General features: G+C 34.3%; 1 protein-coding gene across 4 annotated transcripts; it reads right to left on the bottom strand.

Annotated features, from left to right (window-relative positions):
- Positions 1–33,176: 33,176 nt before the first annotated feature.
- Positions 33,177–143,862, bottom strand: Prkacb (protein kinase cAMP-activated catalytic subunit beta). Of its 4 annotated transcripts, none has more exons than XM_071617986.1 (10): positions 143,572–143,862; positions 63,001–63,062; positions 61,191–61,319; positions 55,926–56,024; positions 54,907–54,989; positions 51,998–52,124; positions 50,425–50,520; positions 47,097–47,219; positions 40,522–40,686; positions 33,177–36,510 (listed from the first exon to the last, which is right to left on the bottom strand). In XM_071617986.1, the coding sequence occupies exons 1-10, from the start codon at positions 143,615–143,617 to the stop codon at positions 36,385–36,387; spliced, it is 1,056 nt and encodes a 351-aa protein (XP_071474087.1). In that variant the 5' UTR covers positions 143,618–143,862; the 3' UTR covers positions 33,177–36,384. The 4 variants fall into 4 exon arrangements, with proteins under 4 accessions (XP_071474087.1, XP_071474088.1, XP_027790971.1 ...); XM_071617987.1 differs by lacking the exon at positions 143,572–143,862 and adding an exon at positions 138,248–138,327; XM_027935170.3 differs by lacking the exon at positions 143,572–143,862 and adding an exon at positions 93,855–94,124.
- Between the last annotated feature and the right edge of the window lie 317 nt (positions 143,863–144,179).

The following is a 144,179-nucleotide window of genomic DNA, read 5'->3' as shown; positions in this document are numbered from 1 at the left end:
GTTTGCTCTAGGAGAATATCCATTTTCTTGTTGGTTTTTAACTTCTAGTGGGTACCTGTATTATTGATTTGTAGCGCCTTCCTTCATCTTCAAAGCTCATAATTCAAATCTCTGTTTTTGTCATCACATAGCCTTCTCTTCTCACTGCCTCCTTCTGAAGATCTCTGTGATGATATTGGACCTACCTAGATAATTCAGGATCATCTCCCTACCTTAAGATCCTTAACTTAAGATCCTTAACTTAATTACTTTATATGGCAAAGTCCCTTTTGCCATATAAAGAAATAGTCACATGTTTGGAGATTAGGATGTGGACATCTTGCAGGGCTTTTATTCAGCTTAACACACAGGACAATGTGACAAGGGCTACGTTGGACATGAGTGCCAAATACTATGCAAACACAGATGACCTACCAGACAGAGTGTGGAGGAGGATTGGGGCAGTTTTACAGAGCAAGTGACTTTGTAGCTGAGGCTACATGGTGCCAATGGAAGATAGGTAGGCACCATGTATACAGGATTGTCCTTGAAAAAAAAAAGGTGGAAGTGAAGATGACATTTGCATTAGTTATCTACTTCAGTGTCATAAATTACCTCCTAATTTAGCAGATTAAAATTAATAAATGTCTAGGATCTCGCACAGTTTCTGGAGTCATGAGTCTAAGAGAGTCTCAACTGGATGACCCTGACTTATATACTCTCTGGTGAAGTTGCAGTCAAATTGTTGGCCAGAGCTACCACTCATCTCAAGGGCCCAGAGAAGCAGTGTCTAAATTCACTCAGTGACTGTTGGAAGAAATGTCTATTTCTCACCACATGGGCCTCACCATGGAGGCACTCACATGGCATAGCAGCTGGCCATCATCTAAGAGAGAGAGAGCCCAACATACAAGACACAAGACCTAGTCATTTATAACCTGATTTCAGAAATATCATACTCTCTCTTCTGCCATTTTATTGGTCATAAAAACCAACTCTTGTATAATGTGGAGGGAACCATGCCCAGTGGTAAATACTAGGAGGCAGGGATCACTGGGCGCCATCTTAGAACCTGACTACCACAACATTCTTGAGATTACAAGTGTTCCTTATGGCTGGCATGTAGGGAAAACCATGAGAGATTGCCAGGAGTGAAGCTGGAATTGGGCAGGAATGTCAAAAACACATGCAGTCTGTACACCTGACCATGGAGACTGGAGATAATCCTTTTATGGATAGGGGGGTGTTGTAGGGACTTAGTCATAGGAGTGAGAAGACTAAATTGCTTTTCAGAATGATTACTGTGGCATGGGCATGTGGAAGGTGGAGCAAAGGGCTAAGAGGGAAAAACATGATTAAAGGGCTATTGAAACTATGCAGGAGGAAAAGAAAAGTCTTGGTATAAGGCAAGGGTGGTGAAGGAGTGGTGAGGACATTAGGCTCAGAACATTTTCAGTAGGTGGAATTGTGGGGTGGGCAGAGGATGGGTTGCAGGAGAGATAGATAGCATTAAATAAATACAGAGAGAAGAGCAGGGTTAACATAAGGGTGAACAAGAGCTAAGATGCCTAATTTTAGTATATTGTGCCTATGGGATTTCTGCATAGAGAGTGGAGTTGTAGAAATTTAGTTTAGACTAACTATGGCAGGGTTTTTTAAGCATTTGTCAGAAAGGACTGTATACTCTGGCAGAGGAGAGCTGATGATATTTTTTACACCATCTTCATATTATCACCACCCTTGAAACTTCTATCTATTGAGTGCCTGCTGTCTACCACGCTCTGTTTCACACTTTGCATGCATTAATTTCATCTCATAATCTCACTAATCCATTAAGGCATGTAGTATTCTTATTTCCTTTTTGTGGTAGAGAGACAGAAGAAGGTACTCTACTATACCCATTCCTCAGATAAGGAAACAGGGATAGCTATGTCAGGAACACTGGTGAAGGTTATACAGAGAGTAACTGATGAATACAGCTTTCAGGTGTGGATCTTACTCCAAACCCTGTGCCCTTTGTTGGACAGCCACTTCTGGCATGCTTGAAAGAATCGGAGGCAGTTTCCAGCAGGGTTGGGGTGGAGTGATGGTTTGTAATCTGCTGTGTGAGAAACTGCAAATAAATAAAACAGGGACAAGGTCATAAATCCTCATCTGCAGTGGTGTGAAGAAAGGGTCATTTGCCCTTCTTCCTGTTAAATATATAGACATCCATATATTAGCAATGTTGGCAAACTTTTTTCTAGAACTCTCTTCCTGTTTTTTTCTATTTCGGAAAAAAGAATGTGAGGAATTGCTTTCATTCCCTTCAGAAAATAACAAATTGTTCATTTTCTTGTCAAAGGAAAACATCCCGCACTAGCCAGATGGCTTTCCAGGCCTACAATTATTGAAAAGGGAGTTTTACCACAGTGGCATTTTTCATTAGTAGAAGGAGTGGGTAGAGGAAGGGTGTCAAATTGATATGTCTTTTTCTTAGGGAAGGTTTCCACAATAGCAGATAGATTAATCTGGAAACAGTTACTACTCCACTATGAAATTTAAGAAAAAAAGTTCTCATATCTAAGATTATACTGAGGAATTTAAGAGATAAAGGGAATAGTTATCGTGTGTTGCATCATCAAGGACTCGTACTATATTCACTGTCCCAGAGAAGAACTGACCTCCAGAATCCAACTTCCCATAGAGCCCAGTGGGAGAGTGCAGTTTCTCCTACAGAAGCAGGAGAAACTCCATAGCTTCTCTGCAGTTGTCTGGAATTTTCCTGAGGAACAAAAAGACAAGTCTAAATGCAGACTTTCACCTTGAAAAGCCATGAAGGTAATAAAAGCAAGGCATAGTGTGTTGTGATAGGTTGGTTTGCAATGCTCCCACTTCACATTTTATGTGAGTTTCCAAGCAACGGAGCTTCTTGAAACAAGAGAAGTGAGTGACGAGCCCCGTAGGTTTAGCCATTGAACACCAGACAGTTGGAACACAGGGGCACTGCTTGCTCTGTCCCTGCCCCTGGTGTGAAAGACAGCTCCATTTCCCTGACTGCATTTCCTCCATGCACCAGCCTTTCTCCTCACCTCTACCCCACTATTCTCAGAACCTTGTGAAATCTCCAGCTCATATTAGCTATCCAATCATTTCCTCACCTTCACTGATACATGAGCATACTCATACTTGTCTGCCTCTGTCTTCTGTGGCTATAACAGAAACCACAGACTGAGTAATTTATAAAGAATAAAAGCTTTTCAGTTCATTGTTCTGAAGTCTGGGAGACCCAAGGTTGAGGGGGTCACCTCTGGTGAGGGTCTTCTTGTTGGTGGGGACTCTCTGCAGAGTCTTGAGTTGGTATAGCATATCAGAGCTGGTATAGCATATCATACAGGAGAGGGGTACATTGGTTAGATTAAAGGAGCAGCTCAGTGTTTCAGGGAGTCCTAACTTTGGGTTAAGTTATTCAACTTTTGAATACAACTCTTGCTACTCTCCCTGTTGTATATAGGCCACGAGCATTTTTGGTTCTTGTTTTGGGTTTCAAAACATTATCACTTGATTAAAATTAGCAATTAAAACTCACAAACTGTTTTCTTTCTCACTAATTTTAAAATGATGCTTTTTATATTTTTTCAAAGTGAGTAAAAGTATTTATTAGACAAAATGATCATTAACACCCATTTTCTGCTGAATGAGAATAAGTGAGCAATATGTCAACCACAGTCAACACATATTCTTCTATTTTATGTGTCAAAAGATATACCTATTTGCACTATTTTGTGATTAGGGTAACAACATTTTCATTATTATCTTAGTGAAAATTTTCTACTTGCCTAACTTGTCCAAGGTTTGTATCATTGTCTTTGTAATGCTACTGTTATTAACTTTTTCTGTTGAAAAAATCATTTGATGGTGAAAGAAAGAAAATTTTGGAACTTCTCATCTGGGTTTATAATTGGTAAGGTGCTTATATTGCCCATCAGTATGCATTAAGGTAAAAACACTGGACTTCGTACAAATGGGATAAGTATAGAAACAACCATGGAAAGACTGCCGAACTGAAAATGAACCCTCATCCCAGAAGGCCTACAATAATAAAGTCAAATGCTAAATACATGAAGATTTATATGACATACTAGCACATTATTACCACAAATTCTATTACTAAGTCAGCCATGGGAAATCAGCTCAGGGCCAAAAAGAAGTCAATCTGCAGACAAATTCAGCTTTTAGTTTGAAACTCTGCCACCTGCCATAATGAAAGGAATCTTTCAGGCTCTGAATGAGTCAACCCCTATTGGACATTAGGGTTAGGACATTAGCAAATGTTGGCTTAGCAAGATCTTAGTGAAAATTTTCTACTTGCCTAACTTGTCCAAGGTTTGTATCATTGTCTTTGTAATGCTACTGTTATTAACTTTTTCTGTTGAAAAAATCACTTGATGGTGTTGGTAAAATAGAATTTGTCTGAAAAGTTTTCAGAGAACAGAAATTCCCTAAATATATTTAAGTGCAGAATCTGGTGTTTGGTATCTTTCCCCTTCTCAGGGATACCTCTAGCCTGGAAGAGCAAATTCCCCACCCCAGGCATGGCAGGAATACCCAGGCTTGTGCTCTGTCATTCTTAGGTCCAAATGGAACCAACTATATAGAAGCTCTAGCAATCACATTGACTGTACTTTCTCAAATTCGTCAGTTTATTAGTTCCTCCAATTTAGCAACTCTGTTGCAGGTGATAAGTTCTTCCTTCTATATTCCCTGTCTGTTTTGCATCTGATTCATTAATCTGAAACGTGTTTATAATACTAGTCTTGGTAACTGAACTCTCCTATTCAACCCAGGATCTCTCCAACCAGTATCCCTGCTGCCTCAATGAGGCCTATCTAGGGGTTCGGGGAGTCTTCAACCAGCTCCTTTTTCTGATTTGAGGATTTCTGACTCTCCAGGTTACCTGCATCCCAGGTGAGACATAGCATGTGTGGTAAGTGTAGTTCCACATGACTCACAAATACAGGTAAAACACTCCTATGCAAAAAGCTATTCTCTGCTCCAAAAATATGATGGGAGCTCACCTGAGATGAGACCTAGTGTACCACATGAATATGAGACATACAGTGTAGTCCAGACAATAGGTGTTCACCTGGCCAGTCCTCAGTCTTGTGAACTTGGGTAGGGATCTCACATTCCCAGAAATAATACCAGAATCCCCAACCTTTTTCAACTTTTTTCTCCTTTACTGCATTGGTTCTTTTAGTTTTCTTTGGATTCCATAGCTGTGGGCTTCTTGGGTAATATAGTAATCTACTGCTTGGATGGGGCTCTTTAAACCCTTGTGTTAGTTTCTTTTTGGTTGCTATAACGAAATGGCTGAGGCCGAATACTTCATAAAAGAGAATAGTTCAGCTTGCAGTTTTGCAGACTTAAAAGTCCAAGATCATACACAGCCCCATGATCTCTTCAGCCCCTGATGAGAGCCTCTTGATGGATGGCATCAAAATGGTGAAAGTACAGCAAAAGAGATCACAAATTGGAGTGTAGGCTCACTCTTTTCATAACAGTTCACTCTCATGGGAAATGAGTCCTATAGATAATTACATCTATCCTTCAGAAGGCATGCCCCAAATGACCCTACCACTTTCCACTAGGCCCCGCCTCTTAAAGGTTCACCACCTCCATATTGCTGTTCCAGGATCATGCTTCCAGCTTATGAACCTTTGGGTGACACACTCAAACAGTATCAAAACCTTAGCAGCCCCTGTTCAGGTGCCTCCTGTGTTATCATGGACATGCTTTTTTGATGAAATACAAGCCCTGTATCACTCCATAATCCAATTTTTTTTCTGAGAAAACATAGAAATTTAGTTATTTATTATTGTAATAAAATACACATATTCCATATCATACTCCATTCCCCAGGATTTGAACTTGTCATTAGGTGATTGGCTTCTAAGAGACTGTAACTTAGTATGTGTTGGCCTCACTTAAAGGGGATTTAAAAACTTGGGCACATAGCACAGTTTGCCTACAATATACATGGGCAAAATTTTGGGGAAAACAAACAGGTTACAGAACAAGATTAATAATGTAAATAAAGGTTGGGGACCATAAATAAGAATATCATGATTCCCTGATGTGTTTCTACTTCCTATTTGAATTGTTTCCTGAGGCTTGGCTATTTGGTCCATTGCTTCTTTAAATCCCCAATATTAAGCCTTTTTTCCCCTTAAAATATATATAACATAAAATGTTCCATTTTAACAATTTTAAGTGTACAAATTATTGGCATTAAGTACATTGACACTGTTGTGCAACCCTCACCAACATCTACCTCCAGAACTTTTTCATCTTTCCAAACTGATATTCTTTACACATTAAACAATGACTTCTCATTCTTCCTCCTTCGGCCTGTGGCAACCATCAACCTACTTTCTGTTTCTATGAATTTGACTAAGTGAAATCATGGAATATCCATCTCTTTAATGGCTGTTTTTTGTTTTTTTCCCCCACTTAGCATGTGCTCAAGGATCACAGTTCAAGGTTATCACTTGTGTCAGAATTTTCTTTTTTAAAACTAAATAATATTCTGTTGTATGTATATACCTGTGTGTGTGTGTGTGTGTGTGTGTGTGTGTGTGTGTGATGCTGGGGATTGAACTTTGTGCATGTGAGGAAAGTATTCTACCAACTGAGCTGTGTCCCCAGCCCTGCATATACCACATTTTGTTTATCCATTTATCTGTTGATGGACATGAGTTGCTTATACATTTTGGCACTTGTGTATAATGACACTATGAACACCGGTATACAAATCTCTGAGTCCCTGCTCTCAATTCTTTTGTGTATATGCTGACAGGTGAAATAAATTTCTAATAATTGCACATTTTAATTTTTTGGAGGGGAGAGGGTTCCAGGGATTGAACCCAGGGGTGCTTAAGCACTGAACCACATCCCAGTCCTTTTAATTTATTTCTTTTCATTTTGAGATAGGATCTTGCTAATTGCTTAGGGCCTCAATAAATAGTGGAGGCCAGCTTTGTTAATTCTATTTGTAACTCCCAGTGGCATTTTACATTCCCATCAATAAATCAGTGTTCCAATATCTTCATATCTTCACAAACACTTGTTATTTTCTATTTTTTGCTTTTGTTTTTATTTTCTGTTTCCCCCCCTAATGATTAGTAATGTTGGACATTTTTTCATGTGCTTATTGGCCATTTATGTATCTATTTTGGATATGTCTCTGCTCATTTTTTTTACATTATTTTATTTTTTTATTTGTTCTATTTAGATAATCTCTGCTCATTTTTAAATTGGGTTGTCTTTCATTGTTTAATTGGTTCAGAAATCTGATTTTTGATCATGGTCTTTCCCAAATGTTAAATATTGATTACTAATTAAAAATTTTATTTATTTTTTTAATATTTACTTATTTTTTTTATTGGTTGTTCAAAACATTACAAAGCTCATGATATATCATCTTTCATACATTTGACTCAATTGGGTTATGAACTCCCATTTTTACCCCAAATACAAATTGCAGAATCACATCGGTTACACACTCACATTTTTACATAATGGCATATTAGTGACTGTTGTATTCTGCTACTTTTCCTATCCGCTACTATCTACCCTCCCCTCCCCTCCCATCTTCGCTCTCTACCTCATCTGCTGTTGTTCAATTCTCTCCCTTGTTTCCCCCCCCCTTTCCCCTCACAACCTCTTATATGTAATTTTGTGTAACATTGAGGGTCTCCTACCATTTCCATATGCTTTCCCTTCTCTCTCCCTTTCTCTCCCCCCACTCGTCTTTGTTTAATGTTCATCTTTTCCTCATGCTCTTCCTCCCTGTTCTGTTCTTAGTTGCTCTCTTTATATCAAAGAAGACATTTGGCATTTGTTTTTTAAGGATTGGCTAGATTCGCTTAGCATAATCTGTTCTAATGCCATCCATTTCCCTGCAAATTCTATGATTTTGTCATTTTTTAGTGCTGCGTAATACTCCATTGTGTATAGATGCCACATTTTTTTTTATCCATTCATCTATTGAAGGGCATCTAGGTTGGTTCCATAGTCTAGCTATTGTGAATTGTGCCGCTATGATCATTGATGTGGCAGTATCCCTATAGTGAGCTCTTTTAAGATCCTCAGGGAATAGTCCGAGAAGGGCGATAGCTGGGTCAAATGGTGGATCCATTCCCAGCTTTCCCAGGAATCTCCATACTGCTTTCCAAATTGGCTGCACCAATTTGCAGTCCCACCAGCAATGTACAAGTGTACCCTTTTCCCCACATCCTCGCCAACACTTATTGTTGTTTGACTTCATAATGGGTGCCAATCTTACTGGAGTGAGATGGTATCTTAGGGTGGTTTTGATTTGCATTTCTCTGACTGCTAGAGATGGTGAGCATTTTTTCATGTACTTGTTGATTGATTGTATGTCCTCCTCTGTGAAGTGTCTGTTCAGGTCCTTGGCCCATTTGTTGATTGGGTTATTTGTTATCTTATTGTTTAATTTTTTGAGTTCTTTGTATATTCTGGATATTAGGGCTCTATCTGAAGTGTGAGGGGTAAAAATTTGTTCCCAGGATGTAGGCTCTCTATTTACCTCTCTTATTGTTTCTCTTGCTGAGAAAAAACTTTTTAGTTTGAGTAAGTCCCATTTGTTTATTCTTGTTATTAACTCTTGGGCTATGGGCGTCCTATTAAGGAATTTGGAGCCTGACCCCACAGTATGTAGATCGTAGCCAACTTTTCTTCTATCAGACGCAGTGTCTCTGATTAGATATCTAGCTCTTTGATCCATTTTGAGTTAACTTTTGTGCATGGCGAGAGAAAGGGATTCAGTTTCATTTTGTTGCATATGGATTTCCAATTTTCCCAGCACCATTTGTTGAAGATGCTATCCTTCCTCCATTGCATGTTTTTGGCCCCTTTATCAAATATAAGAAAGTTGTAATTTTGTGGATTGGTTTCTGTGTCCTCTATTCTGTACCATTGGTCCACCTGCCTGTTTTGGTACCAGTACCATGCTGTTTTTGTTACTATTGCTTTGTAGCACAGTTTGAACTCTGGTATCACTATACCTCCAGATTCACACTTCCTGCTTAGAATTGCTTTTGCTATTCTGGGTCTTTTGTTTTTCCATATGAATTTCATGATTGCTTTATCTATTTCTACAAGAAATGCCATTGGGATTTTGATTGGCATCGCATTAAACCTGTAGAGAACTTTGGGTAATATCGCCATTTTGATGATGTTAGTTCTGCCTATCTATGAACAGGGTACATTTTTCCATCTTCTAAGATCTTCTTCTCTCTCTCTCTTTAGGGTTCTGTAGTTTTCATTATATAACTCTTTCACCTCTTTTGTTAGGTTGATTCCCAATATCTTATTTTCTTTGAGGATATTGTGAATGGAGTGGTTTTCCTCATTTGTATTTCAGAAGTTTTGTTGCTGATATACAGGAATGCCTTTGATTTATGCGTGTTGATTTTATATCCTGCCACTTTGCTGAATTCATTTATTAACTCTAGCAGTTTCTTTGTAGACCCTTTTGAGTCTGTTAAATATATTATCATGTCTTCCGCAAATAGTGATAATTTAAGTTCTTCTTTTCCTATTTTTATGCCTTTAATTTCTTTTGTCTGTCTAATTGGTCTGGCTAGTATTTCAAGAACTAAATTGAATAGAAGTGGTGATAGAGGGCATCCCTGTCTTGTTCCAGATTTTAGAGGGAATGCCTTCAGTTTTTCTCCATTTAGGATGATGCTAGCCTGAGGCTTAGCATATATAGCTTTTACAATGTTGAGGTAAGTTCCTGTTATCCCTAATTTTTCTAGTGTTTTGAACATAAAGGGATGCTGTACTTTGTCGAATGCTTTTTCTGCATCTATCGAGATGATCATATGGTTCTTGTCTTTAAGTCTATTGATGTGGTGAATAGCATTTATTGATTTCCGTATATTGAACCAGCCTTGCATCCCAGGGATGAATCCTACTTGATCATGATGTACAATTTTTTTGATATGCTTTTGTATTGATTCGCCAGGATTTTATTGAGAATTTTTGCATCCAAGTTCATTAGAGATATTGGTCTGTAGTTTTCTTTCTTTGAAGTGTCTTTGTCTGGTTTCGGGATCAGGGTGATGTTGGCCTCATAGAATGAATTTGGAAGAGCTCCTTCTTTTTTCTATTTCTTGAAATAGCTTGAAAAGTATTGGTATTAATTCTTCTTTGAAGGTTTTGTAGAACTCTGCTGTATACCCATCCGGTCCAGGGCTTTTTTTGGTTGGTTGTCTTTTGATGGCTTCTTCTATTTCTTCCTTTGTTATTGGTCTGTTTAAATTGTGTGTGTCTTCCTGACTCAATCTGGGCAGATCGTATGACTTAAGAAATTTATCGATATCTTCACTATCTTCTATTTTATTGGAATATAGGGTTTCAAAATACTTCCTAATTATCTTCTGTATTTCTGTAGTGTCTGTTGTGATATTGCCTTTTTCATCCTGTATGTTAGTAATTTGAGTTCTCTCTCTTCTTCTCTTCGTTAGCATGGCTAAGGGCCTGTCGATCTTATTTATTTTTTCAAAGAACCAACTTTTAGTTTTATCAATTTTTTCAATGGTTTTTTTTGTTTCAATTTTGTTGATTTCTGCTCTAATTTTAATTATGTCTTGTCTTCTACTACATTTGCTGTTGTTTTGCTCTTCCTTTTCTAGGTTTTTGAGGTGTAGTGTAAGTTCATTTATTTGTTGGTTTTTTCTTTTTTTGAGGAAAGAACTCCAAGAAATGAATTTCCCTTTTAAAACTGCTTTCATTGTGTCCCATAGATTCCGGTATGTTGTGTCTGTAATGTCATTTGTCTCTAAGAATTTTTTTATCTCCTCCTTTATGTCTTCTGTAATCCATTGATCATTCAGTAGCATATTGTTCATTTTCCATGTGATGTAGGATTTTTCCTTCCTTCTTTTATCATTGATTTCCAGTTTCATTCCATTATGATCAGATATGGTGCATGGTATTATCTCCACACCTTTATATTTACTAAGAGTTGCCCTATGGCATAATATATGGTCTATCTTTGAGTAGGATCCATGTGCTGCTGAGAAGAACGTGTATCCACTTGATGATGGTTGATATATTCTATATATGTCGGTTAAGTCTAGGTTATTGATTGTGCTGTTGAGTTCTATAGTTTCTTTATTCAGTTTTTGTCTAGAGGATCTGTCTAATGGTGGGAGCGGTGTGTTGAAGTCACCCATAATTATTGTGTTGTAATCTATTTGACTCTTGAACTTGAGGAGAGTTCGTTTTAATGAACGTTGCAGCTCCATTGTTTGGTGCATATAAATTGATAATTGTTATGTCTTGTTGGTGGATGGTTCCTTTTAACAGTATATAGTGTCCTTCTTTATCCTTTTTGATTAACTTAGGTTTGAAGTTGATTTTATTCGATATGAGTATGGCCACTCCTGCTTGCTTCTGAGGGCCATGCGAGTGGTATGATTTTTCCCAACCTTTTACCTTCAGCCTGTGTATGTCTTTTCCTATCATATGAGTCTCCTGAAGGCAGCATATTGTTGGATTTGTTTTTTTGATCCAGGTTACTAGCCTATGTCTCTTGATTGGTGAGTTTAGGCCATTAACATTTAAGGTTACAATTGAAATATGATTTGTACTTCCAGTCATGTTTATTTATTTATTTATTTTAGTTTGGCTAGTTTTTACTTTTTGGTTATTTTCCTCCTCCTTTACTGCGATACCTCCCGCTATTAGTTTTGGGCACTATGTTTCAACTCCTCTTCTTGTAGTATTTTGCTCAAAATGCCTTGCAGTGCTGGTTTTCTGGCTGCGAATTCTTTTAGCTTTTGTTTATCGTGAAAGATTTTAATTTCATTGTCAAATCTGAAGCTTAATTTTGCTGGATACAGTATTCTTGGTTGGAATCCATTATTTTTCAGCGTTTGAAATACATTGTTCCAGGATCTTCTCGCTTTCAAAGTCTGTGATGAAAAATCAGTCGTTAACCTAATTGGTTTACCCCTGAATGTGATCTGCCTCCTTTCTCTCGTAGCTTTTAATATTCTCTCCTTGTTCTGTATGTTGGCTATCTTCATAATTATATGTCTTGGAGTTGGTCTATTATGGTTTTGAATGTTTGGGGTCCTGTAGGCTTCCAGGATTTGGCAATCCATTCCATCTTTCATCTCTGGGAAGTTTTCTAGAATTATTTCATTTAATATGTTGTCCATTCCTTTGGTTTGAATCTCTATGCCTTCTTCTATCCCGATGACTCTCAAATTTGGTTTTTTTATGACATCCCATATCTCTTGAATAGATTGCTCGTGGGATTTAAGCATCTTTTCTGTGTTGACTATATTCTTTTCAAGTTGATAAACTTTGTCTTCATTATCTGATGTTCTGACTTCTACTTGATCTAGTCTATTTGTAATATTCTCGTTTGAGTTTTTAATTTGGTTTATAGTTTCCTGCATTTCTAGGATTACTGTTTGATTTTTTTAAAGATCTCTATCTCCTGGTAAAGCTTGTTCTTTGCCATTTGAATTTGTTTGTTTAATTCATTTTCAAAATATACTTTCATTGCTTGGACTTGCTGTCTCATGTCTTCTCTAATATTCCATTCCATCTGAGTTAGGTATGCCTTGAGTTCTTTCCCTATCCCTGTTTCTGATGCTTCTAGGTCCTCCTGTAGAATTAAGTTGTCCTGCATTGTTTGTAATCCTTTTTTCCCTTGTTTTTTCATGATGTTCACGTTACTTTCCAGCTCTATTTGATTGCTGTGTTTCTGCTCTCTTCTATAGATTTGTTTTGGTTTTGTATATCTCTGTTGTCTCTCCTTTGTGTTGGTAGACTATGCCTGCTAAAGTGGAATCCGCTGGGAAGGAATTCCGACGGCCGAGCTCCAGTGACATCACCTCTCTGCTATGGCGGGCCCCAGGCTCCTTGCCGGGGTGTCCAAATGGGGGGGGGTGGGACTGGACTGTCTCTGGTTGGTTTCAGTTCCCGGTCGCTGGCGGGCGGGCGGTCTCCAGCCTCCCAGTCGCGAGGGCCTGTTTTCTCCTGCTAGTCCTGGTTTCTCCTGCTAGACCAGATTTCCCCTGAGTGATGCCTCTCAGCAGTTCAAACTGTACTCTGGGCCTGCCGTTTGTTGGGTGTGGAGGGTGTCTATTGGGAACCCCAGCACTCTATTGTTTTGATTTTTTCCGCTTGCCCCTCCCCCAGCGCTGGCTAGACAGGTTTCGTTTTCGCCGCTGATGGGAGGGGGAGTTGAAGGTCAGGTGTCTCTAGTTTTCCCCCGTCTTTATGCAGGCTCGCTCTGATAATCCCTCGCCCGGAAAGCCTAGGAGAGATTTTATGCGAATTCCCCGCTGTATGGGAGCTGAGCTGAGTAACACACACCTGTTTTATTGTTGCAATCTGTCGGAGAGTGGCAGTGGTTACTTCAGCTCTCCAAGATGGTGGCCGCTGGTTTCCTTGGTGGAGTTTCCGTTGTGGGGGATAGAACTGTACCACTTCCTTCCCCGTCTGAAATCCCGAACTCAGCCCGGGACTCAGTGGGTGCTCAGCCGGCAAGATTCCACAGAATCTGCAGCAATGTTTCTTCCTGCTTGCTGGTCGCTTCTCGGGGGTGCCCCCAATTAAAAATTTTAAAAAATACAGTGGTGGAGAAATACTGGGGAAGTCAAACGAAGCACAATACCTGGGTGGCTCTGGCCTGAGTGCTGCCAGTTCACCTCCTACCTTTCTTAGGTACTAAGGAGGGGAGTTGTCCAGAAAAGCAAGCATGATGGAACAGACCAAATGATGGGTATTGGCACTGTGGTCTTCCTTGTTTAACACATGTGTCACTTTCTCATGTCATATTTTCTTCCCCTTTAATATTAAAACTGAAATCCAAATACCTAAACTGTGCTTGCTTTAGCAATGGAAGCAAATAACATATTTGGCTCTATTGAAGGGAGGGTGTTTCCCGGTAGCAGGGCCTCAGAGAAAACTTGTATCAGTTGAAGGAGAGATATTGAGCCCTTTGCCCCCACTGTGCCACTTTTCACCAAGGAATATTCCTTTGCAAGACGTCCATTGACTCGCTCTATATACAGGAAGAGAAAACAGCACACTGATATAAAGTTTATTAACTAGATCATTCAAAGAGACAGCAACTGACCTCTACACTGATCCCTTCCAGTTGCAAAATGGGCTTCAAGCGGGCTCAGTGGAAGCATCCTGATCAGAAGGGCCTAAGGTTGATTTTCTGCCCCTGCTACTATATTGCTGTGCAAAATTACTGCCTTGAGCTTAGTTTTATCCCCTATAAAATAGGTTTAATAATATTTCCCTGGTAGGCGTTATGGCAAGAGTAGGAAAGATATTTCTTTTTTCCAACAGTGGAACTGATTTTAAATGTAATGCTCTCTGCAGCATTGGTTAACCCTCCTTTTTATAGGTCCCCCTAGTCTTGGGGCAAGCATGGGAGTAGGTGACATTTGTAGTGGAATTTGGTCTGAGTGTGAGTGTCATACTGAAACTCTGAGCCCTGCCCTGATCTTGCTCTTTGAAGACTAATGAAGCTTTTCCCCCTGCTATAACCACTGCCCTTGACATCCTCCTCTGGGCAGCTTGTGTACCTCCTCCTGTTACCTCAACCCACCCCTGGTAAAGGCACTACTGTGGTTAGCCAAGGTGGCCCCTGTCCCTTGTGCTCCACATTACAGCAAGCTCAGTTCTTGCTCCCAAAGTTCCTTTATGCACCTGTTCATGGTAAATGTGGGTGTCTCCCCACATGTGAGTCCTGTTCTCCAGGCCAGAGGCTTAGAAAATCAAGTACAGGCTCTTTAAAGGAGAACATTTTTACAGACCTTAAGGATACGTTGGGAGGGCTTTCAGGAATCTTTGCATCCTAGTTTAGGGAATGGTGTTCATTCTAGAACACTTTTCTGGATATTCTATCATGGGAATCTGAAGGCTATTTGGCAGACAAAGCAATGGCCTTTCTACACTCCAGCCCTTCTCCTGGCTGACTGTCACCTTGGGCAAGTTTATGAGCATATTTAGCTTCTGTAAAATTAGGGTAATAGGAGGCTGGGGTTGTAGCTCAGGGGTTGAGCGCTTGCCTCGCATGTGTGAGGAACTGGGTTCAATCCTCAGCACCACACAAAATAAATAAATAAATAAATAAAACAAAGATATTGTGTCCATCTACAACTAAAAACAATTTTTAAAAATCAGGGTAATAGGAGCTTAGGGATGGTCAGCTCTTTGACAGCAAACGGATAGAGAAAAGTTCAAAGGTCAGGGCTGTGAAAGTTTTCCCAAATGCCAGCCAAAGCCAAAGGTGCAGCCTGAACATTCCTCTTCTCTGAGATTCCAGGGACCATGGAAAGGGAGGCTGTTTATTTTTCTACCTGTGGAAACACATAACATGGAGGAGTGAGCACCGTCTTTGCTACCACATGAATGTGATTGCCTGAAAATGAAACTAACAGGAAACCTAAAAGAGAGAAGAAGAAGGAGGAGGAGGAGGAGGAGGAGGAGGAGGAGGAAGAGGAGAGAGAGAGAGAGAGAGAGAGAGAGAGGTAGCAGGGAAGAAAGGGGGTAGGTTCAGGGAGAGAGAGGGAGAGAAAAAGAGGGAGAATCCTGACAATATTTTGCTGAGTCTCTGGTGGCAGGGAAGCCTGGGTTTTTTCAGTTATTTTTTTCTCTTGAGCTGGCTGGGTTTCTGTTATCTGCAAATAAGAGGACTGAAAATACACTGTCTTTTGGGCTGTCCGTCGCACTAGGTGAGGATTGTTATCTGTCTGTGCTTTGCATGGCTGGCACTTAGGACAGTGCCTGCCACATCATAGATGCTTGATAAATATTTATTGACGAAACCCACCTGTGACTGTGTTGGTCCTGTCTCTTTGTTTCTTTATCAGCTCATTTCCTATGTTTTAAGTCTCTCCCTTTCTCAGGCCATATCATTTCTCAAGTCCCTAAAAACAGAATCAGGCAAATGACAACAAAACAAAAATTTTCTGTCGTTATGGCTATTCTTTCCAGCACCCTGACCTACTTTCCCATCTTGTCTGAGATTTTTCAGAAGCATATTCTTAACCCACTGCCACTGGCTTTTATTCCAACTCTTTCAACATTGTCACAGTTGTTCCCCACATGGCTGATGAAAGCACACAGCACTCTCTGACAGCCACTCTTCTTACTATCTGTACAATTGACCCTCTTTCTCACAGGAGGCAGGATGTCCTTCAGAATTCTCCAGTCTCTGTCTCCCATCGCGGTACTAGGAATTGAACCCAGGATGCTCTGCCACTGAGATACATTTCTCATCCTTTTTATTTTTTTTATTATGAAATAGGGTCTCTACGTTTTCCAGGCTGGCCTTGAACTCATGATCCTCCTGCCTCAGCTTCTCTAGCTGTTGGAATTACAGGTGTGTACCATGGCACCAGCCCCTGGTTCTTTCTTTTAAATGAAAGTTCAGCTGAGAATTCTAGCCTTCCATTAACATGGGGATTTTTTGTTTGCATTGGAACTGCATCAGTTTTACACCCTCTCTCTTTGGCTTTGGTAGTTTGTCCAATGGCAAAGTAGATCAGTTTTATTGTTTGGATGTGAGGTGTCCCCCAAAAGCTCATGTGTGAGATGATGCAAGAAGGTTTGGAAGAGAAATGATTGCGGTATAGCCTTAATCCAATCAGTGAATTAATCCCGATAGGGATTAACTGAGTGGTGACTGAAGTGGTAGGGTGTGGCTGGAGGAAGTGGGAATTGGGGTATGGCTTTGGGGTATATATTTGTATTTGGTGAGTGGCGTCTCTCTCTACTTTCTGATCATGATGTAAACTGCTTCTCTCTGCCACACTCTTCCACCATGATGTTCATTCAGCCTTCACCTGGAGACATGAGGAATGGAGCCGGCCTTCAGTGGACTAAGACCTCTGAAACTGTGAGCCCTCAAATATACTTTTCCTCCCCTAAAATTGTTCTGGTCAGATCTTTTAGTCACAGAAAAAGCTGACTGAGACAATCAGGAATCCATCATCTACCATGTCTGTGGCCCTACAAACATCAAGTTTGGCACATGCTAAAATTGAGGATGGCTACTGTGGCTTGGTATCCCCCAGACTTGTGCACTCAGCTCCACAGGTGTCACAGGCCAGTGTCTGAGGTTAGCTCAGAACTGGCAATATTCTTTGCAGCGTTCAGGATTAGGAGAGGTGGATTTCATTTTATCTAGGCTAATGTATTACTACCAAAGGCAACTTCAGGAATGGAACTGCAAAAGGAAGTGTCTTGTCACACTGATCCTAGAGCCCCTCTGGGGATTAATCCTGGCTGGTTTTGATAAGCTGACAAGTAACAGAAGATTCTAGGCATCTAAGCAGAAAATTAGGACCCCACCTGCATAACAAATGGATGTGAATAAGTAATCAGAATTACTTAATTTGCAGAGGCTTTAGAGAAATGATCTCTGCTCATTCTGCTAGCTTTGGAAAACAACAGAGTTTTCAAATAGCTATATTAATTTTATTTTTGTATTCAGCAAATATTTAGCAAGCATCTACAACCTGCAAGGAGTTTATTATCTACGTAAGCACAAAAATCATGCAGATAAATAACTTTAATATAATGTGGTCATTAAATTCTAAATGGAATTTCTTCAGCTAAATAGCTGTATGGGGCCTTAAAAGTAAGAGTTAAGTCAACAAGTATGAAGTGTACGTTAATTAATAAGACACCAGGTCATTTTATTCACCTATGGCCAAACCTGGCACAAGGCAGAATCTAGAGCAGTAGTTTGGGGTGAACCCTGGGAACTGGGCTTTCTGACAGTGTCCTTTGGTGATTCTGACGAGATCCTAAGTTTGGTCATTGATATAGTCCATCCTTTGCTTTCCCAATGCATTCTACATCTCACTGATGACAACGGACGGCATCTCCTTCTTAAAAATGGGCCACGCCTTGATTCTTTAATGGTGTTCCACCTGGTTCTCTCCTCTTTCTGGTTTTTGTCAGTCTCTTCCCCCGGCTACTCCTTTTCTTCCAGCCAGGTATTAGTTTTCTGTGGGTGCTCTAACAAAGTATCTCACATTTACTTGAAGTAATAATTATAATTTGGAGGGACTCACAGGTTAAGGTCAAGGTGTTGTCAGGGCTGCATTCCTTCTGGGCGGCCTCTGGCCTTTTCCTGCATCTGGATGCTGCCTATTCTCTGGCTCATCCTGCCCCATTCTCATAGCCTGTAATGGCTGGCTGAGTGTTTCTCACACGGCACTGCTCTGACTACCTTTCTTAGTCACATCTCTCTTTCCCCTCCTGCCTCCCTCTTCCATTTGAACACTGTGCCATTCCTCCATGTTAAAAGCCAGCAGCCCTGGAGCCATCCTTCTTAGGCTGCACCACTCTCACCTCTCCAGTCTCCCTGATCCACCTTTACAGACTTTTATGATGGTATGAGGTCCACCCGGGTAGCATCCACTTTAAGCTCAGCTGAGGAGCAATCCCAATTCCATCTGCTACCTTCATTTCCATATGCCATTTATCATCAGCTATTCACAGTTTCCAGGGATTTGGACATCTTTGTTGGCTATTCTGTTACTGCAGTCCCCTTTATTGTTGTTGCTCTCTAATCTTATCTTTGCAATCTCAGGCTGTCAGAGGCCAACTAGACAGTGTAAGATAGTGAAGCTGGACAGGAAGACAAAATTCTAGAACTAGATGCTGCCTTTTAAAGGTACAGTGACTGATCAATCCTGACCAGGTGTTGCTATGCAAAGCTATGGGCCCAGCATTGCCAGATCTCCTGATTTTTTTTCAGAAAAGCCAGAACTTCAGATTTTCTTTGTAACATCCTCCAACTTTTAAATGTTGGCAACGAATGTGAATATTTCAAAGCATTATGCAAGCCAAACCAAACATATCTGCTTCTGTATTTGACCTGGGCTGTTCATTTTTAACCTCTGCTCTGTATATTCCCCTTGGAGGTGATCTCATTATGTCTGAGGAGTCCACTATTACCTGTGCATGATGACTTGAGGACATATCTGTCCACTTCTCAGATGAGCTGAGAACAACATCCCCAACTGCATTCTGGACAGCTATACCACCTCATGGTCTTGTCACACAGATATGGTTCTTAAGGCTGAAAGGCAGGAGTCCTTCACTTTCTAATCCAGTAGTCATTCAGCCCTGCAATCTGTCCATTCATATGCACTTAATTTCAAGCATTAATCATGTCTTTGCTGAATTAATATAACACTCATAACTCATCCTGAGGATCCGTTCTTCCTCCCTATTTCAGCTTGTCTTAGTAAGTGCAGGTGCTATCACAAGATACCCTACTGGGTGGCTTATAAGCAATTAAAATCTATTTCTCATAGTTGTGGAAGCTGGAAGTCTGAAATCAGGGTGCCTGCATGGTTGGGTTCTGGTGAGGACCCCCTTCCTGGTTGTGGACTTGCTGACATGAGTATTCTCATGTGGCAGAAGAGAGAGCCAGCTGGATCTTGGGACGTTTCTGATACGAGAGAACTAATCTCATTAACGAGAGCTCTGCCTTTACAATCTACTCCCAAATTACTCCCAAGAACCCCGACTTCTAGGTATCATCAAATTTGAAAAGACCAATTTCTGGGAAACACGAGCAATTCAGTGATACAGAAACTAATCTCTAAAATGCAAAGTAGATCCTTTCATGTCTCTTTTCTACACAACAGACTTCAATGTTTGCAACAAACTGCAGGATGAAGTCCAAAGTCTTTAGTATGACATTCCATACTCCTCAAGATAGGAATCTGAATTAAGTCCCAGCCTCATTTCCTACCACTTTCTCACTGCTATCCAGTTTTCCAGTTTTAAGAACGTTAATTGTAGTTCTGTGTACACAATGGTGTTTAATACTTGTTCCCTCTGATTGGAATGCCCTTCCCCATTGGCGTACATGGAAATCTTTCTGACCCTTAAACCAAAGTCCAGGTTTTACACTGCAAAATATTCTCCAATTCCTTCCCCTTTGGCCCTCCACATCCCTCCCAGCTCTCACTGTGCTTCACTTATGCATTTTTTAATTGCGCCTACCCCCATTGCTCATTTCGTTCACAAACATGTTTTCTGTCTTTCTTTCATAACATATTTGTATCACAAGCACAGGGACCTTGCAAAATACACATGTAATGTTTCTGAGTGAATAAATGAATGAATGAAGGAATCACACTAGACAGATGGCATCTGTCCTATTTATGATCGAAATTACCCCAGGGAGGTGTAATTCTTTGATGAGTTTCTCATTCCTCTCCTCAAATAAGTTGCTATCTTCCGCCAGCTGCAGAAGCTCTTTGAATGGTTTAAAATGCAGAATTCAAAACTGGCTGCCAAGAAATGCCACTTCATTTCCTTTCTAGAATAACGTGATTTTCCTCATGACCCAGATGAAACAATAACCCTTAGCTGAAGTTTCATAAAAAGGGGCTTTTCTAAGGGGCATAGAAGAGTTAACAGGAATAGAATTCAGTCTTGCTTGTTTTCTCAGTGTTCCCTAGGTATTCCCCCAGGTGCTCCTATGCAGGTGCGACCACCCCTGTTTAGAGTGCACAGGGGCAGGCCAGTCCAGGTTAGGCTTTTAGTTTCATAGGGACGCCACCTCAGGAAGCGCCAGCACCCTGTGAAACTCCACAGGCCTCTGCAACACAGTCATAGGTCTGGGCAAGGACCACAATTTACAAAGCATTGCTCTCTCAGATGGAAAGCAGATTAGTCATCTTTCTAAAAATGGGGTAACAGATACAAAGGGGCTCTTGTCTTCACAGGGAGCCAGGCCAGCAGAGCCTCTAGACCTACTGGAAGAGTTGGGCTGAAGATCACCTCAAGAGCAATCCCACAGTCGCTTACAATCCGTCGAGCTTTAGGGCAGACACCAGGTGCAAAGAAAAAAATAATTCCTGGATCCAGTTACCAGGCATCACTTTTGAAATATGTGATGTTGTCTCTCCATGTCCCTAGGCAGACTGTCTGTCCATCTTCCTTGAGGCAAAAAGAGTAAGGGAAGGAATGAGCATCCACTGCATATCTAGCTTGAACTAGAACATGTGTTCCGAGCTTTAGATGCTTTTTCTTTTTAAACTTGCTCTAACTTTCTATGTATTTTTATTTATTTATTTTTAACATATATGTTTTTAATTGTAGATGGACACAATATCTTTATTTTATTTGTTTATTTTTATGTGGTGCTGAGGATCAAACCCAGTGCCTCACACTTGCTAGGCAAGTGCTTTACCACTGAGCCACAACCCCAGCCCATTTCTATGTATTTTTAAGCTGTTTTGTACAAGCTGGGAGTCAGCAAGTCTAAGTCACTTACTCAGTTCTATGAAACCAGCAGACAATAGGGCCTAGATTATACTGGGGAAATGTTATTTTGAGGTCTATGCTCATTTTATTTATGCTGCTTCTCATATAGAAAAATGTGTAAAATAATAATCTTTGTGCTTATTTATCAGAATTAATAGCTTATGTTAGTTAGTCCATCTATTTATGGTTTATAGGGTCAATGCATCCAATGTGTTCTTAGCCCAGCATTTGGGCAATCAATTGATACATATTATGGGAAGGGGCTGGCAGGTTGTTCCAGAGAGGCTGCAGATCCTGCCCCTGACTGCTGGGACTACGTTCTATCTGGTGAGATGAAGCCAATAAGGAATAACTCAGGAGCTATGTAATAATAGCATAGCTGTCTTGAGTAAGCATATCAGAAATTCTGCCCATGTCTACCATGACACATATGATGCTGATGATCTTGTGTGTGACACATTCCCCTGGGCATTTGTAAGAACATAGCTGTCACTCTTCTTTTGCCCTCTCATGAAAGTGTACTAGAATACAAGTATTTGGGAGACTGTTATAAAAAGCAGAACTCAAATCTGCTCTAATATTAAATCAAAATAAATCAATAAGAAGCTTTGATATTTTAGTTATTAGAGACTAAATAGCAGCTGCTATAACAGATGATAGTGCATCCATGTGGTCAGAACCATTGTGCCTGGGAATCACTGCATGGGGCAGCCTAATGTCTAATGTGGACAAAAGCTGTTGTGATCTGGGAGGAGGTGGAGCTTGAGGAGGCTGGAGTAGACCTGCACGTCTCATGGGAAGGAGTGATGGCTTAGGGTAATATGTGCAGGGCCTGACATGTGGAGGAGTTTAACAAAGGAATTGAACAGAAAAAAAAATGTAAGGCATACATGGGCTTTCTGCCAAAGAGTAGCAGATGCTGACCACTCATACCCAGAGTCCAACTCAAGGAAAGAGCTTCTTTCTTCAATGTAATAATGACACACAGGAAAGCCCTCCTCCTCGCCCTACCTGTAGACATGTTATCTCAGGTGTAGAGTCACATGAAAGGGGAACTCTCTGAGACACTATCATCTAAAGTGACTACTTGATTTAGCAGACTTGATTATGCTTGAAAATAAATAGCATAAGAACAAATTATTTCTTCCCTTGACCAAACAGTTGGAGGTTTTCTGGGGGGAAAACCAGATCAATAAGAGATAAGAAAAAACAGATCAATAAGAGGAATAACACAGGGGCTGTGTAATAATAGCATAGCTATTTTCTCTCCTGTGAGTGAAGTAAGAGATAATTTTTAACTAAGTTACATTTTTTGTGCTATTTGCTGATTTTTAAACTTTAGATATTATTTTATAATTTCAATTCCCTTTCTCTTTATCATAATTTTTGATGTTTATTAATTTTACTGTTAGTTCTTCTGCCAATACCTCTGTGTAACTTTAAACTATATTTATTAAATGTCTCTTTCTTGTTCCACCAGCTTTCAACTTTCAACAATGACTCTGAGCTCTTGTTTTGCAAGATAAGGACACTCTTCCATCTGCTACTCCTTCTGTGTTAATGTTTATCTTCTGTTCTATAATAATATTTAGTTTTATTTTACATTATATGTAGGTTGACTCTAAAAAGTTGAGAACCCAAAATAAATTCATGCTATTTAATAGTGTGGAAATGTTTTTCATGGCAGAGCCACATGTCAATAACATGACTCCTGCTTCTCTTGGTTTACAGCTGCTGCTGTAACAAATGACTACAGACTTAGTGCCTTCAAATTGCACAACTCTGCTTTAGTTCTGGGAGTCATTATTCTGCTATGGGGTTCATTGGGCTAAAATCAAAGTATTATGGCTTGAATGTGAAGTGTCCCCCAAAAGCTTACATGTGAGACAATGCAAAAAGGTTCACAGGAGAAATGATTGGGTTATAAGAGCCTTGACTTAATCAGTAGCTTAATCCCTAATGGGATTAACTTGAGTGGTAACTGGAGGCAGGTGGAGTGTGGCTGGAGAAAGTGGTTCATTGAGGGTGTGGCTATGGAGTATATATTTTATATCTGGGGAGTGGAATCTCTCTCTCTGCTCTCTGATCATCATATGAGCTGCTTCCCTCTGCCACACACTCCACCATGATGTTCAGCCTTAACTCAAGCCCTGAGGAATGGAGCCTTGTGTCCATGGACTGAGACCTTTGAAACCATGAGCCCCCAAATAAACTTTTTCTTCCATATTTTGTTCTGGTTAGATATTTTAGTGACAGCAGTGAAAAAGCTGACTGAAACACAAGGAGTTAGCAGGTCTAATTCCTTCTGGTGTCTCTAAGAGAGAATTTGTTTGCTTGCCTTTTTCAGCTACTAAAACTCACCTGAATTTCTTGTCTCATGATCCCCTTCTTCCATCCTCAAAACAAAAAGCATTGCATTTCTCTGACTCTTCTCCCATCATATCTTTCTCTGGCCATAGATTGGAAAGATTCTGTTATTAAGGACTCATGTGACTCAATTAGGCTACTTGGAAAATCCAGGAAATGTTCATCTCAAATTTTATAACTTTAATCACATTTGCATATTCTATTTTGCAGTGTAAGATACTATATTAATTCTCAGGTTCAAGGATTAGGGCATGGGCATCTTTGAGGAGCCATTATTCTGCCTCCCAGAGAAAATAAAATGTTCCTAGTACTGAGAAAGACAGAAGGATTCTCCTTCTTATACATTATCAACTCAAATCAAAGAACAGTTCATCAAGGCAAATTATAACCAAACTATCAAAAAGCAAATACAAAAAAAGAAAGAAAGAAGAAGAAAAGCAAAAGCAAGCAACAAGAAAAAATCATATCACATACAGGAGAGCTCAAACACAGTGATCAGCAGAATTCTTAGCAAAAACCTGGCAGGCCAGAAGAGGGTTGAATGATATAGTCAAAGTGCTAAAGGAAAAAAACTGTCACCCCCAAATACTTTACCTAGTAAAACTGTTCAGAATAAGATTTCTCTGGATAAACAAAAGATGAGGGATTTTATCACCATTTAACCTGCCTTAAACATAACCTTAAAATTTATGAATCAAATCGTTTCATCAATAAAAATTTAAAATGAATAATATTCTGGAAGAAAGTCTTGTAATATATATCACAATTAGCATAATAATTAGTATCACAATTATTGTAATATATATTAGAATAGGTATACAATTTTATGTATACTAGATTAATTTTCACTATACATAATAATAACTCTAGCAAAAAACAACCCAAATACAAATTAGATAAAATAACCTCTACATTTCATAGAAAAAAAATCTAGCTGGGGTTGTGATTCAGTGGCAGAGAGCTTGCCTCCCACATGTGAGGCACTGGGTTCAATCCCCAGCACCACATAAAAATAAATAAATAAATAAAATGAAGGTGTGTGTACATACATCTACAACTAAAAAAAAAGAAAAATCTAAATTGCAAATTTTAAAAAAAGTTCAATCAATTAGGAATCAGACACAAGGAAATGTATGTGAATACAAAAGGATGAAACACTGTAAAAGTACTAATTTTTTGCTTTGGTGATTGGGGGGAGATATATATATATATATTTATACACACACACACACAAATATATATGAATGGTGTGGGAAGAAATGGTGGGAACAAATCCCAAGTGGAAACAGCAGCTGGCTCAAAAAGCATTTTACCCTATAAGTCTCAAACTATTTTCCACATTTTTCATTTCTCTTTGCTGCATTTCAAGTTGTCTATTCAGTTCTCCTTTCCAATTTCCAGTTTCTCTTTTTGCCTGTTTATAGCTTAATTTGCAACGGTCTTCTGTTTAACCTCCCAATGGCTACATATTTTTTTTTTTAAAGTTCCATTTAGTTCTTTTCCTGATCTTCCTATCCTCTTAAAATTTGAGGACATTTTTACTGCATTTTGTTTGATTACCCAAATTCTAGGAGTGCTGATTTTTCTATTTTATTTGATTTGCTAAAACTCCCTCAGAGCAGTCAATTTATTTATATGATTATAATTTTTTAAATTTATTTTGTATTTGTCCTAATTAGTTATGCATGACAGTAGAATGCACTTTGATACATCATATATAGATGGAGTGTAATTTCTTATTCTTCTGGTTATACATGATGTAGAATCCCACCAGTTGTGTAGCTATGTGTATGTATGTACCTAGGGTAATAATGTCTGATTCATTCAACTATCCTTACTATCCCCACACCTCTTCCCCCTGATAATAATTTTTTCATATTACTTTTAGATGTTTTATCGGGGAAAATTACTGAGTTGTGGAAGTGTTGCCATCATATTTTTTACAGTAACATCTAACATAGGAGTTTAGTCTCAGACAAGATTTTATGTCATTTTCTCTGTTTGATGTCTCATATGACACATTTGATCCTATATACATGTGAGTTCCAGGCTAGGGCTAATATGTGGGATAGCCTTGCTTTATAATAACTTTATAATACTTTGCTTTATAATAACTCATTACAGAGACTCACTCTTCAGAGCCACCATCTACATGGTGAGAGCATGAATACTCTATGACTTAATTACCTTCCACTAGGCCCCACCTGTTCTTCCCATCAACACTGCCAAACAGGGGATAAAGCTTCCCATACATCAATATTTGAAGGATAAGCTACATCCAAACCAGAGCAGATGGATACTTAGATGGGTTCCAGATTTTTCTTATAACAAGTAATTTTGCAACAAACATTATTTTATTTTATTTATGTATTTTTATGTGATGCTGAGGATTGAACCCAGTGCCTCACACGTGCAAGGCAAGTGCTCTACCACTGAGTTACAGCCCCAGCCCCAACAAACTTTATTTTTATACAATGTCTCCCAATGGAAAAACAAATGTCTCTAGGTTATATTCCTCCAAGTGAAACTGATGGTCACAGTTCATGTACATTGATATTTTACTAGATTTTCCCAGATTTGTCTTCTAAAATGGTTGACCAATTTACATGTCCAATGCTAGTGTTCAAGAACTTCAACTGCTCCACATCTTTGCCATAATTATATCATTAGGCTGTTGAGTTTTGCCCAGTTGATGTATAAGCAAAATAACCTTATTTTGATTTTATTCATTATATTTTTAATAGTTGGGCACACCTGTTTTATTTATCTAATGCTGCATAAAAAATTACCCCAAAATTTGTCCTTTGAAAACAATAAGTTTATTCTGAGCTTCGTGGATCTTGAATTCAAATAGGTAAGAGCAGAAATGTTTTATCTCTACTCCTAATGTCTGAGGTCTCACCTAGGAACACTAAATGTCTGGGAGTAAATGAAGGGGACTGATATCATCCAGGGGATTCTTTTCATATCTGGTGAATGATGTTGGCGATTGGCTCAGACCAAAGATTGCTAATGCACATATCTACCTGCAGTGTGGCACTGCAGGTTAGTTAGTTGAACTTATATGGTTCCCCGGGTTTCTAAGTTAGAAAGTCTCAGTAAACAAAGTAGAATCTGTGTTGTTCTTTTATGATCTAAGGTTGGAGTTACACACTGACATTTATCCTGTACTCTGTCAGTTAGAAGCAAATCACTATAGTAAGCACATGTTTAAGGAAAGGGAGACCTTATTTCTCAATGGGAGGAATGTCAAAAGAGTTTGTACACAGGTTTAGGACTGCCATAACATCCCACAAGGGCTATTTGTTCATTTTCCTTAACGTAATATTCAGTTAACTGAGTGATTTGTTTTGAATGATAGTTTACATTAGTTACATATTTTTGTTAAATTTCACATTTTGTTTTTAAAAATGTCTCCAAGAAATTGACTAAATAATAAAAAGTAGTGATGAAAATGACAAAGTAAATACTTTACCTCATAATTTTTAAATCCTTTGTAATGAAGTGGATTATTTTGAGAATATTAATTATAAATTATCTATTGGGAGAAATGAATCTCTGAGTCTGATTATTTTCCTTGAGCAGAAGAACAATTACATTGTGAGAGAGGGAAAACCTCAAATCTTGAACAAAGAATTTTGGAGGATTGGGCAATCATTTGCCCCTCTTGTCCATGATGTTGTTTATTAGGCTAATTTCGAAATAGTAGAGTATTAGTGAAGTTTGACATCTATCATTCAGGTAAATCCATACATCTTTTCTGGAATAATGGAAAGTAATTTTTATTGTATTCTTCTACACAAAATTATAGGGTTTTTGTTTTTAACGACACAGTAGAGATTTTAGTGAACAGCAGCTATCTTCCTGTCTGGCTGGCACATCTTTTTCTGGAGAATACTTTTCTCTCAACCCACATAGTTCTTTTGAGGCCATCAAACACATATTTCCTTGCCCATGCATAGAAGGGGACCCTGACCCAGGCTGGGCAATTTGAGCTCCTTTGTGGGTGATAGAGTATAGACACCTCCTTCTCCTTTGTCTGGAACCCTTAACTTTTTTGAAAGTGTGAGCCTGGAGTCGCTGGTGGTTTTACTTTCTGCCCAGGGAGAATGTCCATGGAAGACAGATTCAGTTGCAATGGAGTCCCCTGCCTGTCCTGGGCACAGGAGAGACAAGGTGCTCATGAAGTAGTTTGATCTTTTATATCTCATTTTGACAGAAGCCTTCCCTCACTCTTCCTGGTAATGTGAGTTGACTGCTTTCCTTTCCTTTTCTTGCCGAGACCAGGTATATGGTCATCCCTGGCTAGAAAGACCCTCTTGAATTCTATCAATTCCAAAAGTACAAAAGCCAGATTCCCTTCGTATGGCAACAATTATAAAGAACATGAAGGATTCAGCAAAGTATGGAGGAGAAATTATGAAATAGCCTCAAATCCCATACCATCAGTAACATTATGGCAGTCTCCACTGTGTACAGATAGAGATAGGAGGGTAGGGATAGATAGAAAGGGACACAACAAGATAGCACTAATTTTCCAAAAATGATATTGTATGTTTTAGCAGAATGTATTTAATTTAATGATACTATAAATTCCAATTTACCAGAAGAAACTGAAATGAAAATAAATGTAATTGAATTTAACACAAGAAAAAAAAGTGGAAGTGAAAATGAAAATTGCTGATAAGGTTTCCTTCCCCACAGAGAGTTACCAAAAAAAAAAAAAAAAAAAAAGAGAGGTTAGAGTCATTATCTTAACCACATGCACTAATTTTAGACTTTATTAGTTGACTTCCTGCCATAGTAAGTAAGGAAATTAGAAGACTTCTATCTTCTCTCACTTCCTTCTTTCCCTACCTTCTAATTTTGTTAGTTATATTACTCTAAGTTGCCAAGGTTTAAAACATTTGCATTTGCTTCTATAATTGTAATTACCACAGTTGTTTATAATTAGTGCTTCATTTAGACAGATTCAGTGTTTACCATGGGCTTTGTGTCACTGTTTCTCCATTACTAAGTTATTTATTTTGATTCAGGTCCAGCTGAATGTGAAGAGCTCATACATTTTCTGTTCTGTTCTTTAGTTATTAAAAGGGATCTGTCTTGTGCCTTTAAATTCAATGCAACTTGTCTGGGTGTAATACTTTTGGCCCATGCTTTCTTTTCCCTAGACCTTTCTAGAGTCATTTTCTAATCATCTTCTGGCATTGAATATTGTTGTGGAGGGTCTCTGCCAGATTTCCTCCTCCCTCCTCCTTACTTAGGGGAGACTTGACTTTTTTTGCACAAAAATTTAGTTGTTGGAATTCAAAACCTTCAGGATATGGCTTAGTGTTGAAAGCTCTATGTCAATTTCTCCTGTGAAACAGTGTTCTTTCAACATGTAAATTCAGTTCTTCCTTCAGTTTAGGGGAAAGTTTCTGTATGACACGTTTGAAGTCTTCCTCTATTTCATTCATTAGTTTCTTAATTCAGGAATGTCGATCATCTTTGTTCTCAATATCCATTAACATCTCTAAAATTTTCTTTAACCTCATTTTTTCTTCTGCATTGTAATGTTCTCACTGTAATAAAAATCTTCTATGTCAGTAAGTCTGTGGCTTCAGCCTTCATTTATCACTTTGTATTTCCATTCTGTATCTGGTCTGGGGAGATGTTTATCTTGTTTTCAGTGCAATGTAAGTAGTTAAAGATATATAAAAACACACTTTATCATGCTATGTGTTTAGAGAGAGTGGAAAAAGAGAAGGTGGGCTTGTGTTTCTCTGATGTATCAACCTGTCCAGAATTCTCTTTTAACTTTTAACTTGGCAATGGAACAAAAGCTGTCTAAGCAAATGATGCTAAGTAACATCCAGAACTTTGAATACATTAGTTTTTTTGTTTGTTTTTAACTTCTGATGTTTCCTATAAATAAGAAATGATTCTTTTGAAAATAATGCTTCCCCTTCCCCTGAAAGCTAATTATGACTTTGTTGCAGAAATTTTAAGAGGGATACATGTAGATGTGTTTATATGAGAATGTATGTTTTTTAATCCTGCTTGGCAATATATGGGCCATGTGATTAGAAGACTTGAGTCTTTCTTCATCCCAGGGATATTCTGTACTTCCTCTTCATTTTGTCTAATTCCTCCTCTTAGAACTATTGGACAGTTTTTTGTTTTTTTTTTTGTCTCTCAAAGTGAAACTCCCATGTTTTTTAACTTTTCTCTCATATTTTTCTATCTTTTGGATACTCATTCTGAGAGATTTTGTAGTCTATACCCTCTAGATTACTAACCTTCTAGTATATGCATATCTATTCTAAAATTTATTTCCTTTTCATAATTGTTTCTTTTAATCATTCCTCCTGAGGTAGGATGTACTAATTTTAAGTGTACAATGAATTCTGACAAATATAGACAACTAAAGATGCTTTTCAGATGTCTTCATCTTGTGACTTGTTTCAGTGCTTTGTTCTTTTTCCTTGGTGAGCAGTATCCCATTGCTGATGTGCTTCCATTTGTTGATCTATTCACTGATTGCTAGTCACTTGGATTTTTTTCAGAGTGGGGTTGTTTTAAAGCTGCTATGAACATTCATATATTTGTGTAGATGTATGGTTTCATTACCTTGGGTAAATAACTAAAAGTAGAATGGCTGGACATATGGTAAGTAAATGTTTAACTTTATGACAAACCACCAAACTATTCCAAAGTGCATTCCCTTTAGAAATGCATGGCATTCTACTTGGCCTACATCCTCACCAACGCGTGGTATTGAGTCTTTAGTTTTAGCCTTTCCATTGGGTCTACAGTGGCATTTAATTGTGGTTTGAATTTGCATTTTAGTGACTGTAGAAAAGGTTTGCTAATAACCAATCCCAAGGGAGGATTCCTGCTGCACTGAGGATAGCAAACAGCATTACTATGCCAGTCGGCAGGATCAGGCATCTAAACACTGCCCACTGCATCTTAGGCTACAGTTTTACCAATTGCCTGAAAACAGTGAGACTGAACACGCTCATATGTGCCAGTTACATGAAGCAGGTTGATTATCTATAAATAGGCAGCCGATGGAAGTCTTGGATCCATTGTGGGCCAGTCCCTCATGGCTAGAGAAAGTTGCTTAGGACAGGTGAAGTCTCCACTGAGCATACCACACTTGTGCGGTAGCTGAGAGACCCTGAAAAGTATCGCACCCTGGGTTATATACCTCAGGGGCAACATGACTCACTGCCAAAGCTCTGAAGGACATCCTGCTTCCACTGCTGGGAGGACCAAGGCCTGGGATGTCCTGGCAGTATCTCCTTAACTTGAGATGTTACATTTCCTAAAAGGAACAGGAATAAGGTCTGAGTATTTCATATGGTTCAAACTTAAATCAAGATTTTTGCATTCTCAGGTTATTCTGTATTTATTCTGAGATCTGAATGCAGGAAAAGGGAAGGGGTAGGGAGAAATGGGTCAGTCCAATGCCACCTGGAAACATTTCCTGCACTGATGAATAGTGATGTCGAACATTTTCATGGCACTAGGAACTGACATTGTTACTCATTAAGTTCTATAAAATATTCTTGAATATTCACAGTATGCTAAGCATTACACTTCAGGAAAATCTCAGTTTAAGCCTTTTTTTTTCTTTGAATTGTGAAAGACTGTCTCTATTTCCATCTTTCAAATAATTGCATTTTCTACCTAAAATGATATTAAGTGTGGTAGTAGAATAATGCCTCCTTCCTTCTCCTAAGATGTCCATGTCCTAATGTAGAACCCATGAATATGTTAGGATATATTGGAAAGGAGAATTCAAGTAGCAGATAGAATTAAAATTGCTCATCAGCAGATTTTAAAATAGGGACATTTGCCTGGATTATCTAGGTGTGCCTAATGTAATCACAAGGGTCTTTAAGTGAGACAGAGAAGCAGAAGAGGAGCTAAGATTGATGCAGCATGAGGACCTGGCCCAACATTACTGGCTTTGAAGTTGGTGACCCTGAAAGCTGGGAAAAGCAATGAACCAGATTCTGCTCTGAGCCTCCAGAAGGGAATGCAGCCCTTGAGATCTTAATCCAGTGAGACTTATTATAGACCCCAGAGTTGTGATAATAAATTTATTGGTTTAAGCCATTTAGTTTGTGGAGATTTGTTAGAGCAGCAATAGAAAAGGTAATCATTTACTGTGAGCATTACTAACCACCAAAAAATCAGGAGATGGTGATCTAACTAGGGTTTCCTTGTTGACCTTTTATTCCTATTCCCACTTCTCTTTGGTTATTTCATTGTTAGTATCACCATTAACAGATGGTAGAGACTCTAAACTCAATGAACTTGGTGTTCAGTTTTATGTTGCATTAGCACTACTTCGAGAGGACAACTTGGTGATGAGGGTCAATCTGTCCAGGAGTTAGTAGCAGTTTGAGTTACCCAAGCTTTCTCCTACTCTCAGTATCTCAGTAGCTAATATATACTGTTTTCTGCTTGTATTCTAGGACAGAATAGGAACAAGATGGCAGGTACTTGTGACCACACTGCAACATTTGAATTTCGTTCACTACAAAAGTTACATTTCAGTCCCTAATAGTGGGCTCAAAGGCTATTGAATAAACATAAAAAAATTTGTCAGAAAAACTAACACAAAAATAATTAACTTCACATCCAATATTTGTGCATAAAGATAAAACTAAATGGATTTCAAAGGATGATAGTTCTGGAGTAAAGACATCCTTAGATTTTTATAATTAGTTTTATAAGGAAATGAGAAAACTGGAATTTATATTAAGCCCTGATAATAGTATAAAAATAGTAAGTACCATGCTACAAAATGTCAATGTCTATAAATGTTTGCAATAATAATCCAACAAATGATAAACCATTAAAATAATTATCTAAAAATAATTATTTCTTGCAATAGAGAACAACTGGAGAAATGCATACTAATAAACCTGAGTAAACTGGGAGGAGGTAGTGTGAAGCTCTAAAGCACTCCTAAAAAAAAAAGTATGCATTTATGGTTCATTGTTTAAATACGAGGATGAGGGCTCATGCAGTATCAATCATAGAAATATGAACATTTCCAACATTGTGTTAGGAGTAATTTGGACCAACATGAGAAAAGGAGGAAGAAATAGAAACACTTTTTAGAAACTGTGGAATGAGTCTAGCAAGTTCTTTTTTCTTTTCTTTCTTTCTTTTTTTTTTGTTGTGATTGGACAATACCATTATTTTATTTATTTTTATGTGCTGCTGAGGATCGTACCCAGCGTCTCCCACATGCTAGGTAAGCTCTCTACCAGTGAGCCACAACCCAGCCCAGAGTCTAGCAATTTCTAGCAAATATCTAGTTTGAATAGATTGGTGGATATTCCTCCTCCTAATGCTCTGCTCTCACTACAAAGTATCAATCCCAATATGAGATGATATAGGAATTTTGGGGCATTTGTAATAGCAGCAGAACATAAATCAGAAGATAAGGGTATCAAATAGAATACAAGACTCAACAGTTTTATCCTTTGAAGATACTTTAATTTTGCAGTTATTGATTAATTAAAAAACACGGTTGTTTTCAGCATTTCCTAGCTATGGTAGTGACAGGAAATTCCATTCTAAACAAAGAAGTAATTAATGAAGTAACAATACACTTTTACATTTTACATTGATAGCTTACAGTTTACAAGGTGCTTTCACACACATTATTTCATTTGATTCTTACACAAGCAGAAAAAACAATTAGTGGGAAAGAAAAATGATTTTTTTTCCAGGCCTAAAATGAATATTTCCAGGCCAGTGGGCAGTCAGTACAAGAACATACCAAGAACAAGACAGCGATACCCAAAAGCCACAGTATTTTTTTTTTTTTTTGGTAGGTTGACAGTTTGATAGCAACTGTGTATTTAGCATCAGTGAATGAGTAAGGAATCAGGACATACACAAGGTTCTCATGATATTCAAATAATTGTAAGAACACTGTCAGAGATAAGAAGAAAGATGCCCAAAAGTACATCACATGACTGAGACTTATTTGAAAGCATGATATCCCTTCAAAATATCACAAAATAAGAGATAGAGAGAAGAGAAGAGAAGAGAAGAGAAGAGAAGAGAAGAGAAGAGAAGAGAAGAGAAGAGGGAAAATCTTGTCATAACACAGGAAAGTTAGAAGGGACCTCAGAAAGTGCCTAATCTAATCCTTCTATTCTACAGGTAGGAGAATGGAAGCCAGGGTCATTCTGATAGTTTTCTGGCCTTAAACTCAGATGTCTTGACCTTCAGTATAGGACTCCTTCCCATACAATGCTATCTCAATTATTTACTGGGCAAAAATATAACTGTTTCACATAATGTAATTTGAGATTATTACTATTTTTTGCCACTTTTTAAAATTCAAGTTTTTAATCTTGTTCTTGGCTATACTATGGCTGAAACTGAGAACTTCATATACTTTAAAAATATTTTAATTTAGTGTACTTGATTGGTCAGAAATAGACTCCCATGACATTTGACAGTTTGCTCATATTTTTCAAATAGTAAAATGGAATGGCAGAATAGCCCTCAGAAACCAATGTACACCTAGGGGTCGTCTACTTGGGTAGATTCTATAGTTGGACACTAGTAATTTCATAGAAAAAAATATTTTTTGAATTTATAGAAATTTTTTGATTACTGAAAACTAAATTGTAATAATCAAAGCATCATCCCCATGATTTATTGAAATAATTTTACAATAATATACAATAAAGCTACCATAGAATTTGTAGCATATATATAGAATGCAATGATCAGCATGTTCTTGGTTCTAAATGAAATACAAAAAAAATTAATTAAAATATTTTATACAAATGATGTTTTAAATCTATTAACATGATGATATATCTTTGTTACATAAAACTTGCTATGGCAAAGTGTTTCAAATTTTACTTGCACATTTAAATATAGGTGAACCAACTGAAATCAGCATCAGCCTTATGTGACATTACCATGCAGAAACACTTGACACTGAAAGGACATACAGATTGGTGGACAGAACATTTCAGACAGTATTATTCACTGTCTTCAAAGGTTTTGTAAGGGGCAGTATAGATGAGATGTGGTGTCAGTGACCTACTTGCACCAATAAGGAAGCAAATAGAACAGTAATATACAAGAAGATCAGTTGCACTATAAACAGTTCATCTTTATGGACATAAATTGATCATTAAAAAAATGAACACAGTTTAAGCTATTTTGGTGTGTTGTTTTAAGATAGGTCACTGAGACACAGAGATAAAAACCAGATAGGGAAAATTAAAAGGAAAGAAGAAATATAGTAAAAAAAAAAAATTGAGTTAAGCCATGGATTCTCAACAAACACTGAACTAAATGTGCAAAAGTGCTTGAAATTTCCATATGACAGCAACATTAAGTCAGTTGGCAAAAAAGTATAAAAAATAACTAAACTCAAATACTTAAATTGTATCTGCATGGTCATATAATCTCTTTACCAAGAGAAAAGGTTAGAAATTACAACATCTAAAAATATCACACCCCAAAATTAAAATACAAATGTGGCAATTTTATGAATTTTGTCCCCTTTCCTCATTGCTGAGGCATGGGATGAAAGCAGAAGTTGCAACAGTGCCCCTACCTTAGGCTTAAAAATACAGTACACCAGAACAATAAGCAGATAACAATTTCTTTTGTTCTTAATATAAAGCAAAACAAAGAAAAAAAAACTCACTTAAATAGGAATATATATTGTTTTCAAGAATTAAGCCATTTGTTTGACTTAGCAAAGTATTCATCCAAACCAATACTTTTTTAGTTTGCTTCTTTTCCTTTAAAAGGTTTATAGTGAAGACTGAAAATTTAAATTTGCCACCTGTATTAATCACATTCTGTTAAAATACTGGCTTTAACCCTTATGGGAAAGTTAAGGTTTAGAAACCTTAGAACTCTTCTCTAATACCTACAGAAATGTTGGTACCAAGTAAGAAAGTCTGGGCCATGATCCATCTCTTTTATTTTTTTCTTGTGGAATGAGACACATCTTTCATGCTATACAGACTGTTATTTAATTTCTTAAGGAGAGAAAGTGAAGGGAAAAAGAACCTCGGGTTATAGGAAGTTCTATAGGAATCCAGGAATCTAAATTGCTATGTCAAGCTATTCTAAATTCATTTTTGAATTCCAAGAATCTTTTGTCTCAATTTGTGTAATTTCCTTTGGTGATAACGCATTCAATCCTCAAAAAAGTTAGGAGTTTTGGCAAAACTGAGTCTAAGTTACTAAAAGTAAAAATAATTATTAAAAAGTTTGTCTTGAAGCCACTGACCAATAAAATATTGGCAAAATCCACTAAAAGCAACACTTATCCTTTCTTCCAAATATCACATGACCATAACACTGCCCATCTAAGATACCACCAAAATAAAATGGAGCACTGTTTACAGAAAAACTAAGGAAAAGGAAGAAATGGATGTAGGAGGGAGAGAAAGACAACCCAAAGAGTAGGGAAGTGGTCTCTACTGTGTCATGGCACAGACAATGCTTGCTTAGCGGTGCCTTATTACAGAGGTGGATGCAGAGAGCACACAGGGGTGATGGCAATAAAGACCTCACTCAGTCGCTGGAATGAAGGAATAGGTAACTGCTTCAACAAGGACGGTCTCAGCTCCACCTTATATCTCAACAGAGCGCAAAGATTGAGTGTAAGCTCTGGCGGTTTCTTGTTCCTCTCTAAAATTCACTAAATTCCTTTGCACATTTTTCTGTTATAGAGACACGGATATCTTCTTCTTCATAGTCGTCAAAGTTGCTGGTATCTCCAGAGCCTCTAAACTTTGGTATGAATGGAGCTTCAACCTATAAATGAGAAATAGAAAGAGAGAGAGAGAGAGAACGAGAACAAACATGGAAAAACAAATTCCTGAGAATTTTCAAACACTAAGGAAAATAAATTCCCATTATTACTACATGCTGGCATCCTTAAGTCCCTCAAATAAAATACCATTAGAGGAAAAAACAAATAGTAGGTGAGCCAATAATCTCAACATTTTCACCCAAGGAATAGTGCAGGTCAACAGAATACTTAAGAAATTTCTAGGATAATTAACTGCTGGCATCCAATGCTAAGATTAAGATTAATCTTAATGCTAAGATTAAGGTTACAGAACTCTACTTTTTTTTTTTTAAATCAGTTTCTTAGTTCCAAAATCTTTATTTTTTTCTTTCCTCTATTTTAAAAACTCCTTTCTCCTGAGGTTAACAAATAAATCTTGGACCTACTTTTAATCTCCTTTCTTTTTTAGTTCCCAAATTAATTTTGTGTAAAATATCTAGCCATCAAAACTTTCTGGGAAGTTGGAAAGAAATATAGCATTTTTAGAATTATAGAATTGTCAAATTTTTATACATTTTTCTTCTTTGACCCAGTTTTAGATATGGTATTTTATGAAGATTACATAGGGTATTGAATATGCGTGAGGAAAAGATTCTAAGAGCTGAAAAATAATATTGCAATTCACATTTACATGCATGACTATACTAATATAAGATATATACACAGACATTTTAAAAGAATGAGGTAAAAATAAGTTGGAATGGAAATCCTAATATTATCTCTTCACTTGCCACATGGTTGTCTTGCATGCCTTGCTTTGGGACTGCTGTCATACACTAGAGAAGAATGAGCTAAGCAGACAGTTGCCTCATTTTTAGCCAGACAGCAATTAGAATCAAACCTGTGGGCAACCAACCATCTCTAGAGAATGAATATACAATTTGAGTTGTCTAAGCCACTTCTGTTTTTCTTTCTGATATATATATAAAAAAATTTCATCATATATACATATATATATCAAGAATCAGATTTCTGATATATATATATGTATATATATATATATATATATATATATATATATATATATATCAGAAAAATTATATATACATATATAAAATCATCAAAAATTAAATACACAATATGGATAGATTTGTAAATGTTTCTGAATAATAGCAGACATTTTTACTTAATATAAACATAAAAATGAATTAAAAAAACTCATTTTATGACTCCTGCCTAATCTCAACTTCAAAAAAGCAAAAAATACAGATCAATAAAACCTATGATTATGGAAATAAAAATCCTAAATCAAACAGTTTTACAAACTGTTTTCAGAAGAATATTAAAATAATAAAAATACCCCATGATTAAATGGTATTCAAGGATGTGAAGATAGAACAATGATAATTCATCACACTAATATATCAAAGAAAATATTTGAAGAATAAAGGTTATTTCCTTAATCTGATATAGAATATCAGTCTTAGCAAAATAGTTGGTTTCAGATTTGTTAGTAGAAGATGAAAGGAATTTCCATTCAAAGTAGGAATAACACAAGAAAGCACAATAGTCTATTGTTTTAACATATTGTTCTAGATATTTTAGCATATATAATAAAACAAAATGGTAGAGATATAAATATTGAAAAAGAAAAGGCAAAATGATACCCCTGCTCCTCCATGAATATTAACAAAAATTCAAAGGAATTATGGAAAAGCCTATGTGAATCCATAACAGATTTAGTAAGGTGATTAATGATAGAATATAAACATAGAAACCATATGCTTCCCTCATATGCTACTATAATGGGAAAGCAAACTTTCACAATACCAACAAAAATATAAATTTTGGGAATAATTTTAAGACATAAATAAATACGAACTGTTTGAGGGAGGAGAATATCAGAAAAATAACAGTAACTGCAGAAGTATAGTATGTTTATTATGGTAAATTCTCAAGGTTAAGGTTTTTTCTTATTAATATGCAACTTTAACACTAATTGAAATCCCTAAATAAAACATAAATCTTTACAAAGACCAATAAAACAGACAATTAACTGGCAAATCTAATTTTTAAAAAAAGAAAGGGAAATATATGAGGTAAGTATGATTTTCTAGGAAATATAATATTATATTTCTTTATATTTATAAATATTTACTAATACATTAAGAGAATGGGAAATTTGGAAGAGGAATAGAAAAACTAGATCTTTTAATATTAAAGCACATTATTAAAGTTACATAAAATGGTGTAGAATACAAGAATCGACAAAAAAGAACTCGAATACTGAGGGGACAGTTTGGATAATTGATTATACAACAATAAAAAGTTAGATTTCAAAAAGCATTAGGAGAACATACAGGTTAAATAACACACTAAGAGTGGAACAGACTATTTAAGAATGATTGTATAATCCTGAATGGAACTGTGTAGTAAGTAGCAATTTTGATATAAAGGACTGGAGTAGAGGGGAAAGTTCAGGGTTGGAAGGAAAGCTCAGGGAGGAAGTAGATCTGAGGTGGTCACTGAAGTCATGGAATGGACTGCTGTGATGGAGAATAGGGAAAAAAATGTGAAAAACATATGAAAAATGTTAAGAGGTCCTATCTGGATAGTGGGGTTTTGATGATTTAAAATTCATTTACTTAATAAATTTCCTGATTGTAAATATATGAAACAAACATGGAGCCTGGACTAATGTATCTCATCTTTCCTTCTATGCAACTCTTCCCTTTGTAGTCTCTGACTTTAAAAATTTTTTAAATTTTTTTCTAACTAGTTATACATGATAGTAGAATGAATTTTGATACATCATACATAAATGGAGTATAACTTCTTATTCTGTATTCTCTATCTTAATCCAAAATTTTAAGAATGATAAAACTGATGCTTTATAATTCATTCAAGATCATTAAAATGGGTGGTTGATTTGGCATTTAGATATCTATCTAACCCCAGAATTCAAGTTCTTTCTTTGCTGCCTTTCTTTTTTTAAAAACATTTTTTAGTTGTATATGGACATGATGACTTGACTTTATTTATTTTTATGTGGTGCTAAGGATTGAACCCAGTGCCTCACACATGCTAGGCAAGCGCTCTACCACTGAGCTACAGTCCCAGCCCCTCTTTGCTGCCTTTTGAGACAGTTTGCCTCCCCTCTCAAAGCATAAAAGTTACATAAAAGTTCATGAAGATATGAAATATCTATGAAGATTTTATAAAACAATTCATTGTTCAGTACTTTGGAGCTTCACCTTAATTCATGTTAAAAGGACTTTAAAAAGGGGTAATGTGATACTGGAATTGGGAATCTAAAGAACTTGGAATCAAATACAGGCATTATTTAGCAGCTGTAAGATTACGTTTAAGTTAACCTATCTGAGCTGATTTCCTTACTAGTAAAACGGGGAAAATACCACTGCCTGTTTCACAGGATTATTTCAAAGACTAAAATGAGAAGTTACGGAGAGTTGCTTAAAACTATGAAAATACGATTTTTTTTTTTTTGAGATCTAAAATGTTTTTAATCACTATAGAGTTTATTCTTGACTACATAACACACCTATTGGAGACAATGATATTAACAGCTATGTTTCATGAACTAGATGGTTTTGGGCCCTCTTTCCTGAGATATGGAGGCTTTGTTGCCCTAATGCTTTTTTTGCTTTGTGTATTTTCTATTTGTTGCATTTAAATTCTTTTGTTCCCTCTGATTTTATAATCTTTTCAAAAATTCATGAATTAGAAAAACTGTGCTTTTAATATTTAATTAGAGCATTAAATATTTTCCCCTAAGGAAATCCATTCATGTGGCTGCACAATATTATAGAAGATGGCAAATCTCTAAAACATGACAAATTTTGGTTTTATGAAAAATACGATGAAAAAAATTCAGCAGGATGAAAATACTATTCATAAAATTATTTTTAACTTGGCACTTAAGAAGGAAAGGGGGAGATAAAGGAAATTCATCATAGCAAAATCTTTTCTTGAATTTCTCAATTTATTATATTAAAAAGAAAGTAGAATCTTACCTTCCTCTGGTAAATAGCAATCCAATCTGTTGTGGCAAACCACTTGTGAGTTTTTATATCACTCACACCGTTTTTTAAATTTCCAAATCGCTTTGTCAGATCCACCTGGAGCAGGTTCCTTAGAAGGTCCTTGAGATCAGAACTGAAGTGGGATGGGAATCGAACCTGCACAAATACAGTATGTGGGAAAACACACATTCCAATATTCATGTTTTGATTTCATAAATTTTTTGTTAAGGTGACAGGTATACAAAAAAATTTAGCGATGATCTTCAAAGACCTTTTAACTCCACACTACAGTCCCTGTAGTAGTCTTGAAGAATGATTTAGGTTAATAAACTAAAACACTGTTCTCTTCTGGTCTTATTTTAGTTATGGGCTGAGTGTAGACCAGTCTCCAGAAACTAAATGTGCATACATACAAATTTTTCCAACAATATAAGAAACCTCATCCATCTTCAAGAGATCCTCTTGTATTTTACATTACAAACCTCTGTCTCAGAGATGTACAATATAAACAGAACAAACTGCATATGGAAAAAAATCAGTATGTACATTTTCAAAGATCTATAAAAAAGTAAGTCTATGTGTACAACCAGAGAAATAAAAAATTGTGCTCCATTTGTGTGCTATGAATCAAAACACATTCTGCTGTCATGTATAACAAATTAGAATAAGTAAATAAACCCACACTGCCTTTCACAACACAGAAAACTATTTTTCATTTATTAGTAGTTGATTTTTAGGCATAGTTCTGCTATTATGCTACAGTACAAAAGTGAATGGAAGAGCTGGGGTTGTGGCTCAGTGGTAGAGTGCTTACTTAGCAGGTGTGAGGCACTGGGTTCTATCCTCAGCACCACATAAAAATAAATAAATAAAATAAAGGTATATTGTCCATCTACAACTAAAAAAATTTTTTTTTAAAGTGAATGGAATAAACTCAGAGACAAACATGGTAAAAAATGAAGATTTCTGGGGCTGAGGTGTGATTATTGTGCCTACATTATAGAGTGAGTGAAGCTACTGAGAACTACAATGATTAAATAATTTGCCCAGGATTATAGAGCTAATAAGTGGTAGAGCTGTAATTCCAAACAGGTACTATGACTCCAGAGTATAGACTTCTAGTTATTCTGTATTGCTTCCATGATTCAAAAAACTGAAAATAGTCACTATCAGAAACCTTCTAAAATACTGAATTTTTCATCTTAATATATTTTTCTGCATTTCTCCTCATTTATCCTAGTTGGAGTAATAAGTAGAGAATAAGCAATAGTAAAAGGCACACTATTTACTGTAAAAATAACATATTTTTCCAGTGGTTATATTAGCTTAGGCTTTTCTTGTGGTATATCTAAACTTTATTGCAATTCCAAAGAAAAAAACATATTTGAAGTAGATCTGTCTTTGCTTAGAATAGAATTTACATGAATTATTCAATCATAATGTGCCAGTTAGCCCCTTCATGATGTTCAGAATTGTAGAAAGTAATGTACTATACATAAATTATGTTCTAAATTCAGGTCATGTGCAATGCAATGCATTAAGAATATAAGTATCTTTATTAAGTTCTTCTTTATTTTGTAATGCAGATAAAATCATGGTCTGAAAAGTGTGTGTGTGTGTGTATGTATGTGTTTGCTTCATCTTCAGAACAAGGATTCTCAAATGGGGAATGGTGGTGGCTTGTGATGGCTGATATCAGCTTCACTGGGAACATTTCAAAAAATAAATTCAATTATCTTCACCACCAAAAAAATTCTACCAAGCTGTTTCTTTTTTAGATTCCCTCCCCCAGCCCTAGGAGACAGGTCTTGCTACGTTGCCCAGGCTAGCCTCAGACTCCTGGGTGATTCTCCTGCCTCAGGTCTCTAGCAGCTGGAATTACAGGTGTGCACCACTCCATGCAGCCAAGCTATTTCTTTATTAGAAAGAATTCCTGGGTGCCAATCTCAACTCTAGTTACATACATGCGGGACAAACCCTTTAACCTTTTGAGTTTCAATTTCCTCATCTATAAAATGATGAGATTATACTTTCATCTGGTTGGTATAAAAAGAAATTATGAAACTGTCTTGCATTATAATCACTAATATCTTATAGGCAGTTATTCAATACATTTTTTTTTTAGGTTTTCAACCTTCCCATTAGAACTGTTTTAATGATCTGAAGTTGAATTTTTGAACATGGAAACAACAAGTCTATAATCGATGTTTATGTTTCCAGGTTACACAAGGACGGTTTTGTTAGGAAAGTTATCTGGAATATGTAGGAAGTTTCTCTCATCTTTCTGGCTCATCTTCCACCTGTTTATTTATTGAATGAACACTTCCACCTTTTCTTAAAGTCTTAAATTTGACAGAGTAAGGAGAAAATGGATGACTATAACCTTGTTTTATAAGATTGTGAACATAGCTGATATCTTAAACTACTTTATCAAATTACATTACACAATATGTTAAACTATGAATCTCATTCTGAATTGAGCAAATTCAATATTTGTTCTGCTTTCAGCACCAATTATAGAGTCATGTACATTTCAGTGTTAGGAATGACTATTATTTTCTACAAATATAAGAGGAAGTTACTTCCAAAAAACAAATCAGTTCATGTCATTATGGTATTCATGACTTAAATTCACTAACTGGTTTTACTGACTTTTTTTTTTCTTTAGAATCAAATCAAATCATATTTGTCTATGTTTAATTACATAAATTATAAAGTTGATCTTTGGCTGATAGAAGGGAAAGATCTTCCTGACATTCTGCAATTATTGGCAGGGGAAAGGACTGTTTAGTAATGTTATCTTTAATGATTGGGATAAAATTGGCTTAAATGCCTCAAAAGGATTTGCACACGGCTAACAAGCAATAACCAATAACCTATTAGCTTCTGTTCACAAGCATGTTGGAAAAAATTTTAAGAAATTACTTCCCTAAACTAGGTACAGTAAGTTCTAAACCATCAGCAATCCCTGTAAAGGATTTATTTAACCAAAATGATCATATATTTCAGTCAATTTTTCTAAAGACAGAACAGCTTTTCACATAGAAGGCTTTCTATAGACATGTTGCTAAGCATCACACTGCCTAATAGAACCCACAGCAACTTTAATCAGCCAGGATTCTATAAATAAAACGCGCCAAGACACTGAAAATATTTATAATATTGGTACTGTGCCTGTATGCTCTCTAATTTGTTCCCTTACCTATGCATGAACAACAGAAGATATAACAAATCTAGATGGCTGCAGAGAGCTACTACCCACCCGATCCTCACTCCCAGTGAATCAGTGTTGCAATCATTTGCCCCTTGGACTACCAGAATAAAGGGCTGTCTCAAAGTATTAAGGAGAATTTTAAATGATCACAGCAAATTGTTAAAAAAAAAATAGTCCTTTATGCAAATATTAGAACTGCTTTTGCATTTTATGAAGATGACTTCTGAGTACTTTTATGTCTCTAACTATAGCCATAGCCAAACAGAAAATGGCATCTAAATTTCCCAAAAAAGTATTAATGATGGCATCTTAGAAAGTGTAGTTGTATATGTGCATGTGTATGCTATTTAGAAAATAGAACGTGCACAGACAAGTTAATGTAGAGGACTGATTTGCCATCCTTAGAGAGGACTGCTTGCAAGTTTGACAGTTGGCAGGTATTTGGGAACTTGAATAGCACTCGTTCCTTAGACTGGATGAAAATATCTCTTAATGACAAGAGTAGCTCACTGTGTCTAGTCTATTTGTATAAAGAATATGGTCTATGCTAAACATCTATTTCATTCTGGGATTCTGAAAGTTTGGTGTATGTTAGGTAGAGAATGCATATAAGACCAGCTCTCCAAAAAAACATGACACTTGAGTCTCATGAGCTTTGCTGGTACCTAACATTTCATGTGTTTCACAATTTGTTGCTAGAAGAGTCACGTGCATCTCTTGTGGCTCACCTGGGGAGGACTTTTGAAAGCTTGTGACTACTTTCTCTGGACTATCTTTAAAATGCTTTGCTGATTTTGCTTTGTATTCTACCACTGTAATAAGTCTTAACTGTGACTACCAACATAGGCTGAGTTCTGTGAGTCCTCCCAGTTAATCACCAAACCTGGACTTTGGAAACTCTGACACAGAGGAAAATTACCATATGGCTACTAATCAATTATCTTTTAGTATATATTAAACTAAACCAACTCTTGATCATTCAGTATATATTAATGTTTATACTGTGTATAGTGTCTCCTTGTGCATTCATGGTGCTCATTACAAGGAACAATATTTATATTAATATTTACATTATATATAATGAAGCTAAGAAATTTTTTTAATTGTAAAGGTCACAGATTCTACAATTATGGTTTCCATAACAGCTGTCACTTGATTACTTTATTTGCAAGTATCATTTTTGAACAAGATATTAACTTTTGTATTTCCATGGGTAATGCAGCCAGATAGAGTTGTTGTGGAAACCACAACTGATTCTTGTCATAGGGTGGATGGCACTGAGGCATGAAATTTAAAGATTATACAGAAACTCAGCATATATCTCTAGGACAAGGCATAGTGAGAAAAGAATTATAAATCTTTTCTGTTAACTATGCATTTCTAAACCTGAACCTTAATATTGCATGACTAATTTGACATTTAAATACCACCTCCTCTGTTTTTTTAAACACAAAATATGTGTAGGAGAGAACCTAACAAGCTGATTGATCATCTTTCTGTGCATTTGAAAATACCAGCTTGAGTTAAAATATTGTAACAGAGAAAGAACTTAATAATCTAACATTCAAATATAAGTGTTTTATCGATTCAATTAATCATTTTATTTTACCTTTGATAAGTCATGTATACTTATAATTTTTTTAGCATGGTTTCAGAGTGGAAAATATAATCAATAATATCATGCACTAAATAATATTCTTTTAAAATCAGAAAAAGCAGTTCTGAATAAAAAATACTCTTACATGATACTGCACATCATTAAAACCATTAAAAATGTAAATGCAAATAGAGACTCCACAAATGAGATGAAAATTGGTTTTTTTAATGATTTGAACATTAAAAAATTTAAAAACTAGTTTCCAATTTGGCTTTTAGTTAGTATCTGGAGAGGTAACAATAGCTTTGCAAGGTGGGTACAGTGTAGTTTGGGTATTAGAACAGTTTTACTGGGAAAAGGTGAATATGGTCTGTGTTTCACATAATACAGATACCAGAGATCACTTAATGGCACTATTCTACCTCCATGAATAAAGGGAGCAAAGGATAGAATCAAACATACACAATATAGGGAGATAATCTGGAACCTTTAGTTAAAAATAAAAGTACACCAAACACCCTGTCATATTTCTAAATAAATAAAGGGAAAATATTCATATCATGATATGGTAAATTTTTATACTGTTAGTCTTCTAAAAGACTAGAATTTAAACTGTTATAATTTATTTATTTAATTAGTTTTAATTTTATTTATTCTTTTTTTGTGGTCCTGGGGATTGAACTCAGGAGTACTCTAGCACTGAACTACAACTCCAGCCCTTTGTAATTTATTTTGAGATAGGGTTTGGCTAAGTTGCTGAGGCTGGCTTCAAATTTCCAATCCTTCTGCCTCAGCCTCACAAGTTGCCACAGCACCTGTTTTAACTATTGTTATTTTAGAACATATGCAGAAGATTGGATACAAAATATTGAAAGTTTGATATGAAATAAAAACCTTTTCATAAATAGCTAAAAAACTTATAACTAAAATGACATTTACTTAGAAAAATTGCTTTCATTAAAATAAGTGTATTTTTATAAATGTGAAATGGCCTCAGTTTGACAACTGTTCTACTTTGAGGTATAAGTTCCTTTTCAAAGAATCTGATATCTTTATTAAGTCAAGTAAAAAAAAAGGAATATAGTAAGGATTCAATTAAATGATTAAGATTCAATAATTTGAAAATATTAGTATATTTTCTATATTCTTAGACTTTGTATTAATAAAATTCTCTTCTCTCATTTGTATTTTAATATATTTTAGTTCTCTCATATGACCATTGGCCCTTATTCTCCCTTAAATTTAAAAATTTACTGCTCAAATTCTTAAATAAATAAATCACTAACTTCCCTGTTACTTTTTCTCAGCATTTTTATTTTGTTAATATCAAAATTTCTTTTATTATGACTTATATCCTACAAGAGAAAAACAATTATATACAAAGATAAGAGATCTGAAGCTTAGAAATCTACAAATGTGACAAGAACAGCAGTGATAATTATTTAATGTAATTTCTCCATTCTGTCTTGCTGTATTGCCTTTATCACTGTAAATCTTTCAATACCTAACTCAGTTTATTCATCTGTAAGAGGCATTTTTCTGTTTGCACAGTTAGGGTATAAGTTAGGGTATAAGTTCTATACACAGTTAGGGTATAAGTTCTTCAGTAGTTCCCTTATTTATAAATACTGACATAACATAAAATATAGTAAAATACATCCCAAGTTAGGATGAAAACATAATATGGTTCTATTTTTAAACCTTAAAATTCATATTTAGAAATAATGAATAAAAATAAGAAAATGTTTTACTTACTTTCCCAGAAACAATCTTTTCATAAATCTGAATTGGTTGATCTGCGAAGAATGGTGGGTAGCCAGCAGCCATTTCATAGATTAGCACTCCCAATGCCCACCAATCCACTGCCTTATTGTATCCCTGAGGTAAACCAACACCAATGTCAATGATCACTTAATTTGCTCAGAGGAAAATGAAATCACAGGTAAATTCAAAATGACCTGGAAGCTATGAAACATTTTGTAAGCAGTTGCTAAACAGCTATTCTGGAAAAAGGAACAAAATGTATCAGGTCAAATTTAAGTTAAACAAAGGGGAGAATTTCCAGATATTGGAATAAGATTTAGGAAGGATTAGTAAATCATCTTCCTAGAATCATTAAGAATATTATTGACAATGAAATGTCCCCTGTTTCACTGGGATAATTTAGTTGCTCAATAGTAGAAAGGGAGTCAGACCAAATTACCTCCAAAGCCCATTCTAGGTCCACAATTGTATGAATTGGGTTTTGACCTAGACAGGTCCAAACTTCTGAAACAAAATAGGCGTACTAAAGTGGTAAATAGTGAAGTTGATTGAAAAGTATAATACATTCTTGGAGTTAGGAGGGTTAATATTCTATGGATAATCATATCCATTTCACAGTATCTCATGAATGCTAAAAGTTTAATGTGAAATTCAATTAATACTAATATTTTAAGTATATTTTACTTTTGTAATTGTCTATTGTTTTGCTTCTCATCTCTAAAAGGTATAAAGAGAAGAAAACTAGTTAAACTAGTTCACGAGGGTTGTTTTTTTGTTGTTTAGTACTGGGGATTTCACCCATGGGCACTTAACCACTGAGCCACATCCCCAGCCCCTTTTTGTATTTTATTTAGAGACAGGGTCTCACTGAATTCTTTAGGGCCTTGGTAAGCTGCTGAAGTTGGCTTTGAACTCATGATTCTCCTGCCTCAGCCCCCCCGCCCCCTTGTACCCGAGGCACTGGGATTACAGGCATATGCCACCAAGCCCAACTGGTTTTGTGAGTAATGTATCAAAATAAAGGGAATAATTTGAATAAAAAGTGCTTTAGAAACCAAATATACAATTCAAAAATTTGTTTAATTAGGTTTGGCTTTTTTATATTAAGCTTACTAAAATTAAGATCTATAAGTATTTATAAGAAAACAAATATTTATAACATGTTTATACTAACATGTTTACATGAAGGTTTTTTTTACATCAAAGTTTTTGAATAAACTTTGATCTGTGTCAGTTGGCACAATAGTATGGGAATAAAAAACCACCACCACTTGATCATGGACAGAAATAAGCTGAGTTCTTCTCAGACTTTTTATTCTGCCTTTTAATATACCCTCTAATTGCTATCATTCCTCGCCACACTCCACCCTTTATCAAAACATTAGCTTTATAAATAATTTAGTTTTCAAATTATTAGCTAAAATATGGTGTCATAATACAGCAGAGTTTTTTTCTTTTTCCTGATTCTACGTGTTTTTTAAAAGGAGGGAGTGACATAATGGGAACAGCACTTGATTTTGCTGATGGAAATGGGCATCACTGTTGCTCAACTCTCTGATTTATATGCTTTCATTTTTTTCTGTTTACAAGTAAATAGGCCAGGTACAAGAACAGCCTCCGCATAGAAAATTGAAACAAATCAGTAAGAAACTCACTAAATTGCAATAGATAATAGGCAAAGGACACGAACTAATAATTTATACACACACCCAAAGAAATACCAAATGGTTATTAAGCATTTGAAAGAAATCTGACAATCAAAGACATGAGAATTAAAACAATGACACATTAGTTATTGCCTATTAAATTAGTAAATTTAAAAAAAAATGAGAATACCAGTGTTGGAAAGGGTGTGGTAGAATAGGTACTCTCAAAAGACTACTGGTAGGAGTATAAACTGGTACAACCTTTTGGAAAGCAATTTGATAATATGTATCAAGAGCCTTAAAAATGTTCAAACCCTTTGACCCAGTAATTCCACTTCTGGGAATCTATCCTAAGGAAATAATGTGAAATACAGAAAAAGCTTTATGCACAAAGATGTTTATCACAATTGTATATAATAGCAAAAAACAAACAACAACAACAACAAAAAAACCCCAAATGAACAACAACAAAAACTTTTGAAAACAACAATTGAAAAAAAATCTAAATATTCAATAGAAGAATGGCTAAATACTTTATGGTACATTTGCATACAAGCATTAACACCACAAAGACAAAAAAAAAAAAAAAAAGAATGAGGTTTGCATGCTTGTTAACATGCAAGTGAAAAAAGCTAGCCACAAAACTATACATTCACTATGATCTCAACTAGGATATCATGCATAAAAAAAAAAAAGTCAAAAGGCTGCCTCTGGGTGGTGGGATTGTAGGTTTTAGGATTGTTTCTTTATATTTTTCTGCATTTTCCAAGTTTTCTGCAATACGCGTCTATTACTTTTATAACATATACACACTTGTACAGTTTTGGTGCTTATTTTGTGGTTACATTATTTGCTGAGTGCATTTTATAAAGAAGAAATGTGTTAATAGCATGATATTTAGATTATAAAAGACTAAAAAGTTATATGTGATTTAAATTATGAAAGATAATAGAAGAAAAGCTATAAGAAAATTTTTACTTTAACATTCCATAGGTTAACCAAATTTCAGTTAGTCAGTTTGTGACACAATAAGACCCATGTCTGGTTTCTTTCACTTTCCTTGCTCCTATTTATGGTCAGTTTTTGTTAATTTCTCTCTTCTAGCTTTCTCCATCAAGGAACAGTGAGGAAAAGAAAAGAAAAGTTAAACCATTCTTTTAAATATGGTTGTAGTTTCTCCTCCCACAGTTCACTGTTTGAAAAGTAGGACTGCTTTCAACAGACAAATTATTCAATTGCTGTAATATCACTACTAAGCTAAAATTAAAAATAATTTTCACACATTCCTTTCATTAAATTGATAAATTTGAAACAAAGGAAGAATTGATAACTGTATATTTCACCACTAGATTTGCCTCTTGGCAAGGCTTACTGGTTCTCCTGTTACTGGGAATAATTATGAAAGACTATATATTTGGCTTCAAATATGGAGCTAGAGGTTAGATTTTTTTCCACTCTATTTCTCTAATATCCATAGTCAAAACTGATATAATTTAGGGGATTAATGCTAACTCTAAATAGTTATTCCTGAGTAATCATGCACAAATAGATTTAAATTCATAACTTAGATCAAATAAAAAATGTAAAATTAGACCCATAATTGTTTACACAAAAATCCACAGTGATGCATGCCTCATGTTGCTACTTCTTACAAACTGACATTATAAATATACCTTGCTGAGGATTATTTCTGGAGCCAAATACTCTGGAGTACCACATAATGTCCAAGTTCTGCCTTTAACTCTTTTGGCAAACCCAAAGTCTGTGACCTATAAAAGAAAAAAAAAATGCTTGTTAAAATTTATCACTTCATGATGAATGTTATTTATGGTACCCAAATTGAAAGTTAAAAATTCAGGGTAAGATGTGGCAGTGCACACCTGTAATATCAGTGACTCAGGAAGAAGGAGAATTATGAGTTCAAGACCAGCCTCAGAAACTTAGGGAGATACTGTCTTAAATAAAATAAAAAAGGGCTGGGGATATAGCTCAGTAATAGAGTAGAAACTCTCTGGGTTCAATCCTTAGTATCAGTGTGTGTTGGCGGGGGTAGAAATCCAGGATTAAAATGAAAATCGTGGAATTAGGTCAATATAACTGAGACTAATTCCTGAAGTGATTATTTAGTGAATAAAGGTTATTAAAACAACTCAAATTGGAAACCCCTTCTCCCTCTCAAAACAAAGAAACAGATGAAAAACAACAATAAATGCTTTGTAGTTGTTATCATAAGATTCTAGACTCAAGGAATATAAATAAATAAATAAAAGGTAAAAATAATTTTAAAAAAATGGAACAATGCTGTAAGTATTCTTTATAGTCAATGTGTCCTCAGTCATTAATTACATCAACAAAGCATGAAAGCATTATTGGGAGAACGTACAGACAAATTTGTAGAAAGGAATGTATCACTCTGTTAATAGAAGAAATGGAAACGAAACATTGTCACCAGTTCAGTTTTGGTAATTGGGGCTGCTGTAATGATAAAAAGCATAGACTCCAAGATCAGACTACCTGCGTACAAATTTTGACTCTACTATTTAGTGGCTCTGTCATCTTGCTATCTCTTATGTATGTTAACTTAAAATGAGCATAAGAATCGTATTTACACTTCATGGAGTTGTCGGGATTAAAAGAAATAACACAAGTGAAGTATCCCTTATCCAAAGTGCTTGGGACCTAAAGTGTTTCAGATTTTGGATGTTTCTGAATTTTGAAATATCTATATATACAAGTGAGATATTGATGATGTGTTCCAAGTCTAATATGAAATTCATTTGTTTCATATGCACCTTATTGTCATAACCTAAAGCTAACTATATAATATTTCTAGTGTATCTGTAATTTGCCTGTGTCCTTCATACGAAATTACATGTGCTATTTTCTACTTGTGGTTTTACATTGATACTCAAAAAGTTTCATATTAGGGATACTCCATCCTGTACATGTAAAACACTTGGAATATGCCTGGCACTAATAAGTACTCACAAAGTTAGCTATTATCATTTGCTTATGCAGGAGTCTATATTCAGTTCACAATTGTTATAGGAGATTAGAACAGTTCCATCCTTGATGTGATTTCTTGCTTCTCTGTAATAACAGCAGAACTAAAAACTCAATTTGAGCTATCAGGAAACAGTGATTGTCTCTCTCTCAAAAAAGAAAAAGTCCAACATTGATAGTTGACATAGATTTCTTACTTAGTATTTTCTCAAATATGTTATATAAGATATGTTCAAGTCATACCTGGATATAACCTTGATGGTCAATTAAGAGATTTTCAGGTTTTAGATCTCTGTAGATGAGGTCTAATGAATGGAGGTACTCAAATGTTAGCACTATCTGAGCTGCATAGAACCGCGCATGGGGCTCACTGCAAAAAAACCCAAAACATTGATTTTCTGTAAAATGGATAACAATCATGAATTAATAGATTATACATAAAAATTACTATAACACAGAATGGAGGTATTTAAGGAGATAAATGCATTTTTTTCTTTTAAATGTATATAAAGAATTTTGTGTTTTCAAATATTTAGTAAATTTCCAAATTGTCTTCAAATAATGTTTTGATACATTTAGGGAACATGTTTTTCTCTATGCACCTGTTATGTAAGGTACACTCATCATCTTATTTATGTTGAAGAAAAGCATAACCTTAAAACAATTATATTATTTTGAATTATTATTTCCCATATTATAAAGACAATAATGTCTTTATAATTATGTCTGAACTTGAGAATGATTGAAAAGTTAATGTGCTAATTGGACTATCTATCTCCAATTAATTAGGTTCTATCTACTTTTTTCACAAATTTCAAGTGCTTAAAGAATTTCATTGTATACAAGCTCTTTAACTTCATTAATGTGAAGATTAATGCCATTTTAGCCATTTTGTAGTAGTTTCTATTACAAAAATAAGATATCCTCATTACAGAAATCACAAAATATAGTCGAAGAATAAACAACCGTAATCCTATCAAATCCTATCCTATCCAACAAAATATGCAATCTTAGCAAATTAATTTTTTACTATGGATGTATACGATACACTGACATATATAATCTGTATGTTTGTGTAAACATGCTCAGTTCTTGTATGCATAGATTACATCTATATGTCATTGTAATTTTAACAAATCAATATATTTTTGATGCCACTTGAGTATTATTACAAAAGGATGTACCAATTTTCTAAATTAAATTTATAATTAATTTTCTAGTATGTTCATTTATGAATCAAATTACCTGATAAATTCCAAAGTCGTTCCAATGACTTTCTTTTTTTATATATCTTTAATAAACAGTTTAAACTATTAGTAGGATTTCCCAAAAGATGGATGGCATGAATTTGATCTGGTAGCATCAGAAATGCTTGTTACTGAAATTCCCAATTCAGCCTGATTTACATCAAATGGCCCTTAAATCTTTGTTAAATGAATGAATATGAAAAGAAGAACAGTTTTGGGATAACATTTCATAATACTCTTTCAGTTTCAGCCCTATCCCAACATTGTAACAATCTATATCCTATGATAAAGGATGAAGGATGAAGGGAAAATCATAAGAAGAAATTGGAGGACTCATTCCCAGTTATTGCAACAAGTATCCTTAAACTTGGAAACATGTGACCTGAGAGGTCTCCCTTATATTTTCTCTGTGTATTTGTAAATATACACTATATTTCACGTAATTATTTATCACTACACACTAATGCTTGCCTAAAGGAATACAGACAACAATTGAATTGTTCAAAAGTGATAGCAAAAAAATTCTAAATGCCATTTGTTATTGGATATTTCTACTAAATATTTAAGGAATTGCAGGAAGATATCAGAAAGGTTTAAAGCTGTGGCAACTTTTAAGTCTTGACATCCTCTGTTTAAGTAGAGAATCAGTTGACTTAACTGCTTCTGATCAAAGACACGCTAAACCATATCTCAAATTCTTGTTGCCTCAAAGTTCCTAAGGTGAGAATAAGAATTATTTAGAGTGTGTGTATCTTATGTGTGAAAGCTCAGAAAAGATAGTATCTCTGAGTGAATTATTTCAGTCAACTTGCTTTCCTTGTAGTACCAAGTCAAATATTAAAAGCTGAGTGTGAGGAGTTACAGAGCAAAGAAATGAGCAGTTATAGAAAATGGGCAGAAAACAGGTTTAGGTGTGGAACTTCAGTGAAAACATTGAATAATTATAGGGCAACATGACAATTCTAAGCCTGCTTGGACAAGAGGTTGGCAGGGACGTGAAAAGGAAGTGAAAGTCCCTGACACATTATGTGACTTACATATTACTGGTCAATAAATAAAAATATGACTTAGTCCCCAGTTAATGCAAATAACTAATGCTTGCCTATTATCTGATATCATCTCATGATAGTCCAAGTCTATCATTATCTCTTTATAAATCAAATTACCATCATCAGCCCTGTTTGAGCTCATACTAATGTTTAACTTAATTCTTATATCCTGAGAGAAGCTGGACCTGCTCTCAGTTTTAGCCTCATTTTATTTTAGATTGCTAATTATCACTAGTAGCTTATGAGCTATTATACACGGATAAAATTATCAGTATCTAAAACCAATTTTCACAACTGAGATCATATTAGTAATAACCTCATAAGAAACTATAAATTTCTCTTAAACTATGTATATATTTCAAAAATTCAACATAGCAAAAACTTTAAGAATTAAATTTGTGAACAGCACTTTTATAATCTTATCATGATATCACTATTATCATTTCTTTAGTCTTTTCTCATCATCATCCTTATGCAAACCTGTTTCAAATATGGTCATCATTAAATATTAATTATTATTACAATATGTTATGTACTATGTCATTACATAATCTCAAATATTTGTTCAATAAATATTGGTATTTTAAAATTTAACTTTTGTATTTTCTGGAAACTCTTCAAATAATCTCACAATATCTACCAACAGAATATTAAATTGGTTTCATATTGCTTTTATTTGAATTTTAAAAATCATGTTTGGTATGTTTCTTGTTAGAATTTTCACCTAATGCTTCATATAGCTAAACCATTGTTTAATTAAATTAAATAAATTCTTGACATTGGTATTAACTTAAGAATCTATTTAAAATAAACACAAGCATGATAAAGATGCAAAGAAGGAAAAGGCATTAGTTACCTGAACCTTCCAATTCTTCTTAGATGTGAAAACATTTCACCCCCAGGGACATATTCCATAACCATGTATAAATTAGAATTATCCTATCAACAAATAAAAAGAAATAAATTAAAATGGAAAATATAGGTAAAAGTATTTTAAGATTATATCATTTTCAATTAGAAAAAGAAAATCATCTGACAGGTTAATAAAACTGAGAAAAATGAGAATAAATGGAACTCCTGTATCTTTCCTATACTGAGGCACTCATCTTGTTTTTCCCTTTTTTCCTCCTGGCATTCTTGCCACAAATTAGTCTGGAACTTTTTGCTCTTCCTGTTCTTGCAGACAACATTTAACACGGAGGCAATAATAATAATGCTACAGCATAGACAAAGGAATAACAAAGTTAAAAAACAATTTTAAAAAGTGAATAATATTTATATATTATGTCTGAGAGATTAATGATTTTAATATCTTGAATACATAGGTTTTCGTTTTATTTAAAGAACAAAGGGGTAAAAAAGTTGCAATGTTTAATAGATTCAATAGAGTAGAGAAACGCCAAGTATCATTCCAAAGAGCTGGAAAACTGCCAATTTAAAGAATAAACCCTTTGTACTTTATCAGACACTTGAACAGGGGAGGAAAACTGTGTTGGTTTATGCAAGTGAAAAGAGTAGAATACAAATTATTAAGTAAGAAATAATGGTGAGATGATGGTCTAAAGTGTTTAAGAGAAGTGGATTCATTTGCAGGAGGCATACTGTTTCTAGATCACTAAAATTTTAAATTTTGCAATGCCTTCCAATGAAAAATTATATATGTCACTTTGAAAAGTTGCCCTGGGAGAGCTAAAACTTTTTCATTACCCAAGTTTATAAGCACAATAGGATTGTATTACACAAAATCTAAAAATATTTCCTTTGTTTACTCATGTTCTCTAGTTGTATCATCTGGTTTAGAATTCTATCATAGCTTTACATTTTTAAAAATACATGAGGTTGAAAATATCTTATTTAGATGTTATTAAAATTTACCTTGAAAGAATACTCCAGTCGAACAAGAAAAGGAAAATTCACTGCCTGTAATATTCTTTTCTCATTCAAAGTATGCTCGATTTGCTTCAGTTTAACAACCTGCAATTGAGAAATAAATATACTTTAGTATACTTAAACAAAATTTAAAAGATACTATCATTTTAAAAGAAAAAAAAAAGTGTTTTCCATACAATAAAAAACTTGAATAAGCAAAATTGCTGGACTTTAATAAGAAGCAATAATAATTACAAACTGGGCTCATGAGATTCAAACGAAAAGAACCTAATAGAGAATTTCAATCTTGGTCTTAAGAAGGTAGACTATGGACTGGGCATGGTGGCGCACCCTTGTAATCCCAGTGCCTTGGGAGACTGAGGCAGAAGTATCACAATTTCAAAGCCAGCCTCAGCAAAAGTGAGACCCTTAAGCAATTCAGTGAGACCCTGTCTCTAAATAAAATACCAAATAAGGCTTGGAATGTGGCTCAGTGGGCAAGTGCCCCTGAGTTCAATCCCTGGTACCAAATAAATAAATAAATAAATAAACAAACAAACTATGAAATTAAAAAGTAAGGACTAAGTGGGAATAAGGACAGACCCATAAAAAATACTAAAAATTAATTTGGAAAAAGTCTTGGTTCCAAATGACTTACAGTTAAATCACCATATCACTTCAGTAAGTAGATACTGATTTTAAATACTTCAGAAGATCAGTAAGAAAATTAAAGACTAAGGAAACATTTTAAAATATTAGGTAAAAATAATCTGTTCATTTTATAATACCTGAATAAATACAGGTACAAATTCTAAAAATTCAATTTACACAATCACAGAAGAGGACACAGAAAATATTAGCAAGAAAATACTATGTCTTCATGAAAAAGAGGTCACTTAGGATTAATCAAGTTTTCTCTGGATTATCTACTCAATAGAAAGGGAAAGCAATTTATCCTGACTTCACGAAGACTGTGTTCTATTCTACTTGGAATTTAGGAAAAGGTGACCTTAGGAAAGCATAAATAAGTGTCTTATATTTGTGTAAATCATTAGAAAGTGGCATTCTTTCTTGCTAGAGGCTTATATTAATATGGGGATAGTCATAGAAATCACCCAATTGAACATGAATAAGAAAGGTACTTAAAGATATCAGCCGGTTATTGGTACACTATGTAAAATTAGGAGTACACAAATAATACTGAGCAAAGAATGATTGCCAGAAGATCTGTGTTCTAACCTAGGCCTTTTATTCAGTCCACTTTATAAATTGGAGATGTTATTTCAAGTCTTTGAACCTCAATTTTTAAAATCTGTGACATGAAGTGGTTGGGTCACTACTGTCTACATTTTAACAAGTTATAGAACCAATTAGTCCATAAATATCACAATAAATTATATAACACCAGCTGGAGAATGACTGTTGCTTTGTGTTTACTTTTGTTTTTATGATATAGCAGGTTTTAAATTAGGCCATGAACAATGTGTGGGCTTGTGAAATAAATAATGAAAAGTACAAAAGAGGCTTTCTGTATTAGAGCCCTAAGCCAACTATGTATATGTGGGACATAATACAATTAAAATACAAATGAATTCCAGGCATATAAACTGCCAAAGTATATATGTTTAGCTAGTTTGAAAATTAACTACTTAAAAATTCACCATTTATAATTAATTTATTTTACTTTTAAATGTATGTATCTACTACATACAAAGTGTAATGGATGTTACAGAGATAGGGGCAGGAGAAATCGCATTCTTACTGCATAAAACTCACTTGAAACTATGATGTATGAATATGTTAATAGCAATATATGAATAATTGCCAAATTAGAGTTATAATAAGTTGTCAAAAGAGAAAACATTTATTTAAGGCCAAGTACATAATCTTTCTGAGTCCTAGATTCTTCACCTATTAAATGCTATAATAAGACCTACTTTAAGAGTGGCTATGTGGCATAATGCATCTCAAGTTATTAACATAGTACCTGGCACACAGTAAAAGCTCAATACATGTCACTTCTTATTATAATCTATTTTAAAAGGCAGGGGTTGAGCTGAGTCTTTTAAGATGGATGGATAATAAAGATAAGGGCAAGACAGAAGAAAGTTCAGTCAGGGTTAGTATCCAGAACCAATACCTGAGCGGGGAAAACATACAACAGTAAGTCTTGAATGGTAGTTCCATTTGGCTATAGCTTAGGACAGTGTTTCTCAAAATTTCACAGCAAAATGTTCTTAAATGGCAAAAGAAAATTAACAAGTGTCCTTGGAGATGTAGTTTTATGTTCAAAATTAATATAAAGTTTATGTTTACTTCTTAACATTTCTGTTAGTTTATATATTTAACATAAATTTAAAAAATGATTGTCACCAGCTGATTTTTTAAGCCAAGTGCTTGAGGAATTATTAATAAGGAAGATAGGCTGTCACCCCCTGCCCCACCCAGAACAGCATTACAAGGTCAAGTTTCAAGTCAGGGAAGTAGAGCATAGAGTTCGAGTAGAGAATAGAACAAGAGACTACTAAGGGTTTGAAAGTAGCCCCTTGCTAGGTAGCCTGAGTTTGGACTTCTTTTAATGAACATCATGAAACTTTTTGATGGATGAGGGAAATAATATGATATGGTTTAAGAAAACTTTGTTGACAGTGAGGAGGATGAATTAAAGGTGAAAAGTCTGGGGTTGTGGAAATTATGATATTATTATAAAATACCAGTTGAAGTTAATTAGGGATCAGACTAGGTGTTGGTAAAAAGGATCTCAGAGATAACAAATACATTTTAAAGGAAAAAGTAACAAGGAGAAAAAGGTATAGAAATCAGAAAAATGTAGAACAGATTCTTGCTTCAATTTACTACCTGTTTGAAAAGATTATTTCGTTAAGTAGCGAGGTTATTGGCATAAAAGGGAGATTAATGCCACACAAAGCTATGTGTCTTCATTGATACAATACATTCAAAAAGTGGTTAGCAATGCTTGACACATAGCATGGAGTGAAGAAATGAGATTTCCTTAATTCCTGCCTGATTTTTTTATTTTTTCCGTTCACTCCCATATACTCTAAGATAGAGAAGCCAGACTGGTTTAATTGGAATATTTGTGTGATTTCATTTACAAAAGAAGGGGTTAATCATGGAGTGTCATTTTAACACTCAGCTTTAGTAAATTAAATAAACTGGACAAATTTCAGAATATAAAGGCTTTTGTCCTAATTATGCATGGACTTAGAACATGGAAATAATAGAAATGATATAAAATAGCAATTATTCTTCTAGGAAATACTTGTTGGCCATAATTTATCCATAAGGTAACTGGCTCAGTAATTTATCCAATAAGTTGCTGCCTTAGCAAAAGGAGGAATTAAAAATGTCTTCTCTAAATTAAAAATGTCTTCTCTAAATTAAAAGCATAGATGATATAGTTTGTTATCCTCTTAATATTTTGTTAGTAAAGCACATTTTATAAATTCCTTAAGAATTATAATAATATACAAGAGGCTACCCAGATAATAGCATTTTGCTGATGTATTTAATAAAGAAAGATAAATCTAAAGCATCTTCTTGTTGTGCTACCAACTAAAGTATACAAGTCACTCACCCTCTTTGAGACCCAATAATCTCATCTAGAAAAGGAGGGCAGGAGCTAAAAGATCTCTGGGAGATCCAGGCTCACTCAGACTGTACTAAGCAAGATCAGAGAACATAAGAGTTGAGCCTGTTGGAGAATAGATAGGAAAAGAGTAGAAAATAAGCAGAAGGCAAGGGGAATAGTCCAGAACTTAGGGATTTATTAGCAACCTTTAAAGAAAAGAATAGAGAGAAAAATGATTTTTTTTTTTTGGATTGAAACCAGCAGTAATTTTCCAGTGACCTACACCCCACCCTTTTCATTTTGATACAGGGTTCTCATTAAGTTGCTTATGCTGGTCTTGAACTTGTGATACTCCTGTCACAGCCTCCTGAGTCACTGGGATTTCAGGCGTGAGCCATTGCACCTAGCTAAGACAGAGGAAAAGAAACAAACAAAAAACAGGAACAGGAAAAGTGACAAAAAAGGAAGAACCCAGAGAGGTGAAGGCATGATCGGGAGAGCATGACATTCTAGAAATCAGAACAAGAGAGTTTCAAGGGAGTGTTCAGCACAGTCACATGTTCTAAAAATGTCAAATAAGATGAGCAAAAAGTCCACTGGACTTGACTCAGTCACTGGATCGGTGACACTTGGCAGGGCTATTTTAGTAGAGTAGCAAGATGCAGGACGTGAATGAGGAGGCAAGTAAGCTGTTGTGTGTACACTGAAGAATAATAAGAAGTGAGTTAGTGGATAGAGTGATTAAACTATTTTTTTCAAGAAGCATGGTTAGAAAAGATATGTAAATGAAGGCAGTAAACAAATATGTACAATTAAATGTGTATATGGATATATATAAATTTTAGAGCGACTTTAGTCGTTACCTCTTATGTTAGAAATCATTTGAGCTATTAAATAAAATGTATTATTAAAATTAATTTCAACTTTTTAAATGTGGTTATTGGAAAATTTTACAAGATATGCATGGCTCACATTACATATCTATTCGATAGCATCAGTTGAGCTGCTGTGAATTTCTAGTCTATTACTGCTTCTTCCCTTTCCTTCCAATATACCAATAAGCCAAAAAGTCATTCTTGGAAATATAACTCTAAGGTAATATATCACAATTTCGTATTATTCTTTTTCCTTCCCTTAACTGTTAATTATTAGGAAAATGGAAGCTTAATATTTAAAGCATAAATACTTCAGATATCTTCATTTGTTAGCTATACCAAATGGTGATAAATAATTAAAAGTTGTTTTTTATAGTAAGTAGATCTTAAAATTTGACTGCTATGACTGACATTTTAAATTTACCAAATACAATCATGTTAAATAAGAGAGCTTCTACCATAAATTAAAATATCAAAAAACTAAATTTCTAAATTTCTGTTATGCCAATTTAAGGATTAGGTAATTGTTTCCTGTATTTTTCCATAAGCCAATATCTAGTAGAAATTCTGTTCTTTACATGTTGACATTATATATTTTATTGTTAAACATATATGTATTATGTATAACTACTGAAATAATAATGTATCCTCATATGCTAAAATTTTTAACTGAATCATATAGTCACAATTTAAGAATAAAAATTGAATGAAACAATAAAATTATCTTAAGATGTCAACTAATGTTAATGCTAATGCTAATAAAACTGAAGGTTAACCTGTAGGTAAATAATAAGAAGCACTAACCTTCTGCTTATCTAAGATCTTCATGGCATAATACTGTTCAGTGGCTTTATGTTTCACCAGCATGACTCTTCCAAATGAACCTGTTCCAAGGGTTTTTTTCCTTTCAAAATCCTCGAGTCCAGCATTATTCTACAAATGCATGCAAAATAAAACAAATTTAAAACTTAAAATTTTCATACAACTATGATAATTACAATCACTGTAGTACATAACCAGAATGATAATATGGGTTACAACTATTCATGTAGAAAAAAATACAAAAATACTATTCAGGTTTCAAGTTATTGGTACTACTTTCTCTATTGAATAAGAAAGGATCCAATAACAGAGGAGAGAATTATATTGCAACATAGAGCAGCTGAATCAGTAATGGTCATTTTCTAATATAATTTCTAGTACTAGATTTCTAATAAGTCATCTCTGTATTTTAATAATTACAAACTGATCAGAAGTATACCAAAGAGGAGTCATGTAAGCCATATAATCTTAGTGCACTAGTAAATATTGTAATAAAATGGATAACCTGAGAGATCAGTCTTTTCATTAGATTTACCTATGAAGAAACACTATCAAACTTCATTTGGATCTTTATTCAAGCTTACGGAGCTAAAGAACAGCATGAGAAAAAGCCACTAGGCGCTCTCTCTCTCTCTCTCTCTCTCTGATGTTATAATAACCCAGTATTACCTAAAATAGTAACAATAAGGAAAGAAGAGTTCCTCATTCCACAAAGAACCAAAAGCTAGAGTCTCAGAACAATAATCAGACTCCTTTTCTCCTTGAATAGATGTTTTGTTACAAGCAAACATCTTTGTTTGGCTTTGACTACAGCATAGAAGCAAAGAATTAGAGGCATCAATCTATTGAATTTGTTGCTGCCACAACAAAATGAAAATTACTAGGAACAAATTATGTGCTAAATAGCAACAAGTAGTAATTGCAGACCCAATTGTTTAATAATTTTAATCACAAAGATATCCATGAAAATCATGGAAAATATTTCCAAGGCTTAGTCTGTAGAGCTTTTAGCTTGAGAAAAATATGGTGCAACATTATTCTTGTATATGTGATGAATCTGGATAGCAACTAGAGTTCAGTGTTGTTGAATTTATTACAAACAAAACTCAGCTTGTTAAGCAACATCATGTTGAATTATTACAGAGCAGGAAATCAACCATGTTTTACTTAAGAAATTTGCTTTTTTATCATTTTAATTTCATACTTAATGAGATTCTTTATCAATGCAGAAAATAGTCCTTAAAATTTCAACTGAATTAATTTCATGGATTAGTAGTTAATTTTTTATTTTACTGATAAAATGGACTGAAATGTTTAATATAATCCCAATTAAATAATGGAAACAAAGTCCATTAATACACAACAGAACATCTGTTTACACTAGTCATAGCTTTTCTTTATATGATGAAATATATGCCATCTTCCTCACCTCCCTTCATGTTTCATGTTATATAGTGTTTACCATTTTATAATCACAAAGTCCACCTTTGGTGTGTGCCAACAAGGACATCATTCAACATTAATATGAGATTAGAAAACACCAAAACGTGCTAGTGTCAAAACCTATTTTGAGTATTATATGAGAAATTAGTTCCTTCTTCAATTTAGATGTATATAAAGTTATTAATTAATTAATTAAAACATAACATTGTGGTATAATTCCCATTTTAAATTTATGCTTACTAATACCACTTGAAACTTAGAATATCTGGAGTGGTAATTACTTAGGCAAGAATCATGATTTTACTTAACACAGAAATTTTAATTGTAGAAAAATTTAAATATTTCTTACCGGGGGTGGATTCTCCCATTTTTTCAGAAAGTCTTCTTTGGCTTTGGCTAGAAATTCCTTCACTGAAAACATACATGAAAAAAAGATTTTTGTCTTGTAGGAATATTTACATTACATAAGAATATTTATATTATATATATTTAAATTACATATAAATATTCTTCCTTTAAAAAGCAGAAAATGTGCATTCACCATTGTGGTACACTAGAGAAGTAGTTAGTGTCTCTAAACAAGAAGCAAACACTTTCTCAGATTTCTAAGAATCTCCAATATTTTTCTATATGGAGATTGCTTTGATAATTTCAAATCTAATAACAACAATAATGCTTCTAAAAACATATCTGAAAGTAATGTAAAAATTAGAAATCAATCTAGGAAAAAATACTGGCTTAAATAAATATGCCAGCAGTGATAGTAATAGAGACTTAAGACACATGAACTGAAAATATCTGAAGAACATCAATCTTTTGATCTGTGGAGTAACAAGAATAATTGGTTTTAAAAAAAGGACTGTTTTCAGGTTATGAGAATTTGTGTTATTAGATTTGCATTCTCACTACTAAAGGAGAGAAAAGGAGAAACCAGAGACTAACAACATGTAAAGGATATCCACAGTGGCTTGAAAACAAAACATAAACAAAAAAATCTAAACCACTTTAAAATCTCATTCTAAATATTTGAATGCCTACTTTAAAACTTGCACTAAAGCAATTCAAAACCAGATGCTTATATATTGATCAATAATAACCACATATTTTATAGAGCTGTGGTTTAAAGTTTTAAATTTGTTAATTAAATGACCAATCATTTAAAAGTATTCTCTGCTTATCTGTCTTCCCATAGATAAAATGTCATCATCAAGATGTGTTCATGTTCTTGTAGTTAGGAATGAGAATAAAACCTGATTATACAAGAAATAATTATTTTAATTTGTTGTTCAGAAATTTCCCAATATTTCTCTATCTCAATCTATAAAGAAGAAAATGATAAAAACAGGATTTAAGTAGTGTTGAAATAGTAAAAAGTTGAAGACAAAGTAAAATTGGATCGGCACGTTGGCATTTATTTCAGAAATACTGATTGATGATCATGATGGTGAAGACAGCATTAAAAGAGGAAGTGAAGACTCACAAATTCTTTAAGATCCCTAATTATGAAACGGTTTTAAATTGAGCCATTCTGAGATGCACATTATTATTGCCTTCTTTATCCTCAATGTAATATCTTTGGAAAAGATCTTACTGTATCACTGTAACTAACCAAAAAAGCTGTTGGCATTCTAAAATGTTTTGCAATTTAAATGATGTTGACAGGCATCAGAAGCAGACATTAGTTTTTAAGTAACACTAGGTATGCATTTCTGAAGACATTATTTTACTACTTTCTATAAACTAGCATTGATATAAAATATTTTCAAAACTATTTTAAGAAAATTAATTTTTAAAATTAGAATCTTTTCATTGTATAAAAAATCTCATGCACCAAAATAATGAATCAAATAGTTGCATATAATTAACCAAATATGATCTAATTCCTCCCAGGGTGGAAAATTCTTACATAAAGGGTGATTCAAGTTATCTTAAATCTAAAAGCTAATGTACTATTTACAATTGAAGAAGAGTGGTTTTATAAGTAAGTTGGGTTTATGGTTGTTTGTATGTTTGGGTTTTGTGAGGTTTTTTTTTTTTTTTTTTTTTTTTTTGCCTGGAACAGACATATCTGCACATGGCCTTGATTTGGAAATGGCAGCTATAAAATAAATCAAAACATAATTAATTACAAAATGTAATGGTCTTTTAAGAAATCACAACTTGTGAACCTCAAAAAATATACCTCAAATTTCTTTTGAAAAATATTTTTAGTTTTATATATAGAACTTGCACAACAAGTTGAAATATAAATTCTCCAGATGCCTGCATGAGAATTTGAAGACAAGGAAGAGAATCAAAGAAAAATGTCTAACATCTTATTTCAGCTTCTCCTGTCATTTTATGCAAAGTGGATTTAGAGTTAAGAAAAAATAACTGATCAAAGAAAGGAATGGCAGTCTTTACCAAAGATAGTAAGTAGGAAAAAACAAAATTTTCCTTTCCAAGTCTGGTGATGAGCTATAAGAAAAATTTCTGGGGTTTCTTAATTTTATTTACTAAGATGATATTTGGGAAATTCTTTGGAATACTCTTGGTACTCATCAATATTCTGACTTTTACTGTCAAGTAGCACTGTAGAAAGAAAACAATACATCTCATAAAGGTTTCATGTAGAAAATTACTTAAAATGTGTATTAATCAAAGATATTAAATTTTGTGAATTTATTCAACATATAAGGCAATTCCTTTTTTAGAGTAAGGATGGCCATTAATTAAGTCATTAAATAATTCCATTAAAAAAAGTGTTCCTGAGAAATGTTTTTGTCTTATAAATATATATACAAATATGAAATCTCTAATATATATACTCTATTTAGAAGCAAAGATAAATATAATCAACTCTTTGTAAAAATAAAGATAAAAACATACACCTAATAAACAGAAGAAAACAAACATAAAAAGTAATATTTTTCACAATACACTGAATTATGAATAATCCTAAAACAAAAGCACATCAAGAACCACATGATTTACTGTAAATTTTATTATTTTTAGACATTGGTGGATTTAATTTCTAAATGCTTTTCTTTGGTTATTTTTAAAATTTCAATCCAAGGATACAAGATGTTATCAGTTAATAAAACAAGAGGTGAGAGCGACAGCTAGACTCAAACACTGTACTATATCACAATTAATCCAGAGTTCCTTTAAAAGCATATGTTTTGAGGTTCTCAATTTTTTAGTTTGCTTATGTTCTAATATATAAGCCTTATCTATAGTTAATCACTTAAACCACTGTGATAGCCTGAAACAGCCACAGTTTTTGGAGACATAGATAGAATATTGGTTCTAATATTTATGTGTGTTCATGGGTACCTACCAACAAAAGCATCTTACAGTAATTAATACTTCTCCTTAGGAAAAAGTACCTCAAAGATTTTTCTGAAAACATATTTTATTCTGTATTGGTTAATAATGGGGCAAACTAGGTATTACAAAAGTAAGAACACACCAAAAATTAACTCAATTCATTATTTTGCATTTACAATTATAATTGTTTTCCAAATAAATTAATTTTCTCTTCAGTTTGCATCATTGCATTCTGAAAGTGATAAGCTTGCAAAGGAACCTATATGTTCACCCAGGTGAATGTTCCTGTGCTTGTAAGAATATTCACCCATATTCATGAGGTGAAGGAAGAAGAAACAACTATTTATATGCATTTCCACAAGTCCAAAATCCACAACTTAATTCTTACTCTCCTTGCTTTTCGCAATATTTTTGTATGTTTACACACAGGTCATAGTTAAAAATCAGATTACAAAATTCATTCTATTTTTTTTAAACTGGGGATTGGACCCAGGGGTGCTTTACAACTAAGCTTCATCCCCAGTCCTTTTTATTTCTATTTTGAGATAGGGTCTCACTAAGTTGCTGAGATTGTAAATTGACTGAATTTGAAATCCTCCTGCCTCAGGCTCCTGAGGCCTTGGGATTACAGTTGTCATTGAGCCTGGCTTACAAAGTTCATTTTAAACATTAAGAAAATTGACTAAAAATTCAAGTGTGGTACAACTTTATCTTTTATTCAGATAATTCTACAATGAATGTTTAATAACACTCAGCAAATTTATTAGCATTTTGCAACATTGTGTGAAATATGCTAGATAACTTCTTATCAAAACAAGAATATGTAGTGAGTTATAGTGTGCCATTATTTAACTCTTAAAAGAGGTTATCTTTTATATATGAAGAATTTATAAGTGTATTACTATGCAGATGACAACTACTCTAGATGTTGAAGACTCTGGTCTCTTAGTAATGTGATAAATTTTACTTCCCTCTTTATGGCCTTTTTATAGTAAAAGCACAACACTATTCAACTTTTATTCAACATATGTCAGAAAAATAGAAAGGAAACAAACTGAAAATAGAAAAAAAATATAATAAAAACTTCTTAAAGCAAACCCCAAATAAAATGTCAGCTATTTCACTCAAAATTTATAATAGTATATGGACTTTTTTTTTTTTTAAAAAAAGAAAACATTCATTAGTTTGGATAATCTCACTAGGTAAGTGGTGTGTAATAATCTACCTTCTACTACTTGGTACAACTTCCTCTGCTTCATGGTACTGTACTTATCATTTATAAAACATCATCACATAAAAAAACTACAATATCTGCATAAATATATAAAATCCAACATTAAACAAAGCATTTCCTTCACCAACCAAAGTACTTTATTAACAATATGCTAAATAAAAATACTAAAAGAAGAGAATAAAAACTTGCAAACAACCAAATTAAAAGTTTTAAAGGTAACATTTGTTTTATTAAAAAGTAGTTGCCTACCAGATATTTCTGAAGAGGAGGAAGCTGTGTCCAGAAAATAAATTAAACAATGATTAAATTACACTCATAAAAATGACATATTAGCATTAAGTCAGTGATACACATTTTCCCAAAATAATATTTGCATAAATAAAATGTTAAGGTAGAAAATCAGTTAATTGCATGTTTTCAAGTAGGACATTTAAAAATTAAATGGTAAATAAAACTAACAACTATTGTTTTGTATCAGAGTCAATATCATACCAATTTTCCTTGAAAACAAATTTAACTCCTCATTGCAATAGAGCTAACAATATGAAGAAGCAAATATTAAAATACATATCCTGTAACTATTGTAAAACCATCTCTGGACTTCTGTTAACCAGTCAAACTCTACTACAGGAAAGAAATTTGTTATACCCTTTTGAAAGACACATCTTTCAAGGTATTCCACATGTTTTGTGCTGGTTTATTGAGCATCTGTTAGTACTGTCTGATACTGATGGAGACTCTGAATACTCCAAAGAATAAATATAACTTCCATTAAGGAGATGAGAAACTAAAGTGGGGAGACATAATAAAGCAATGTGGCAAGTACTAAAATGGAAGGCAATTACAAGACTGTTTGCAAGAAGAAATTCTTCCATAGTAACATAAGCATAACAGAGTACATAACATTCACATGCAAACTTGAAAAATAAAGGGTCCCTCTGGCAGATAAAGTTACAAAAGAAGACATTCTAGATGAGGTGATCTGTGTAAAACACATGGAGGAGAGCATGGCTTAACTAGGAAATGGCAACTGACTTGTGACAGATGGGGCATAGGTTATGAGTGCACAACAGCAGTGGGAGGTGAAGTGCCAGCAGGTGCCCAATCATGGACATACTTGTTTGTCATGGTGATGGTTTTCAGTGTGTGGGAAGGAAGGGGAGTAACCTGTTTGTTCACAGTTACTAGACTCATTTCTTCTGGGATATAGAAGGTATGAACACTTGCTAAGGGAAAGAGGAGCCAGATGGAGTAACGTAGGAATGATGGGGGAACAGCTCTGCCTAAATATTTTATTTTTGTAGTGCTGGGCATTGAACCCAGGGCCTCACACTTGAAAGCCCTCTTCCAATGAGCTACACCAGCCTAGGGTCTAAATATTTTAAACTTTTATTGCTAATGCAGGGAGTAAGGGAAAGGACCATTCCTCTAAAACTTCCTATTAGGAAAAGAGCAAGTACTATAAACTATTACTGTGTGTTTTTACTGGTATCTTTTTTTATAGTAAGTGTTTAAAAATTTATTACTAAACAGATTATAATACATGTGTCCCCTATTCTCTTTGCAATTAAATCATCATCTCCCTGCTTCATCTTATTAAAAGCACTATTCTATTTAAGAGTTATTTAGTCTATGCCAGAAAGCAAAAACAGGATGGAAACTCAAGTAAGTTACCTATGAAAATACCAAATTCTATTAACAAATAACAGAAGAGGACAATCTCTTCCAAACCCTCTGGAAAGTGTAATCTAATAGAATATATTAGTGTGTCCTCTGCCACCCATCCTTCAAATATTAAACTCTTTAGAGTTCTCTACTTGGTATATTTCTGAGAATACTGTCTCCTCCCCACATGTACACAGTGTACTATAAATCATTTGACAAACAGAACTCATAAAAAAACTAAATATAAAATATTCTGATGGCCGCAAAGTACTTCATAAAAATGGAACTTATCAAATCAAAGTAATAGGATTATTCTGTAAAAAAGTGGTTTCCTACCAGATGCATCTGATGATTTGCGTGCTTGATCAAAAAGAATATAAATAAATTTAAGATTAAATAAATAACATATAAAATAACATACTCACAATACATTACCCATCCATATGTTTGCTGGTATATTACACGAAGAAATAAAATATAAAAATACTTGAGCACAGATATCAAAAATGTTTTATATAAGGATTACAAGAAATTCTTTGGAGAGATGTATATTAACCAACAAAAACACTACTCTGGAAACTTGTTAACAAATTATAACATTATGTCCATTAAATCTAAAGGATAATTGTATTCACTTTGCTGAGGGGTGCTTTGTTTGTTTCACCATATTCAACCATGATCATTCAAAGCAAATTCACTAAATCTTAAAAACCATAGTGGGTATAAAAGCAATTTTAATGCTGTAATTATATTTGTGCAGTGTATTGGATAGCACCATGCCTACTTTTGATTTCTAAGATATCAGTCTTTCTATAAAGATTAAAGTAAAGCATTTGGAAATTTAGTAAGAAATAAAAGTTGAGTATTTGGAAATTTAGTAAGAAATAAAAATTGTATTTCCTATGCTAATGTCTATTTCACTCTTTTGCTTTCCTATTAGCTGATTCTTTATCAAGCCTTGGTTACAAGTGAACAATATAACCGACTGACTCACTAAGCCTAAGCCATGGAAGCCCTTTGTTTATAGTTTTTATACGGAAAAATATAAAACCTTTATGAGACATATATTTGAATACACATTAAATATATCTGATTATAAATAAATCCTAGAAAACTATATTAACTTATTTGGTTAACATTTATAATAACAGATGAATACACTAAATCTGCAGTGTAGTCATTCACAACTTAGCATATGTATGTGCTTTCTCTCCCAACCTGCTCTCTTCCTGGGGATGCATCCATTTAGGCCATCTAAGATATATAAGGAACTTCCTGTAGGATTTTGTCATGAAAGTTTATACTTAGCCATAAAACTAATGACCCAGGCAATCTTTGAAATGCAGTTTCATTCCTTGTTTACTGAAAATTTTCTCATGGAAATATATCTACCACAATTATATGCTGAAGATTTTCCAGACAGTTCTGAATTCAAATATTCTTTTTTGTTGCCCAACAGTGTAGAAGTAGGATTGTACCTCTAGAGGATAGGGAATGCTCATTATCAACATAGTAACAAATGGCTCAATAAATTGTTAGGTTAATTTATATTCCCACATCTTTAAGGTTTCATATCCTCAACAAAACATGTTAATGTCAGACTTTTCAATATTTGCTAATCTAATGGGTATAATGACAAATCTTGTAACACTAAATAAATATCTCAGGAAAAAATATATAATTTTTTCTGTAAAGGACTTGTTACTTTTTTATTAATTTATTCCTAGGTTCTTTAGGGTTTTGGTTGCTATCGTAAAAGGGAAATTTTTTTTTAATTACCTTTTCTGTTTGTTGCTGACGTAGAGAACACAAATGTGTTTACACACTGATCTTTTACCTGGCAGTCTTGTCAAGACTCTTATCAGTGCTAAAATCACACTGGAAGTTTCTCCTGAATTTTCTGTGTAGACAATCACACAGTATCTATGATAATGACAATTCTGCTCTCTCCATCTTTTTCTTGTCTTACTGTGCAGGATCTGACTAACAGTTAAATGATGTAGAAACAATGACAGTAGGCCTCTTTTTCCTATTTCTCACTTCAGAGAAAATTTTTTAAACTAAGTTGCTTTACCTGTACTGTGCTTGTAATACTTTACCAGACTCAATAAATGAATTAGAGAATACCTCTTTTTCAATTCTCTGGAAGAATGCACAATACTGAATTTTTTGTTCCCTTATTATTTCTTAGGACTTTACTATAGCACTGTCTGATCCTAATTTTGTTATGTTTTAAATAAAACTTTAACTGACTCAATTTTTTTAAACAGGCATGGTTCTAATCAGTTCTTTTAAAAGCACTTTCCATGAATTAACCTTTGGCTCTTATGTACCTTTGTTTTCTATTCCACTGATCTTTGCTCAGTCTTTTATCAGGTCTTTTTATCAGTTTTTCTTCCTTTGATTAACCATCCTGTGCTTTTCCTAACTTGTTTACCTGAATTCTTACATCATGAAAGTCTCTCTTTTATGAAGTTATACATTTAAAAATTCATCTCTATACTCCATAGTTTTGGATTTAAATTTCTATTGAGTTAACATTTGACTCAAATTATTTGAATTTTTAAGTCTTCACATATGCAGTTGTATGCTTATTAGTTTAATTAGTTTTTGATTATTGAGTGCAGTTAATTGCCTTGTGGTCAGAGACTGTGACCTGTATTCAATTCTTTGCAATTTGTTGAATATTTGGTTATATAATCAACTTTGTAAATACTCTCCAATTGCTTGGGTAAAAATTCTTTCTATATACATCTATATATCTGTAAATCTTATATTTTGTAATTTCTCCTTTTAAGTGGGTCTGTTTTATTTTATATATTTTGAGGCTTTATTACAGATGTATACAACATTTTTTCTTTTTATGTTATTAATTTTAAATGGTAATCTGTCCACCTGTGACAATTCTACTATCTTACATTCTTCTAAGAGTCTAATACTGTGTATGAATATCATACATAGTCAATGTATATGTGTGTTTGTTTTATTTCTGGACTGTGAACTTAAAGTTTAGTGGAGCTTTATCTGTGGAAAAACCTGAAGGGCTTGACTGAGGATTTATTCCAGTACAGGATTTTGTACTAGCTTCTGTATATATTACTAACCTAGAACTGTTTTGATGATGTATTTTTATTGGTGCTTCCTTGACCACACTATTAATACAGATTAAAACCTGAAACCCACTTGAGGGGAAGCAGATGATTATGAATACTCAGGAGAGACATTCCACATCTACATGTACACATTCCTCTCCTGCCTCCAGGAACCCAAGTTAAGAAATACAGGCTTCCCTTTTGCCCTGTGTTTGCAGAGGTTGTATTTTCTAATATGTAATTTCACTGAAGTTATGATCCTTGCAGGACACCGGCTTTATAAAGCAGTCAAAGAAATCCCAAATTGCATCATCCAAAGAACTTGTTTTTTATCTTTGTGAGATCATTTAAAATGAAAGTCCTTTGGTCAACAAGGGATGAAAATCTGACGGCAAAGTATGCTCCTCTTATAGCTGTGGGTTTTCATTTACCACTTCCTTTTTTGCACTGGGACTTCTTTAAATTCAGGAATTCATTTAAAGAGATGCTTGTTATAGCTTATTCAGCATGTTGAGGTGCTGTTGCATTTCAGTAATTTTTTTTTCCCTAGAAAGATCTTGTCTCCAATCTTGTATTTTTTTTCTTTATAGGACAAGTTTCGTGTTAAGCTGTAAGATGCAAAGAACTACATGTTTGTGGAATTCATTTAATATTCTTGAAAACCAAAAATTTCTCCAGGATATGCTTAAGTGCTGGGGTCTTTGGTAATTTTGTTGAAACACAATGAGTGTTTTTAATCTACAGCTTCAGTTTTTTTCTCTTTTAGGAAGTTTTCCTGCTTTGGGTGTACAGATAAGTTCAAGGCTGTGGGTTCATTCTCAGCACACACAGACACAAAATGTTTTCTGAAGTCATTATGTTGTTTTGTTTTTGTTTTGGTACTAGGAATTGAATCCAGGGATGCTTTACCACTGAGCTACATCCCGAGCATTTTTTTTTTTTTTTTAATGTTTTGAGGCAGGGTCTCACTCAGTTACTTAGGGTCTCACTGAATTGCTGAGGCTGGCTTCAACTAACTGTGTGATCCCCCTGCCTCAGTTTCCTGAGCTTCCAGGTAAAGTCCTTTTTGTTGTTGTTGCTTTTTTGGTACTTGGGATTGAAATCAGAGTTCTCAACCACTGAGCCATATCCCCACCCCTTTCTAAAATATTTTATTTAGAGACACGATCTCACTGGGTTGCTTAGGGCCTAAGTTGCTGAGGTTGGCTCTGAACTTGTGATCCTCCTGCCTTAGCTTTCCAAGTCACTGGTATTACAATGTGCCACCACACCTGGCTAAAGTCATGTTTTTTATTTCTGTGTTTTTTATATTCTGAGAATAACAGAATAATTCACATCTGTTTTATGAGAATGTTATTCATTTCGTAGAATGTCCTATGTTTATCTAATACACTTTTCAACTCATAATTTTTATTTTGTCCATTTCCCCTATATTCTGGAATGCTGATCAGGATAGTTCTTTACATAATTAATTTACTTTCCTACAGTGACTATTGTGCTCTTTATTGTCTTTACTGCAGATTTACATTCCATTTATGGCAGGTTTACTGGCACCACAGCAAGCCTTTCACATTATTATGCTTCTTTTCCATTCCTGCCTGATTCTCAGCTCTTCTCATCCTGGTCTTGTTTTATCCTTTCTATCATGTGTTAATTTACAGATTCCATGTTTGCTTGATATCCAGATGCTCTCTGTAATTTTGTATGTTTAGACCCTTCCATACAAACATTTTTAAAACAATAAGTTTATTCCCTTCCTTTTGTAGGCTGTGATTTTTATCCTTTAATGGGCTACAATTCTTTTTTAGGCTCCATATAGTTGCTTTTCTCATTTTTTCTTTCATGAAGAATGATAAGTTTTGCAAATCTTGAGTAGTTTTGCAAACCTTTATAAATGTTCCCAAATAAGGTAGTTGAGGGCTGGGGATGTAGCTCAGTGTAGAGTGCTTACTTAGCATGCATGAGGCCTAGGATTCTATCCCCAGTACTATAAAAAAATCTTCAACCAAATAAAGTACCTATTTTTCTTTGGATGCTTTCACTTCCTATTTAGGTACTTTTAGAATCACTTCATCCAATCTTTCAGTTTATACATATTTATATTATCAGCTGAATAATCCAGTGAACTTCAGCACTGTGAAGGTAGCAGAACTATAGGGTTTCTTTGCTGGTGGTGATACACATCATATCAGGGTGGAGCCCTGTCATAGCTGGAAAAAGTGAGATCATGTTTTCAACTTGAAATAACCTAATAAATTCTTGATTGTCCCAATATAACTGTTTAAGAGTGAAAGCAATTAGCAGTGTTGGGTCTTTTACTCACTTTTTCCACAGTCTTTTTTTTTTTTTTTTTTAAAGCTTCATCTCTCTGAATTAGTGAGAGTAAAACAGTTATTTCTTTCTTTTCCATGAGGGCAAACTACTCAAAGTAAAACTGTTAGTTAGACTTTAGTAGTTGATCATCCATGTGATCCTTACATTTCTGGGCAAATCCACCGCCTGCTCCCTGCCCCACAAACTTTAATTCCAGGATGTGGTTTTCCCAGTTTTGTGATTTTATATTTTCAGTCAATATCTACACGGCAGAATTAACTGCTTGTGCTCAAGTCTGGAACATTCCTGGGATTCATAGCAGATTAATGCCTTTTTCAGAGATTTACCTCAATTATAGCTGGGCCAGAGTTCTCACCTAGGATATTTTTATAGGATACCATGTGATGTTTTGATACATGGATACATTGTAGAATGTTCAAATCAGGCTAAGCAAATCTATCTCCTCAAACTTTTACTATTTTTTTTTTTTTTTGCAGTGAGAACATTCAAAATTCCTTCCTCTTGCTTTTTAAAAAAAGTATTTAATACATTATCATTTTCTATAGATACCCTATTGTGCAACAGAACACAGCACTTATTTTTCCTAACTGGAATTTAGTACTGACCACCCTTTCTCTACCTCTTCCTCCCTGCTATTCCTCACCTAAGGTTTTGATATAGTGATGCTAGTTATGTTGATAAGCCAGGAACACACATGGACTCTGAATCTGTCAGATGACTAAGCTCAATCTTGTACAAGCAGCAGAGAAACCTGTTCTACACTGTGAAGATAATAAAGCAGATACAAGGAGAAAATAAAGAAGTCATGTGATCTCTGAGAGAAAAACCGAGAAAGGTGCTGCTGTGATTCCAGGCAGCTTTCCAAATCCCAACTGGTAAAGCTCAACTCTACTTTATGCCTTTGAGCTGCATGAGATAACTCTGCAGTCTCATAACATCTGCATTTTTGTCTGTTTTAGTCTAGTCGAGTAACTGATAAATTCTTCTAGTCAAAATGGCCTTAAGACAATTAAACTGATTTTTAAAGGGTTTTGTAAATTTCTTGGCAACACTTGTTTCCTTAGTAGGAGCAAAAGATTCACAAAAAAGGAGTATTAGTGAGAAAAAAAAATAATTTTTAGCTCTTTTTAGACTTACAACTCATATTTTAAGTACTAGAAAGATAAAAGTTCTGATTGGTACTATTTATTTTATTAATCATTTTATCTGACTTCATGCTACAACGATGATGCCGGAATGATAAGTAAACATTATGATTACTGTATTTTCTGAATCAAAACACACAACTGATAGTTTTCAATGATAACATGAGAAGTATTCTTATTTATAAAAAGTGACTACTATTTAGTCATTCATTTATTCTACAGTATTTATGGGATCCTTATTATGTAGGAAATACCAGGGTTGCCACTGAAAACACACATAAACAAGGCACTAGCCTTGACTTAAGGAGTTCAAAATTTAGAGCTCAGACACCAAATTGTAAATTTATAATTCAATATAATATAATAATTTTTATAGTTTAAAGCTACTTTGAGAGTATAGGGAAATCTCCTAATTCTACATGATCAATAATGGAAGCACTGCAAAGCATAGTGATTCTCAGAATTTTTATGATAAAGAATATAATATAAACATGTAAAAGTAGCAAGGATTTACATATAGTAATGTATGGCTAGGTTAAAATTTATGAAACAGATGCAAATAAAGTAACTGGAAAATTTTCAATTTGGGTTAAGAAATGGCACATCAGCAATTTAAAATTTGTAGTGTGAAAAATGATCTGGAGGGATATAAACTGGAAGCTGGAAGAAGAGTGAGACAGTTATTGCAATAGGGTTGAGAAGAGATATAGAATGTCTGATCTAGAAACATTTTCATTGTCAGGTAGACTGGAGAAAAATGGAATGATTTCTGATATACAATCAATAGAACTAATAACTAAGTGCGTGTCTGGGAGTAAGAAACAAGGTTTCTGTTTTTACTTCTTTCATGGACAATGAGATCATTAACAGAAATTAAAATAATGATAAAGCAACAAATTTTGGGATGGGAGACAAAATTCACTTTTGAACTGAATGTTCAGGTAATGATTGAAGATGTAGCCATGGATGAGATCATTCAGAGAGAACGTAGCATTATAAGAAAGCCAAAGCTAGATTCCCAGAGAAAACTAACCTTTAATTATCAGGAAAAAAGAAAAAAAAGAATAGCTTTATAACTAGAAAAAATACCACACACACATAAACACCAGAGGCATAGTTGTAGACTTAGAAAAAAAGGTCTAGCATTTGCTTATTTCTACAAATAAAACCACACCTCACTTGTAATTTTCCATATTTTGAAGTGGCTAGGGCATTTAACCACTTGCAACAGAAGTAAAATTAGTTGAAACTGAATTTAATCTTGAAAAAATTGAATGTCAATTTCTTATCATCACCATTATTGTGGAAGAAAAAGACTATAAGGAAAGGCCATGATAGAAAATACTGTCTCTAATCCATAGCTTTAAAATGAAGCAATAGAGAAGCAGCAACAATTTTCTTCAGCCAAAAACAACACATCATATTATAAAACCTCCATAACTCATAGTGGTTACCTAAAGATTCTAGGTTATATGCCCAACTTTCAAAGAAAAAACACACATTGTACTGATTCAAAGACAAGTAGCATGACGAGGTAGCCTCGTTTTCATATTACAGAAATTATGCTCACATGTTGATTTTATAATATTAGTCCAGACTTAAAACACTAGATTAGAAGGTCTGTATTGAAAACTGAAAAATAATAACGTGGGCAATTCTTAATATTGTACATGTAAAAAATGTGCTTTTAGCATATGATATCACTCTGTAAACAAATATATAATAGCAGTGAAGTGGTTTATGTTGTATTGCAGCAGGATAAAGAATGCATTGGTGATAATGAGGTGATCTCCAAGAAAAGGTTCCTTGACTTTGAATTTTATCATTTTACAACAAAAACCCAAATCTCCTAGGTCAAAATTCCAATTCCAAATCTTTTCAATACAAATTTTAGAACCATTATGTTATCAGAGAAATCATATTTTACTTCTAAAAATGATATCTGAATCAGAGGTTAACTTCTAAACAGCTTCATTTTTAGTTAAGTGAAAAGATGCTAATGAATTATGCTCTGAGCAAACATTTCTCACTCTAACAACAGGATATCTATTTTTAGCAGCAGGTTTGGCTTGAAAGGAACAGCTTTTGCCCTAAGATAAGCTGCAGTATATACTGTAGTATATTTTCTCCAAAAGAAAAAAGAAAAGACTTTTGGACACATTTTAAAAAATAAATCATATTATGATAAGAAAAGAAGACTAATCATCACAAATGTACTTATTTCAATAAATTATTTCCCAAATGAAGTATTTCTTAAAAATTGTAACAAAGCCTCCAAAACCAAAATGCATCTATTTCATTATTAAATCCCAATTTCTCCATGAATTGTAGTTAAAAGCAATCCAAGAAAAAAGAAAAAATCAACAACATTTTGACAGCATTTTATTTTCAAGATGAGTATTTTTTAAAAAAATATAGTCAAAAAATAAGCTAACAAAAATGAGTATTAGGATGACAAAGCTAATCAAAGGAAAGTTAAACTATCTTGAGGATCAGATACTAAAAACAAATTCTCATTATGGGTAATCTTCTATTATTCAATGTATAACAATTAATATGCCTAATGAATACAGTAAAGCAAACCATAAAGAAAACTGAAACTGATTATTAATAGACTACTAATAGTGGTATTAATTTTTCACAGGTCTCAGTGGCTTTTAAAAGCAGTATACTATAATGCCTAATTGCAAAAGCATCAACACAAAATGTAATAATTCATTGCAGTCCTGACTTTATAACTGTCTCTTTAAAAAATATTTTTCTTCTTAGAGTTAATTTTAAAATATATATATATATACACATACATATATAACTGAAGAGTCTCAGAGAGCATACTTACCACTCATGATGAAAATCAACCCTTCCAAAACATATTGCTCAAAACAACAATCCAACAGCAAAGGGAGTTATGCTAATCTCTAGAGGTAGAAGAACCGATGGTGTAAACACATACACTGGAACATGCAGCACACAGAAAATGAGAAGAGCTTTCTTTTGTTTTAAAAAGAAAAACCCCTAGAAGCAAAGCATAACTGCCCAGCATGAGATAACACCAGTAAACGTCAGATTAATGCCAACAATGTGTATAACTAGATTTAATTTCTTTCAAGCTAGTTATCCTAGCCTCCTTCATATACCTCCAGAACAACTCAAAATGGCAGGGAGAAAATGTTCGAGCCAGGATGTATAAGATGTTCTCAATTATATCAGCATGAGTTGTTACCACGGCAACATTAGACCAGAATTATCGGTTCACTTGTAACCAAGGAGTAGCATTTCTAAAGCTTTAATCAACCACAACAAATAAAATACCTTTTTCTTTTAGAGCTACATGATTTTAAAATTACCATATTCTTTACATTTAAGCACTGATCTACCCTTTTTACATCTTCCAAAGATATAGAAAAATCGCTGTTTTCTTCAAATACTCACACAATCCCATGTTGAATCTGGCAAGGAACAAACAGCAGAATGATTGCACCTAAACGTCTTTCAATTACACCAGCTCTTACTGCTAGCTGTGGACCTCACTGATATTAAAATGCTGTGTGCTGTTGCTAGTGACTATTGGCGATGAATCTTATTGCCCAGATCGCTGATAGCTTTCATTTTTCATGAGCCAGAAAGCTATACTGCAGCACAAATGTTAACCATTTAAACATTCTGTATTATGGCAGAGACAAAATATAATGCAATATATACATATATTTACACATATACATGCATTTATAAAGGAGGAATAATTTATTTATAAACTTCCATTAAATTCAGCATTGCAAACAGAATCAGATGCCATCCATATGCTACTCAAAAAAAGACAATATAGAAAAAAGTTACTGGCAGTTATTGTTTAAGTATAAAATACCTCACATCAAACAAGAATAAGATGACAGGTTGTACATCAAGATGGGCAGACTGGATGGCATCGTGAAAGGTTGTTCTAATCCCAGATACCCCAAGTTTTTACAAAAATGGTACAAAGACCTAGAGAATGGTGCCTTGTCAGGTAGAACTTGAGAAACCAAATTTACCAAATTTAAAAGTTGCCAGGTCAAATGAACCAGATAGACATTTCTCAAAAGAAAAACTTTGTTTGGCCAATAAATACATGAAAAAATGTTCAACATTTTTAGTAATCAGGGACAAGCAAATCAATACTACACTGATTTCACCCCACTCTAGTTACAATGGCATCCATACAAGAATACAGTAATAATAAAATCTCATAAGGATGTAGGGAAAAAGGAATGATTGTGCTTATTGGCTGTTGTTAGGACTGTAAATTAGTCCAACCACTTTGGAATGGGTATGAAGGTTCCTCAAAAGACTAAGAATGGAGCCACCATATAATCCGGCTATCCTACTCCATGGCATTTTTCAAAAGAATTAAAGTCAGTACACTATAGCGAGTTTATAGCAGTGAATTTACAATAGCCAGTTAAGGAACAGCCTAGATGCCTGTCAACAGATGAATGGATAAAGAAAATATGGTATATATGCACAATAGTGTTTTACTCAGCCATAAATAAGAACAAAATCATGACATTTGCAGGAAAATGGATGGAACAGGAGAGCATGATGTTGAGCAAAATAATTCAAATTCAGAAAGTCAAGGGTCTTATGTTTTCTCTCATATGTGGAAGCTAGAGAGAAGAAAATATATATGTGTGTGTGTGTGTGTGTGTGTGTGTGTGTGTGTGTGTATATATATATATATATATATATATATATATATATATATACATACACACACACACAATTATGGGAATTATGTGTATGTAGGAATATGTAACAATGAATCCAAACTATTATGTTGATCAAAATGTATTCATTAAAAAAAAATGCTGCCTGGTAAGGCAAGACTTCTGAAATTCTGGAGATAGTACTTTAGAAAATCTCCCCCTAGAAATGAACTGTCAAGCTAGACAAAATTGTCAAAAACAATGGTTTTATTGTTTTGATAATCAAGCAAACTGAAAGCATTTCATTAAATAATACTGAACTTTGCATGAGAATACTGGGAGTTTGTGATGTTCTTGTCCATAGCTACTCATATTTCTTCACAACTCAGTCAGTACAATGCTTCTATCAGAGTAGAGCTGGTCATGAAAACTAGTATTTTCACTACCAGAGAAGTTATGAGATTTGGACTTAAGACTCAAACTCTACATTAGTAATACTGTCAATTAAAAAAAAAAAAACTGTAAAGAATTAATGGGAGAAATGCCCAGATTCACTATTCTAAGGTTATGGGCTTGCAAGAAGTAAACAGCAGACTGGTGGACTAGCAATTTAACAAGGAAAATGGAAATGAGAGAGGGTGGAACTATTCACATGTCACTTGCTGATTAAGAAGCTGTGACATGAACAAGGGAGACCCAAGAGGGCCCATTGGAAAGCTAAAGCTGATACACACCTAAAAATTGCCTGAACATTAAATATGCTCCCAATCCATACACAGTTCCATGAGTACAGACTAGCTGAAAGTGTTTGAACACAACCTCTGATTGAACATTATACAACTAAATTCTGGAGACACAAGAAACCCTTAGGAAGCCAGGTTAAAAAAAAATAAAACTCTAAAGTGGAGGAAAAAAGACTAAAAATAGAACAGAGAAATCAGCAGTCACACATCTGGGGCATACAGATTCCATAGATTAAGACCAAGATGTTATTAAAATGAAATAAAAGATATATAAAAGTAACCCACAGAGAAGAAAAAAATAATCAGAATTCAAAGATGGTACAAACACATTTTTTTTTTTTTTTAACAAAAACTATGTGATCCCTAATGAGGAGAAAAAGCAGTCAAGAGAAAATGCTCCTGGATGAACTCAGATGTAGAATTTAGTAAAGATTTCAAAATATCTATTATAAATAGGGCCAAATAATTAAAAGGATATTATGTTTAAAGAATTAAAGGAAAATACAATGGCAATTATACAATCTATAAAGAGAAACTATTAAAAAACATGACTTGAAAAGTCAATAATGAAAAATTTAAAACTTATTATAAGCCCCCAGTAGCAGATTTGAGAAAGCAAAATGATCAAAGCAGTGCATTTGAGGATAGATCAACAGAAATAATCCAATATGAAGGACACAAAGAAAAAGGGAGAAAAAGGAACAGAATCTGAGAAATTTCTGGAATATCAAGGATATCAACATACATATAATAGGAATTAGGAGAGGAGGGGACAAAGGGTAAAGAAAAAAAAAAAAAAACACTTGAAGAATATAATGATTAAAAATGTCCCAATTTGAGAGAAAACAATATCCTACAGAACCAAGCTGTTTAACCAATGCCAACTAGGACAAATACAAAGAGATCCATATCTAGACACATATCTAGACATATCTAGACACATCATATCCAAGTTGTTGAAAGATCAAGGCAAGGAAAAAGTCTGAAAAGCAGCAAAAGCAAAATCACGTATAGGGGGAAAGTAATATCATTAATGATGACTTCTTGCTAGAAATAAAGAGACGGGAAGGCAACAAAATGACATGCTCAAAGTGCTAAAAGAAAAAAGAAACAAAAGTGTCCACCAGCAATTCTCTAGCCAGGAAAACTATCCTCTAAAACAAAATGGGAATAGAACACTCACAGAGAAATAACAACTAAGATAATGCTGAAAGCAGAAACAAATAATTCATTAATAATATTTCTCTTACTATTATTAGGAAATTTCATTGTTGTACAAACATAGAATAGTTACACAAACTTAGATAATGTAGACTACTATACACTTAGGCTATATGGCCTAGCCTATTACTCTGCCAGATTGCTCTTGTCAGATTTGCTCTGGCAAGTAATTTTCCTCTACAATGAGCTTATATAGAGTTTCTAAAAATTCTTCAGCTGCCATCACATCAGAACTTAGATTCACCATTCATTTTCACATGTAATGAATAATGATTCAGGAATCCTTTAAACTACCCAAAACTAGCAGTAAATTCAACATCATAGTTAAGTCCAGTCTTTTCTTTCAAGCTTGCATATAATCATTTTGCTTTGGTCATGATCATTATGGTGCTAAGAGGGATACCTTCTGTGCTATTGAGGGCTTTAGAAGTTTCTCCATAATTAATACAGGTTTTTGTTAAATTTTTGTTAGTTTCATTTACTTCAATGAAGCAGATCCTTTAACACTTTGCACTTTGTTCTTGCTCTTCAAGCTCACAGCTATGGTGGGATGGGACTAGTGAGCAATAACCATCACTGATTTTCAACTTACATATAGTCCCTAATAATTTTACATTTCCAGGTCAGGGCTTGGTCCCTTAGTGGCAAAATTAGCAATGGATTTCATGCTTAGGGGCCATGATGAACAAAATAACATGAAATTAAATCAAACACACAAAAAAATTATGCAATCAACGGATGCAGTAAGGGGAGTCTAAGGTCAGCCTGGGCAAACTAACAAGGCCCTGACTCAAAAAAAAAAAAAAGTGTTTGGGGCGGGGGGGTTGGTGAGTGAGGAAGTCTCTTAGAGGTATAGTACCCCTAGTTTCAACCCGCAGTACTAAGGGGGAAAAAAAAGAGAGAGAGAGAGAGAGATGCTGTAAACACAAAACATGATATGTATGACACTGCTGCTGGTATAATCTGGCATGTTTTACAGTAAACTTTTTAAATATATAAGCAGAAGGAATACATTCTAAACTAATGAAAAAGAGTATAATATAGGAAAATATATAAACCAGTAACCTAGTAGTTTATTATTATTATCAAGTATAATATACTGTACATAATTGTGTTTACTATATTTTTATATAACTGGCAGTGCAGCAGATTCATTTACACTAACATTATCACAAAGATGTGAAAATGCATTGCACAATGAAAATATGATGGTTACAATATCAATAGGTGATAGGAATTTTTCAGCTCCACTATAATCTTATGGGTTCACCATTATATATGCTGTCCATCATTCACTGGAACTTTGTGATGCAGAACATGACAAAAGTTGGAGATTTTATACTTCCTTCTCAATAACTGATAGTGAAACCAGGCAGAAAATTAACAAGGATATATAAAATTTTGAACAATACCATAAAATTTTGACATAATAAAATACAGACTGACATCAACAGAATGCACATTCTTTTAAAGTACACACCAAAATTATATTCTTGACAATATAACAAGATGCAATTAATTTGAAAGGATTGTTAAATCTTTCAAAAATATATTCTGTGATCAAGCATAATTAAAATAAGAATCAGCAACAGAAAAATTTGGAAATCCCCAAATACATGGATATTAAATCACAAAGATATCTCAAGGGAAAATAGAAAATATTTTGAACTTAATGGAAAACCCCACAATGTATCAACATTTATGGGATGCAGATAAAAGAAAAATTGGAGGGAAATTCATAGCTTTAAACATTTAGATAAGAAGGAAGATATCTCTCAAGTCAGTAATTTAAGTTGCCACCTTAAAAAATAAAACACAGACAAGCAAATCAAATAAAAAACAAAAAAGAAAAAATTGTGAGTCAATGAAATTGAAAAAAATTCATGAGAATATATACAGAAGCATCATTCCACAAATTAAGCCATGATAAACTAAGACTAGAAAGAACTCCCTTAGACAGATAAAAGAAATGAGGAGGGTGAAAAACTACAGTAGCTCACATATTTAATGGTAAAATATGGAATATGTTCCTCTTAAGACTGAGTATGAGACACTCCCGTTTGTATGCTACTTTGCACTGAAGGTTTTAGCTAGTTCAACATAGCAAGGAAAAAAAAAAGCACTAAAGATATACAGATTGATAAGAAATAAAACTTTTTATGTAAAGATAATGTCATTTTTATCTTTTCAAAACCTAAGGAATCTACAAAGGAACTACTAGAACTAAAAAATTATCTATCAATAATAAACAATCCAAAAATGAAATTAAGGCACAACTCCATTCACAATAATATCAACAGAAATAAAATGCTTAGAAAATAATTTAAGGGCTGGGGTCATGGCTCAGCGGTAGAGCACTCACCTAGCGCGTGTGAGGCACTGGGTTCAATCCTCAGCAACACATAAAAATAAATAAAATAAAGGTATTGTGTCCAACTACAACTGAAAAATTTTTTTTTAAAATAATTTAATAGCATCAACATAAAAGGACAGACATTTCACATTCATGGATTGAAAGACTCAATATTGTTAAGATGGCAATTCTCTACATACAAACCAATTTGTAGATTTGACATACTATCTATGAAGTATGTCATAGAAACCAATGAGCTAATCCTAAAATTGATTTAGAAATACAAAATTTAGAATAGGAAAAAAGAATATAAAAAAGAATATATATATAAATATATTCTTTTTTATAAAAGGCATAAGTCCTCTTTGTTCTTCTTTTTTATAAAGTTTTTATAGAGTAATCATATTTTATAGAGTAATCAAGACACTGTGGAATTAACATAAACATAGGTTTAGTTTGCTGGCACATAATTGAGAATTCAGAAATGAACCTATATACTTATGGCAAATTGATTTTTGACAAAGATTTGGAGAAAATAAAGTCTTTCCAACAAATGAAGCAGTAAAAATTATATATATAATTATAATATTATATATATAATTTTTACTGCTTCATTTGTTGGAAAATGAATTTATATATATATATATAAAAGAATTTTGATTCATATCTAACACCATATACAAAACTTAACTCAAAAAATGGACTATAGGAGAAAGCACAGATTAAAAATATTCATTCCTTTGGAAAATGAATTTATATATATATATATAAAAGAATTTTGATTCATATCTAACACCATATACAAAACTTAAAAAAAAATGGACTATAGGAGAAAGTACAGATTAAAAATATTCATTCCTTTGTGTTAGAGAAAGATTTTTTAAGTTCTTTAACAATCCACAAAGGGAAAAAAGATAAACTGAACTTCAGTGAAATTACTAACTTACTTTACAAAAATATTATTTTATAAAACAACAAGACAAGAAATAATGAAAAGGAATATCTCAATATATTGAGAAAATATATACTTTCAGAATACACATATTTATATATTCTGAACTTGTATTCAGTCTAAATTTTTGAGACTTGATAAAAAGAAGACAAACAACTCAATTTTTGAAAGTGGACAAAATATTTGAAAATACATTCCTCCAAAATTTATACACAAGGGCTGGGATATAGCTCAATTAGTAGAGTGCTTGCCTCACATGCACAAGGCTCTGAGTTCAATCCCCAGCACCATAAAAACAAAACAAACAAACAAAAATTATATACAAATGGCTTCTAAAAGCATGAAATACGCTCAATGTCATCAGCTGTTAAGGAAATATAAACTGACATTATAATTGTGAAATACCATTTCCTACCTGAAGAATGACTGTAACAAAAAAGACTGATGATACCAAATACTGATGAATACATGAAGAAACTGGAACCTTCTTACGTTACCATAGGAATGTAAGATGGTAAGTCACTTTGGAAAGCAGTTTAGCAGTTTCTTGAGAATGTAAATATAAACTTATATGAACCAATAGTTTCCCTTCTAGATAACTACTCAAGAGAAATAAAAACACATGTTCACAGAGACTTGTTTTTAAATGTATATACTAACATCCCAATAGCACAAAATGGAAAACAATTCTCTTGTTTTTAAGAAGAATGGATAAAGAAAATGTGCTATAGCCATATAACATGGTCTAATTCAATGAGGAACTAACTGTTTATTTATTCTACAACATAGATGAACCACAAAAGTATTTGAAGTTAAAGAAGTCAGAAACAATAGATTACAGAGTATACGTTTCCAATTTTATAAAAAGTCTAGAAAAGGAAATTTAAAGGCAGAAAAGTAGACCAGTGTTTATCTGAGGTTGGGTGAGGTGGGGATTGGTTACATCTGGGTACCAAGAAATGTTTTGGAGTGATGAAAATTTTCTAAAGCAATTGTGGCAATGGTTGTACAATCCTATACATTTACTAATCAACACCGAATTCTACACTTATAATGACAGTGTTTATGACATGTAAATTATATCTCAATTTTTTAAAGAAAGTGTCTCTCTACTTAGGTAGAGACAACCTACTTGAAGCTGGTTTTCATTACTGTGTGAAGAATCACTTTAGTGGACAACTTAATTATGGCCTAATTAGTGATAATATACAGCATTAAACAAAACATATCTGCTAGCTGTATTTGGGTCACAGACCACTAGTTTGCTATTCCAGATCAAAAAAAGGAGGGTAGATTGTGGTACAGTGTAGAAATGGGCTAAAAGGACCTTCTCACACATCTAACCTAGCACGGAAGCCAGGATGACTAGGTATATGAACATAAATTAAAGAAATAAAGCCCTGTGATACAGCCCTTGAATGAGCACAATACTAAAAATTGAGTTCATCATCCTCTCATTCAGATTCACTAAGGTCAGTGGCATCACATCAACAAGAGCAAGAATACATCAAATTTGTTGGGACCAGTTTTGAACTATGAAACCATGCAATAGTGACAAAATCAGTAGTAGCTCAAATGATATCCAACTATCCATCTCTTTCTTCACCTAACAGCTGGAAAGCTTAGTCTCCTCAGAATGAGCAAACTCCCAGAAGTTTACCTGAAGTGGACTCAAAGAAGGCCCCAAAGAAAGAACTACTTTAAAATGCTGCTAGTTTGAGTAAATGGGTTTGTCAGTGATTAATTTGAATATTTAAAAGATGGCACCTAATTTGTATTCCAAGTGGGCCATACTTTTTAAAAAAAATATTTTTAGTTATACATGGACACAATGTATTTACTTTGTTAATTCATTTTTTTATGTGTTACTGAGGATCAAATCCTTTGCCTCACATGTGCAGGCAAGTGCTCTGCCACTGAGCCACAACCCTAACCCCTAAGTGGGCCATACTTTTTAAGTAGCATTCCTGGACCCCAGAGCTAAAAGCAGACATTGTTTTAGGACTTGCAAGTAATATTCAAACTCTATAGAGAACATATGTTCTTCCAGGTTCATTTTATTATCTCCTTCTAGAGAATATCTTATTTTCAAAGTTTGACATACATATCTAATGAAATGATGTTGAAATTTTTCAAATGCTTTTTATCTATCTACTGAAATGATTGTAGAATTTTTATCCTTCATTTTGTGTTGTATCACATTTATTGATTTGCGTAAGTTGAACCAACCTTGCATTTCAACCTTGCATTGATTGTGATGTATAATCCTGTAAATATGCTGTTGAATTTAGTTGCTAGTGTTTCATTAAAGATTTTTAGATCTATGCTCATTAGAAATACTACCCTGTGATTTCCTTTTCTCATAGTGTCCTTGTCTGGCTTTAATATCAGAGTACTGCTGGCCTTATAAAATTAGTTTGGAAATATTCCATCCTCTTTAGTTTTCTCGGGAGAGTTTGAGAATTGGCATTAATTCTTATTTAATGTTTGGAATTCACCAATGAAACCAGGAAGTGCTGGGATTTTTTTTTTTTTAATTAGGAATTTTTTTGAATACTGATTCAATCTCCTTACTTGTATTGATCTGTTCAGATTTTCTATTTCTGCATGATTCAGTCTTGGTAAATTGGTAAATATTTCTAGGAATTTCTGTATTTCTTCTACGTTATCCTAGAAGAACAAAACTAGAACCATCACACTACCACATTTCAAAGTATATTACAAACTTAGAGTAATCAAAGCAGCATGGTACTTACATTTTTAAAAAAGTATGTAGACAAATGGCATAAAGCAGAGAGTCCAGAAATAAACTCAGATATTTACTGTCAATTATCTTTGATAAAGGTGCCAAACACAATTGCAATGGGAAAAGTGCCATCTCTTCAATATAGTGTTAGGAAAACTGGATATTCACACACAAAAGATTAAGTCAGAACCTTACTGCATATTATTTATAAAAATCAACTCAAAATGGATTAAAGCCTTATATGCAAGACCAGAAACTGTGAAACTACTAGAAGAAAATATAAGAAAAAATTTCTTGGTATTGGTTTGAGCAATAAATTTTAGATATGACCCCAAAAGTACAAGCAGTGAAAATAAAAATAGACAAATGGGACTTCATCAAAGTAAGAAGCTTCTATACAACAAAGGAAACAACCAATACAGTGAAGAAACAACCTATGGTATGGGAGAAAACGTTTGCAAACTACACCATCTGATAAGAGATTAGTATTCAAAACATTTAAGGAATTCAAACAACTCAAGCAAGAAAATAAGTAATCTGATGAAAAAATGGGCAAAGGACCTAAAGAGAAATTTCACAAAAAAAGATATGCCAATATATAAAAAAGATTTTCAATATCACTAATTATCAAGGAAATTCAAATTAAAACCCCTAAGGTGATCTCACTTCACACCTGTTAAAATGGCTACTATCAAAAAGACAAAAGATTACAAGTATTAGAGAAGACGTGGGAAAAAGGGGAATTCTTGTATGCTGTTGGTGAGAATGTAAATTAATATAGTCATTATGGAAAATGATATGGAGACTCCTCAAAAAATTAAATATAGAACTATCATATGATCCAACAATCCTACTTCAAGGTATAGTCAAAGGAAAAGAAGTCAGATGCTGAATAAGTCATATTAAATATCCCACATTGACTGCAGCATTATTCATAATAGCCAATATATGTAATCAACCTAAGTATCCATTGACAGATTAATAGATTCTTCAAATTTGTCCCATAAAATATAAACATAATCTGGAATATACATAAAGATTTAGTTATAAGGCTGTTTATCACAACATTTTTAATATAACAGCAAAAAGTTAAAAACACAAAAATACTAACAGTAGTTATCTTTTGGCAGGATTGTGTATGATTTTTTAGTTGTCTTTGTTTTTCTATATTATTTCCTAATTTTTTTCCTGCAGATATATTTACAAATAAGATTTAAGTGTTATTAGGGAATAAGTGCTTTTCAAACTTTAATATACATATGAATCAGCTGGGGAATCCTATTGAAATGTAGATTCTGACTCCTTATTCCAGGATAATTAGAGATACACAAAAAACAAGCATTTTAACAAATTCTTCCCTGATACTAATGATGCTAGGTCAAGGCCATACTTTGAGGCACTATCTAGAGTACATATATAATAATCTGCCTTTTCTAGCATTGTCCTATGGCTGTTTTTACAAAGTACGATGAGGTAAGAGGATCTCATTATGTTAGTTATTTGACATATTACTTGTATTGCTTCAGACTCTGTGGAAACATTTTCTAATTTCAAAACATTTAATATTCCAATCAATTAACCTTTACAATAAAGCCTTTTGATTGCTCCAGTTATAAATTATAAAAATGGTAAAAAGTACACAGGTAACACAGAAGTTTCTGTATATTGAATGTGGTATTTACCAGGATCAGGTCAGCATTTTGCTATTTTTGGTTAATGTCTATAGGCCTTTAAAATAAATTGCAGGCCAGGATCCTCCAGTGACTCAGGAGGCGGACAGGAGGATCCCAAGCCTTAACAATTTAGCAAGGCTCTATGCACTTTGACCCTGCTCAAATTTTTTTAAAAAGGGGTTAGGATATATGGCTCAGTGGTTAAGGGCCCTTGGGTTCAATTCCTGGCACCAAATAAATAAATACATAGATAAATAAATTGCAAAGATCATAATAGAAAAAAATAGAGGCAACTGCACAAGTCTGTTGTGTATTACATGCTAATCTAACCAACAACTCAACATTTATTGAGAACTGTGCTGGCAATACCAAAATAAACTGACAAGTTCTAGGCCTTCATGGAGTTCAAAATCAGAGGAAAGAGAGATAACATAAAGACTAATAGTAAAAATAATTTTAGCACTATAAAATAAGTCGCATTAAAAGTAAGTAGAAGGGCTGAGGTTGTGGCTCAAGTGGTAGAGCACTCGCCTAGCATGTGTGACGCACTGAGTTCAATTCTCAGCACCACATATAAATAAATAAAAAGGTCCATTGAACTAAAAAAATATTTTAAAAAAAGTAAGTTGAAGATGATATAAGAACATAGAAAGGAAGGAGATCATGAGTTCTAATAAGGATGAAGGACAGAAGAGTAGGACTCCTTAGTGATATTTGAGAGGAACATTAACTATGAGCAAATCTCACTATTGGTGGAAGTAGGAAAAGGAAATTGCAGATAAAAGTATCTTGCATAAGCACTATTATAAAGGGAATTCCTTATCTGACTATTCATTGCTATGTTCACTATAGTGTCAAAAATAAGGGCCTGGCATAAATAAGAAAACAAATGATACTTATGTGCATTTCCCTAAAGTAGAATAGGCAAGTTAACTTATCCTGTATTCTGCAGACTTTTCAAGTTAAAGTTGAATTATATTATTTCCCACTTTCAAAAACTGCATTGGCTCTTTTCTATTAGAATGTTGCATGAAATATTAATATCAATATGCCTTGAATATTATGTTTATGTCTGTTCTTCCTACTTTTATTTTGGGGAGTAAGAACTGGATCTTATTTTCTTCCAAACCTTGTTCATAGACTATGAAGTAGTAAATACTCAAAAAAAGGTTTACCAAATGCATAGATATTAATTACTATTGATAAGCTTATAAACTTCCATATGGAAAAAAGTAGATGAAAAAGACAATATGTAAAGTCTTCTAATTTAGAAGTTACAGTAATACAGATTTACTGGACTAACAATTAGAAAGTAAATTGTGTAAAAGAATGTACAAACTTCAGAAAGTTCATATTGATAAGACAGTCTATCATAGTCACTTTAGCTATCTAATTCTACCTGAAAATTCATATTTGAAATTGCTTATTTGTTCAATATAGTATTTACACCAAAGAGTCACTAATCCGGATTTGTATCTATAAGAAAAATAGCCTGTCAACTCATACAAGGACAAATAAAGTGCTTTGTGGTATTGACCTATTTACTTCTTAAAATGTTGCAGTTAGACATTCATTAAGTATATAAAATCAGACTTAAAACACAAAAAACTTCTATTAATTTCAACATCATATAACTTACCAGACTACTTATGATCAAAGGAAGATTCACAAGCTAACTATAACAAATTTTCTAGAATGTCATTCTTTCGTTAGAGTCAGAATGAAAAGCAGAATTTCTCTATGCTTTTCCTTTGAACTTCATGCACTTATATGTGCATCAGATTAGTCATTACATATTTATGTTATCAAATATGAATTTCTGTTATTTAATAATAAAAGGTGAAACACCTAGAAACCAATGTGACCTTTGTTCTGTATTTTTTCCCATAAATGTTACTGGAAAAGAACCTTGGATTAAAGTTAGTTACATTTCATACATGACTAAATTAGTAATTGAGCTTTACTCAGTACATGAAACTAACTTTTTAAAAGTTACAAACTGTTTTTGCACTTAGTTACTTCTTTTTTGTCTTTTTTAAAAAACTTAATCGTTTCTTATATTGCACTTTGAAACAAGTATATCCAGAGTATCATCAGGAAATATTACATGCTTTTTTCTTGTCAAATCATACAAGTAAATTGCTTCAAGTAGCCTTGAACAATTGTGTTTTGTATGAAAATTTCATATACCCAAAACTTCTTCCCTAACTCACAGAACAAGGGAATTTGTTTTCACCACAAAAAATAAATTTGGAATTTTGAAATGACAGGATTTCTGTTTCTGTTGGATCAGTGTTTTCTCCTCCATAGCAATACATTTCATAAGAACAAACTAGACCTCCATTCTTACCATACTCTTCCTTACTTATAAAATGATTTTGTACATTATATTTTTGGGATATGAAAAAGAGAAAAGAATGAAGGAATAGCTAGTTGATGAACATTCAGTTGCTCTTTAAATATTTCTTACGTCACCACTATTATTCTTATAGGGATACAAGATTTGTTCCCAACTTTATTTGTCTTATTTTTTGACTTCACAATAAAGAATCATGTTAACAACATTTTATCAGTCTGTTTTTCTAAAAGAAATCATGGTTCACGGTATTAATTTCCATTTCTAGACTGTAAAATGTGTTTCAGAAATATATAGGGTCCATATATTTAAAAAAAACAGTGAGAATTTAGTTCAAACATTATTAAAATCCCATGAAATTCATCAAAGATACATTTACTAAACACCCACCATGTGGAACCAGTATTGGTGAAACAGAAATTAATTCAATTCTACCCTGGTTCTTCATCTAATTAAAAAAAAAATTAAATGCATAAAAAATGATTTCGAAAAGGACTTTTGATACTGTAATTTAACAGAAAAGGATAAGTAGAATGAATTAAAAGTTTTATTACACAGAAAATTTTAATAATGTATTATTATTTTACTACTTCACAGTTCATGAGATTTCTCACCTGTCAATCTGCTATGTAGTAAAGACCAACTATAATCAAAAAAATTTGCACAAATAATGTTGTTCCTTACTTTTTTCAAAAAATAGCTCAAAAAGGGTTAGAAAAATTCTGATGTAGTAAAAGAATAAATCGAATAAGCTTCTACAGAAATATCCAGGTGCAATATAAACCACATAGTAAATTTTGTAAACTTTTTTTTTTTCAACTTAGTTTTCTTACTTAACTGCTTGGGAATCTATAATCTAAAGAAGTAAACCCTAGTGCTATTTGATGATCAAACACACACACCAAAAAGGGCAATATTGCCAAGGGTAATTCTACTGTTCTTTTAATCAAAGTGAAAAATTACCTTGGGGAGAGTCCAAGGTGAGATATGGAATAAAAGCACTGGTATTGTTGATATGTTAAACTTACTCTTTAAAGTGCAAGCTACCAAAAATGGTTTAGTATACTAGTAAGTCCAAACATTTTAACATGCCTGGAAAGAATGTATTGCAAGCATAAATAACTTTCCCTCCTTAACCCTATTTATAAATAATATAAAATACAATTATAAAAGCTTTTGATATACATAATTTTATAAGTTTAAAAATTTATATAAAAAATTATACTCTACTTTTTGAAAGTCTTGCTTACAAAAACTAAAATAATTTTTACATATACATTTAAAATAAAAGATGGCAAACATAATAGAAATTTAATTATAAATCCAAAAGCCTTTTTGCCTTTCAAATTTTAAAGCTTAAAAATACAAGAAATTTTAAAAAGAAAACAGATCATTGTTTTAAAGTTTTTCATATTTATGTAACAACAAAAAAACCAGAGTAACATAATAGAATAATGTAAGAACATTGCAGAAATTTTTCTCATTGATATTTAACTTAAGAAGTTATATATAAAACAAAACAACTACATGATTCAACTCAACTTATAATCAAGTTTTTGTGGAATTCTTTCAACTTTGTCTTGCAAAATGTCCTTGTACAAATCATAAAAAGACAAAACATGGTTGTTTATGTTTGATTCTAAAACTCTAGTACTTTAGCTACTAGTTGTAATGTATCAATTAAAAAAAAAAACTTACTTGATCTGTCCCATAAGGCAGTATGTTCAGAGAAATGAAAGCTGTCATTTTCCAGAGCTGTTTTCTGATCATGTGCAGTACCTTTGGAGTGTCTATGAAATAATCGGCTAGCAAAACCTTCCAGTTTCTGAAGAGCAGTAGATGTACCTGTACACTGGTTACAGGATAGATCTCTATAAGCTGCCATTCATGTGCATTTACACTTTACTTAAAATAACTAAAAATATTTCCAGAAGGAGCTCAACAACTTCTTACACAGAAGCTAAGAGCTATGCATGTGTCAAACTTCCTGTTTGCAGGGTATTCAAACCACTACTGCTCTTCTGTTTCCTGTTAATATAAAACAGCACATTACTGAGCTTTTCTTAGCAAAACTCTTTTCATCTCAACTACAGAGGGGATTTTAACAGCTTGCAATATCTGCCTAAAAGGGTCTATGTATGTTTTGATATTAATGTTCAGGTTAATGAAGGCATTATATAAAAGTTATGTAAATATACATAGTAAGCTGAATTTTTTTTTTTTTTTTAAAAAGGGAAACTAGTTAAACATGTATTACAACTCTATAAAAACAACTGAGGGACGAATCACCCCCCAAATATAACATATTAAAAAGACAGACTGTATTTTCTCAGGAAATAGGCCAATTACAGATTTTATGAATCCTTACAAGCAATTAATTTTTCATCAAAAATTAGTATGGAATGGATATGACAAGACTCTTACAAAATAATATGCAAGTTATAACTGAGAAAAGAATCTGAGCTAGCAATTTAAAAAAAGAATTTAATGTTGCTAACTCATTGACTTAAGTCTAATATATACAGGAACCACAGAACATAGCTTATCAACTGACATGTGTCTGCCTACAGGTAGTTATATTTTAAAACACTCTAAAATTTGACATGTTAATTTCAAAACCTTAACACAGAAGATTGCTGCTTACTTGACCCACTGCTTTAGTGATCTCATTTAGTATCCCCTTCAATTAAATGCCAATAAAATTTTCTATCACCAATTTTGCCTTTTATTAAAGGATGAAAAATTTCAGTGTTTCTCTTTGGAAACTCTAAGTAATAAGAGAGAAGGAAAAAAAAAAAAGGAAGGAAAGGAGAAGAAAAAGATCCTAAAAACTTTCTAAAAAAAATATTTTAGTCCAGATTTCCTGCCAACCATTTGACAGATACAATCAACAGAAACAATAATCTTATCAAATTGTGGCGATGAACACAAAGACACGAAAGTTCACTAAGGAAACACTGACTAGTGAATTTTGCCATGTAACAGCTCATTTGTGTACTCTGTTTTGTGTAATAAAGTTAGTATTAATCTAAACAAATGGGCAACAGTATCTGTAAGACTAACTTCTTAAATTGCTTATCTTTAATATTATGTGTGTAATTAACAGAAAATGTATTACCCTTTGGTAGTGCCTTACAAAATACAGACACTAAATAACTGTCTGTAATGTTTAATAGAATAAGTTTCTGTAGTGTTTAATAAATATCCACAAAGCATGAACTGACTCAGTATGATAAAAAGTGTATAAAATTCCTTTGACTTGTTCTCCTAACAGAAATTCTATTAATCTTCAAGGCTCACTACAAATGTTACCTATTTGGTCTCCTACAGGAAAATAAACTGCTCTTTCCTATATCCACTGAACTTATGATTTTATGTAAAAATTGGTTGTTTATGAATTTGTGTACATAAACTGAGTTACTTGAATTCAGAAATGCAATGTATGCTATTACATATTCAGTAAATATATGGCAAATGAAGTATTTATTCCTTTTACCAATTTAAAGGTCTGAGTAAAATCATCAAATATTAATTTCTATAATAACCTCTTATTTTCCCTGTTCCAGTCACCACTGCTAACCTTTCAGCTCTCTGAAATATTAGCCTCCCCAAAATATTACACTCATGGTATTCTTTTGCCAAAGACACAAAATAATCCCAACATTTCATCCTGACCCTATTTATTTTTAATACATGTATAGCCATATTTATCTGCATTCAACATTGCTTAAATATGGAAATCCCAGATTCCAAACTACAACACGGAGATTAATTTATTTAAAACAATGCATAAACTTTAAAACAAAATCACCATAGAAAAAAGTAAATTTCACCAAGTATCTTGAAAAGAACTACAGTTAAAAATCTGTCTTTATTCAATTAAGCTGTTGCCATTTATCACACAGCACTTATAGAAAATAGACTGTTTAGTTCTAAGAGCAAAGTTTCTATATATGGTAATGTGACCAAGGAGCTGTTGCTATGGAACTGCTTGGGCAATTTTATTTTTATTTTAAAAATAAGAACTCTACTGGCATCTACTGCTAGAAAGAAACAACTACAGTATTAAAAACTATGATGAATTCCTTCCGTAATTCAAATTAATCTTAAGAAGCATATTGTCATTCTTCCTGATGTTATTTTCAGAATTTTAATTTGTACTTTAACATCTAACCTTATGCCCCAAACTTGCCATAACAGCATAACTTGCAATGAAATAATGTAAAAATTTAAAACTTAATAATCAATTATATCAGGTTATAAAGTTCTTCTCATTTTCTATAATACTTTTAGGAATAAGGAGCAATTTTTAGAGTAGAACTTGCTTTAACTGTCATAAGAATCCACAAAATAGTAGTGCATTTCTTTTATTTAGTAATAGTAATTAAAAATTTGCCAAGCAATTTTCAACATACAAAATAATGTGCATTGTAAGATCATTGTGAAATTATTGTAAAGCTCATGAAGTCCTTACCAATGAAGTAGGTAGCACAGATACTATTATCTCTATTTTAAGATGAGAAAACAAACAAATATTAAGTGACTTTCCCCAAAGTCACCTATGCCTTCTAACTCCCAGATCAGAGCTCCTTGGACTGCATGACCCTGATTTCCCATGAAGAAGCAAACCTTTTTTACAAGTGCAGTATTTTTCAAACATTCAGGAGAAGTGGGGGGTGAAAACAGAGTGCAAGTGGGGCTGTTCTTGGGCATATTGTCCAGGGTCTGAGAATCTCTTGTGAAAATGTTTTCATTTAGATGGTCACCTTATAGCCTTTCAGTTTCATTGCCCACATTTATGTTTACAATCATTTTGGGGCCAAGTAGAACATGTACTCCAGAAGTCTGAAGGTTAAAGAAAAAAAAAGTGGAAGCATATTTAATATGTAAACAATGTATTTCCTTTATGTGTAGGGCAATTGGCATGATATTGACCCTGTTATTCAAATAAAGGTTTTAGAATAATAGCTTTATCTTTTTGAGATGTTATATAAATCAATTCATACAGTATATAATCTTTTAAGACTGTTAATCTTTTTAAGTTCCTTTCATTTAGCATAATATAGCAATTAAGATTTCTCCATGTCATGAGTCTAACATTTCTCTTATTTTTATAGTTGAATAAGTATTCCACTGTACAGATTTACCACGATTATGCATGCCCACACAAATAAATTTATATTATATAGCCTGACAAAAATCGGGCTGGGATTGTGGCTCAGGGGCAGAACGCTTGCCTCGTACATGTGAGGCACTGGATTCAATCCTCAGGACCACATAAAAATGAATAAACAAAATAAAGATATTGTGTCCATGTACAACTAAAAATTATTTTACAAAAAAAATCAACTGACCATATTTGTGTGGGTCTATTTCTGGACTCTATTCTGTTACACTAACTTATGTGTCAATTCTTTCACCATTACCATACTGTCTTGGTTACTGAACCTTTTAAGTCTAATATTTGAAAGTGTAAATATTCCAAATTTTCCCCTTCATTATCTAGTTGTTCTGGCTACTAGAGTTCCTTTTATTTATTTATTTATTTTGGGTGCTGGGGATGGAACCCAGGGCCAAGTCAGCTTGGCCCTGTTCACACAAATAATCTTGTTGGGATTTTATAGTGATTTTGTTCATTGGGATAAGTACCATCTTTACTGTACTGCGTCTTCCAATCCATGATCCCCTTATATTATCTTCATTTACTTGGGTCTTTGATTTCTTTCATCAGTGTTTCTCTTTCATCAGTATCTTTCATTTGTTTTCACCATGCAGACCTCGCAGATCTTAGGTTTATTTTATTTTTTTTTTAGTTTAAATTTATTTTTAACTGACACATAAAAGCACAAAATGACATATATTTATAAACATACTGAAATATTGTATAGTACCCCAATTTTAAATTGAGTGATTGTAAATGGTACTTTACAAAATATTTTGGGCTGGAGTTGTGGCTCACTGGTAGAGCACTTGCTTATTTATTAGCACATGTGAGGCACTGGGTTCAATCCTTAGCACCACATAAAAAAACAAATAAAAGGTATTGTGTTCATCTACAACTAAATTTTATATATATACATATCATATATATAAATTATATAATGTTTTACAGTTGTTCATTGTTAGTATATAGACATATGACTTGTTTTATATATTGATACTGTATATTGTTACCTTGCTAAAATCACTTATGTTTTCAGAATCTTTTTTCTTTTTGTAGGTTTCCTGGGATTTTTAACATAGAGAATAATGCCATCTTTGAATAAACTGTTTTGTTGTTAGTTATTTTACTAATTCTAATGCCTTTATTTATTTTTGTTGCCATATTACATTAAATAAAACTTTCAGTACAATGTTGAATAAAAGGGTAAGAGTGAATAACCCTGCATATTCCATGTCTTAGGAAGAAAGCATTCAGTTGCTGTTTTTTGTGTTTATTTTGTTTTTTCATTAACTATAATTTTAGTGCTAGGCATTTTTTGGTAGGTCTTCCTTATTAAGATAATGAATTTTCTGTCTATTCTTTGTTAGCTGGGAGTTTTACATTGGAGGGATATTTAATTTATCTAATGTTTTTTAAGCATCTTTTAATATGAACACATGGTTTTACTTTTTCAGTTTGCTAATATGATGGATTATATTGATTAATTTCCAAATCCTAAATTTGCCTTGAATTCCCAGAAGAAACATCTCTTGCTCTTGATATACTATTATTTTTATATATTTTGGGATTCAATGTGTAAATACTTTATTGAGGATTGTTTGTCTATGTTTACTAGATATTGTCTCATAGTTTTATTTCATATATTGTATTTCATATATTGCATCATTTTAGTGGCAGGTTAAGATTTACATCAGAAAATAAGTTGGGAACTATTTCATCATCTATTTTCTAGACAAGGTTGTGAGAATAGTAATCATTTTTTCTTTAAATGTTTGGTATAATTTGCCAGAAAAACTATTTGGGACAAGAGTTTTCTTTTTCAAAATACTACAAATATTTTTAAAAGTTCTTAATATAATTGAGATGAATTTGTAATCTTGAATGAGTAATTATGTTAGTTTGTGTCTTTCAAGAAATATTCTATTTCCATTAAGTAGTCAAATGTATGGGAATAGAGTCATATCTAACATCCCCTTATCACAACTTTAATGTATGTGGCATCTGTTGTGATTACCCTCTCTTTCATTCTTGATATTGGTAATTCGTATCTTTTTTTTTTCTTGGTCAGTTTGGCTAGATGATTCCAATTTTATTGATATTTGCAAAGATCTATGTTTTGTTTTCATTGATTTTTCTCCATCAGTTTTCTCCTTTTGAGTATTTTATTGTTCTTAACTTTCTTTCTTCCTCTATTTTCTTGAGTGTTATTCCCTCATCCCCACCCCCTTCCAGTTTCCTAACAAGGAAGCTTAGATAACTATATTAAGACTTTTCTTCTTTTCTAATATACAAACTCTAATCCTATACAATTCCTCTGAAAAATGCTTTGGGTGCATCTGACAAATTTTGATGTATTATCCTTTTGTTTTCATTTAGTTCAAAATATTTTTTAATTTCCCTTAAGACCATGGATTATTTACAAGTGTGTTATTTAAATTTCTTTTTTTTTTCTTTTTGGTACCAGGGATTGAACTCAGAGGCAATCAACCACTGAGCCACATCCCCAGTGCTATTTTGACAGGGTCTCACTGAGTTGCTTAGCAACTTGCTGTTGTTGCCGAAGCTGGCTTTGAATTCAAGATCCTCCTGCCTGAGCCTCCCCGGCCACACAGATTATAGGCTTATGCTACCCTGCCCAGCTAGATTTTTAAGTATTTGAGGATTTTCCCACTTTTTTTTTTTTTTTTTTTCTGGTGGTGGTGCTGAGGATTGAACCCAGAGCCTTGTGTGTGCAAGGCAGGTACTTTACCAACTAAGCTATATCCCCAGTCCTTCCCAATATCTTTCTGTTACTGAAATTTAAATTAATTCCATCACAGTCAGGGAATATTTTGTATGATTTTTAATTCTTTTAAGTTTTTTAAGGTTTTTTTTAATGACCCAGCATATGGTCTTTTATTTTAAGTTTATTTATTCATTTTAATTAGGTATATAGGACAGCAGAATGCATTTTGATTCATTGTACACAATTGCAGCACAACTTTCATTTCTCTGTACATGATGTAACATCACACCATATTTACAGTCATACATGTACCTGGGGTAATGATGTCCATCTCATTCCACTATCTTTCCTGCCCACATGCCCGCTCCCCTCCCGACCTGCCCCCTTGCACAATCAAGGTTCCCTCTATTTTTCACATGCCCCTCCACCCCATTATGGATCAACATCCACTTATCCCAGAGAACATTTGGCCTTTGTTTTTAGGGACTGGTTTACTTCACTTAGCATATTCTCCAATTCCATCAGCAAATGCCATAATTTTATTATCTCTTAATGCTGAGTAATATTCCATGTGTATATATATCACAATTTCTTTATCCATTCATCTTCTGGAGAACATCTATGTTGGTTCTACAATTTAGCTACTGTGAATTGAGCTGCTATAAACATTGATGTAGCTGTGTTACTATAGCATGCTGATTTTAAGTCCTTTGGATATAGACAGAGGAGTGGGATAGCTGGGGCAAATGGTGGTTTCATTCCCAGTTTTCTAAGAAATCTTTTATGGTGAATGTAAAAAGTGTTTTTCACTGCTGTTAAGTATAAATATAACTGTAGATGTTAGGTTAATTTGGTTATTGTTGTTTTTTAGGTCTTCTGTATTTCACATTTTCTATTTAATTATTTAATAAATTACTGAGAGATGATTCCAGAAGTCTTCAATTTTGAAGATTAAATTTTTCTGTTTCTTCCTCTTCAGATGTCAAATTTTGCTTCCTGTATTTTGAAACTCAATTATTATATGCATACACATTTAGAATTGCTATATCTTCTTAATCCTTGACACTTTCTTTTATCATTATAAATGACTGTCTTAATCATTGTTGTTTTCTTGTTCTGAGGTTCTACTTTGTATGATATTAATCAGTCAATGACATAGGTTTTATTTGATAGTGTTGTATTGTGTATCTTTCCCTCCCATTCTTTTGTTTTTAAACAATTTACATCAAAATATTGAAAGTATAAGAGCATAGCACATAGCTGGGTCTTGTTCAGATCACTTATGTTTAATGTAACTACTGGTATAACTGGACTTAAGTCTACAATCTCTTTTCTGTCTGTACACCCCCCCCCCCGTTTTTAAAATAATGAATAATAACTGAAATATTATAAACTGTACATATTTTAAGTTACTACATTACAGTTTATACAACTGTGAGATCATAAACACAATTAAGATAATGAACATATCCATTATCCCTATAAGTTTTCTCATGCTTCTTTGTAATTTCTCCCTCCTGCCATATCCCATATCCCCACACAATACAGATAATTTGCATTTTCTAGACTAGTTCTATCTAAATAGAACTTTTGTTAAAATAAACATTTTATTTTACAACTAATTATTTAAAAAATATAGAAAGGACACCAGTAAAGCAGAAGATAGAGATCAGGGAAAGGGAGGAAAGGAGGGAAAGTGGAGTTATTGGGGAATGAGATTGATCAAATTACATTTTGTGCATGTATGAATATCACAATGAATCTCACTATTATGTACAATTACAATGTATCAATATAAACCATAAAATTTTATATTTATAGAAAAATTGCAAAGATTTTAAGTACAGACATTTGCCATATAACTCATACCCAGTTTCTACAATTATTAATATTTTACTTTTTATGATATATTTTTTAGAATTCATGAATCTATATTGATATTCTATAATTGGTTTATTCAGATTTTCTGATTTTTATCTGGTGTCCTTTTTCTGTTCCAGGATCCCATCCATGATACCACATTACATTTAGTACTCATGTCTTTTCTTCAGTTTTCAGCTATGATAGTTTTTCAGACTTTCCTTGTTTTTGATGATCTTGAAAAATTTAGGGAGTATTGGTCAGCTATGTTGTAGAACATCCTTCAATTGGAATATGAGTGTTTTTTTCATGTTTAGCCTAGGGTGATGGGTTATTAAGAAAAAGACCACAGAGGTAAAATGACACTTAATATCAAGGGTTTATGCTATCAACATAAATTTTACTGTGGATGGTGACTTTGATTGCCAGAGGGAGGTGGCTTTTGTCAGCTGTCTCCACTATAGACACCCTTTTCCCTCTTTGCATACTATACTATTTTTGGAAGGAAGTCTCTATACATAGCACCCATTTAATGAGTTATAATCCACTTCCTGTGGGCAGACTAGAATTCTGCATGGGCAATGTGTTGCTTTCCCAGTTTATTTATTCAATCATTTATCTATATCAGTATCAGTATGGACTTGTGAGTATTTATTTTATACTTTGGGCTAAAATCCAATACTATATTATTTATTCAAGCTTTGACATTGGAAGCTCTTTCAGTTGCTTCCTGTGTCCCTTTGATATACCCCATCTTTGTGTGTGTTGTATGTTTGTACATGTACACATGAGAGTTTGAGCAGTTCTTTACTTTCTAGTACTACGAGATGTCCTGTGCTCATGTTGTATATTTCCTCTCCCAGTCCTAGAATCAGCAGTTTCTCCAAGGAACCTTTTTCTCATTTATTGGAGAATGGTATTAGAAATCAAGATCTGGGAACAAGGTTTGTTCATTATTACTGAAGGGTGCCACTGATGGTGAGAGAACAAGGACATATATATGTGTACTAACATGTAGATTCCTCTAAGTATTTCTATATGTAACTCTGCTTATAAGCTAAACATGAGTTCATCCTGATATCCTCAACTCTAATTCATTACTGCATGATTTCATCTAGCTTCCTCCCCTTTCTTATCTGTAAATCCCTGCACTAATAGTAAAAAACCTGGGTTCCAAAATCCATCATCCATTTACTTACATATTCAATTTTGATACAAACAGATAGCAATCTCAAAATTGTTAACCTGGTAAGTTAACAACTTCATCCATTAGAGAAACAACTTTATCAACTAGAGTATAATACTATGTACACTTTAATTTTGCTTCTAGTCTTACAGATGCCCCTTGTTTCAGGTTACTTAGGTCAGTATCTTTTACCCCCTAGTCCCTTCAATGAGGTTGTTTCATATATTAATAACAAATTATTTTGTCACAGATTATTTTGTCCCATTAGGATTCACAATTTACATCAAAATATTGAAAGTATAAGAGCAAAAGCTTTCAAGACTGGGCCTCCGGGTCAGGTCTGGATTTGGGCTCTTGGCAATGGCGTCCCACTCCCCGGGCGGGGGGCGGGGAAGAGCCCGCTGCCATTGCTCGGAAAGTCCTTGCTGCACCATGACCAGCTTGCGCACGTGGCAGCTGCTGCTCCGATTCATATACCCTCCGGTAACGAAAAGTATTCAGTAATAGCCTTTTGCTCCAACTTTTTTCCTGATAATCCTTCCTCCTCTGAACTTTCTTCTTTCTGACTAGAGTTCCTGGGCTTCCATCAACACATGCCCTAACTGCTCTTGGTTCCACTGGGGTGCCTTCTTCCCTTAGTAATTTACTTAACACCCCTTCCGTATTTTTATCATAAATACAATACACCAAGACAAAACAAGACACAAACATACTGTATCAATCTTCTCCATTTTCTCGAAATGGCCATTTTTCCTCTCACCCTATCTGCCTAGGGACGAGCAGATTTGCTCCCCTCCTATCTATGGACGTGCAGCTTTTTTTTTTTTTTTCCGTCACTTACTCCCTGTAACGGGCCACCATCTGCCGCAGTCCAGCTGTAGTAAAATAACCAAGGGGTGTGAGGGGGTTGGGGAGTGGGGGGGGTGTGACGAGCAACTTGTGTAGATTGATACAGCAGGAGTGGGAGCCATTTATTGTAGGACACAGAGGTATTTATACATTCCACACAGCTTATCTTAATTAACATAAAATAGATACAGCAGTCAACCAATAAGGAATCTTCACACTTAATGGCTTGCTGGCGCCACCTCACAAACCATTCCCCCTGGCAAAATACCAGGCGCCATCCTGACTTGTTTACAGACTCTAACAACTGATCTTTTTTCAGTTTGTTAACCATTGCCAGAGTTTTGCCTTTTCCAGAAGATAATATAACTGAAATCACACAATATTACGATTTCTGCTCTAATTTTTATCATTTTTTCTTTCCTTCCTTCTTTTCTTTTCCCCTTCCTCTTTCCTTTCTTATTTGTACTGGGCTTCAATTGCTTTTCCTTCTCTAATTTTCTGAGGGAACTTTATATATTCATTTTAGATTTTCTTCCTTTTTAGTATATGTATTTATGGTTATCAATTTCCCTCTATAGCTATAGTAGTACTTTTGCTAAATCCCAAACATTTTGATAAAGTGTATTTTAATTATCACTTAAGATATTTTAAAATTCCTCTTAAGACTTCTTTTTTGACCCATGTGTTATTTAGAAATGAGTTCTTTAATTAATTTCCAAATATTTAGGGATTATCCAGCTGTTTTTCATTGATTTCTAGTTTAATTCCACTGTGATATGAGAATATACTTTCCATGACTTCTCTTTTTAAAAATTTGTTAAAGTGTACTTTACAGTCTAAAATATGGTTTAACCTGGTGAATGACCCATATAAGCTAAAGAAAAATTTGTATTTTGCTAGGGTTTAATGTAATATTATGCTAATGTCATTTAGATCTTAATAGCACTGTTCAGGTCAACTACATACTTGATCAATCAATCATTAAGAAAAGTGTTGTAGTTTGCAACTATAAGAGTGGATTTATATATTTCTCCTTTCAATTCTATGAGCTTTTGCTTCATGTATTTTGAGTGTATGTGTGCAGGATTATTAGGTCTTTTTGAAAATTGACTACCAAATACATATAAAATAACCCTTTTTATTCCCTGATAATCCTCATTGTTCTGAGGTCTGATCTTTCTGAATATATATATAATATAGCTACTCCAGTTTCCTTTCAGTTAATGATATTATGGTATATTTTTCTCCATCCTTTTTCTTTCTATCTATCTGATTCTTTATATTCAATGTGGACTTCTTACAGACAACACATAGCTGGATATTAGTTTGGGTTTTTTTTTTTCATGAGTCTTGCTTTTATGTACTCTGAAAATCTCTTTTAATTGGCATGTTTACATCATTCTTAAAAGTGACTATTTACATAGATTCAAATCTACTGTGTTAATCAGCTTTTTGTTGCTGTGATGAGTATACCTGATAAAAACAATTTAGAGGAGGAAAACTTTGTTCGGGCCTCACAATATGAGATTCAATCCTTGGTCAGCCGACTCCACTGTTCTGGGCATGAGGTGAGACAGATCATCATGGTTAAAAGGCATGTGGAGGAAAGCTGCCCAGCTCTTGGTAGCCAGGAAGCAAAGAGAGAACACAAGATACCAGGGACAAGATATATAATCCCCCAAAGCTGGATTACCAACCAGTAATCCATTCAAATTATTAATCCATCAAATGGATTAAACTACTGATGAGGTTATGGCTCTCATGATTTAATCATTTCACCTTTGATTATTCCTGTATTGTCTCACACATGAACTTTCAGAGAACACCTCATGTTTGTAACTATTTCTACTTACTACATTTTTTTTTCTCTTTTCCCCCTATTTTTCTACCTCCTCTTATTTTGACTGAACATTTTATGATCCTGATTAGTTTCCTCTCTTAACATCAATTCTACCTCTTAAGAAAATTTTTTTACTGTAAAACATTGCAAAATTCCACCTTCCAATAGCATTATACTACTTCCTTATAGTGCACGAACTTTTAAACACATTATTCCCAAATTATTTCTCCTATCCCTTATGAGATTCATGTCACTAATTTAATTTGTATGTCTGCCATTATTACACCGTCAATACAAAGTTAGTATTAATACATTAAATAGTTATATTTTAGATCAATGAAAAACAAAAAAATAAAAGATTATATTTTGCCATCCTTTGGTTCCTGATAATGTTTCTTTTAACTTATTTCATTTTCCTTCTCTCTGAAAAACTGTTTTATCACATTTGTCAGAACAGATCTGCTGGCAATAAATAATCTTAGTTTTTGTTGTCTGAAAAAGTCTATTTTTTCTTCACTTCTGAAGGATAATTTTAAGGGATATAGAATTCTAGGTAAATGGGATTTTTTTTTTATTTCAGTTTCTTAAATATTTTACTTCACTCTCTTCTTGTTTGCATAGTAATAAAGAGTCTAATATTTTTTCTCCCCCACTTATTTAAGAATATGCTTAAAGTTCTTAATTTTGTACACATTTTACTTGTTGATTTCTGAAGTTCCTAGACATGTCTTTTGAAGCCTGTCATTAATTCCATTATATTCTCAGCACTTATTCCTTCAAACATTTCTCTCGATTCTTTTCTCATCTGTCTCCTCTTGGTATTCCAATTATTCATTTTATGCTTTTTAAAACTGTCCTGGGGCTGGGGATATAGTTCAGTTGATAGAGTGCTTGCCTAGCATGCACAAGGCCCTGGGTTCAATCCCCAGCACCACCCAAAACAAACAAACAAACCAACAAAAACTGTCCCACAGTTCATGGATTTTCTATTTTTTATTCATTGTTCATTGGTTTCTCCTCGATGCATTTCAGTTTTTGAAGTTTCTACTGACCTACATTCAACTTCATTGATTCTTCCCTCATCCATATCCATTCTAATGATGGCCCTATAAAAAGCACACTTCATTTCTCTTATAGTTTTTTTCATATCTACTCTTTTTCAAAGTGTCTTTTTTTATGTTAGTGACTTCTTGCATGCATTGTATCCCTTTTATTAGAGTTCTTAACATATTAATCATGATGATCATTATAGATTAGTAATGATATGATTACAATATCAGTAATATCTGAGTGTGATTCTGATGCTTGCTTTTTCTATTTACATTATTTGTTCTTTCCTTTGGGAATGCCTTCTAATTTTCTTTGAAAATTCACCATGCTGTAATAAGAACAGAAAAAAATGAGAATTTATAATATAGATTTAGTAAACTGGCCAGAAGGTAAGCTGCATTTGATGTTTGCTATTGATATCCTGGATTTTTGTCTCCCCTACTGACTTTGGGCTTCCCTCAGTACTCCTTCTTAGAGAAGAGTCCATGCTTGCAGCTCTTTCCATTGTAAAATATCATTATATTCAACCCCTGTTAGTATGGTGGTAAGGTATGGGAGATGAAAAATAACAATTTTCAGATTCATTATCAATTTTTAACTTTGCCTCCTTTCCTGGGCCATGATATTTACAGGTATCTCTTTAGTCATGTATCATTTCCCCTCCATTCAATTGTGGAAGACTAGAGAGAGCTGGAATGGGAAGAATGCTCTCCCCAAATTGGGATAGGAATGTGGTAAAATTTTTTCCCTCTACAGAGTAGACTATTGCTAGAGAATGCTATGAGCATATTTCATTATTATTATTGATGAACCCAGCCTAATTCCATCTTAAGATTGGGAGCCATCTTGTCACAAAGTCATGAAAAGTTAATTTCTGTTTTACTATAAATTACTGTGATTTCTAAACTTGTTTGGAATTCCTGCCCGTGCCTTGAACTTACCCATGCCTGGCTCCCCCTGACCAGATAACAATCCTTTCTGAAACCTCAGCGGCACTTCATAAATTCTGATGGTGGGATCTGAATTTACTCCCTACCTTGAAATATCATGCCATGCAGATCATTAACCTACTATCTGCCTTTGTATTATGCTTGTCAAAATCCTATTAGCTGTAAGTTCTCAAGACACCACCTTTGCAACTTTTTATGCTATAAAACTTTGTTCCTGGAAAGCTAGGGGGCTGGTCTCTAGCCACATTAGGGAGAAACAGCCTCTGATCAGCTCTCTTGGTGTACAAAAATACAAGTTTGCCTTAATTTGATTTAAAATTGGAGCCAGTGGTCTTTGCGTCGGGGTTCAACAATTATACTCCCTCCTTCTCCAAAATCCACAAGGGGACCTTTTCCAGGATCTTCATCTTAAAAGCGTGATGGGAATTACTGGAGTCAAAACCCATCAAATTATAGGGGCCTCCCTAACACTTCTGCACTAACAGTTTCATTCTCTCATGCTAATTCACACTTAGCCTCCAACAATTTGTCATAATTATCATTTAAATGTCCCCACCATTTATGGCTCTAGTGGCTTCTAGGTAAGCAGATCTCATCTGTGGTCCTTTAGATTTGCCTATAGCTCCACAATTCAGGTTGATAGTGGCCCTACAATCTTATTATTCTGATAAGTACAGAAAAATCACTAATTCTCAGTGCATTTAGCTTTTTCTTCTTATAAGAAAAGATAATTTGTGGGATCTTTATATATCAATGCAGAATCCTGAGTATCTTCCCTCTATTTTTAATTCCTCTCTTCTTTTAGATTACTTGAATACTGCAGATTGCATGGTTGATTTTCTTTTTTGGTTTTCTAGAGATTTGGTTTTTGTTCTTTTTGGATGTTATTCTAGATATTTTAATATGTATACTTTGCTTTTATAATCTATTTAGACTCAAAACTGTACCACCTCAAGAGAAATCTGTGAACTGCACAAAAAATTGGAAACTCAGCAAACAATGTTATTTTTATTTCCACTAGTAAACCTATCATAATGAACCAAAGAGAAGAAAAACAGTAATATTTAACCAAATACTTATCATTTCTATTGATCTTCTTTCCTTCATGAAATTCCACATCTCTCTCTAGTATCATTTCTTTCCTGCTTGAGAGCTTCCTTCATTTAGCATTTCTTTTAAAACAAGAGTACTGGTGATAAATTATCTTTGGTTTTCTTAAATATGAACATGATGTGTCTTTACATTCACTGAGCTTCTTAAATCTGTAAAATTTATGTCTTTTGCCGAACTTGGGAAATTTTCAGCTATTAGAGTCTTTAAGATGATGATGTTGTTTCTTCTCCTATTTTGACCAATGGCCTGTTAGACACTTCTATATTGAATCACAGGTTCTTAATACACTTCCTTTTTTGAAGCAATTGTTTTTCCATTGTTTATGTTAGAAAATTTCTTATATTCTTATTCACTGACTTCTTTCTGTGTCATCTCCATTCTCTCTCATAGATCTAGGCACCTGTGCAGTTACTCTGCTATCATCACTATTTCAAGAGTGTAGTGCAGTAGTATATCTTGCCTTGAGGAAGGATCAGGAAAAAAATTAAGCAAATGGAATTTCCTTTACTTTTCCTTTCCGTAGGGACTTCCCTTCCAGATTCTCTCTTCAAAAAGAGACAGTTTCTCCTGGAAAATTTGCTGTCTGAATCCACTGCGCAGTTTTAGGATTCAGATTGCCTTGAGTCTAAACTGGGAGACGTGGGAGGAATTTTATTAAACCAGGAAGTTCACTTCCATAAATATCTCTTTTAAAATTTTTATCTCACTTCCCAATCTGCCTATTATTTACTTTTTAAAGTTTTTCTATAGTACTTTACGTATTCTGCTTAAGGATTATAGGTATAATCAATGGAAGAGATAGGGTAATATGTACTTCCTTCATTTTAATTGAATCTAGAAGTCAATCCCATCATGTCTGATTTTTAATAATTTAATAATAGATTTAGAAATAAAAATTTTAAAAGATGCAGCTTGACTTTCATTCAATATGCTCCATCTTGATCATGTGAAATTAACATACAATCCTTTAAATAAATCACAGTCAAGTTACGGTCCTTTTGTCACAAAATTTTCTGTAACAAAAAGTTAATATTTGTATAAATTGATTTCTATATTTTGTATAACATAATTACTATTAATAAATTTTGTATAAAATGATTACTACTAATAACAAAGAAGATGCCGTTATTAATATAGAATTGACTGTTTCATGATTGCAAAACTGATGTCTTTTCAATTACCTAAACAAATATTCACAGTCACACTCTATATTTTTATCTGTGGATTCTCCATAATGCCTAAAATAACACATAGTAATAAATCTCAAAAGTTCAATGATCTTATAAAGTTTATAATCTTGCTAAGTCTTACGTCATTCCAAAGCAAAACAAACTCAAATGATGTCTCATGGTCTACAAAATCTAAACCTTTAGCACAATAATCAAGTACTTTTACCAACCTAGGTGCCATTTCATTCATTTATAACTTGCAATAGTATCACCTAACTGCCATTTCATGTCCCCTCTAACTCTATACTTCTTTTGATGGGAAGGGGAATACTGAGGATTGAACCCAGGGGCTCTTTATCACTGACCAATATCCCCAGACTTCCTTCTTCCTTCTTGTGAGAGAAGATCTTGCAAAGTTGTTGAGCTGCCCTCAAACTTGCTATTGTCCTGCCTCAGCCTTCTGAGTCACTGGGATTATAGGTGTATATCCCTGCGCTGGGCTTAAGTACAAACTACCACACATACAATCTCCCATTATGATTCAAAACCATACTTGGGAATTAAACACATTTCCGATAAGCCAAAGGCTGCCCTCTTCCATTATTTCTATGTATTCCCTGGAACCTGTAAATATGTTTTAGTTCATGGCTTTTGCAGATGTAATTAAGGTTACTAATTAATGGCCTTAAAACAGATTCTGCTGGATTACTCAGGGTGGACCCAACCTAATCACATCACTCTTTAAAGTGGAACACTTTCTCCAGCAGGAAGCAGAAGGAAGACGTGGCAAGAAGTCATCAGATTCCAAGCATGAGAAAAATTCAAAGCATCTTGGTGGCTCTGAGCTAGTCAGGTCCATGAACAAGCATCAATGAAAGGCCTCTAAGAAGCTAAAGGCATTCTCCATATGATAACCAGCAAAGGAACAGACATCTCAGTCTTATAACTAAAAGGAACTAGATTCAGTCAAAAATATATGATTGGAAGTAGATTAATTCCCATAAATTCCAGATATGTGCCTGAAATTCTAACCTTCGGGTTTATTATTTTTTTAAACCACTAAGTTTATAGTAACTTTTATGGCAACAACAGAAAACAAATACAAGACTTAAATGTAATAAAATGAGAGGGGTAGGGAAGGGAGACTCTATTTCCAGAGTATTATGTACATTAAATGTGGAAATAAGGAATACCTAATCATATTTGATGCAGGGACTATCTTCCTCTAACACTTAAAGTCCTTCCTATTAATGATAACTTTTCCAGTAATCTACTGACATAATAGCCAAGATGATGACCAGGCAGCCCACTTAAATCACCATGGAGGAGCTCTCTAAACATCTGAAACAGAAGTGAAAAAGATGAAACTTCTTTCAATTCCCACTACACACAAATGAAGCAGGGCACTACACAGCCACTCCTTTAACTCACAGGAGAGCCCTCAACGGTGTGCATAAGAGTAAGTTTCAGACTTCAGGTATTTCACTACTAGTGCAGCTAGTCCGACCTTATAGAATATGGACAGTGAAGATAGGGATATATAGGCTCACATAGCAATATTACAAATGCCCACCCAGAAAAACACATTTTACTTTCTCTTAATTAGCATGATAAAAATTTGGTCTTCCCTCCTAAATTTAACTTGAAAACTTCATCCTTCAGGTGATATGTGGAAAGTATTCTGGATATGAAAATCTATGTAGTAGTACCAATATTAAATGTGAGAAAGTATAGATAAATCAGTAGTCAGACCCACATTTTAGTACTGACCACACTTCACAATAATTACATTTTAACTTCTAACTCTTCTGTGAACTTTTCACATAATTTTCTACCTCTGGAATATAAATAATATTAATTATATTGTTCTTCACATTTCATTTCATTACAATGGATTTGTTTATCTCTGCATTCCTTGTGCCTATTGTGGGACCTAGATGCTAATCACAATGCTAATCACAAAGCCTTCAATAGTTTTTGAACTGATCAATTTCATAGACACCATAACTCTTCTATATGAGTTTTAGGAATCTCAAATCAAAATTAAGTCACAGACAGGGGCAAGGGGCTCAGGCTGTGGCTCAGTGGCAGAGCACTTGCCTAGCATATGTGAGGTACTGGGTTCGATCCTCACCACCACATATAAAAATAAGCAAATAAAATAAAGGCATGCTATCCATCTACAACTACAAACAATAAAAATTTTTTAAAAGTCACAGACAGAAATAAAGGACTCGGCATTTGACATATATTTCTATACTATAGGAAACTATATCCCCTATTTTCTATTTCAGTTTAGTTTGAGATATACAACAGTAATAAAATATAAAATTCATGGTGTAAAAAATTCTGGAATCTATTTGCACAAATATATTAGACTATTTAATACATTCTCAAAGTTGAAATATGGATGATAATAATCCTAACTTATTATATGTCAGACTTTGTTCTACGTGTTTTACACAAAGTAGTTAACAAATTTATTCCTCATAACAACCTACCTTTAGCTTAGGTATCTGATGAACCCAGCCTAATTCCATCTTAAGACTGGGAGCCATCTTGTCACAAAGTCATGAAAAGTTAATTTCTGTTTTACTATAAATTACTGTGATTTCTAAACTTGCTTGGAATGCCTGCCCGTGCCTTGAACTCACCGATGCCTGGCTTTACCTGAATAGATAACAAGCTTCTCTGAAACCTTAGTGGCACCTCATAAATTCTGGTGTTGGGATCTAAATTTACTTCCTAACTTGAAATGCTGAACCATTTAGATCATTAACCTACTATTTGCCTTTGTATTATGCTTGTCAAAATCCTGTTATCTGTAAGTTCTCAAGACACCTCCCTTTTGCAACTTTTTGTACTATAAAACTAAGCTCCTTGAGAGCTGGGGTACTGTTCTCTAACCCAAGGATTTCGGGAGAGACAGTCCCGGCTGGAATTACAACCTTGTTTTAATTTGATTTAAAATTGGAGTCGGTGGTCTTGTCTTTGCATTGTGATTTAACAATCATTATTCCATTTTCTAGAAACACAAAGGTTAAATATGTTACAAAAAGTCACAAAACTAGCTGGGTGCATGCCTACAGTCCTAGTGGCTCAGGAGGCTGAAGCAGGAGGAACAAGAGTTCAAAGCCAGCCTCAGCAATTTAGCAAGACCCTAAGCAACTCAGTGAGACCTTGTTTCTAAATAAAGTATTAATAAGAGGCTGTGGCTCAGTGGTTAAGCACCCCTGCATTCATTCCCTAGTGTAAAAAAAAAAAAAGTCACAAAACTGAAATTTCCACAAAGTATTCTATTTTAATACCTTCTCTCTACCTTCCCTTATAAAGTATATTAAACTTATTCAAAATAAATTACATTTTGAAAGTTGTAAGCCTTTTCCAAAATCATTTTATAAATAACTTGGAAATACTTTAAAAATGTGGAAATAAATTGAAGCATCACAAAATATAAAGTACTAAGGTTTTGTTTAACATGATATGGGTCATCCTTTTATTTTAGAATTCAGTAAGTGATTACTGAACCTAGCATTAGTTTTGTTAGGGAAAGCTTGGTCCTTGCCCCATGTTGATCCAACAAAAAGGAGGCTGTTTTGAAAAAGCAAAGAGAAATTTTACTGCTTTGCTAGCAAAGGAGGAACAGGGAACTCCTGTCCCAGAGGCAATGATTCTTCCCACCAGAGGAAACAAAGAGTTTTTAAAGAGGTGATTCAAAGATTACATTGCAAATGGTGGGGTGTTGTCTTAATTCACTAGCTAATCTGGGAGCTGGATAATAGAAAAAATTTATCTGTTTTTAAAAAAGTCTCAGTGACAGAGCAGCTAGGGGGTTCAAACTATGAATTGGACCCCTGTTACAGTTTCTCCATAAGAATTTGACAGTGATTTCAGTAACTTTCATTTTTATATCATTCTTCAAATAATTTTCCTGTTGCAATTGTGATAAATAGCTTACAAACTTGATGCAGTTTTTTGTTGTTGTTGCTGTCTTTTTTTTTAAAGTTTTTTTTTGTTGTTGTTGTTGTTGTTGTTGTTGTTTGTTTGTTTGTTTGTTTTGGTACTGGAGACTAAACCCAGGGTCACTTTACCACTGAGGAAAATCGGCAGCCCATTTTATTTTTTGAGACAGGGTCACACTAAATTGCTTAGAGCCTTGCAAAAAAGTTCCTAAAGCTGGCCTCAAACTTGTGATCCTCCTGTCTCAGCCTCCAGAGTAGCTGGGATTACAGGCATGAGCCACTGTGCCCTCTTTGATACAATTTTAATATCAAGTAATAGTTGAAAACTCTTTAGTGTTGTGAAAAAGTCAAAAGTTAGTAGTCATAACTACATACTCTAGGGGAAACTGCCCCACATATCACCATGTGATATCCTTTCCAATAAACACGTTTTAGACCTGGGAAATAAATATGACATTATACCACTACAACTATGATATCGATTAAACTGATCCCACTGGAAATCTCTAGGACTCCTAAATAAGTGATCTGGTGCCAAAGATGGCAGGAAAAAGTAGGTGACACTTGGCTTCCCAGCAGTATAAAATATGGGCTTAGCCAGAAGGTGGCAGAATAGGGCCATTCAAGCTTCACATACAGATCCAGAAAAATATTTTATTGTTCTTACCTTAGTTTGGGGTATATAAAACACATTTTTAGATGCTTATCCTAATAATTTGGTATACTGGAAATACTCAAAAACATTATTTCATGCATACAAATCAAACTATAAAATTCTCACATAGATCATCATATCTGAAGACTAATCCCCATCCTCCTCTCTCATAAATCAATTCACAAAATTTTATGAAAAAATAAAGGCCTCCAAATCATTCCTACATTGCATTTATTTTCACTAACAACTTAATGAAGAATTACTAGTAAATGTTGAATTTAATTTATTTAATTTTATTAAATGTTGAATTTAATGTATTTAATTTGGTAAGGTCCAGAGTAGTTGCTATATAATAGCAAGGTAAATTTTCTATTAATTTATTTATTTTAATTAGGTATATATGATAGAAGAATGCATTTTGATTCATTGTACACAACTGAAGCACAATTTTTCATTTATCTGGTTGTATACTATGTAGTGTTGCACCATATGTACAGCCATACATGTACCTAGAGTAATGATGTCCATCTCATTCCACCAACAAGGTCAAATTTTTTTAATAAGGTTTCATAAACCTTATTTTATGAAATAAATAAAATTTTATGGGCTGGAGATATAGCTCAGTTGGTAGAGTGCTTGCCTCTCAGGCAAAAGGCATGATCCCTAGGTTGGATCCCTAGCACCACACACACACACACAAAAATCCTATAAAACTATTTTTAAAAGTTGCTTTTACATTATTTAAGAAGATTTGGCTACATTTCTTCTGACAGATTCATTATATTGTTCTTCACATTTCATTTGATCCATTTACAATTGATCTGTTTACTTCTGCAGTCCTGATACCTATTATGGGACCTAAAATGCATAAGCCCTAAAATAATCCTCTTAAATGAATACAAGATTCAAGGAAAAAACTGAAGACTGAAAGCAATTAAGCAAATACCTAAGAATGTAACCTTTATTAAAATAGTTCTCTTTGGGGCTGGGGCTAAAGACCAGTGGCAGAGAACTTGCTTAGCATGTGTAAGGCATTGGGTTCGATCCTCACCACCACATAAAAAATTTAAAAAATAAATTAAATAAAGGCATACTGTCCATCTACAACTATTAAAAAATAAAATAAAATAAAAAATAGTTCTCTTTATTTTTCCCTCAAGTGACAAACAATAGGTTTTTTTAAATATATATATATATATATATATATATATATACACACACACACACACATACACACACACATGTTGTTGTAGGTGGACACAGTACCTTTATTTTATTTATTTGTACGTGGTGAACCCAAGGCCTCACATGCTCTACCGCTGATCCACAACCCCTGCCCCAAAACAACAGGTTTTAATTGCCCTCAGATAGGGACTGATAAGGACTAAGTCATCTAGAGAGACAAACCAGGATATTATATTTGCCAACATTAGTCGATTTACATCAGAAGGAGAGGTTGAAGAGTCCTGGAGAGAAATTGTTGTGAGGAGGATGCTTCATCCTCCTCTCACAATCTTTGTGGAGCTTCAAGGGAACCACCTGCTCAGAGACTTCACACATACCCTACCCTCCAGCGTTCCTAGGAGACAGAGGCTGTTTGGAGGGACTCAAACGTCAAGGTACTAAATGGAGGATAAAGCCACCTCCCCACCTCACCCCAGTGGCAAAACAAAAAGAGTTGTATTGGCAAGGAAAGCTCCACTTTCAACAGCAGGGAAAATGTATCAGTGTCTCAAGAACTGTAGAAAAGGAAGTGTGATCATCCAAAAGAAAGGTGTTCCCGCATAAAGGAAACTGAATATGAGGTCCACAGAAGAGTTACTGTAAAACTAAACAAGATTCAGGACCCCTCAAGTGGCAATGCAATCTTCTAACACTCCAGGAAGAGATTCTAATATTGTGTTCACAAGGACCTAAGACTTTGTAATTTTGCAAATGTACAATATTTTAATTGCATTTGTTAAGACTGTTCTCACTCTTCACCCCAAGTTCCCACACTCAAGACTTTCCACTCTATCAGGTGCTAATGGAGTGGCTGCAGGTATTTTTAGAGATTCTGTTAAGTAGAAATTGGGATGAGATTAGGTCATTTGGGCTGTCTTTGGGGAAAAGTTTTGTAATTTTTCAATAAAAAAGTTTAAAATTACTGATTCCTCATTTCAATGTGTATTAGGAACACTCAATTTACACATTAAGAAATCAAAATAAAAATTTAGACAGATTATAAAGATGAGCCATAGAATCAATGAAAATAATCTTACACAGAAAACTGAATCATAACAAAACATTTATACATCATCCAAAGGCAATAAATTATAAAAACAAAAAATTTCAAAAATAATAGACACTTTGTTTCACAATCTAATTAATGAAGACAATATAAACATGCTAAAAGAAGATTTTTCAACCTTTTGCTGACTGACACATAATATAAACAACAACAAAGATATAGAAAGCTCATAATGGCCAGTAGGAGAACAATAAAAACAAAGGATTAATAAATATTGTTAATTTAAACATTATTTAAGAATAGCTACTGCGTAGAAAACTTGAAAGACCCTGAAATGTTATATTTCATATATGAAAGAAACTTTCCAGGCACCAGTATATAATGTTGTTTCTTTAAATACAAAAATATATCTGGGAACCAGAGGGTGGAATGATGAGTGGTAGATCTCACTACTCTATTTCACTGAATCTCACAATATCAATTGTAAGAATTATCATTAGCTAATCACCACCAAGAAAGAATAAGGAATGTCCAGAAATTAAACTATATGCTTTCTTGATTATAATTGTTATTTTTCTTAATTTAAGACAACCATTTTAGATTTAGACATAACTTTTTTGTCACCCTTTTACAAACACAAAATGAAAAAAAGAAAAAAGAAATGGTTAAGAAACTCTTTCTTATAACTCCTTCTCATTCCGAGTCTAATTCTTCCAAATTATTTTTTAACTAAAGTCATTATTTGGTGTTCATACAATTATTATCTTTTATGATATCAGAAATACGACATTCAATACCCAAGTATCCTTGAAATGCTCTACTATACTTTTATATTTTCTTCCAAGCTATGGATATCCATTTCTATGTTTAGGCAAGCAACAATGACAGTATGTATGAAGAATGGCTGATTTACCATAACTAAAAATACCTCTAAATTTAGCAAGTATCCTCATATCAGACACTAGAGGTTGAAAATATGTATGTGAGAATTAATTAAATATAGTATCATATTTAATTACCCAATGAAAAAATTTCAGAGCTTTGGACTCTAATGGTTAGAAATCTTAATACCCATGGAAGGGATGCTTCTATCAAGGCAACGTAACAATAAATCCCTTGAACTGGAACGGTCTTCCTCATTTCAGTGAAATAACAGGCCAAAAAATGGGAGTTACTTTTGTTTGTGTGATTAATACTAAGTATTAGTGAGACACAGCTTCCTATCATAAAACTGAGGCAGGGAGGAATGAGTCTGGAACCCAAGAGACTTTGTACATACCTTCTTGTAATTTCCATATTGAGTGGTTAAAACAAATATATGACTTCAGCAATTCAATACAGATGGTCCTTGACTTACCATAGTTCAACTTAATGATTTTTCAACTTTACAATGGTGTGAAAACAATACACATTCAACAGAAGCTGAAATTCAAATTTTGAATTTTTGTCTATTCCCAGGCTAGCAATACACAGTAGTACATTCTCTTGGAGATGCTGGGCAGTGGCAGTAAACTTCAGCTCCCAATTGGTCACATAATAATAATGAGAGTAAACAAAACAATGCAGTATACTGTGCTTCTAAGCTATAACATTTCGTAGATAAGGTATGTTAAATGTATTTTGAACTTAAAACATTTTCAATTTACAATGGTTTTGTTGGGATGTAACCCCATTATAAATCAACCAACATCTGTATAGAAAATTTAACCAAAGTCTCACAGACTTAAGAATGAAGGTCTGAACTACTACCATGAAAAAGCATCCCTTTCAGGTTATATGCTGGTGTGGGAACATGGAGTGAGCAATAAAGTTACAAATATAATAGCAACTCCAGAACAATGGTTGTATCAGCCACCCATAAATATTACCTTGTTCCGCTATATGTGTGCTTACGTGTATATCTATGGAGAGCCATCCATGGATATGTGTGGACCAAACCAGCATCATAGCCAGTGAATAGGAAAATCTGGTATTAGGGAACTTCCAGTGGAAATTCTACTGATAAAGACCTCCCAGATACATGTGAATATTTATTCAGTTCTGCCAGGTCCCACACAGTACCAGAGATGGGGTGACCTGCTGTAGCCACACAGCCTCTCATAGATGGGTGTAGCTTGCCAAAATGCCAATCAACCTGTTGACTGCAAGACATCATGAAGCAAGACTCCATACCTGAAACCTTATCCCTGCCTTTGATGTATCCCCTTAAATAAAACCACCAGAGCCATTTTCTTATTGTTTTGTTCTAGCTCCTAGCAGGACTCGAAGAATCTAGAAGGTGCTCCATGCTTCTTAAAACTATAATTCTGACTTTGTCTTATTTCTTTACTAATTATTTCAGACTGATTATCTCAGGTGGCTTATCTCCTCCTGAACAGGAAAAATTACCCTGGTGAGGCGCTGGCCGCCTCCCAATATATACTATATAGATAAACACATCAATATATGTGTTATTTATACACACACACATGCATACATCAATTTTCCGCTCTGTTTCTCCCAATATTTTTATATAAGGTATGATGGTATGACTGTGGACATTATTTAGCACCAGGGCTACAAAAACTCAAGGTGATACTGTTATGAGTGAATCTCATCCAGAGATTGATACAGGAAATGATGAAATTTGGGGGCTCCCTTTTTGCTTAAAAGTTTGACATGTTTTTATTTATATGAAAGACCATAGCGCTAACTTAGGTATAGCATATTATGACTATTGTCACTTGGAACCATCAGAAGAAAGGCATAAACAGGTGAGGAGTGACTTTAAGAGTGAACCATGCTGGACGCTACAAATTGGTTCACTCAAAACCCTTACTCCCATTCTCTTTTTACAATAGTAGGAGAGGCTAGAAAGCTATGTTTCCTGGGCACCCTGTTTCTAAAGTTTTAGATGCAAATTAAGTTCTCCTATGATATCTGTAATATAGATTTGTTATGGTAAACATGGTCATGGAAATAAGAGTTCCCAGAAACGATATTCCAGCGCCTTCTAGCTCCAGCTTCTCGACAATCAAATTGTATCACTACCATATGACAGAAAATTTGAGATGACAAAAGCAGAGAGACAAAGAAAGAGATATAAATAATGACATGATTTAAGGTCCTGATATTGCCATGCCTAAAGTCCATTTCACTACTTGAATTTTCAAATTACTTTAGAAAATTATTTACCTTCCTATTTTGATCAGTTTGGATTGGGTTTCTGCCCATTGAAACTGAAACTCAATAAACACATATGCCAAACCAAAAATAATTTTCAGAGTCTTTTTTTTTAGATATATCAACTACTTTCTATACATAAACTTATTTTTAAGAGCTGCTAAGTAATGAAAAAAGTGATTTCCACTTTCCTTGACTGAAAAAGTGAATAGTATTATAGGTGATTTGAAAAACAGTCAAATTTTATAAGCAGATTAAAGTTGTCAAATAAGTAGAGAATGGCAAGTATGGCACATGTCGCTATAAAATATTCAAAATTATTATACTCTATAAGGTTTTCTAATAACATTATAGCCTTTGCAAATGAAATACAATGATTCCTAAGACTGCTTTGTCTCTAGGCAGAGCATAGGTGTTCCTACTCTAGTGACAAATGCTATCTTAAAAAGTCAGTGACCATGATGGCAGCTGTTCTCCATTCTTGCTGTTTTCCAAGCTCTGCTTTTGAATACAGTATCTATTTGGAAATTAGAATATTATAAATAACACCAAAGGCCCTCCTTATCCTCATCCTGATTGTTCTTATTGGCTCCCAAGAAGCAACCACTATTCTAAATGAGTTTGTTTGTAGCCTTCAATTTTTAAAAATACTTGTACATACATGTTTACACAGAAAATATATACATATATTACTGTTTCTTTAAAAATATACACCTGGAGGCTGGGGATGTGGCTCAAGCGGTAGCGCACTTGCTTGGCATGCGCGGGGCACCGGGTTCGATCCTCAACACCACATAAAAATAAAATAAAGATATTGTGTCCACCTAAAACTAAAAAATAAATATTTTTTAAAAATAAATAAATATATACACCTGGATAGCATCATACTCTATTTTTCAAATTACTTTTTGCAAAGGTAGCATATTCTATCTGTTTATCTATTGATGAACTTTTAACTATTTCCAGTTTCCATTATTACAAATAATTTGATATAATTTGATAATGTATCTCCTCCCCGCCCCCACTGTTTCCATTTTCATTACTTCTCCTAATATCAAGGTATACCTCTAGCCATGATTTCTTCCAGCTGTCTTTCATGCAAGTGTTGTCCTATCATCCTAGGCTATAGAAATATTTTTAAAGTCCCTAGCTATTTATCATTTCAAAGATAAATAACTATTAAGCTATAATTTATATACCATAAAATGCACCTGTTTAAAGTACATAATTCAGTGATTTTTAGTAAATTGTAAAACTGTGCAATCGTTACCACTACATTAGAACATTTTGCCCATCACCCCAAAGAGAAACCTCATGCCCATGTGTAGCGCTCCCCCATTAACAACTCCCTCAGCAACCACTAGTGCACTTTCTGTCTGCACAAATTTGCCTTTCCTTTTCAAGTAAGTAAAGCCACACAGTCTTTTGTATCTAAATTCCTTAAATTCTTTTATGTAGCACGTTTTTGAGGCTTATCCATGTTGTAGTATGTTTGAACACTTTGCTCCTTTTTATTGTTGAACAGTCTTCTATTATGTTGGGTATATCACACGTTGTTTCCTATTTACCAGTTGAATTGTTTCTATTTTATTACTATTATGAATGATGCTTCTATAAACATTAATTTATAAGTTTTGTATGGACATTGCCTTTATTTTCTTGAATATATTCCTAAAAGTAAAATTGCTGGATATGATCATTTGATGCTTCACATTTTGAGAAACTTTTATTTCCAAAGTAGCTGTGCCATTTCATATTTCCACCAGCAATGTACGAAGGTTCCAATTTCTTATTATTCTCACCAGCACGTGTCCTTTTCTTTTAATGTATATTTCTTTTTGTACATGTATATATTCAGAAGATGCCTAAAATGCATGTTGGGTCACATTTTATACCCCTTTTCAATTTTAACTGATTTAAGCATTTTGTCTCAAGAGTGGCTAACCCAATTTCCACTTAACATATTTGTCATACATGATTCTGTGTAATTTTTTTTCATATGATGAATAAAAATGGCACCTCTTTTTAAGTCACATTTCACTGATTACAAATTCATTACATTATCTTTAGATATATCAATTAATCAACTAAATTTTGTGATTTATCTATTTATATCTTTTACTCTTTTTCTTTCCTTTGTCTCTGTTGACTTATAAGACATTCTTTTTTTCTGGATATTAACCCTCTGTTCATTTTATACAATGAAAACATTTCCTGCCAATATCCTTTCTTAAGGAATTATTAACACTATCTTTCAGAGTTCTTCCATGCAAAAACATTTCTCTGCACTATCAACCAAAGTCATAGGTTTCTTGATTCCTCTGCCTAAAAATTTATCCATCCAAGAGTATTTTCCATTGGTTTCCTGGGAACACTACCAGACATGCATACAAATAAGACTCCTAATGCCTTTTCTGAGAGAACATGTGAATAAAGATTTTCTTTAACCTCTTTATCAGTTAGAGTTGTTAGTTGCAAAACAGTAAAACAAAAACTGACACTAGTTAGTTTAAGCAGAAAACAAATTTATTAGATGAGTATATACAAAATGAGTACAAAGACTGGAAAACCAGATTAGGTTAGGAACCAAAGGAGGCAAGACACAGTTGAGAAGCAATCCACTTAGATCATCATCATGCATTGTGAGATGAAAACATGCCTCAAATGCTGATGCCAATATCACCAATGAATATCAATTGCTACATCACTATATTCTCAATTTTGCAAAAATAATCACTGTTTAATCTTGTGTTTCTGAGTCGCACTCACAAAACTCATTTGCAATATTAGTTTCTCACCAAGACATTCTTTTTATTTATTTATTTTTGGAGAAGTACTCAGGGTTGAACTCAGGGTTAAACTCAGGGGCACTCAACCACTAAGCCACATCCCAGGCCTATTTTGTATTTTACTTAGAGACAGGGTCTTACTGAGTTTCTTAGTGCCTCACCTTTGCTGACACTAGCTTTGCTCCATCCTCTTGCCACAGCATCCCAAGCCAATGGGATTACTGGCATGGGCCACCACACCAGATCAAGAGAGTCTTTTTAATATAACAAGCAAACTCTGGCCCAAAGTTGAAGGAAAGGGGTGTCATTATTTCCAGGAACATAATGAGTCTTCTCTACCACCAAATAGAAGTACCTTCCCAATCTTATATTAGAAATAAATACAAAATAAAAATTGTTAGTACTAGCTGGCACACTTTTCTTTAGTGCCTATAGAGGTTTTACGAAAGTCATTTTTAAATATATCTAAATTGCCATGACCATATATAAAACTAATATCTCTCTAAAAATATCTCAAATGTATCCTATTTTGCCTTTCACAAAACTATATTCATTTATTCATCAAGTATTTCCTGAGTTCCTATTATTTGCCAAGCACCGTACTATAAGTTAGATTTCTGAGATAAGCAAAAACAGACATTACAGTGTGTTGAACAAGACTGTAGAAAATGTTGCATGATTTTATGAAAACATACAACAGGAGACTTTAATGTAATATGGGAAGATCTCACATCTTTCATATTTAATTTCAGTTATACTTTCAGAAAGGCCTTCTATTTTCTTTTCTTAATAGAAAAATAGGCAAAAGGCTCAGACACCACAACTAAAAAGGATACTCAAATAACCAATAAGCAAATAAAGTACTCAATATTAGTCATTAGGAAAATGAAAATTAAAAGCATAATTAGATACTGAAGTACACCTACTGTGGTGGTTAATTTTATGTGTCAACTGAAGGATGCCCAGATAGCTGATAAAAACATTATTCCTGGGTTTTTCTGTGAGGGTTTCTCTGGAAGAGATTAATATTTGAATCAGTAGGCTGAGTAAAAGAAGATCCAACCTCAACAATGTAGGGTATTATCCAATTTGTTGAGGGCCCAAACAGGACAAAAAAAGTGGAGGAAAGGCAAATTTGCTCTTTGTTGAAGCTGGGATATCCATCTTCTCCTCCCTTCAGTGTCAGTGCTACTAGTTCTAGGTCCTTCAGACTCAAACAGGGACTTATACCTTCCCCTTCCCTAGTTCTCCATCTGCTTCCATCCAGGTGCTCAGACCTTTTAACCTAGCCTGAATTCTTCCTGGCTCCCCACCTTGCAAATAGCACATCATGGGGCTCTTAGTTTCCATACCCGTGTAATTGTGTAAGTGTGTGCGCATGTGCGTGCTTTATTATGAGAATAATATATTCTCATTTTATACACACACACAGAACCTCCTATTGGTTCTGTTTCACTAGAGAATCCTGACAATTACACAACTCAAATTGGCTAAAACAAAACAAAACAACACCACCTATCAATACCAAGGATGATGAAGTAGTGGAGCAATAGGAACTCTCCTATACTGCTGCCATGAATGTAAACAACCTCTTTGGAAGACTGAGGTACCTACTAAAACTGCACACATACTTTGTGACTGAGAAATTCCATTTATAGGTTTACACCTAACAGAAATGAGTAAAGATGTATAAAACAGACATAAAAATGTTCAGTCAAGTCCATAGAAGTTTTATTCATAATAGTCCCAAACTGGAAAAGAACCCTAGTGTCCATTAACTGTAGAATGGAAAAATAAATTTTGGTATATTTATACAATGGGATACTAAACATCAAAAAATAAAGCGCTGCTATGCACAACAATATGGTTAGATTTCACATGCTTAATGTTAAAATAAAAATTCCAGACACAAAAGAGTAAAACTGAGATTATAGTGACATAAAGATTAAAAACAGGGCTGGGATTGTGGCTCAGCGGTAGAGTGCTGGCTTCACACATGCAAGACCTTGGGTTCGATCCTCAGCACCACATAAAAATAAATAAATAAAATAAAGGTATTATGTTCAACTACAACTAATATATATATATATATATATATATATATATATATATATATGAATGATTAAAAACAGGCAAAACTAATCTATAGTGACAGAAATCAGAATAGTAGTTACCTTTGAGGAAAGGATGTTTATTGACTTTGGAAGGATATAAGGAATTTCTCGAATACTATTACCTTGTATACTAATCCAGTTATGGTTATGTGGGTAAATTCATTTGTAAACTGTCTTCAGCATGTAAGCTTAAAATTCACAATTTATGTTATAATTCATTAGTTTCACCAAAAGGGGGAAAAAAACACTAAAATGGGACTTCTGCTTTAATAATGTGTCTTATACTAGAAAAAAAAAATCTCCTGCTGAAAATAACTGTTATTTTTATAACAGTTGGGGGAAAGGGCAACAGTTATTTGAAAGTATTAAAGCAAACAAGGCAGTAGGTCTTGAGAAGCTAAGATCCTGAATGATTAAAGTGGATGTACATTCTTTACTGCCCTCAAAGTATTTTCTCAATTGATTGGAAGACCAAGCAAAAGCTAAGGCTCAGAAATTTACCATCACACTTGGCTTGAAAGACAAACTGGAATCCAGATCTCTTAAGATAATCAGGGCTTTAGAGGCCAAGATCCCAGAAATGAAAATCCAGTATTATACATTAGTTTTTCTTCTTGAAGCATTCATAGATGTCTAAGATACCTGGAACAGGAAACTAAAAAACATGCAGTGAGAAGCAGCTTTTCAAGAGGCTTTTCTAGCAATCTCACAGTGTTGGGAAAACAAAAATTGAGATCCAGACCTAGCAAAGGAGGAAAGGCATTAATATCCTAGGTGTTATGGTTTGATTATGAGGTGTCCTCCAAAAGCTCCTGTCAATGCAGAAATATTTGGAGGTAAAGCGATTAGATTATCAGAGCTATCCATCCTAGTTTGAATGGACTGAGTGGTACCTGTAGGTACCACTACTATTGAGACGCCAGGACATTTCTCTCCTTTCTCTGCTTTCCAGCTACCAAAAAGTGAGCAGCTTTGCTCCACCATGTACTCCCATTATGATATTCTGTCTCACCACAGATCAAAAGCAGAGCCAGCAAACCACAGACTGAAATTTCTGAAATTATCTACCTAACAATGTGGTACAAAGCCTTTGAAATTGGTTTGTGGAAAGAATTTGGAAAAGTTTGGAGTAGGACAGAGAAAGCCTAGACTACTGTAAGTAGAGCTTGATATGCAATTCTAGTCAGGGCTCAGAAGACCAAAATAGTGATAGTAAGGAGGAGAGTAAAGGCCAGGTTTACAAAGTTTCAGATGGCAATGAAGATTCTACTGGGAATTAGATCAGAAGCTACATGTGTTACATTCTGGCAAAGAACTTGTCTATATTTTGTCCACGCCCTGATACTGTGTGATGATGGACAAATTAATCTGAATGGAGAAAATTTCAATGCAGCATAGCACAACATTGTTTTAGCACAGGCAGTGGCATGGGTACTGCTAGCTACCCTGAGCTAGATTTACAGTAAGAATCAGGAGCAAAAACCAGACCAGAAAGATTTGAAAAACCTTACAGTTTGGCCAGAAAAGGAGTTATGTTTAAAGTGGCAGGCAATGAGGGTGTGGTTGCTAAAGAGACTAGCACTATTCAAAAGAAGATGAGTACTGTGCAACAGGACAATAGGAAAGATGCCTTGAGGGCATCTCAGGAATCAGCATCCATCACAGGCTCAAAGACTTTTTCAGAAGAGTCTCAGGGCACTGTGCTTGCACCAGGGTGTATAGGGAACTGTTTCCCTGTGTTCAGCCTTCCAGGCGTTCAGAGGCCCCTTTAACCATGATTCAAGTGAGCCTTAGGCTAACAGTATTCCTTGGCATGTCCATGTGATGTTAATTTCCTCCAAATGCAGAATGCAAGAAATATGGTGAAAGAATTCCCCACGCAAAGACACTTCGCCGGGAGAATTCCAATTTTATTGCAAAAAGCTGTGTGCTTATATAGAACTAAGTGGGAGATGGTAGGGCTTAGATAAATGGCAGGCCACCCGTTTATTGGCAAGTTCTTCCAGATACCAGCTCCGGAGCCCAGGAATTAGTTCTTATTGGGGCTAAGGTTCCCCGCCAGCGAGATTTGAAATTGGCGCCGGCGGGAGAGTTCACACGGGCGGGAACTTTTCGCACCACTGCAGAAAAGAGGAAGGTAGGAAGAAGAGGTCCTTAGGCGCCATGTTGGGGTTTTTCTCTGGGGTGCGGCTGCCATTTATACTTTTCCCAACATATGGCATCATGGAAGCTTCCACTAAGATTTCAAAGAAGGCCTGGGAAGGCAGGCAGCAGCAGGGTCAGAGTCCCTGCAAGCACCTCCTGACAGGATGATGAATAGTAAAGTTGTGAGACTGAAGTTGAAGCTACACTGGAGACCTCAGGAAGTTAGAGATGCCATGAATGTGAAGAATCTATGAAGCAAAGCTACAGGTAGCAAGAAAGAGAGAGGCCATGTGGCTACAGACAGCAAAGCTATGGGGACAGAGGTACCCAATCCCTTTGAAGTTCAGATCATGCCACCATGTGCCCTAGATACTGGATGAAGAACTTCAGGATTTAGTGTTTTCCAGGCTAGGATTTTTATCTCACTTTGGTCAGATCCTTCCTTTCCACGACCCTATTCCTTACCTTTGGAATGGGAATGTTTACCCTATGTCATTGATCTTGGAAGTATGTAACTTTCTTTTTGATTTTTATAGGGGCTCATATCTAATATGAGTTTGACTTGAGTCTCAGAGGCAACTTTGGACTTGAACTTTTCACCAATGCTAGAACAGTTAATACTCTAGGGTCTCTTGGAGAAAGACTAAATACATGTCACACTGAGATAGAGTCATCTCTATCTCACTGGCCTTTGGAGGCCAGTGGCAGTATATTATGGTTTGGATCTTAAATGTTCCCAAAGGCCCAAATGCTAAAGACTTTGTTGCCAGCCTATGGCACTATTGGGAAGTGGCAGAACCATTAGAAAAGAAAGTAGGTAGAACTTTTCTAGTGGAAAGAAGTAATTGGGGACATGATCTTGAAGGAGATATTAGGACCTTGATCCCTTCCTCTCTTCTTCTTTGCTTCACAGCTGTCATGAGGTAAGCAGCTTTGCTCTACCACATGCTCCCTGCTGTGATGTTCTGCTTTACTACATGCTCAAAGCAACAGAGTTAGTCAACCATGAACTGAAACTGGGGACCAAAATAAACCTTTCACCTTAAATGCTGGTTTATTCAGGTATTTTTTCACAGCAACAGAAATCTAACTAATAATTATTAAACAGTATCAACGAAAGAAACTGTTAAAGTGAAAAGACAAGCAATGAAACAAGAGAAGATATTTGCAAAACATACTTCTGGGAAAAGAACCGGTATCCATAATAAAGAACTTTAAAAAAAATTTTTTAAAGATAATAATACCCAAAAAGAGGGGAGAAGGATAATTGAAAGAGCATTTTCTTAAAATGGCCGATGCAGATATGAAAAGTAATCAACACTATTAATCATCAATGCTATGCAAATTAAAATTATAAGCATATTCACAAGAATATATAACAATTAGAAATATGAAAAACACCAAGTTTGGGAAAGATATGGGATAACTAAAACCCTGAGGCACTGCTGGTAGGAGATAGGTTCAACCACTCTGAAAATTTATTAGGCCGTATTTATCAGTCACATACTGTATAACTCATAAATCCAGCCATCAATTAAATTTCAACTTCAATGTCTATTTTTCTATGTGTACCCACACACATACACACATACATGCTTATACATATATATGTATTATGTGTGTATATGTGTGTGTATATACATATAACATATTCAAATATATATTCATCAAAGCACATATATATTCACCAAAAATCATGTATAAGAGTAGTCACAGAATTATTCATAAGATATTCAACCTGGAAACAACCCAAATAATTTCCATCAACAAGAGAACAACAACAACAACAAAAAAACATTTTGTTATCCTTATATAATGGAAATTAATGAACTACTGCTAACACAAATACATAGATAAATGTCAAAAATATGTTGAGTGAAAGAAGCAGACACAAGGAATACATGATGTGATATTCTATCTCTTTCATCTAATAATAACTGGGATAGAATTTTGGGGGTATCAGTAATATTTCATTTCTTATATATATTTTACATGGGTATTCACTTTATCAAATCCATTGATCTAATAAATTAGGATCTTTAAATACTTTTCAATGTGTATTATATTTATAAAAATATTTTATTTAAAATATGACTAACATAGTCTCACAGTTCTACTTTACAAAATATTACAAAGTAGATCCCCACAAAAAAGCATAAAAGCTTCCTTGTGCCCATTCTTGTCCACAGACCCATGGTTGATGTCATAGACATCATTGGGGAAAATGTTTGGAGAATCTTTGGATCACTGATGCCTTTGAATTCTGTTAAGATTAAAGATTAAAAAGTCATTCAATGTTTGTTTCCCATGCTAAAAGTGTATGAGTAATAGAAGATATTAAACCCAACCATAAATAAAACCAAGAATCTGTTAGGTTAAGAGAAGCTAAAGGTATTTTAAGGTAAGTCCCTATTTCTTAAACTGGATTATGCCTATAACAGTTTGGCATTTTTTATGTTGCTACATGCTTAATACAATTTCATGTTCAATACTTCTGTATTAATAGGGAGACCACAATTTTCAAACAAGTAGCATTCTAAAAGGTGAGCTGTATTAAATTTAGGTTAAATCCTTGGCATGTTGATTATAAATAGACACAGTATAAATAGAAAAGAAAAAAGAACATTCCCCTCTTTTCCCCCTGGTCTCATGTTTTACTTAAAACAATAAAATCACCTGTGTGGCCACCAAAGTCAACTGATTGGACCACAGCACAGGCCAGTTCACACTAGATGAAAGATGAAAAATGGAAAGAGAAAATAGGGTGAAACAAAAGAACTGAAAGCTAAGGAAAAATGGGTGCATGTTTTCAAAATGAATGAAAAGTCAGGTTGAATTTAAAGAGAAGAATACCCATTAACTTATGAAACAGGAGGGGAAAAATTCCAAAGCAACCATGGAGGAATTTAGCTTTCCAGAGAAAAATATACAAAGTGGTAGTTTAACAAACTAGTCTAAAAATTCCTCTATTTCCTTCCATCAATGGGTTTAATCTACTTTACCTTCTTTTGAATATGGACTCATCTAAGTGAGTCACTTATGATGAATAGAACACAGCAGAAGTGACACTGCTTAACCCTGGAGGCTTGGTCATAATAAGTGATAGGCCTTCCACTTGGCTTGCTCACTCTTCCATGAACTTAACCAACCTTGTACTAGGAGACCCAAGCCATGTCAGAGGTCATCCTGCAGAGAGTCTCAGCTAAGATTCAATCTATAGCTAGAATCAAAAGGAGACATGTGCTGAACACAGTGGTATGCACCTATAATGCCAGCAGCTCAGAGGCTGAGGCAGGAGGATTTAGAGTTCAAAGCCAGCCTCAGCAACAGCAAGATGCTAAGCAACTCAGACCCTCCCTGTCTCTAAATAAAATACAAAAAAGGGCTGGGGATACAGCTCAGTGGTTGAGTGCCCCTGAGTTCAATCCCTAGTATTCCAATCTTCAAAAAAAAAAAAAAGGACACATGTAAATAAGCAAATCTTTAGGTGTCTCTAGTCCCTAGCCTTGAGCTGAGCTAGCTGATGTCAAATAGAGTAGAAACAAGCTGTCTTTAATGAACTCTGTTCGAATTGCACTTTCATAAACAGATAAATGTGGTCATTGCTTTAAGCTACTAAATGTAGGAATGGGATTAATGATTCCTCTGATATAGCCAAATAAAAAATAAAGTTAAAATACAATAGGTGTGAATGAGATAAAGAAGCTGAAAGTGTTCCCATTTGATAGCTTTTATTTTCCACTAGACATCTGAGGCAAAATCATCATTAGAACAAGAGACAACAGAGAAGTCAGAGAAAAGAATGAAAATGATATTTATGAATAGGAGACACAGTTGATCAGAGAATTGTGGTAGAATTGTCAAGTCATGTTGACAGTCCATTTGAGAATGATGACAGTGAATCCATGGTATCCATCACTGTGGCTTTCCCATCAGTGCTTAGTTTTTCAATGAAACACTAAGAGTGCAGATAGAGTTGCATTTATCAGAGTTGAATTTTTATCACACAGATATGATAAAACATAAATTCAGAGGGTTTGGGGGATCATATAATCGAAACTGTTTAAAAAGATAAATGAAGAAGTGACAGGTCAGATAGTTGATGAATAAATAAGAAGTTCTGATGAAGAATAATCATAGAGGAAATATTTTTAAGCAAACAAAAAGAAGACATTGTGACCAGAGAACGACATTTATTCTTAGGCAATTAATGAATATGACAAGGTTTTTCATACAACTAGTTACCTGAAATAAAATATAGAGAGGGTTTTGGGAGGTCAGGAGCACAATCATTTTCTCCTAATCCAATATCTTCCTACATGACTGAAGTGAATCTCTACCCAATTAAAAGTGGCATAATTTTGATTTAAAAACATCAAATAAACTATTATGTGCTAAAGAGAGGGAAAGAGGTATCCTCTTATCAAGTAATTGGTTATTATTCCCAAAGATTTAACACATTTCAGAGAAAGTTCCTCCAACTGGGGGTGGGAGGGATGGTGGTAATGAACATTTTTAAAATAAGGTTGAACTTTTTTTCCATTTAATTATCTATGATTTTAGCTTCCCCCATGACATGAGCCAAGAACCGTCCTACATTCTAGGGATTAAAACACTAAACAAAATACTTTTTCTGACCCCATACATCATACTGTGTTGCAGAAGAAACAACTAAAAAAGCAATGTAGTATACAAGCTACAACTATAGATGTATACATGCCTAAAATAAATAGAAAGTAACTTTCTATTTCAGTCAGTTTCAGCCTATTTCAGAAATTCTGTACTTATTTTTATATAAACTTTAATGTCGCATTTTCATTCTATTATCAATCTCAGGCACCTATGTATCACTGTGTACTTTATCATAAGTATTTGTAAATATCTATCTGCCCATTTAAGGAAGAAATCAAGTCTTATTTTTATCTGTATCTATAGACTAGCACAGTTCCTGCAACAAAGTAGCACTTAATAAATACAAAGAATGACTGAAAGACTGATGAATTAATGAATACCTGACAAATAAATGAATATTTTCTCTATCATTCTGAGATGAAGTAATGGCACTCTTAGTGACTTTGAAACTACAGTCTAAAGTAGATTTCATATTCTCTCCCATTTTAACCTTTCATGATTCTACTTAACCAGGAAGCTGAGCTACGATTGGAGGATCTAAATTATCAGCATAGTTGGACCCTGTGAAAGAAACTGAGAAATATCAGTATTCAGCTGAGGTTATAGCTCAGTTGGTAGAGCACTTGCCTCATATGCACAAGGCCCTGGGTTCAATCCCCAGCACAAAAAAAAAGAAAAGAAATGTCAGTACTAACATGTTCTTATCCAAGTTTATGTCATACATACAGCAATAACTTCCTAATGTTATATGGTGACCTATTTAAAAAGAATTCAGTATATTTGTTGATTGATTGTATTTCTTGTCCTGTGAAGTGTCTATTCAGTTCCTTTGACCAGTTATTGACTGGGTTGTTTGTTTTAATGGTGATAAGTTTTTTGAGTTCTTTATATATCCTGGAAATTAACCCTCTATCTGAGATGCAGGTGGCAAAGATTTTCTCTCATTCTGTAGGCCCTATCTTCACATTCTTGATTGTTTCCTGTGCTTGATTCCATTTGCTGATTCTTGATTTCACTTCTTGCACTTTAGGGGTCTTGTTAGAGAAGTCAGTCTTAAGCCGACATGATGTAGAGTTAAGCCCACTTTTTCTTCTGTTAGGTGCAGGCTCTCTGGTCTAATGCCTAGGTCCTTGGTCTACTTTGAGTTGAGTTTTGTGCAGGGTGAGAGTAGGAGTTTAACTTCATTTTGCTACATATGGATTTCCAGTTTTCCCAGCACCATTTGTTGAAGACGCTAGCTTTTCTCCAATCTATGTTTTGGTGTCTTTGTCTAGTTCTAGATACCTGTATTTACGTGGGTTTATCTCTGTGTCTTCTATTCTGTACCATTGGTCTACATGTCTATTTTGGTGCCAATACCATGCCATTTTTGTTACTATAGCTCTTAGTATAATTTAAGGTCTGGTATTATGATGCCTCCTGCTTCACTTTTCTTGGTAAGGTTTGTTTTGGCTATTCTGATTCTCTCATTTTCCAGATTATTTCATGACTGCTTTTTCTATTTCTATGAAGAACATCATTGGAATTTTAATAGGAATTGCATTATATCTGTATAGAACTTTTGGTAGGATGGCCATTTTAACAATATTAATTCTGCCTATCCATGAACATGGGAGATCTTTCCATCTTCTGAGGTCTTTTTCAATTTCTTTCTTTTGTGTTCTGTAGGTTTCAATGTAGAGGCAAATATATGAAAAAGTGTTCAACATCTCTAGCACTTAAAGAAATGCAAATTTAAACTGCAATGAGACTTCATATCACTTCAGTCAGAATTGCAATTATCAAGAATACAAGTAGTACATGTTGGTGAGAATGTGGGGGAAAGGTTCACTAATACATTGCTGGTGGTACTGCAAACTGGTGCAAACATTCTGGAAAGCAGTATGGAGATTCCTCAGAAAACTTGGAATGGAACCACCATTTGACCCAGTTATCCCACTCCTGGGTATATAGCAAAAAGCCTTAAAATCAGCATACCTCAGTGATGCAGCCCATTAATGTTTATTTAGCTCAAGTCACAATAGCTAAACTATGGAAACAGTCTAGGTGCCCTTCAACAGATGAATGAATAAAGATATATATATATATATATATATATATATATATATATATATAAAATATGATGAAATATTACTCAGCCATAAAGAGAAATGAAATTATGGCATTTGCCAGTAAATGGATGGAACTGGAGAATATCATGCTAAGTGAAATAAGCCAATCCCTCAAAACCAAAGGGTGTTAACTCACAGTAAGGGTGGGTGGGGAGTGGAGGTAGGGAAGAATAGAAATACTTAGGAGTAGACAAAGGGGAATGAAGGGAAGGGAGCGGGAATGGGAATAAGAAAGATAGTAGAATGAATCAGACATTACCTTCTTGTGTTCACATATAAATATACAACCAATGTAATTCCACATCGGGCATAACCAGAACAACAAGAAGTTGTACTCTGTGTATGTATGTCAAAATACATTCTACTGTCATACAGCTAAAAAGAATAATTTTTTTTAAATGCGGTATAAAAAACTAAGTACTTACTGATACTAATTAAATATAATGACACAGTCTTTTCAATTTTTTGAGGACAAAGTCCAGACCTACTTTAGGAATACTGGTGATTATTTTGGCATTGTAGGGAGTCCAGATTAGGTATAAAACTTATAAAAAGAATAAAAACAAAAGAGCATTAAATTTTCCTAGATTTTCAAATGGTAAAAATACTATCTGAAAAAAGAAAAACACTACCTGAATTTATAAGCACAGATGTTTTCACTTTTAGACATAAGTGATGACTAATCAGTAACATTTAATCTCTAAACCCAGTTTATATCAAGGTTTTACCATTAATTCCATTTTTTGCTTTAAAAAGTCTTAAAAAATAATTCATGGGTTGTAGTGTTTCAGTTTAGGTAGATGATCCTAGATTTTCTCTGCCTATTCTACTTGATTTTATATACTTCAATTGTGCAGCCCTGATTTTTCCTGATAGAGGAGTTCTATATTTTAAAGTCTACATCATATTACAGAACTCCCATTTTCCAACTTATTTGAGCCACCTGTGATCTAAACTGTCTCTGGTTTTAGTACATGTAAATATGACCAAGTATATATACTATGCTAAGTAAGGGTTTTAAGAGTAGACCCTTATATGTTTTATTTCCAATACTCTTCCTCGATGGCCAACATTTAGATGGTTCCTTTACCTATAGTAGAATATGAGAATATCCTCAGAGATCAGTATAGTAATTCATAAATTTCTTTGGTCATAATTCAGATACTATCATTCTTTAAGTATGAATTAAGAATTTTCCCTCAAAATGTTGCCTTATTTTTATTTGCTCATATTGAGGTTCATTTGTCACTTCTCTGCCCACACTATTTTTTTTATTATTATTTAAAGGAGAGAGAGAAAGAGAGAAAGAAAGAGAGAGAGAGAATTTTTTTTTTTATTATTTTTGTAGATGACACAACACAATGCCTTTTTATTTTTTTATGTGGTGCTGAGAATTGAACCCGGGTCCCGCCCGGGCTAGGCGAGTGCTCTACCACTGAGCCACAATCCCAGCCCCACACAATTTTTAAGAGATTCTATAACTTATATCCAAATCTTGCTGCCTTTCTTTTACTTTGCAGTACAGATACTACTACCATTGAGCTCCCCACCCTCAAGCCCTTTTTATTTTTAAATCTTGAGATGGTCTCACTATGTTGCTTAGGGTCTCACTAAGTTGCGCAGACTGGCCTGGAATTTGTGATGCTCCTGCTTTAGCCTCTCCAGTTACTGGGATTATAGGTGTGTGCCACCATGTATAGCTCTAGATCTTGTTACTTGTAAGCACATATTTTTTCTTCTAATAAATCAATGGGAACTATTAGATTATGAAGCTGAAAGAGATACATGTCATCATCTAATCCACCCTTTCAAATTTATACAACAGCTTAGAGACATTAAAACATCCAAGGGTTGAAAATACAGTTCAGTGGTAGAGCACTTGCCTCACATGCACAAGGCCTGGGTTCCACCCCTACACCATAAAATCAAACAAACAAAAAACATGTAAACAAATTGATGTACTAGAATGTATTAGAAAACAGAATTTAAGTTTTTCTTACTTTTGACTCATATTTTTTAAGATTAAATTACATCTGAATTTTTTTATCATCTATTTTAAAGAACTTGGGAAGGAAAACTGATAATTACTTAGCAAATAATATAGGTCAGTACCAACTTTACATGTGCTTTCCATTATTACAGCTCAGGTTGTATATTTATATAAACAATAAGGCTAAACTTTTAGCATTTATTCTTCTTCATTTATAGAGGTTATGCCAGCTGTAACCATTTCTCTAGTTTCTAAACATCTGGTATTGAAAAGAGGATTAAAACAAGGATGAAATGGAGAGAAGGCCCCTTGTCCATCCATGGTCATTTTCCACTCATGGCTGGGAGAACAAAAGAGAGCTCACATATACAACAATCAATAAGACATTATTTCTCAGAGATGCCATGGCATCCTGAACTCAGTTTGTCCTTCCCCTGGCAAAATCCATTCTGCCCTGAATTCATTTCCTCACTCTTGCTGAAATCACAACCCATTCCACCAAGATATGAAAGCTAAAAACTTAAGGAAAATTCTTTTTTTTTTCCTTCAACTCCTCATACAGGTAAAATGTAGTCTGCTCCATTCTCCCTTTTCTTCATTCCTCATATGGGTAAAACATAAGCTGCTAATTTTTATTTTCCAAATTTCTCCCAATTCAGATCTTGAAAGGAGATTCCTGACACTACCAACTGAGTTTGGGCTCTCAAAGTCCCTCATCCAAATTACTAGAGAAGTCTTCTTGCCTCCTGTTGTAGTCAGCTATTTTGCTGCTGTATCTAAAGGATCCAACCAGAACAATTGTAAAGGAGGAAAGGTTTATTTAGGGGCTCAATCCATAAACAGCCAGCTTTATTCCTCAGGACACCAGGTGAGGCAGAACAACATGGCGGAAGAATCTGGCAGAGGAAAGCAGCTCACATGTGATCAGAAAGCAGAGAGCACTTGCCAGATTTAAAAATAGACCCCAAAGCTATGCCCCCCAACTCCCACCTCCTCCAGCCACACCCTACCACTTCACTTACCACTTAGTTAATCCCTATCAGGGGATTAATTCAGTGATTGGGTTTAAGACTCTCACAACCCAATCATTTCTCCTCTGAACCTTCTTACATTGTCTCACACATGAGCTTCTGGGGGACACCTCACATCCAGATCATAATACCCCAACTCCATTTACTCCATCATGATTCTTCTTCACACTGCCAGCAAAAAAATCTCTTTTAAAACCAAGTTTTGGGGCTGGGGATGTGGCTCAAGCGGTAGCACGCTTGCCTGGCATGCGTGTGGCCCGGGGTTCGATCCTCAGCACCACATACAAACAAAGATATTGTGTCCGCCGAAAACTAAAAAATAAATAAATAAATATTAAAAATTCTCTTTCTCTCTCTCTCTCTCAACAACAACAACAACAAAAAAAAAAAAAAAAAAACAACCCAAGTTTTATTATGTCTCTCCCTGACTTCAAAGTCTGTAATAACTCTATGGTATCTACAGGATAAAATTCAAACTTTCCATTATGTGCCTCTGTTTCTTCAGTATCATTTTTCAATTTACAATCTCTCTTTTTTCTACCATCAATCCCATACTATGCAATTTAATCACATTGGAAAACTTCCTTTGTGAAGTTATGCCATGAAGGAAGTTATGCCAGATGTTAACTGCTTCTCTAGTTGCCAAACATCTAGCATTGAAAAGAGGAATAAAATGAGGATGAAATGTAGAGAAGGCTGGGGGGAAACAGGCTGTTTCACTGCTCTGAATCTCTGTGCTCCCTGTACTCATTATACCTTTCTTCCAATAATTCTGCTGGTGAACATTTTCCATGTTCAAGCTCAACTCAGGGATATTTTCTTTGCAGTCCTTTTTGAAGGTCATCCTCCTTATCCCAGTGGAATTGGGCCTTCTTTCTGTTGGTTCCCACACTGAACTTGTATGCAATCATCTGTTTGTTGTCTCTCCCTTCCTTCACTCCTTTCTGGAAGGGAAAGACACGCTGGAATAGGTACTGTGTCCTCGTCAATCTTTTTCCTACAGTCCTGCATAGTTTGTCACATTTTAGCTCAATTATGTGTACTGAATTAATGAATGAATAAAGCAACAAAGAACTATATCAGATACTCTTGAAGGAATATTTTTTAAAGATTACATATTAAAAATATTACTACCTATATATTTTTACCTCCCATAAATTCTACATTTTTCTATTTACCATTTTTCATTAAAAATTTAAGATTTAATCATCTGAGATTTGATCACATATGTATACTACCATTTATTAACATTTATATACAAAATTTCAAATACTGTACTAATTGTTTTATTTATTCATTTATGGAATATCAAAATGAATTATGGTTAATTCTTTGTTAGGATCTTAACAACTATCCTGGCTTACCTAGGATTTTCTCAAGTGCTACTTCTCCCATTCAACCATGGCTTACTCTTTAAGCTGGCTTTCATGTCTCTTCATTATCCTGCAACCAGCAATAAAAAACAACTATCTGGGCTGGGGATGTGGCTCAGGCGGTAGCGCGCTCGCCTGGCATGCGTGCGGCCCGGGTTCGATCCTCAGCACCACATACAAACAAAGATGTTGTGTCCGCCGAAAACCAAAAAAAAAAAACAACTATCTGTCTATATCCTAACTAGAGGACCCTGAGTAAAGAATAGGAAAAATGGTTCCTTAATGCAAGATAATTTTAGATAGCAAAAAAATCTATACAAAGAGAATAATAGAATCATAAAAGATGAGATCATATGTATTCATCATCACGGATGCATAACTTTTAACTTTCTCTTTTTGCTTTTTTAACCCAAGAAGACTCTTTGCCAGTATACTAAAGTAAAACAATATCTGCTACTGATTATACTTAAAAAGCAAGCTTGAAACAATATCAGAAAAAGGAAAGAAAAAAAGCAAGCTTGATAAATAGAAAGTTCAAAGACATACGAGATCCCTAAATTTGTTCCTAACCAACATTTAATTCTACAAAAAAGTTTTCAATACAAGTATGTTCCCTGAGATCCACTGTTAAAAAGTATAAAATTGTAATTCTAGCATAGCACCCCCAAAGAATTTAACTTTGTAGTTAATTTTATAAATTATTTATATACAGATTACTAAACTATAATAATTTGTTCACTAAGTCTATAAATACTTATTTGGAAGAAATGCTGAGGAAATAAGTTACGAGAAAATTAAAATCTAGAATTTTTTTCTACACATACCTGTGTCGTCCAAATTACCAAGATTACAGAAAGACTATGTTCTAAATCTGTGTTGTCCAACATACCAAACACTAAATCATGTTAGGTTAAAATTCATTCCTTCGGTGGCACTAGTCATGTTGCAAGTGCTCAAGAGCCTCATGTGGTTAGCCATTAATACACGTTACTACAAAGGTGGGAAATATTCCATTATCACAAAAAGTTGGACTGGACAGCATTATTCTAAACCATGGTAAAATGCAATATTTTTAAATACTTTAAATGTTGATAACAAAGAGCCAAATGGGGTGGTGCTCACTTATAATCCCAGCAACTTGGGAGGCTAAGGCAGGAAGATGGGAAGTTTGAGTCCAGCCTCTACAATTAAGGGAGACTTTGTCTCAAAATAAAAAGGAGATATAGCTAAGTAGTAAAGTACCTTTGGGTTCAATCCCCAGTACTGGAAAAAAAAAAAAAAAAAAGGCAATACAAATTCAAATAATAATTTTTGGGCTGGCTGTTTAACAGGAAGGGAAGGCATATATTTTCAAATAAGAAAAAAACAAACATCAATGGGAATAAGGTCTTTAATTATATAAATAATTTACATAATTAATTTGAAATTGTACCATATTTAATTAAAAGAGTTTCAGGGTAATTTAATCCATCAACCTTGTTTTTACATCTGATAACAATCCAGAAAATAGCACAGGAAAAAAATAATCTTTTTCATTTAGTTGATATATCCAAATAAAGTCATTATTGAAAGAAACCAAAATGTGCTATAATTAATAATAAATTGGAACAAAGTCTAAAGTGACTTAGAATTTGCTTTTCCGTTGGATACACTGCTTGTTGGACAAAGGAGTTAGGATTTCAGGTTCTGGAGTTAAGGTGCCTAAGCTGAATCATGCTCCTTGACTTACTAGGTGTAAAATCTTAAATAAATCACTTAAGTTCTTTGAGTCTCCATTTCCTTTCTGTAAAAGGAGAAAGAAATTATCTACTTCACAAGGTTGGAAAGATCAAGTAGAATCATGCATACAAAGCACTTGGAAAACCAGGTACATATGGGTCCTCAAAAAACATTAATTATTAAGAAACTTGCATTTTTGTTGAACCTAATCTATTGATGACTTTAATTTCCATTCACCTTCAAGTTCTTAAGACCAAAAGAGTCTCTGGAAAATATTCAAGATATATAATCACTAGACTAAAGGGTGGCCTTATAATTTGGCAATCATGGGAGAATCCACATTCAAATCTTTAACAAACACCTTTCTTCCTTTGGTGTCAAAGCCTTTACCATGAGTGTGTAATGCAAAGATCCATAGGCAGCCTGTAAATGTAATATTTTTTAAAAAGAAAATAAACAAAAACCTGTCTGGGGTTAAAAAAAAAAAAAGTGGCATTTGCTTTCTTTTTTTTTTTTTTTTAGAAAGAATTTTTTTAATATTTATTTTTTAGTTTTCGGCGGACACAACATCTTTGTTTGTATGTGGTGCTGAGGATCAAACCCGGGCCGCACGCATGCCAGGCGAGCGTGCTACCGCTTGAGCCACATCCCTAGCCCGGCATTTGCTTTCTATGTTGGTGACTATGGGTGAGTAAATGATAGGTGACTTATTGAACAAAACAATCTTGAAAGATAACAGTTAAAACATCTAAGAGAATTGTACATTATATTTCTAAAGGTTTACGCTTCTGTATACTGGCTGCTCTTTAAATAACTATGTTCAATTTGAAAACACTTATTTTCAAGAGTATTTTTTAAAAATACATAGAACAATAGGTAATTAATGATTAAGAACTGTTCTTTCATTAAATTTTGAGACACATCAATACAATTTCCTAATTTACCACAGCAGAACAACAGGTACCCAAATTAATGCCATTTCAGAAACTAGACATGAGAATGAAATCTCCCTGGCTTACAGATCTTCCCCAGAAAATATCTATTTTATGAGTTAGAGGGACGGGCTTTGATAAAGTACAATAAACCAAAACCCTTCTCAAATATCGTTAGGCCTAATTTCATTCTTCAGGAGTATTTTTAGAACCAAATTCTAGAATCACCTGCCTGTGTAAGGCCTGGCCTTAAGCAAACCTCAACTTTTAAGCAACTTGATAATTTTCAATCAGTTCTTCACATCAAATACTCTCTCATCAGCAATTTTCAGTGCTCTAACTTCACTTCATAATGTTAGCATTTACATTTTGACTATCAGTTAACTGTTACATTTACATCTTCTCTGTCATAAGAGATAGTAAAATGTTTAAACTTTTATTTACAAGGTCCCCAATTAAAACTAAAATACAAGGTAAATATCTGCAAAGTACATGTATTCATTGATTATTGAATAATGAAAAGAGTCAAGGCATCAGATCTATTCCTTACTCTGTTATTATCAGTAGTATGATCTCAACCCCAGGTTGTTCAAAAGTCAGGTTCTCTGGCTTTGAAATGAAATGACTGCACAGGCTGATCTCTAGGATCACTTATATTTCTAAAAGTTTATTCTATGTATCAAAGGAAATTTAATAACTACATTCAGCTTTTGAAAACAAATTTTCAAGAATAATTCTTTTTAAAAATACAAAGAACAGTTAGGTATGTAATGAGGAGTTAACTTTCATTAAGTTTTAAAACATAATACAATTTATTTTTTCACTAAAGTAGAACAGTAACACATACCTGATAACATTGCTCTACATGAAACTACAAACATTGATCAATACATGTGATATTTCAAATAACTCTTCTTGGAGACATCATCAACTAACCTCTTTTGTCACAATTTTTTTTCAAATTATTATAATGACCTTCAGTTTCCATAAATAAACTTACACGAAAAGCTAGCTAACATACCTAATAGCTGCCACTAACACTTAAAACTTTGGAAATAATTATTAATAGAAATAATTAAAATATGTTTAGATAAATATTTAAAGTTTCCATTCTGTTTTCTACAAATAGTTCAAGATTATGTCACAGAAGTTTCAAATTAACACTCTCAGGGGGGAAACTGGTTTGGTAATGTAACAACAAATATATAAAACACAAAGGAGTATACTATCATTATTAAAAACACAAACACTGTATCGACTCTTGCTAATGAAAATCAGTGATATGATTCAATTACCAAGCACACTTTTGACACAAAATAAGGATAGTTAAATCTTTAACGGAATTTAAAATTAACAGAGAAATGACAATTTGTAAGGTACAAGTAATTCTTCATACTTTCCAAATTCTTTACACTTTTATATAGTTGGTTACTACATTTGTGTAATTCAAGAAAATAATGAGTTCTACCTTGACTATGTAAGCTTTACATATTGCATAGTAAAATATGGTCACTACAGTTTGGTAGTTCTGAAACTTTTCTGGAGCTCCCGAAATTTACCACCAAAACCTTATTGAAACAAACCCTAGAATCTCATCTCATTATTCATATTAAACAAAATGAATGACTAAACCCTTCTACTTTATTTGTACAGAAAAAAAGCTATTTTCTTCAAGCCAAATTATAAAATTAGTCCAATTCGTATCTTACAAACATAGAAACATTAAAAGATATTTACATGAACTTGATTGAATAAATTACCAGGTTCAGTTTAAGTGCTGAGATATCAATTAACTCCTGGTGATATAACAAACAGCAAAAAACTGTTATTTAGTCCTTCTGAATTATAACATCTAATATGAATCTTACATCTTTCTTTCACAACCATTCTGCTATGTGTGTTTATATATAATCCTGACAGCCATATAGAAATTCCATATCCATGACTTTTCCCCCCATTTGGTGTAGTGTTGAACGCCCGCGCTTTCGGCTCTCAGAAGACATCAACTGTGTTCTGGAAGCACTTCAACTCCAAAAGACCTGTAAGTTTTACAGGCATCGTAGTAGATTCTCGGACGTCTAAAGAAAAGGCAAACCTGCCTTGCTTTTTTCTCTAATGGATAAAGTTGCTGTTTGGTTTTATGTTTTCCATTTCTAATCTGAAGAGACAAAGATCTCTGGACTCAGGGTATCCTTACCTGCGGAGCCGCACGCGCAGCCCTCACCTTGTTTAAGATGGGGCTGGACCCAGTGATGGAGGGAAAAGAGCCAACTCTACCCACAGCACTACCTGTGGCTCACTAGGACGGGATCGGGAATGTTGTGGGGGACCTAGGGGCGCGAAGACACAAGGGACTTCTTTCCCCGGACCATATTTGGGGAAGTGCTGAGTTTTGTGCGGTCCTCCTGGCTCCAGGGAGAAAGGGAACCTCGGGGACCACGGTGCCCCTGGCTCCCTCCATCAGGCCCTTGGCGCACTGCCCGCTCCCCGGAGCTGGGGGAGGGGGCGGAGGAGGAAGGCGGCCAGTCCCCGAGGCCCCCTGGGAGGGCTCCCAGCGGCCGCTGCTAGGCCCGGGCCGTACGCGCGGCCTTGGGGGCTACGACCCGGGGGCACTCGGTGCCCCGCGACGGCCCCCACCGCGGGAACCCAAACCCATTGACTCACCGCTTTCCACCTCGCTGCCTTTCTTGGCGGTCGCCGCGTTCCCCATGATTGGGGCGATGGCAAGAAGGGGTCAGGGAGGGGAAGAGGGGCTGGGGCCGCCCCGCCGCTCCACAGACCGAAGCAACTCCCGCTTCTGCACCCGTCAGAGCGATGAATGCGCGTGTCGGTGGGGCCCGGAGTCCAGGCGGGCAGAACCGGCCGGATCTGAGGAAAGGGCTTCAGCGAACTCCCAGGCAACAGCGGTGGCAGCCGTAGTAGTGGCGGCGGTGGAGGCGGTGGCGGTGGCGGTGGCGGCGGCAGCAGCGGCGAGCAGACACTCCCCCTTTCCCGGCCCGCCCTCCCTGCGCGCCCCCGGCAGCCGCGCTCCCGGGGCTCAGCATTGGCCCCTGTAGGTCTCCGCGGGCGCGCGCGCGCCGGAAGTGACGCGAACCCGGGACCCCGGGGGCGGGCTGTGGACCCCAGCGGTGCCCGGCGGAGGCGGTGTGGGGCAAGTCTCTAGGCTTGGGTTGCTGCAGCTGGCTCTCGGGCCCGTGCCCCGAGGGGAGGGAGGCGGCTCGGAAACCGTTAGCTTAGAAAACACAGATCCCCTTCAGCTTGGCGCTCACTTG

This window comes from Marmota flaviventris, chromosome 10 (genome assembly GCF_047511675.1).
Source record: "Marmota flaviventris isolate mMarFla1 chromosome 10, mMarFla1.hap1, whole genome shotgun sequence".
Classification (NCBI taxonomy): domain Eukaryota; kingdom Metazoa; phylum Chordata; class Mammalia; order Rodentia; family Sciuridae; genus Marmota; species Marmota flaviventris.
Note: the sequence above shows the minus strand (reverse complement) of the source record. Positions and strands in the feature narration are given on the sequence as shown.

Coding starts and splice junctions, on each gene's coding strand:
- Prkacb (XM_027935170.3), bottom strand. CDS start 94,041: ATGGCAGCTTATAGAGATCTATCCTGTAACCAGTGTACAGGTACATCT. Junction 63,063..93,854: donor TGCCTTATGGGACAGATCAA/GTAAGTTTTTTT, acceptor GTATGTTTTCAG/TGAAGGAATTTCTAGCCAAA. Junction 47,220..50,424: donor CAGAAATAATCCTCAGCAAG/GTATATTTATAA, acceptor GGTTTACCTCAG/GGATACAATAAGGCAGTGGA.